Here is a 138,289-nt window from a genome sequence, read left to right as displayed (position 1 = left end):
AGGAGGTTAGGGATTTTGTGGCATTGGTAAACCAAAGAACAATCAGCAGCAACAGCCATGTGGCATAACACACTTTGTAATCTGTGTGTGCTCTAAGCCAGACCACTAAATACAAAAATACCTATTAAATGTGGTTTCAGCACTGGCTGAAGTGAGTTCCTCACATAGATATATTTGCAGTCAGCAGCAGTGACCCAACAAGAGCAAAATAAGACAGTATTTACAATGCACTCCATACAGTGCTATCTTTTCATTCTCTTTGCATGGGACCTAATATCTGTCACATACCATACTGGTCCACGCCTACAATTAGACACCACCACAGTTCAGAGGGGGAAAATGTGCAGGTACTTCTTGCCTTCTCCACTCTCAAACGCTGGAGCAGGGCCAACCATGCAACAGCTCAAGAAGACGTCCTGCTCACACAGCTATGATCAACCAGCTGAAGTAAACAACAACGCGATGCTTTGTTAACATTTCAAAAAATAGACCAGAGTTGAGAATTAGAAACAGGAGGTGTAACCTTGCCTCCAAATCAGGACACTCTGATTTGAAGGGAGACTTTCTGTGACAAAGCACTTGTTTGCATGCTAGATGGTCCCACTGCCCTTGCACTGCAGCTGTATCAGAGGTGGGAATGAGGCAGAAGGGTCATGAATGGCCCGTTATCTTCTCCATTTGCACCAGCACGGCACAGGGCAAATTAGAAAATTTACAGGTACACTTTTCATTTCTGTTAGGATATAGCACTAATTTGTGTTCCCAAAACCTTTTTCACACATCTCTCATACACATTCCATGTTGAGGATAGGGGTTATTTTCATAAAATAGGGGAAAAAAAAAAAACAATCTGCTTTTAAACAGGGCTAGAAAGTGGTGAGGGATGAGTTCCTGGTGTTGCTCCAAGCATGCTGCCTGGGTTGTATGCTTCCTGTCAGAGAGAGGGGAGTGTGAAGAGTCAGGAGCAAAACTGGAAAGCCTTCATGAAACTAGAGGCCCAAACATCTGCTTAATGGTTCCTAGCAACCTGGAAATGAGCATCAGTTGTTTAACATTCCTGTGGCTGCCAAGTCTTGTGGCTTTACAACTTATTTTTCTGAAAGCCCCTGATGCTGAGGTAGGTCATATTTGGCAATGAAAAACATCTCAATTTTTCTTTAGGCTGTTTCCATTCTAAACCTTAGTGTGGAGCAGTAACTCCTCTGCCTCCCTGAAAATCTTAACAGAACCAGATGTGTTTCTGGAAGGCTTGTTTTACTCAAACACGTGCTGTTAGGCTTCAAGAGTCCCAAGGTGGACGTCTAAGTTCCTTCCATTCAGATTGTCACAACAAATTATTTAACATTTGCTGGCTTTAATATTTATGCATTTAAATAATAAAAACCAGATGGCAGATGAAAATAATTCCATTGGCTTTTGTTGTTGCTTTTTTAAATAATCTTGGGGGCTTATCACTTTCCTGGTTATGGAATGTTTGGCAAAATTGATACTGGCTTCGCTCTTCAGCCTTAAAATATTTTCCCATTTATTTTATGTCTAAGAATTACAATGCAAAGACATCAGATAAAACAGTCAGTGGGATAGATCCAGTGATGAGTATGAGCACAACATCATCAAAGGCAGCAGCCCTAAACTGTTTCTTTTGATAAGAGGCCCAGGCCTCAGAAGTTCATTTAGCCTCACAAAATCTACCGTTAGGTTTAGTGTTACTATTTTGGGTTTACAGATGGGAAAAGAAGGTACTAAGAGGTTATACAACATCATTGTGGTCATTCAGTCTTTCATACAGCTGGGAATTTATGTGGTTTTAAAAATAAAGACATTTGCAGCCATTTCAAGGCTCATATTAGCAATCCCTGCACTAGCAAGCAATTTGGTAGATATTATTTGGTGCCAAACTCTTTTCCTTTATGTTGTATGTGGTGGCGTGGTGTGCAATTTTGATGAGTTTCCATCTGGTGCCCTGGACTACACATGTCTATCAGTTGTGTTGCCCCAAGCTGCCCAAGGAAAGCTCTTCCACAAACCTTTGCCCCTCCACAGGCTGCCCCGAGAAAGGCTGCACTGAGCTCATGTGAGCCATGTCAGTGTTGGGACCAAATTACCTCCCTGCTGTCACCGCCCATGTAGGGCTTTGCACGTGGAAGTAACCCCTGTTATTGCTGGTGCTCCTGCCTTATTTCACTAAGAAGCTACCATTTATACAAAAATATTGCATACAGCCTTTGCGCAAACAGCTGGTTTCATCACTTTGGAGGGGGTTAGATTTCACTGCGGAAACAAGCCAGGCTGTAAGCTGACAAAAAGCTCTTCCTTTGCCAAAAATTTAGTTAAAAAAATAGAGCAAGGGTCTTCCCAGGCCCTGCTGCATCTCCGCTATCTCCCTATTTATGAGTCTTCCTCAAGTGGGACGCAGCAAGACACAGGATCATGGACAGGACTGCACAGCAGCTTCAGCAACTCAGTGTCACCCAAGGGACTGTCTGCAGGAGCACCCCAAAGCTGGCTGAGGCTGGGAACGCAACCCCTCTTGTGAGGAGAGGGTTGTGCATTACCAGCAGAGCTCTGCAACCGTGCTCTGTAGTTCTGGTATTTTCTAGGCAGCAAGAAGAATTCTCCATGGAATGAAAATTTGTCAGAACTGATAAGCAATGGATATGCTGGTCTCTGGGTAAAGAGCTCTCACCTGAACAATTTCCAGTATCCAAGGGTACCGAGGGAGCTGGCGGAAGTGCTCACCAAGCCACTTTCCATCATTTATCAGCAGTCCTGGCTAACTGGGGAGGTCCCAGTTGACTGGAGGTTAGCAAATGTGACGCCCATCTACAAGAAGGGCCAGAAGGAGGATCTGGGGAACTACAGGCCTGTCAGTCTGACCTCAGTGCCGGGGAAGGTTATGGAGCAGATCATCTTGAGTGCCATCATGCACATGTACAGGACAACCAGGTGATCAGGCCCAGTCAGCACAGGTTCATGAAAGGCAGGTCCTGCTTGACCAACCTGATCTTCTGTGACAAGGTGACCTGCTTAGTGGATGAGGGAAAGGCTGTGGATGTTGTCTACCTAGACTTTAGTAAAGCCTTTGACACTGTCTCCCACGGCATTCTCCTGGAGAAACTGGCTGCTCATGGCTTGGATAGGCATACACTTTGCTGGGTAAAAAACTGGCTGGATGGCCAAGCACAAAGAGTTGTGGTGAATGGAGTTAAATCCAGTTGGCAGCCGGTCACAAGTGGTGTTCCCCAGGGCTCAGTTTTGGGGCCGGTCCTGTTCAATATCTTTATCAACGATCTAGACGAGGGTATCAAGTGCTCCCTCAGTAAGTTTGCAGACGACACCAAGTTGGGTGGAAGTGTTGACCTGCTGGAGGGTAGGAAGGCTCTGCAGAGGGACCTGGACAGGCTGGATCGATGGGCTGAGGCCAACTGTATGAGGTTCGACAAGGCCAAGTGCCAAGGGTCCTGCACTTCGGCCACAACAACCCCATGCAACGCTACAGGCTTGGGGAAGAGGGGCTGGAAAGCTGCCCAGAGGAAAAGGACCTGGGGGTGCTGGTCGGCAACTGGCTGAACATGAGCCGGCAGTGTGCTCAGGTGGCCAAGAAGGCCAACGGCATCCTGGCCTGTATCAGAACTAGTGTGGCCAGCAGGAGCAGGGAGGTGATCGTGCCCCTGTACTCAGCACTGGTGAGGCCGCACCTCGAATCCTGTGTTCAGTTTTGGGCCCCTCACTACAAGAAGGACATGGAGGTGCTGGAGCATGTCCAGAGAAGGGCAGTGAAGCTGGTGAAGGGTCTGGAGCACAAGTCTTATGAGGAGCGGCTGAGGGAACTGGGACTGTTTAGTCTGGAGGAAAGAAGGCTGAGGGGAGACCTCATTGCTCTCTACAACTGCCTAAAAGGAGGTTGTAGCGAGGTCGCTGTCAGTCTCTTCTCCCAAGTAACAAGTGGTAGGACAAGAGGAAATGGTCTCAAGTTGTGCCAGGGGAGGTTTAGACTGGATATGAGGAAAAATTTCTTCACTGAAAGGTTCATCAAGCCTTTGAACAGGCTGCCCAGGGAAGTGGTTGAGTCACCATCCCTGGAGGTATTTAAAAGACGTGTAGATGTGGTGCTTAGGGACATGATTTAGTGGTGGACTTGGCAGTGCTAGGGTCATGTTTGGACTCGGTGATCTTAAAGGTCCTTTTCAACCTTAATGATTCTATGATTCTATGATTCTATATTAACTCTTCTAGAGCATCTTTCTGAATACTAACTCCAAAAGTTCAAAAAACAGGAACCAGATGGAGAAACTGTGTCTTTAAAGCTATCAGATCCAGAGGAAAAAAAAATCCTTTTCATTTGCTTTCTGTCTGGTATTTGCGTCATGAAATTTATTTTTCAAGTTTTTCTGCAAGCCACCAGAAGATGGGAGGTAGAAATTGTCAATCTCTTCAGACATCTTTCTGAATAATAACTGAAATCAAACGGAAAAATTTGCAGTACTGTAGATAGAGAGTTCTTCTTTGACTTCTTCTAATGTCTTCAGCCTCTTTCTTTGTTATTATTTGTTTGTTCAGGAATCAAATCAACAGGGTGAGAGTGTTGTTTTGGGCTATTAAATACCATTCATCAGAGATAAAAATAGTATGCGTGGAAACAAAAGGTAAAGGAATTTAAACATGCTAATATTAGGTTCTGTTCTTGCTGCATTTTGCAAATATTACATAAATCATGGCAACACCCAATTGTAGGCTATCAGCAAATTAAGGTTTTATAGCAACCCATAACCCAGCAAGGACAATGATTAGAGTTTTATCATCCCAGGAGGTGATGATGTACATTTCCCAAGAAATGTGAAACAAGTCCTAAATTATCAGATCTTTAAACTTTAGCACTATGTTTTATAACTGCTATGAAATGGCTTATGGAATGATGGTTTTAATGATGTTATTGCTTTATTCAAACAAAATGTATTGGGTTCTGTTCAGAAGTAACTTATGAAATTAATCACCTATGATGGGTACACTAAGTTCCCAGCTATCCTACGCTAGCAAGAGTGAGAGACTTACAGGCATTAAGTTTCCCAAAAGCCTTTACTGAGAGAGATAACCTTCATAGGTAATCCATGTAATGTTTCTAAAAACTACATTTCAGAATCAGACACATAGAAATGTTTCTCAGAGGTCAAAAGCATGCCTGTGCTTCAGATTAAAGGTGTAGGGTTAGAGAAGGTGGTTTCATTGGCAGAGGCGGTAAGCATGGTTTTACATGAATGAATTACATACACCAGGTGCAGATTTTTAATATTAGATGGGACTGCATCCTTTTTGCTGGTTTCTACAGTCACTTTTTTGGCATGGAAATGGTTAATTCCATTTCATATAGTCTTACTATGGATCTTCAGAAAACTTTGTTTGAGTTAGTCAACAACCATTAAGTCTTTCTTTACAGTCTGCTTGGCCAGTTACAGCACTGGTGCAGTAACTGCGGGAGTGGATGCTCAATAACATCTCAGAATCCTTTAACCATGAGAAAATGAGTTTCCTCGGCTCCTTCTCAGAAGTGTTGAATATCCAGCAGAGGATATATTTATTCAGACAATGAATTACAATACCATGCTGGCAGGTTGGAAAAAGGCCCTTTCTCCTACATGAAGCCCAAATGGTAGAAAGACAGGGTCATACTGCATGTTTCCTCCTGTTTGTGCATTTGTAGGGCTGAATGTACTTACACAATTGACAAAAGAATAAAATCGTCAAGAGCCGGAGCAATCCCACTGATCAGACATGAAATGGAGAGACTGAAATTTCTGACTAGTCTTAATATAAAAGCCATTCACATCTTCCTTTCAAAGATACGTGCCAGCTGAGGCCATGCTGCTCCTCTTATTATTTTCTTTTAGCTGTCTGTCTTGCGATGGCTTCAATTATCAAGTTGGTTGATTCTTTAGTCTATCTCTTTTTTATATATCTCAGCAGTCATCATAACTCAGAAAACAACCCACTCTTCTGAATGAATCATTTAGACGAAGCAGTTCCATCAATCATTTAATGAGCCTTTGAAACATATCCTGGTTTTCCGAACCATTCTTCTCATTCGGACTTCTAAGCATGATTACCTGATGAGAAGGTAGGATGGATGAGCAGCTGAGGGGCAGCATGGAGGCCAAACGGGTCAGGTTTGATTCATCCCTCCATCCCTCCAGCAGTAGAATCAATCTGCTTGGCTTAGACACAGGACTTCACAACCCAAAAAGGCATTAAAAGGTGTGTACGTGTCTTTGTGCAGATGGGGAAACAGACACAGAAAGGACAGGATACAATTAGATGTGTTTTTCAATTGAATTCAACTGAAACTATAGATTCTTACTGCTGAAAAAAGTCAGGACCCACTTTTTCAAGGATCTGAGGCATGCAACTTTCACTAACGACTAGAAGGCCCCCAAGAACAGTGAAACTCCTCCAAGGCTGAGCTGTCATTTCTGGGCTTTCACATCCAGCAGTACTACCAAAAGGTGCGGAAAAGGGCATGCGAAAAACCTCGGTGGTGTTCCATCAGTCACTTACCAGGCATAAGCAATGCTCTTGTTACATTACTGTCACGAGCAGTGTGCCCTGACACCCCGCATGGACTGGGGTTGGTTCTTAGCCACTGGTAACTTGGTGCACTGGAAGTACCATTTCCATCTCCAGTTTCTGCCCAGTTGTTTTGGCTAAGGCAATTGTGAATTTAACTGAAGAATTTTCTCAGCATTGTTCAGCTACTGAACTATTTTGCCTTAGTTTCATTATGTGTAATGATATATCTTTGCAACACAGTTATTGTGGTGAAACAGTTCAAATCAAGTTAGCATCTGAGTTAGGATCAAACAAAATCAACCTGCACCACATTTGCCATAGACTCCAAAGTACGAAAAAGGACCTTGTGTCTGCTGAAACAGTAACTTGATTGTGTGGTTAAGTCCTTGTGCTGGTTTTGACTGGGATAGAGTTAATTTTCTTCACAGTAGCTAGTATGGGGCTATGTTTTGGATTTGTGCTGAAAACAGTGTTGATAACACAGGGATGTTTCTGTTACTGCTGAGCAGGGCTTACACAGAGCCAAGGCCTTTTCTACCTCTCACCCCTCCCCACCAGCGAGGAGGTTGGGGGTGCACAAGAGGTTGGGAGGGGACAGAGCTGGGACAGCTGACCCCAACTGACCAAAGGGGTATTCCATACCATATGACGTCATGCTCAGCACATAAAGCTGGGGGAAGAAGAAGGAAGGGGGGACGTTCGGAGTGATGGCGTTTGTCTTCCTAAGTCACCGTTACGCGTGATGGAGCCCTGCTTTCGTGGAGATGGCTGAACACCTGCCTGCCGATGGGAAGGAGTGAATGAATTCCTTGTTTTGCTTTGCTTGAGTGTGCGGCTTTTGCTTTACCTATTTTTATAGGTAGAACTGTCTTTATCTCAACCCACGAGTTTTCTCACTTTCACTCTTCTGATTCTTTCCCCCATCCCACGGGGGGGGAGTGAGCGAGCGGCTGTGTGGGGCTGAGTTGCCGGCTGGGGTTAAACCATGACAGTCCTTCACCTGCCTATGCAAGAGCTACCCACCTGCAAAATGGTGAAGACAGCAGCTCTTTCCCTGGTAGGGACTTGTAAAAACAAATTCATCAGAACCTCGAGAAATACCTGATGCATTGAAGGAGTTATTACAGAATTCAGTCAGGATATGTGCTAAGCTTAGTATCAGTCTGCCTCTGGGAAAAAGCTGGAAAAACTAAATCATCACTGCTGACTCCCAGAAACTGAAGTGAACTGGCATGACCTGCGGATCTGAACATCTCTGTCCCCATGAAATTAATGCTGATGCTCTCCTTCCTTCCTGACTACAATAAGATTTGTGATTACTTTTACAAAAGTACAAAACTGAAATCACCATTTTTGCAAACTAGCTATTCTTCTGAATATTGCATCTCATCAACAATCTTTAATATTCTTTTTTTGACTGATTGATTACTGAGAAGCAGATTGGAGTCTTGCAAATCTGCCTTGTGGTCTGTTTCTCATTTGCTTTTATCTACTTCTCCATTACGTGAAACTAGGTGCTTAAATTATAATTCTGAATCTTAAGAGATTGTTTTGATTTTTTTAAATGTTATCCATACATTGTACCCACCTCCTAACGCTTCTTTAGAGATCAACATAATGTAAAATTATGTGTAGTAATCAACTGAATAATGCTAGCATTCTATTAGCATATGACTTTCATGTTAAGTGATCAGCAAATTAAGAGCAAATTCAATGAGACTCCTGTAAGAACTCATGTTTCTCAGAAAGGCATGATGCCAAAGACATTCCCAGGTGAGGTGGAAGTAAACAGCTGCATTTAAAAAATCTTTATTCAGGCCACAAAATTCAGCCACTGATGTAATCCTTTTAAGACTTTAAATAAATATTTTAACATCTTTTTCTTTGCTTTCTGCTGCTTGAGCCTGTACATTTTGTTCTGGCTGTGTTTTCAATTTGTCATGCAATCATGGAAGAGAGAGACTTTTAAAAACATAAAGGAGGGTGAAATTATTATAAATATACAAGAAATACAATTTCCTAAATAACACCACCTGGAAACCAGGATCAACACCATGAGAATCAACAGATTCTTGACATCTCCAACCATGACATTTACCCTTTCCAGACAAGAGGGTGGTAGCCAAAGAGAAATTAATGTTCATCAACTATCACATGTCACTGCAGCCCTCAGCTGAAAAGGAGAACTCACAAGACAGGAAAAATGTCTAGCTTTTGTCCTACACTGTCACTGTGGCATTTGGAGCCAGTTGGAGGTGGAAAATACTGTTTCCTATGTATATCTTGAATTTTTTCATATGCTCCTAGGACATGAGGGGTAAAACAACTGTGAACAACAGCAGTATATCTTTATATTAAAAAAAGATCAGATTTCAGAATTTCTATGTTGCTGTTTTTTTCTCCTTTTCTGGTGTATCAGAACAAGGCAGCTTTTATGTACTGCATTGCTTTGAAAGACGGGAAATTCAAAGCCTGAATCTAATCCTCAGTCAAGTGTAAACCACTGAATACACTTGGTATACTGGATCAGGAGGAGAGTACACATACCATGAAAATAGGTCCCTGCAGGAATAAAATTTCAAACCTTTGCAGCAGCCATGAAAGCCAAACTAATTTTCCACCCATGAGAGCCAAATCCATTTTCCACCCAAAGGCCTTTTTCTATGAGTGCTTCATGGTATAAACTATACATTTAGGCCATTTCCTATATTTAGGTGCACTAAATGCATTTCATGCCTCTATCCCATCTGCATACTAATGGGAAGAGAGAATCTTTCTCCAGCCCTCCCCTTCCAAAGAAAGTGAATCCACTGAAGTCAAGGTGCTTTGTCCATGACGGTATAAATGGTGAGCCTTCATGTGCATTGCAGTTCACATCAAAAGTGCACTTCAGAAACATATCTCTTGATTGTCTTCACCTATTGTGCTTCAGTCTGTGTCCCCAAGTACTGCTGGACAGGACCTGGGCTTCGTTCAGCTGAAATAAAATCCAGGAGCACCCCAAACGCTCCCACTGCTGATGGGTGTTCAGTTCTCAGAGTCAAAGTGGAGTTAGTCCAAATTAACCACCCTGAAATAATTATAATGTCTTTAAACAGTGCTTTGATGATTTCTTAGACAGAAGCTACTTACTGATAGCCCATTACTGTGTGAATTTATCTATTCCCTTTTGGAGCCTGTTTGTACTTCTGACCTCCTTTAAGGAGCCCAACTGTGAAGTTGCACTTCCTATTAACCAGTATGTCCTTTTCTTTGTTTAAAACCTATTACCTACTAATTTAATTGGGTTCTACCTGTGGCATGTGTTATGGAATGTAATGAATACTCTTTTCTTTCCTCCTTCTCCTTGGTGTTCTTAATTTTACAGACTTCTGTCACATCCCCTCTCTGTTGTTTTCCTTCCAGACTGAGGTTGCTTTTAAAGACTTTCCTCATACTAAAGCAATGAGATCATCCTTGTTGCCTTTCTCAGTTATGTTTCAAGTTGTACTGTATCCTTTTGGAGAGAGGGTGACCTGACCCACATACACTATTCCACATCTTGATGTATTAAATATAAGCATGATTAACCAGCCTGTCCTTTTGGAGAAAACCTCACTCAGTATTCATTTGCTGCATTGATAACTCTGGCAGCACCATGGCACTTTGAAATTGGATTTCAAGAGAATACTGGGGGAAAAGGACTCAAAGTCTGGAATGAGAAAGAGACAGAGGCACAAAAGGGTTGTCTGTATCATCTGGTGTTAGATTAAATGAGCTAGGGAAAGCCGCAAAGAGTTGGAAGGCGAAGTATTGAATTTGCAGTCTGAGGAATCACCTCGATTTGAGTGACTGAATTTGTTTATCTGTTAGAAAAAAAATCTGGTTAACAAGCTTTCTATGTCACATAAATAACTTTTAATTAGGGAAAGTGTCAGCTCTGAAACACAATTCTGTCTCGGAGAAAGAGACAAGCAGTAAACCTGCTGTTCAACCTTACTGAAGTGCTTTACAACAAAATGCTGCAGCAGCGAAAATATTGTGGAACCGATCAGACCAGAGAAATTATCTTTTCCAAATTGCTGTGTTTTCATACAGTCCGTGATTCTGCCCCTTTATAATAAAGAGGATCTTTGTCATTACATTCAAGACATGCAAGTTAAAAATAGTTTCTCAGGAACATTTTCAAATCCTAATTTCTTATGGAATAGAAGTTTATAATTCAGCCACATGAAATGGTCAAAAAATGCATTTCTGTGCTTTCGCCTGCTCTGTCACAAGTAACTCACCCTTCTTGCTTTGCAATGGAGACAATGTCTTTTCAAGCGTTATCAAGAGCACCCTGAAGCTGCTTCATATGAGCTGCTTCATATGCTTACTATATGAAGCTGACTATAAACAAATGTCTATGTGCATCTTTTAATACCACACATTAAGATTAAAATTACAGCCATGATAGCTGTAATTCTGAAGTGTCATTTCACAGCTAAGAATAATAAATGTTCATCAAAACTTTCTGAGGGATTATGTACTGCTTGCTGAATATTTCCCAGATTCTGCAAACTTTCCACACTCCTTCAAATGAACTTCTTTTCAAATTCTCACCTCCATTTGCAGTTCTTGTGTTGTCTATGTATGAAAAGCTGGATATGGATGATAATGGCAGAGAGGGATAAGAATAAAAGTAAGGACAAGAGTTAAAGATGAACCTGTACTTGGAGATCAGTTACTGTGTCCAGTTCTGGTCCCCACAATTCAAAAAAGACATGGACAGACTGGATAGGGTCCAAAGGAGGGCCACAAAGATGATCAAAGGGCTGGAGAACCTTCCCTGTGAGGGAAGATGGAAGGAGTTAGGTCTTTTCACCCTGGAGAAGAGAAGGCTCAGCGGGGGACCTCATCACAGTATTTGAGTACTTAAAAGGAAGCTACAAAGAGGACGGAGGCTCTCTCTTCACAAAGGAGCTGCATGGAGAGGACAAGGGTCAATGGGTGCAAATTGCACCAGGAGAGGTTTCATCTCAATATAAGAAAGACATTTTTTACAGTGGGAACTATCATATACTGGAATAACCTCCCCAGGGACATGGTGGAGTCGCCATCACTGAAGGTTTTCAAGATGTGATTAGACCAGGTGCTAGATGATCTCATCTAGGCTCTCTTTTCCATGAAAGTTTGGACCAGATGGCCTTTCAAGGTCCCTTCCAACCTGGGCTGTTCTATGATTCTGTGATCATCAGCCAGGGCTTGCTGTGTGACTAGAGCAAGACCAGGAGTTGGTGTGTCCCCACTTGTGTTTAATATGGTCATCAGACCACAGGAGAGTTCAGAGCTCCAAAATGGGGCCACTCAAGGCCAACCGGGGTTCCTTGTACCAGGATGTGTGATAGTAACAAATGCCTGTTGCTTTTACTATGGGGTCTCTGGGAGGACAGAGGGGGTAGACGGTAGCACTATTAGGTGCATTTTCTCTTTAAGGCTGGCTGAAATTTTTCTGTTAATAGTTTTTCCAAGTGGAAACTGAGTTTTTGAGATAACTCATTAAACTTGCTTTCTCCAGCTGTGTGCAGGGATATTGGCTTAGCACTAACTCAACATGGAAATGGCCTCTTCTTTTATTTCCATGCTGCAGCCCCAGGAGAAGCCTGCTTTCCATGCCATATCAAGCTGAGACCCACATCAAGATGCTGCGGTTGTGCGTAAGTGACCAAAATCTGTCATGTCACAGCTCAGTCCCTCGGGCTTCTCTCACTTCTCCAGCTGCTTTCTTGTGTAAGTGGCCAGATAACCAACCACCAGCTGAAAATCCAAAACTTTCATAAGCTTCAAACATGGAAATACTACAGCACTGGGGTAGGGTGTCACAAATTAGGAAGGGTCATAGCAGGAAGCAAACCTACAGAGACACAGAAATCTGATCACCTCCAGTACAGAGAAAGGGAACTGGAGCCTCCCTTCTGCAGTTCAGCTCTTGATAATTTTAGACACATTAAAATGCAATTAAAGTGAGTGATTTTTGTATAACTATCTTATGGAGAATAGAGGTAAGTCTAACTTGCAGGCCGGCCAGTAAAAGGAATAGTAATACACCAGTATGTTATTGCAATGGTTGATGTCAGGTGATCCAACAGCACCAAATTTGTTATTATGTCTAGCTGCTTACTTTGGTTTGTCATCTTGTTATACGTATCTTTAAAGTAATTTAATGTAATGTACCGTCACGTTCTCCTTCTGCAAGAGTTTGTTTGAAAACACTGCTATGGTGCAAGAAACACAATCTACGATCATATTCTGCCACTGGGATTTGATGAGGAATGGTGGCAAATGTGCTTTCCTCACTGGTCCATCTAGCTGGTAGGATTATAGGCTTCCACTACAGCTTAAGTGAATAAAGGTAATTTTAGGGTAACAAGAGAAGCAGAAACGTTAATTGAAGAAATGTATTTGCATTTGTCACATTATGAACCTAAAAACACATCAGCTATTTCCCTGTAAGATTTTTCTTATTTTCTGTTATTTTTCTATTTTAGAATTCTAAACACAAGCGTGCACACACACGCACACATTCGTGCACACTACTTGAAACTATGTCCCTGTTAATCTCACCCTTGCATTTTGCAAATTTAGGCACTCAAAAGCACCATGACTGTCAGTAACAGATCTATTCTGATGTGCTACCATTTTTTCTGCTTGTAACACTTTTTTGAAAATGAAGACTGGTGTCTTAGACTGCTTTCGAGGTGACATTTTTCATCACTTCCTTATAAAGAGCAGTTTCAATCTGACTGGGATTACAAGGCAGTAGGAGAGGACAACCCTGTGCCCATGGGAGTGGATGCTGGGTTGTATCAGTGTGCTGCTGATGCTTAAGTGACCCACACCCCAGCACACCCCGGAGCCCTTGTGTGGAGGCACGTTGAGTTGGCGACAGTGGCGGATAAAGCCCTCCCAGGCTGTTGCCAGCCAATACACACCAAAGCACCCCTGTTGGCCACCCCAATTTGCAGCCTTGACAGATGTGGACCTGCAGATGCAGAGACTGAAGAAGCTGTAAGGGGCTCCCGGATGGCCTCCTGTGAGGCCAAGAGAACTTCTTACATCTCCATGGCACTTTATAATGCTTTGAAAATTCTTGTACTACACAGACCAACGTACTCGCACACGCCTGTGTCTTCATAGACACAGCACTTCCAGCAAACTCTTTGCTTCCTAATTTTAGGAGACTGGAATTAACTTTTCCACAAGGATAATTTTCCCATTTCTGTCATGGGCAGTTTGCAGAAAATCGTATCCTAGGCACAGGGAAGGACTGAATGCTCTCTTATCAGCATCTCAGCTGAATATAATCTGTTTTGGGAAGCTAGAGAAAGGAGATGTTTATGGGGGTATATTGCTATTCCTGCAGCTGTAATTGGTATTGGAAGATGCTCAAAGCTCTTGGCAAAGGCAGATAAATCTCCTGATTAGTGGGGAAAGTGTAGGAAATAGATAGCTCTGAGGGTCACCATGCTGCTCAATCCCTTTCTCACGGGGTCCTGCATAACTATCCACTGGTCTCCATGTGCTTGTGGATGGAGGGAGCAGGTAGCCTGGGTTCACTCTATTCTCTCCTCCTTGCCTCCCAGCCTGAATAACCACAAGGTCAGAGACAGCCACAGAGCTGAGTAGCTAAAAGGAATCAGCTGTTGTGCCTCTGCACTAAAAATTATCTCAGTACAGCATCCGAGTGCTTGCTTGTTAGTGTCTGGCTGCCATGAAGCCCCCAGGGACAGCCCCCAGCTGACAGCTTTGTAGCATGGCAATATCTCAAGAGAAACGAGTATCTCAAGAGAAATCCTGTTCTGTTGGTGCCTGCACTGTTTATCATATTATTATCAACATTACTGTTATATATTACTATTACCTGATAGAGTGAAATGAGCTCCCCCCCAGGTTTGTGGCATGGATTAATATGGACAATATTCAGAGGGATAAGAACAACTATACAGTATATTGCCCTAATGCTGAAACATTAGATGATTTAAATGAGGGTGATCAACATCTTACCATCAATAAAGGCTTTAAATGGCAACTTTCGGCATTAATTTAATATCTCTGCTTCTAAAAGAATAGAAAATAAGGGTATTATCAGCTCACTTTTTTCCCCTGCAGCACAGTCTCAAACCAGCAGCTCTCTCAGAAGGCTGCACAGAAGGGGAGGAAAATGGGAGCAAGAACAACTGCAGCCACAGTACAAAGGCAACCTCACCTCCAGCTGAGAAGACCTGGGTTTGATGGTGGTGCTGATGCCTTCAGGGATGTCTGATCATTTCACCTCTGCTTTGTTTCTTCTTTCACCACTTAAATGTAGGAAGTCAGGAGCTGTGTGTATCTTACCTTTATGTTTTTTCTAGTCTAAGTAAGTTAAGACCAGACCCTACCTGGAACAAAAAAAAACTGGGGACAGATTTATTTTAAAAGTATCTCTCCCCCAGTAATTCAGTGATGATGGTTTCCTACATAAAGATTCGAGCAGATTCATTTTTAGAAAATACGGAGTCTGGGGCATTGTGTGAAAAACATAATTTATTCTTATTGTCTTTTAAAATTCAGTGCAATCCCAAGATAATCCCTCGCCTACTATCAGCGATATATTCCCAATATCCTCATTAGAGAGCTTTGGGAGAAAAAAACCTTCAGGAGATATAAGGGGGAAAAGATGGGAGTGTACAGAAAAAGCTCCAGCCAAGCACCTAAGAATAGCAGCAGTTCAGCTCAGGCTAAAAATATCTTCATTTCTAGTGACGGGATCCAGACGTGGAACGAACGCCAGTACGTGTCACTCAGCTCTGACCTGAGCACATGCCGTGAGGCTATAAGCAAAGAAATTATGATTAAACAGAGTTATAAAACAGTGACTCATGGGATCATAAAGCAGCAGCATTCCAGTTCCCACGACAAAGAAACCCAGCTAGCTGGGCTCACTCGTAAAATAATAAAACAGGCCAGTGCTTTTTATATCCAATAGCTTTAATAGCACAGGAATGTCAAATATGCCTTTGCCAGAGATTAATCTCTGCTTTCCAAGCTCCTTTCAGCTCTCCATGTCAGCTCTGAGCTCCTGAACTCACTGTAGGTTTCCTGCTTTGCTTTCAGGGGGAGCAGAGCCTGAGAGCTGGCAGCATTTCTGGCCAGCCGCCCCGGCGCTCCGCCACCCCGGCCAGCTCGACGGAGCGCTGGGAAGGACGGTTTGAGAGGGCAGAAGAGCAAGGGGAAATTTCTTTTCCTGGAAATATCTTTGCTGACTTGCACTTCCCTGCACTGGCGTTATTATTTCCAGCACAGCCGTGGGCCTGATGAATATGAGCCAGAAGCAATTACGGTGGGTCCTAATTGCAGGGTGCACATCACGTTAGATAATGCTGAAAGAGGAGGGCAGGGAAGGAGTACAGCCTTGCTAAACTCACCCTTGGAAAGATGTATAAGTGAAATCAAAATGCTTCAGCTGTATAACACGCCTGGGTACACTCATGGGCAGTATGCCCCAGCAAGACCTAACACCACAATTTTAATAGAGCTTTGCTTCAGCAACTGTGCCGGGTGATACTGGGGCAGAAAAATTGGAAGAGCAGCTGACGTCCTAGTCAGCTGAGGAGAGAGAGAGCCCAGCGGCACAGAAGAGCTCTGCTTGCTCCTTCTTCCCTGTTTGCCTAGGAAAAAGGATGAGCAGCTCCCACTTCTGCGCTCTGCCTCTGAACCCATAAGGCTGAGAATAAACAGGGAGAAAAAGGCTGCCCTACTGATGCAGATCTGGGAAATAGAAAGGACCTTCTTGTGACTCCCCTTAGTTCTTGGAGAAAAACTTCTGGGGCTGGAAGATGGCCAAAGGAGCAAGGGAACGCAGAGCTCCTTTGCTGCAAGGAGCCACGTTGGTACGTGCTGCAACGAGCACCTGGTACCCCCATCCAGGTCGCCGTAACTGGGCTCAGCTGAATTACATGGTGAGAACTGTGGCTGTGGGACCCAAACGCCTTTGCATGGACATATCCTGGAGACCTGGCAGCACTGCAAACATTCAGCCTGCAAACTTTAGGGACCAAAAGATGGACAAAAGAGATACTTAAGTACCACTTTGGAGATACTTAAACACCACTTCATGGTCTTTTTTCTGTCCTTTCTGTTGTTTGTGATCTTTGGGGGGCTTACAGCAACCTGGGGCAAAGGGAGGCCCTTGTGCTTATGGAAGGAAGATCTGGAAAGGTGAGTAGGGAGCAGGCAGAGTGTTCAGTGTAGTCCAGTGTCTCACAGACTAAGTATGATGACCCCAAAGGGAGGTAGAGCTGTCACAGATATGGCCATGAGTCCAGCTCAATCATGTTGCTATTCAAGTCACACTAAATTGTCAGTCTGTGAGCAAAATGATGCCAATAAAAGCTTGGGATAGCCAATAAAAACAACCTGTGTTGCAGGTAACAGGGAATTAATCTGGCACATCTCTTCCTGCTTGTGGAACAAGTTACCTCTTAATTGGGTGCAGTAAAATCTTGATGTATCCTACTTTTACAGGACCTTAAATGCATAAAGAACTGCTTCTCTGAACCTGGCCATGCCCATCCAGAACACAAGATATAAATGTCATTTTTTAGTTTGCTCAAGGTGTAAAGGAAACCAGGACTGCCAGAACAGATGAAGCAGGCAGTACACTCACGCTGTCCAGTGCCCTCACTCTTGTAGGGAAGCTGGTGGGTCAAACCGAGCAGGTAACCAAGGAGCTCGCACTGACATCTTTATTGCAGCGGTGAGACTGGCTGATTTCTGTCTTCTCTACCTTTCTGAAACTTACCGGCACTTTCTAAGTTTCAGGATCCTCATCTTTGTCAAGACTGATCAAAAAGCTGGATTTAAGAAGTACTGGGAGGCAATGACTCACAGACAGACAAACAGAAATGCAGTTGCATAAGCTTCGTCCTATTGGAAAAAAGGCTTAAAAAATCCTCTCTACTAACTTTCTTGTTATCACCAAGATCACTTCAAAACAAGACAAAAATTAAAAATAAAGCGAAAGTGGCTGCTGCTTAGAAGTTATGTTGGGTGTTTCCCCTATATTTCAAGTTGACCAAAAGTCTATCCAGTTTATAAGAAAAATTATTTTTTAGGAGGTTTAGGCTGCACCTCCAAGAGCAGGCAAAGTGTGGTTCTGTCTGGTGAGAAACACTGTAAGTAACATTGCAAAGTGCATCTGTTCTCCTTCCAGATTGTCAAAATTTAGCTGCTCTAAACTGTAGCAGCCAACCGTGCATTTTGGTAATGGTAATTCATTCACAGAAGAACTATATCAAAGCTCTTGATAGGTCTTTCGACCTCATGGTAAATCATCTTCCCATTTACAGACATTTGAGTGGTTATCTGTGGAGTTAATTGTTTGCCAGAAGAGTCCTGACTGGTGTACTTCAACCTACTTTCAACATATCTGAACAACGTCCCTGGTCATAGGTATAAGAGTGCTGGAAATCACTTCCTTCCTCATAAAATTAAACCTGGTTGTCTTTCTGTATCACAAGGACTGCATTTAATTGTTCAGCTCTTTAAATTACAAGACCAGCTAGTGTAAATCCCTTCCAAAGTGAATGACCCAACAAACAAGCAATTTCACCTCCTGCTAAACCTTCTAGTATTTTCCAAATTCCTCCCTTCAGCTTCTTCCCAACCACTATTGAAAACTTATGGTCTCTGTAGGCTCTCCAGAAGGAAAATAAAGGTCAGGAGTAAAGGAAACACGGAAATTTGTCCCATGCCTTCCCCATTTTTTGAAGCTGCAGTATGTGAACTAGCATGAAGATCAGCACTCAGTAACCTTACCTCTCTCTTCTCTGAATCTAAATGGCATATGTATAGTTTGGCCTATTTTTTTCCTACAGAGCATGTGCTGTTACAGCAGCTATGAAAATGGAAATTTAATAGTAGCTGTGTGGCTGTTTTGAAGACCCGGTTGCATCCCAGGAAATCCTTTATTCCATCCCATTTCCTCTCTGGGAAGAAATCCATGTAGCTCTTTGGAATGCTGGTATGGCATATGCCTGCGTCCTGGACCACTCTGACAACAGTTACGGCAAATAAAGCAGATCAGCCCTTCTTTCTCTGCTTGGCAAGAATAGTGCTGGAAAACAGCACTGGAAGGAAAGGACAGAGACGACCTCACTGATCATGCCCTGTGCCCAGCACTGAGTCATTTCCAGCTCCCCAGCTCGCCCCGGGTCAACAGGCTTAAAGCTATGTCAGTCCACAAGACTGCAAATCTGTAGCGTGTTAAAGCTGTCATCCAGATTTTCATGCCCAGATCACTCTGCCTGCCTTTTAAAAGTTTGTGATGGGTGGGGGATGCTTTGTTGCCTATCAGGCTAGAAAGATTTAGAGGAGACGGTCTCTGTGTTCAGCCCAGGCACCTTCGTTCCCTGTTTGAAGTGTGACGGCTCAGCCTGTGATCCAGCTGCCTGCCTGTAAATGAAAAGCATCAGAAAGCATCTTTCATCAGGCTAAAACCAAAGAAGATCGTTTTACAGAATATATATACAAGTAAGCAGGAATGTAGGCCTGAGTATTAATAATCACTGACTAATGGTCTTTGACACAGTATTAGGGGGGAAGAGATAAAGGCTCAGTGTAGTCCATTAATCCACCCAAGCAGAGTACCCATGGTTGCAATATTGAATTAGCCTTTTCTGTGACCCAGATAAACTGGGGAAGAAAAATTTCAGGCCGGAAATGTCGTTAGGATTTTGCACTGCCAGATCATCCAACAACTACTTAATTTTCATCTTAATAAGAAAATTGTGCATTGCTCTTCATTAAGCATTTTTCACCTTTTTGGTTTCAAAGCATTTCACAAAGTCGGCAACTGCTGGGATAATTTTGGCTCAGGAAACACTTCACTCACCACTGAAATCAGTCAGTGTGTGTATAGAGATGTAAAAACAAGATTCCGTAAACGATGCGCTCTCTCTCTTCCTACCCAGAAGCACAGAGGGGTCCTACATAGGTGGGATGGAGCCACTCAAGTTAGATGCCAACCACAACATATTCTCATGATGAACACACCACAATTTTTAATGCTTTTTTCCATCAGGCCTGTTATTTAGGTAAGACACACAGCAAGCAAGGGACTACCAGGTCAGCCCCACCCCATACAGCACTCGAAGCCCAGTTCTCCATCTCTGAGAAGGGCCATCTCTGGAGAATCCAGAAGGTTGAAGAACTGTCCCCCAGGGCATTCATGCAATGATTTGCTCGGAAAGATGGCTTCCTTCAATCCCCTTTCAGGTATATCAATATAGTTTGTGACCCAAAACTATGAACTAGAAATCCACTCCACAAATGCACAAATGTTTTTACCCTGTCTATTCTGATTGCAGGTACTGCTGTCATTGAGACAGTTGCTTTTTCCTACCCCTTTTCAGTTGTCCCTGAAAAACAGGTGTTTAGAACATCAAAGCCCTGTTCCTCCAGGATATCTGGTCCATTCCTCTGCAGGAAGCTTCACTACAGGGACAAGTATAATTTGGATTTCTACATACAAGTCCAACCTATAGAAACTTGATGAAGCACTTCTATTCATAGGATTAAGGATTTCAGCCTTCAGGCTGTGTACTGTATGTCTGTTCCTACATATTCAAGTGTCCCTTGAGCCTGGTTGCTTTGGCATCTGCAATGCGTGTTGACTTAGAGCATTGCAGAATGTGCTGGATTTCCTACAGTTGTGCAGTAATGTACTGTTCATTTCATGTCAACCACCTGCTCAGACCTTACTTTTCTTCCATGTGCAGCCTGGTTGAAATCAGAATGGACAGAATCAATATCTATGGAAAAACCAGAGAAGTCAATAAAAGTGCTAAAAGTGCAGGAATTTTGAAGGCAGCACAGAGTTGCTCTGTTTTCCTGCCAGTTACCTTAAGTTTCCACAGCATTTAAGTTATACTCCTCAAAAATGTATCTACAAAAACATCCAAGCACATTTTGTTCCTGAGTTTTTTGGCTATGCAAGGAAAAGTGACCAACTGGCTTTAAAATAATAGTTCTATATATCTCTTCTGAGGTATATGCCTGGCTTAAGCAGAAAGCAAATCTCCGAGTGTTGACTGAAAGGTGATTAAACTGCATCTGCTCTAGAAATAATGTTAAAAACACAAATCACACAACCGGAGGCTGCCTGAAGCCTCTCTATGCTCCATCTCTCTCAGGACAGATTCCCGCTTTCCTTCAAGCTGGGAGGTGAGTCGCAGGTAAAGACTTGGCTGCTGACCAACAGTGGTGGGGGGCTACTCCCAGGGTGCTCCCCCTGGTTCCTTGTGTCTGCCACGGCAAACGCCTCTCCCGAGGTTCGGGGAGAGCCAAATGTATCAGGACTTCACCAAACAGCTGGTGGATTCCCAAGCCAGCACACAAGCATGTGCTGGGAGGAGCATTTTAAGAAATGAATAAGACTTTGCTATAATTATAATGTCAGAATCTAATTTGTAGGGCAGTGCACTGGGGCTCTCTTGCTCTGGTATCTAATCATCGTGTCTCTTCACCTGTTCCCTGTATCGCTGGCTACAGGGTTTTTTTTTTTTACAGGCAATGGGTTATCATAGAATCGTAGAATCATTAAGGTTGGAAAAGACCTCTAAGATCATTGAGTCCAACCGTCAACCCAACACTACCATGACCACTAAACCATGTCCCTGAGCGCCTCATCTACACGTCTTTTAAATACTTCCAGGAATGGTGACTCCACCACTTCCCTGGGCAGCCTGTTCCAAGGCCTGACCACTCTTTCAGTAAAGAAATTTCTCCTAATGTCCAATCTAAACCTCCCTGGGCGCAACTTGAGGCCATTTCCTCTCGTCCTATCGCTTGTTACTTGGGAGAAGAGACCAACACCCACCTCACTACAACCTCCTTTCAGGTAGTTGTAGAGCGCGATGAGGTCTCCCCTCAGCCTCCTCTTCTCCAGACTAAACAGTCCCAGTTCCCTCAGCCGCTCCTCATAAGACTTGTGCTCCAGGCCCTTCACCAGCTTTGTTGCCCTTCTCTGGACACGCTCCAGCACCTCCATGTCCTTCTTGTAGTGAGGGGCCCAAAAGGCTGGTTCAACCAGCTTTTACAAACAGGAATGCTGTGGCTGGGTTTGTTCGCTTCCATATGAAAAGCACAGACATTTCAGAGCTGAATCAAGAGTTCCTATCACCTCTCTATGAAAGGGAGAAGGTTGTATCTGTCCATATCTCTGTCACCCAGCACCATGACAATATGCCACAGGATTAGCTGGGAAAAGGGAACTGTTGAATGGGTGCCTCTTCTCAGAAATGATATATTTCTGGAGATGCCACCTGCACAGATATTGACGATTCCTAATAATCTCGAATGTTTTACTGCAAGTTTAAACAGTTCATTTAATCAGTTAGCCCTATGGTCAGTGCTGCGTGCCTGGCTGCCATGGGCTAGATGTGCTGTTTGCAATGATCTTGTGCACAAATCTTGTCCCAGCAAGGTTACAGAAGCAAAATACGCAGGAATGACATCAAGTGCAAAGGCAGCACTAATCATTTTAGTGAGTATGGCCTTCATTATCTGCAAGGATGAGTCACATCTTACCAAAAAATGGGCAGTAAAGTATGTGCTCCAAGGTATATGCTTATACACCAATAAAATAGGCAAATGCTGAATACTGGGGGGAGCATATTTGTTTTGTCAAGTAGCAAAGGAAGAAACATGTTCCTAGCTGAACAGAAAGCAGAAAATAAAATAGCAGGTATCAGTCTCCAGGTTTTTCTAAGCTGTCTACTTCTGCTGTTGAATCGGGAGGCAGAAGTGACCTTTCATTGTTTTGGAGCTCATTCCTTGATTTTTCCACTGTGTAAAAGGGAAGGCAAAAGGGTAGCATGATTAGACGAAGCCAGAAGGATATATCAAACTTGGATACAAAAAGTCCTTGGCTAGCAAGAAACCTCAAGGGCTTTTATGGGTGGAAGGGCCACCGTTTGCACACAGCAAATTCCAAATCAAAGTATATCTTCACCTGAGTGGGTGAAAACCCTATCATGTGTATGGGGACGGTACCTAATAATTATATGCCAGACACATTAACAGAAATCGTTAGTAGCTATTTCTAATTTAGACAGAAATTGCATGTTTGATGGGATATCACTAGTTTAATTTGTGATGAATCCAGCAGGTATTGAGCTGTAGTTACTTGGATCTGGGTAAACTCCTGAAGGATGCCATGTGATTACTAAAGGCACTTTAAATATCTTTTCTGACAGAGTTTCATGCTCCTTCCTAGTTTACCAACAAATACTCACAAAAGCATCATTCTGTGACCTTATTCATATTTTTAGTTGTTGAAGTTTAATGCCATTGGGATGGGATATTTATAGCAACTTGAGAAATACTAAAGCCTTGTTTACAGTAAGACTAGAAACACAAACTTTCCTTAAAACTTATTCATGACACCTTTGCTGTTTATAATATAGCTAGTGTCACATCCCATTCAGAAATCTGAAATTATCTCCTGGTTCCATTCTTTTCTATGTAAGAATTTAGTATCATCTTTATTACCCCTCTGCTCAAGTTGTTTTATAGCAATTCATATTTCTTTAGAATCCTTATTAATCCATGAAGAAAATACTGAACATGACTTGCTTTAGGTTCAATAAATACTTTTTTCCTAGTTTTTGCTAGCTCTCATCATTTCATCATAAAACTCTTAATATCTGGTGTTTTACTTAAAACCAGATCTTCTGAAATCACATGATGATGTGAACACTTCTGCTTTAAAAAAAAGCTTCTCCCACGTGGTTGCAGTATCAAACATTGAAAACATTCATATGGCGGGCTTTGGGACTTGATTTACATTTGAAATTTTAAGAAGGGGATCCTTTCCCCAGCTAGGTAAATAAATATTTGTATTAATAGAAATCAAGCAAAAATCTTGTTTTCCTCAGAGATATTTTGAACAGTAACTACTGCTGTTGCCTTTGTAAACCACAACAACTTTTACTTTGACCTTAATATTTGACTGCCCATCCTGTTCATAGTATTTCAGCCCCTATTAATACTGATAGTAGGGAGGTCGACAATAGAAACTTATTAGCATGCTCAAGACTATTTTCAGCTCAGCATGAAGTAGGATGTCTCGGTACTCATTACAGCAACATCCTGCTGGTTTTGAGTCTTAATTGGTAGTTCATAAAGCACTTTTAAATCTTGAGGTGAAAGATGATATACATTTCCTAAATATTATTACTGATTTGCTTACTTTTCCATTCCTGGATGATCATCTTTTACATCATCATTTCCTATTTTAAAAAAGAAAAAGTGTGAAAAGGCTGTTTAATGAGCAAGCTGAGCTCACACTATGCAGGTACTGGTTGGTTCACTCCTCATAGCATTTTATAACAGCAGGTGCACACATCTCTGTAACAGCTATGTTGAAATACTGACTGTTCACCTACTGATTTGAAGAACCAGTTTATAAAATCAACTGTAGAGGCAAAAAAGTAAAAAAAATCAGTAAGATGACTGCATACTTCTCATGTCAAATGATCAATGAATGAGCCAAAGGAACTAAATCTACTAAGGAAATGTTTGACAGGGTCAAAATAAGAACTGCAGCTACAGTGCTAAATAAAGTCTAAGTCAGTTTTGATTCATTTCCCTATACCCTAAATACACTCAGATTGTAAATAGAACAAGGGAGGGAAGAAAGGTCTAAGGTACTTTCTGTATCTATGAACTCATGCCCATACCCTGGCACAAATGAAAGGTCACATTACCAGATGTCCTTACATGTGCTACTGCTTGTGTCCTACCACGGCTAAGAGCCTGAACACATGCTAATAATAACCGTGCAATCTAACCTTCCTTAGTGAGACATGGAGTAAAAGTGCTAAGTACCATACGACAAGGCCCAGCACACTCAGAAAAAAAAATGGGCTTAGCCGGCCAAATTCAGGAGTCGGCACTCCGTTTGATATCAACAGCAGTGGGCACAGTCAAACCAAAGAGCTCATCTGGAGTAAATTGGAAATGCTCCCAACAGATAGCTTTCCACATCCTTTTTCCTACGGAGTGCTTCACATTTGATTCCCCTTTGCGTGGGCAGCCCATCCTCCTGGGATGTGGCTGCAGTGAAAATGCCAGGCTGAGGGGTCTCCTGGGATGCTGGAGAAAATGTGGATACTGTCAGAAACTTCCTCAGATCTCCAGGATAGGGAAGCCGTGTTGCCTCTGCAGTGTGCCCAGCTCACCCCACTAGACTCCAGGTAAAGAAATGACTGGTGTTTCTGCTCCAGAAGTTAGCCACAGCGGTTTGCTGTTGGAGAGCATTTGGCTTGGTGTTGGACAACTCTCCAAAGAGTGCAGCCATCAACAGACACGCAGGGCCATGAGGTGTGTCTGGCTGCACTGCATCAGGATTTTGGGCAATACACAGGAGATGATAACAGATCAGGTCCATGAAGTGGGTTTCTCTTTCCATTGCAGAGTGATAGATGATGCCTCCCTGCTCTCCTCCATCTTGGGTGCTCAGTGCACATCCCCAGCAGCACTAACAGATGAGAATGGGCACAGTGTGTTAGGCTGAAGCCAAATAAAACTTGTTATTCTGTCTTTGATAATGGTGTCCTGGTTTTGGCTGGGATAGAATTAATTTTCTTCCTAGTAGCTGGTATAGTGCTGTGTTTTGGATTTAGTACAAAAATAATATTGATAACACACTGATATTTTAGCTGTTGCTAAGTAGTGCTTACCCTGGTCAAGGACTTTTCAGCTTCCCATGCTCTGCCAGGTGCACAAGAAGCTGGGAGGGAGCATAGCCAGGACAGCTGACCCAACTGGCCAACGGGGTATTCCATACCATATGACATCATGCTCAGTATATAAACTAGGAAGTGTGGTCCGGGAAGCAGTGATCACTGCTCAGGGACAGGCTGGGCATCGGTCAGCGGATGGTGAGCAATTGCATCATGCATCACTTGCTTTGTATATTATTATTATTATTATTATTGTTATTGTTATTGTTATTACCACTATTTTACTTTATTTCCGTTATTAAACTGTTCTTATCTCAACCCACAAGTTTTCTTACTTTTACCCTCCCGATTCTCCCCTCATCCCACCAGAGGTTGGGGGGGGAGTGAGCGAGCAGCTGTGTGGTGTTTAGTTGTTGGCTAGGGTTAAAACCACGACAGGGCCAACAGCAGATGCTTTAGCAAGAAGGACAGGCAACCAGAACGTAACACTGTCCTGGAGAACTCCAGCAAATTGCGGCTCAGGGACTTTAGGAGCTGAGAGTAAGGTTTAGCGGCTTAATAGTCTTTGATTCATTTTTCTCCCATCTTCAAGAAACACTTGTCCAGTCCCATGTAAAACCTTAGTATTCATAATACTCTGGAGCAAGGGTCCCACCATTTAGCTGTATGTTGCAGGAAGAAATCTCTTTCGTGTTTCTTTTGAACCTGCTATGCAGTGCTCCTCATTCATGTTGCGAAGACTCACTCACCTTTTGTTCCTTCTTTACTTCCTCTGTTTGACCCGTGATTTTACAGATTTCTGTTGGACAACCCAGCAGATGTACAGATAATCAGGGATGCACCGCTGACACCAGTGATGGCTATTCCCTAGTGACCACAGGGACACTAAATGTTTTCAAAAGCTTCGGGCGAGGACATTTTCCTCCAAACTAACATACTCATACTGGCAGTGTTGCTGTGCTGATTGTGTTTCCTATGGTCTTACCATACTCTCACTTCCTTGGGAAATGAAGAAATATATCAAACATAATAACTGTCCTACAGCAAGGAAAGAATACGTTATTAAAGGAGCAGATGTTGGACGATCACGGTGTGAGCCTTTGGCAACTTGAATTACCGATAGAAAGGTTGTACGAACAGGCTGGAAGCTACCCAGCAAACATTTCTGTTATCAATGCACACTGTGTTGAGAGGCCAAGAGAGACCTGCAGTTGCCGGGGATGAGGGATGAGCCATCTGCTGATTCCCAGCAGCCAGCTGCGGGGCAGGCACAAGAACCAGCCGAGGAGAGCCTGAACCACACAGTCTGACATAGCTGCTTGTGGCAAATATCACAGTGTGATACTTTGTGCCTGTAGAGTCGGGAGCTGTTTTTTCTTTCTTTGGAGAGCCCTCCATATCAGAAGGAAGGAGTTATGCTGTGCACCTGCACCAGAAAGAGAGGAGAACTTGGCTTTCCACACAACAGGGATCCACACAACGTCAGTACACAAACTGCTCAGAAAACGAAGTGTCTCCTGGGACCCTGTGAAAGTGTGGATGCATTCAGTAGTCCTACTCTCCACTGGAGAAACAGTCTTCCCAAGAGCTTTCTGATGCATCACACCTAGAAGGGAAGGCGTATGGAGGAGGACACGGTTGTACCCAGTACAACACCTCCTGAGATGGCCCTTCAGCTCTTTGCTCTCTGTCTCTTTGAAACACTCCATTTTGATGTGCAGGGATCTGGAGGACAACTTTGCATACCTCTTAGTGCTTTTTTCTCTCTTTCAGACCTACTTTGAGACTCTGAAGCTTCATGTTTTTCTGTTAATGTCTCCTGTTACATATTTTCTCACTTTATTATGGAAGGTCTCAGCGGGTATAGCAAGAACAGCTCTTCAAGATACTATGAGCTCCAGGGTAAGGCAAACAGTCTGTGTGTTGTTGCTAAATTCAAGAGGTTAACATCAAAATATGAACATAATTTCCCAAAATACAAACAAATTCATATGAATATAGATATTCCCATATTCATGGCTGTTGAACAGCAGCAGTGCTCAGAGAGACCACGGGCACATTTCTGGATCTCCTTACAGGACAGGTGTGGATGGGCTGTGTGACTTGAGGGAAAACACAGTGCAAGCTATGAATTTTCTGATGTGCAATGGAGAGCATGATTCAGCAGAGTTTTTCCAAAGGAGCTGAAAATTGTGCAAGCAGAGATAAACCACAGCCTTTATAAATGACAAGAAGCTGTGATCCTGGCCAAGTTACACTCCTTCAGCAAATCAGGCATGTACTGGTTTTGGCTGTTTTCAGAATTTAACTGCAACATCCAAATAGTGTATTACAAAAAACTTGTGTTCAAGAACTTTGAACCCTTTTTTCTACAAACTCTTGTGATCTGGATGCACAATTATTGGTTGTTCACAAATCCTTTTCTAATTCCAATGTATTTCTTTGTTAGGAGGAAGATATTGTTACCATAGCTACCCTGAATGCTTCAGTACCGCTCTGCACATAGCTTACCATCAGGGAAAGCTGATTTATTCATTTGAAATATGTTTTGTTGGATTACATTCCCACAAAAGCCCGAGTTTTTTATGCAACAAAGCTGATTACAGAATATTGACGTAGGAAGACATTTTGGCTTCTCTCTCCTGATTTGACTTTGTTGGTCCTGCATTGTGCTGCCAGGTCATGCTCTTAAAATTAGTGAGTTATTTCAACAGCAGAATTCCTTTTGCCCCTGCCAATGCACTGTCATCTGCCATCCGAGTGGGGAAAAAAGGTGACTTTTTGGAGGCTTTGAGAAACACATGAAAATTAATGGATTCAGTGAACCCTGACCCTGCCTGAGAAGGTAATTTGTCATTCTGTTCATCGGAGTATCAGCAAGGTTTTGGCTCTCTGATGGTTTGTATCACCTCCTTCCAGCCAATTCTGATGGCTCTGCCTGGTCTTCCTGGAAAGCGATAGTGTCACTGAAACACTCTTTTGTTCCTGAGTGCATGCAAAGGTGAGCTAGCCACCATCTGCAAAGAGCAGGAGGCTCTGTGAGGAATGGGCACACTTCCAGGCACCACAGGTTCTGGGCAGGAGGGTTCAAGTATAAGCAAAAATGCAGGGCACAGGGACTGCAGGATTCTTGCTGGAGGAAGGCAAGCATGGGTACTTCAGCAAACAGCAATGCTTGGGGCTAGTAGGAGGCACATTTCACCCAGCAAATGGGTTGAACATCCCTTGGCAGCATTTCAGTGTGCTGTCAGCATGACTCAAGCTGTGTCTGCCAGCCCACGAGGACACTAGTGAGGCTGGTGCAATGTGGTAGGGCAGGGCAAACCCAGGTAGGGGTGTTACCCAGAGTCCTGCAAAGCCCACGCCACTTGGTACCTCTGGTGCATCAATATCAAACACCTTCTAATAGAGCACTGTAGATAGGAGGCATGAGCCCGCAACCTTTATGCAGAAGAGTAAAGCAAACAGGAATATCCATCTGCTTAAGCTATATTCACAGACTGAACCATGGCAGAGATTCAATAAAACATTCAATAAGACATTGGGCCAGCACATTAGCATCACTGAGATCAGTGTTCTTGATCTATTGATCGTGCCAATACCACTGTGAGTATGATGAAGAATCTAATGGGGACAGAGTGGTAAAGACAGACAAATATCTAAATAAAGTCTTTCTAAATAAAAGCCAGGTTTCCAAAGAACCACGAAAATGAAGATGGGTAAAATTACACCCTGCAGTTAGGTTTCCTCAGTCTGCAGATGGGATCCATTTTTCCTAAAAATTTAGGTGTTGGGAGATAATTCAAGCTATCCTAAAAACAGTGCTTAAGTCGTCTGGGATGATGGTCCTTCCAGATGTCCTTGTCTGCCTCCCTTGGCTATCTCTAAAATTTTAGAATGCCGAAGGCAACTGAGATGATTTCTGTGCTCAGTGAAACGGTATGCAGTACCTTACTGGACTTAGGCAGAGGATGGGCATGGAGCTTGTCAATATTTTACCAGTCTGCCATCTCAGGATGGTTAGCTGTCAGTCTCCGGTCAAGCAGGAGCCCCTCCATTACAGAGGGGCTGTTTTGCTTTCCAACAACTGCATTTTATGCAGAAGATGGCTTGTGCTGACAAACAGGGACAGAAGCAGCAAAGAAGCAGTTTCAGTCCCCATCTTTTCATCTTGCAAACAGACTTGTGGACACCAATGACATAAGAAACACCAGGACCGCATCCAAGAGATGTGCCCAGGTTGCACGTCTGTTCCGCAGCCCTGCCAGCATGGACTGTGTGGGACAACAGCTGGCAGCTCTTCCCCCCAGCACAAGGGACCTGTCTGGCTCTTCGATGAACACCCAACACCTGACCCATACGCAGCAAGAGGGAGACGTTTATGCCATCAGGCAGCTGTTATTCTTCTGACTCTTCTGCCTTGCAGGAGAAGGGGGGAAAAACCTTTGTAAAAACAGTTAGTCTTTCTAAACCAACAGGGAGGACATGTCACCATACTGCAAGCCTAGATGTGTGCCTGCCTACGCCAAAGTAGCTGATGTCATATTAGAGAATGACCTCAAGGTCATGATCCACTCAACCTAGTTGCTGGCATGCAACTTCAACAAAATAGGGCAGGATTGACCATAGGCCTCAGTTTACACTGACCTCCCGGGGGATGTCCTATGCAGAGGAGTAACACCAGGAGCGCTTACACATCTTTGGCTACCAGGTGCAGCTAAGTCGAATGCAGAAAGTAGTCACTAGAGATGCTAAGTGCTTTCTTTCAGAGCCTGAGACATGGGTAAGGGCTTTTTTCGGGGGTTGTGGGAGGGAGGTGTATTCTCTCGCCTGCTTATGCACGTCTATAGATATTACAGGGAATCACAGATCAATCTCTCTTTCCATTCTATGGAAGGACACCTGTAAATTAAAAGAAGGGAAAAGCAAGGGTTAAATGTATTAGGAAGTAATTAATTATCACCAGCCAGCCCCATAATGATAAGAACTCCCTCCCTCTAAAGCCTTTGAAGTGGAAAGCTTTCAATTCACCCCCCCACCAGCCTCATCAGTTCCCCGAGCTGTCCCAAGCCCTGGCTGTCCCCTCAATCCCATTGTAAGGAGAACAGACCAGCTCAGGTCTATGTGGGATTGTCCGTAGCTGAGAACATTCAGAAGCTGGGGCTCCCGCTGTTGCTATAAGCTTGCCCTCAGACACCCCTAACCGCACCAAGTGCCAGGCACCACGGCAAGCACGGGCAGCCAGCGACCAGCAGCGCTGCCTCAGTCATGCACGAGGCTCCAACAGCTTTTGGTTGCTTCAGTCACAGAGGAGTCAGGGAGGCTCAGTTTCCATTCTCCCAGCTCTTCTTGGAGGAAATTCCTTCCGGACCAGACCGACACCTTGGCCAGCGGGACATGGATCCCTGGAGGATCTGTCTCACTCGGTCCCTCCTGGTCTGCAGGACAGATCTGTAACAGCACAAAGGTCTGGGTGACATGAAGGTTGTGAAGATTTGTCAGCACAACTCTGAAGTCACCCAAAAAATCTGTAGTTGCTGCAATGCCCTTCCATGAGTCTTTAATATAACCAAAATCTGTGTCTACCTTGCTGTAATCACAGCTCCTCTAATTACAATGGCTAAATCTGCACTTAAATATGGGCAGAAGCAATGGTCAAATCAACCCTATTTGTGCTTATAGGATGTTATCTTCTGAAGGCTCCTGGCTAAGGGAATTAGCCTATGCAAGGATGTGAACAGCATTTGGGGGTCTCTGAACAACTCATAAGCGGAATTGCCTGGCTAAAAATTAATTCATTGACACTCCCCTTGGAGGCAATTACCTTCCACTGCCTATTAAGACAGCACCTGACGAGATTATATACCACCTCATTACACGGCTTTGTGTAATTCAGCTGCTTTGTTTTGCACATTAAGCACTATCAGAAAACATCTACTTTGTGGCATTGGCTGGCTAAATGATATCCACAGGCTTTTAGTAACAGTGTGGAAGGATGATAAAATACTGAACAACCCCAAATTAAACGTAACGCTGCATTTTGGCCAAGCACCACAGCCACTGCTAGACATCTGAGAATATTCATGAGAGACTTAACTGTCCCCAAAAGGGATTAGCCTTGCAAGCTGGCAGGGAGATGAACTCCCCAACCAATGCTTTTGTGATCAATGAAAATCTTATTCAGTTGCTTTCCTGTCTTGGGGACAAAAATGTGATTTTTAAGGCCTTTCTCTGTTTCTAGATCAAGACAAGAAGTCAAAATCTTGGATGCTTGAAACTAAAAGTCAAAAAAGCTTGTCGTCAGTGGAAAATATTTTGGTTTGATGTCATAGTACATTTGCCAAAAATATTAGCTTAAATAATTAAAAGCGATTTTGAGCCATAATTATCTTTTTGTGTTAAAAATATCACCAGGTCTTTTAAAATTGAAATACCTGTCAAGACCAATGTTCTCCTGGGAACAACTTCAGTTTTGACAAGTATGATTTTTTTAATCTGTTTATTTATTCAATAGATACAAATTCTAAATGTGTACATTTTCTGTAAATCAATAATGACCTTCACCAAAGAATCACTCCCAGATCATTCATATATAGGAACAAAGCACCTACAGAACCTATCTGGGGAACGTTTCAGAACAAAATCTGTTTTTCCCTATTTGCAATATGTGCTTGGAGATATTTAATGTGCACAAACAGCACAGGCATTTTTCTTCATAATGTGGTTGTACATTTTGATCAACAACAATTTGTTCAAAGCTTATCAAAAAATGAATTATATGCATTTCCTGAAAAACCCAGCAGCCAATATTTATATTTCTATCCATTTCACATTCATTTTACAGCGACTAATCAGTCTCCACTCAAGGATTTGGGGGAATAGGCTGGTTAGTTTATAAGTGTATATACACCACATAGCAGCATGCTGATCCTGGGTTTGGTCAGGAGCTTTGAGAAAAGCCACTGCCTTAAAAAAATGCCAGTTTGATTATTTTTTCTTAAGAATAAGACAAATGATATTTGTGTGGTCAAGGGTGCTAAGTTTCATTCTGGCTCAGGAGGTATTCTGAAGGAATACATATTTCTTTCCAGACCTTGGTTGAGTTCCATGTATATTTTGGGACTGCAAGGCAAGTACATAATACTGCAGATGATGTATTGTTATTTCATGGCTAGAGCAGAAAAGTTGTTTGGCATCTTAAGTTGTGTAATTGTGTTAAGGCGGAGGTTCATTTGCATTTAAACCACATTTTTTATGCTTTGGGTATTTATTGCAAACCTACAGTAACTGAAATATCAACATTATTCTCCTTCCACCGAACTCCCTGCCAAACTCCTACGGCCAGTCCTGGGAATGGAGTTCGGAGAGTTTGGCACCGAGTGCCACGGGGTTTTACATTTGTTCCAGGAAAATGTTTCTGGCCAGATATTTGCCAAAAAATAACAAAATTGTTCAGAAGGCTGGCAAAATGAATGGACTCCCCTTGTAGCTGAATAGTGGCCTTACGGGTTAAGCACAGGAAATTGAGGCTGTGTTTGGGCTCTGAAACTTATGTATGATATGAGGTAAATTAGCACAGCTCAGTTTTCCCCTTGTCTCAGATTGGCATATAGTCACTCATCTTCTCAGCTGTCCTGTGAAGATTAATTACTCAAGATCTTTTTTTTAGTCCTAAGAAGCCCTAAGTGTTTTAATGATCATTCCCATAGTACTGTCAACCACCATAAATCTCTTCTAAGTCATGGTCTAGCAAAGGCAGATCAAGGCAGGATTCCAGGTTATTTCTGAATTCAGAACCTAGTCATTAGAGTAACTCATCATATATCCTTCACCAAATCAGTTAGATCCAGATTGCAAGGGGTATTTAGGCACTGCAGGATGTAAATGACTGACACCAATATTGAAAATGGGACCGTGAAGTTACTCTGCTCATCGCAAGCCTAAATGAAGAAGACATCAAGGCATCTCAATTCTGTACTTTGCCAAGCAGGGTGAATGCAACCTATCCACTGCAGAAAAAAATGAGAAATAATGCATGGAAAGTGCTTTAAGAGTTTAAAGTTATAAAGTTTTAAAGATATAAAATGTATCACACATTACTGTCATCACAGTGTTAAGGTGTAATACTTAAATAGAATAGGCATTTCTTCGGCTGAGGGCACTTCTCTGGGCTACCTGAGGCAATGCCTGAGAGAGAATTCAGGGCACAGACATACAGAGGAAAACACAAGGGTTTCACATGAGCTTTTTCTATTGGTGAACTTATGAAGGATACTTTTTTGGCATCAGATAGCATGATTATAGCAGCTGGAAACTTCCATAGTGGCCATGAGTGCACACCTTTTGACAATTTCAGATGCCAAATCTGAATCGTGACGGTGAATCTGCAACAGCCTGAGGAGCCCCAGCCTCAAATGCAAAGGCATCAATGGATAGACCAGGGCAGACTGAAACAGCATTCCCAAGTCGCCCTACGTGGAACTAGTTTTACTTCTTTTTGAAAGCTTCTAAAGGGTAATTGCCCAGTCAAAACCCAAGTCATACTGCTTAGTAAAGAAAATAACTTACTTACTTTATTCCAACGCTGATGAGAATTAGAGGCAACTTTTCATGTTCCTTGGCCCATGGAATTGCCATATGTATTACAAAACATATCCTGACTGGATTAAGGAGGAGATCATAAGTTAGTCTGCTTGCCTGGGGCAAGGTTAGATTGTTTAATGAAGTAAGAGACTATTCTGTGTGTTAGAGCCTCTCTGATAGAGCTTGCACTGTGCATAACATAATCTATAGACTTCATGCAAAGGGATGGTAAGCATCATTCCAGATATATGAAATGAGACAAATCAATGGAAACGAGCAAACCAATTGCCCGTATTGGTGTTAGCAAATTGCTTGATTTTCTTGGCTTTGTTTTAATGAGATTATCTCATGAACAAGCTTTTTCTTTAATTGCCTACTAAACAGGCAATGATTATGAACTGATTTTTTTTTTAACTTTAACTGGTTATTTCAAACAAAATGGTCCATTTCCTTGCTTTAAAAATATGGTGCTGTTTTGCATTGATATCTGCACCATCAGTGATGGGACCATTTACCAGCACCTGTTTACCAGCCAGCCCACTGTCTGAATGAGTCTCATGAGAATATGAAACTCAATAGCAGTTGTTGTAAAACTTCAATGTAATTTCAGGGAAAATACTGCCCATGATTGCTCACAGCATCATTCCTGTCTGGTTTAACTCAGTTCAGTTCACAAGTACAAATAATAACCTCTATCACCTTCCTGCTGCCCTTTAAATTGGTTATACATAGGGCCACACGTATATAGCTGCATTATCATGCTTCCCAAATAGCAAAAGGGATGGCAAACAGGTCTTGTCCTCCCTGTACATGGGATCGATCCTCGCCGCAGCGGTGCTGCAGAAGCCCACGAGCTCTGAGCACACGTGGTTACAATGTGCTGCATTATTCCCTGTGGGATGCAGCACAAGTCCTCGAGCTCCTTGAAGACCTGCCAACTGGAAGCGGCCCAGCGCAGAGCATGCAGGCGAGAGGCTGGAGTGTGCTGCACTCGTGCAACCACCCCCTCTGCTAGTGCAGACACTGGTGTTTGCGTGGGGAGGCCAGCGGGGTGCTGGGGCCAGCCCCACTGGCTCTGCAGCAGTGCAGTGCCATCTTCCCCTCCCAGCAACGGGCGCTCCCTGGGGCAAGTCCTGCTGTTTTCTGTCCTTTGCTCTGCAACAGATAAAAAATATTACCCCATTTGCAGTAAAACCTTTGGCCTTCTGAAGTGACTGCAGATGCGCCATGAAAGGCAGCGCTTGGTAGCTGAATCTGTCACCACTTCTGATGGGAGCTTGTGGCCCCTTGAGAACTAATCTGATGACCTGAGATCTGTAGTTGCTGCTCCCTGAAGCTCCAGTAGATAACCCTATGCATAAATCACCATAGCAATCCAAACACCAGAAAAGCACTGCTTTTTTTTCCCCGACCTCTAACAACTCTCCCAACTTCTAAGCATGACATTCAGAGAGGAGGAAGAGGAAGGTCAGGGCAGGCTAGCAGAAAGTGAGTGTTTTTGCAGGGATTTTGACCAGAAAGATTCTCATTACTAAGCTGTACAACACAAAGATTTGCACTTGTATGTTTAAAGTGTTAAATATTACAGCTGGTGTCTCACTGAAAGAAATAAGGACTGCTATGGTTTCCCTACTGTTGTTTAAAATAATGCATTCCTTCACAAAAAGCCACCAAGTTTATTTGACTGATGGAGAGAAGAGAGTTCGGGTCTTCTCTCCTGTAAGACAGAGGCAGGAATCGCGCTGGTGCTGCAGTGGGGGTTGTGCCATCGTGAGAGCAGCTGCAAAGAGAGTAAAAACAGTGGTGGCAGGTCTGGCTGATCACTGCACAGACTTGAGTTTCTTATTAGGAACATCCCTCCTCAGTCACTCCTAAAAGCATCAGAAAGCCCTTTCTCCAGGTCCTCGTGGTGCTCAGTTGTTGCTGCAGCCTCTGGGAAGCGATGGTGTTGACATCTGTTACCACCACGATCTCTTTTACTCACTGTCAGTTCACTGGGTTCAAGAAGTCCAAATGCACATCGATTCACAGCTCCAAAATCCCTCCCATCAGGCACGTAAATGCAGGATGCTCTGAAGTTTCAATCTGCTGTAGATTTTGTTTGACTCAAGCTGCCACGGGCTGATAAGGACCTCAACAGTTGAGCAAATGTTCATGCAAAACAAGCAATTCTGTTTTAAGAGATCATTTTCAGAATAATTTTGTGGTTTCTGGTGGCCAATAACATTAGAGGATTCCAGTGTTTAAAAGCTTGTTTTAGAGGAATTGCCAGTTTCCTAAGTGTAAACCACCTGGATTAATTTTTAACCACATTCATTCCAAGAACGTGGAGTTAATTGGGTTGCTAAATCACTTTTTACAAGTGCAATTCATAAGTAAGTGGTAACAAGTGTCCTAGCTACTTCGACGAGGATGGAGGAGAAAGATAGAGGCAAAACTGCATTTTTTTCATTTTTTGTCCTAAGGGCTTGAGTTTTGCATGGGAAGCACATATTTAGCCTGTTTACAAAGATAGTTTGCTCATTGTCCCAGACTCCATATAGTCCAAGTAATCTCTGTGTTAGCCTGAACAGACACATTCAAACTAATTCAATGCATGGAGAAAATGCAAAGAATACAATCAAAACAGTAACCACAATACAGACAGCCTTTCCACATTAGGACATCACTTTCTGGGCTGCAAGACAGCTTGCATGGCCAAGACGAGTGTGAAGCAGGATCCATATCGACAAACCAGCTGGCCAGCACTGACCTTGGAAAGCCACCCTGACTTCATTCCATGAGCTTATTTCCTCAGTCCTTCTCCTTGAAGGGATTCCAGCAGACTCTGTAATGGATTTAAAAGAAGAAAGTTGGTACATTCATGCGTTTGATTTGTATCAAGTTTTGTTCAGCTTCATATTTCTTCAAGGCTTTACTTTACATCCTTCTACTTGCCCCAGTGACATTTTATGTGATGCATGTACAACTGCCCTCATATTTTCATTCAAGCTTTTCCATTACCTTTCATGCTTAACCTCTTTATGCACTTCCATTTCTTCACTGTAAATAAATCTACCCCTGACCATCAGCTCAGCTTTCCTCTCCTCTCAGTTTCTAGTCTATTAGACTTGCAATACTGAGTGAGTCAGTTGGTCAAACGTTGGGGGTTTTTTGGACACTGGAGTATGAGCAGCAATAAACTCACAAATTAAACACATGATCTAACTGTAGAGGTAGCTACAGTTGTGCTGGTCATCCATAACTCATTTTCTAGTCAATGCAGGTGTCTATTTGTGTAGGAATCACTGTTTCTCTTGGCTAACTCTAAGGGAAGGTAGCTAGCTCCTTGTGCCCATACCAGAGACGTCGGTCAGATGAATCCTGCTCAACATGTCTGCAGGCATTCCCCAGTGCTGTTGGACACAAAATCTATAGCCTGCATCTTGCAGTCTGCTTCTGCAAGAAATTGCCTCTTTCTCCCCCTCTTATTACAGCTCGTTCATTTGCTCTGTAGCTCCCAGACATACGGCATGCATGGTCTGGGCTACTTACCTTTCCCTGTCTGAGTTAAAAAAGAAAAGAGGCAGTCAGGATACTATTTTTCCCAATCAAGTCAGGAAAACATTCTCTCCTTTCAGGCAGTGTTTGACAATATACACACACAAGTCTACAGCTCTACTTTGGATCTCTGAATTTACTGCAGTTCCCAGCTGTGCAGTGGGGTTGCAATTCAGATGACCAAAAGAGGAGATCATAATTCTCCTCTTCCGTCCCAGACTCATAGCCTAGATTGTACCTTTGCTTCATGCAGACTATGTCTTTATTCATTTTTAGTACGGTTAGATATTTAATCTACAGAAGAAATACCAGGTCAGAAAATGCAGAGGCTGTTCTGAATTATGATGATGTTGTTATCACTAACAGCTCTTTGGTAACAGAAAACAACAGTGTGTGCTGGGTACCAGATAGATACAAAAACAAAAAATAGGTCTGAATCCCAAGACCTTAGAGAAATAGTTGTCACACCTTGTAAATGACCACCCCCCACTAATTAACTTTCACTACATAGCACATATGGGCCTGGGCAAACCAAAAGGCAGGATTTTGCCCTCTGCTAAGGAATATCAAGTTGTGCTAATTAGGAAGCCCCAGTTCTGTTTCTGCTTCTTCCACTAAATGACCGAGTCATCTGCAAGTTACTGACCCGTGCTTACCCACCGCATGTAAATACTCTGAGATCTCACGCTGGAAGCCACTGTAAAGGCAGGTATTATTAATTCAATGCAAGACTTCAGAAAATACAAAAAGAGCATGGTATTTGAGCAAGACTAATGGCACCATCAAAGACAACATTTTAAGTCTAACACAACGGGGATCCGGCTCTGCTCATTGCTTTCTGTCCTGAGTTCCCCCAGGCAGCTCTCACCTCAGAGAAGGCTGAATCCCTCCTAGCTGAAAGCCATGTCAGGAAGGACTCGGCATAATGAGACTGCTGCCAAAATGACAAGTAGGGGATGGAGTTTCAGCCTCTGACAGAAGACAGGACGACTGGCTTGGTGACAAGATCTGTGGAGCAAGGGCAGGGAAAAGGAGATTCAGTCCAAGGAGGTGTCTGGGCGGCTTCCTTAGATAAACCAAAAGGCCTAAGTTTGTACGAGGGGAGGTTTTATATGCATAAAAAAAATTTTCTAGCTTTCAGGATAAGGGGGCTAGAGACTTTTGCAGAGGCAGAGGACATTTAGTGGGTGTTTATAAACAAGATTCCTGGCATACCCGGCTCATAGCACTTTGGAAATCACCAGGATAAGCATCCAGCACTGTATGACTGCTCCACTGCTCCTGTTCCTGGAAAAGAAGGGAGTGTGAAATGAGAAAATCTTTCTGGGAAAATAGAAGGATAATCAAATTAATCTCAAATTCCTATGAAAAAGACCTCAAATTTGGGTCAGTGAATCACCATTCCTGGCAAGTAGCTTTCAAATAAGTCACTGTTTGGATGCTTTGGTTCCAGTGACTCGGGAGCTAACCTTTGGTACATAGCTGAGCTGCTGCCATCACCAGAAGGAGGGGGTACATAAAGCACCAGGGATTTTGCACGACAGAGGAATTTTTTCCAAAAATTCCAATCTGGATGGCAGTGATGACCTCATATCATCTCCCTTAAAGAACACATAAACATGGGAAATACCACTCATGTCCCTATATTACTGGGGTTTGAACTCCTGAAAATACTGCACAGCAAAGCTTCTGCTTTTGTAGCAGCTATAGAATGTACATAAATATAACACACATTTTCCTTTGTCCTTGCTGCCTGAGTGTACTCTGGCCAAGTTATTTCTCTATGTCAAATGGCAATTTATTGTCAGCAGTAAGTATAAGAAGGCACAGACGAGAAGTGCACGAGGTCAATCGCTCATGGGCGCCCGGAGAGAAAAACCCAAAGCTTCCAGTGGGAGCTATAGGACTTGGTGCTGTTATATCATGTGGGGCTGCATACCTTTGCCACGCGTAGCTCTGTGTGCCAGTGCTTGCCGGCTTGTTCTGCAATGTGAGCCACACAGTTGCTGGAACAAACACAACATATGTCCCCGATTTTGTTTCCGTGCCCTGCTCTATAAACAGAGAAAATGGTGAGATGTACTCGTCTTTTTATGAAAACAGAAAGAAGCCAAAATATGTTGGATGTGAAATTTTATTAGTTCCCTGGCATCATTACCCTCCCTGTACAACAGGAGTAGATGAGAAAAGGCACCTGACTCCAGCTGGGTGTGATCGTCTAGATATCCCTGCAGGGCGGCTGCAGAGCTGCCCGAGTCTGGCCTTTGGCCACAGGACCTGCCAGGTTAGGGAGGGACATGGGACAACAGGGCTAAGGAGGCCCATACCCTTGAGAGGCAGCTCCACACTGAGCAGGGAGTCCAGGGCAAGCCCAGGTCTCCTCCTTCCCCAGCTCTGAGGTCCATGGGACATCTCTTGAGGCTCTCACTGGTGGGAAGACTTGAGTCTGACAGGCAGTAGGTAGCAATGTCAAGTTTGAGTATCACTTTCCTGATGTCACCGCGTTAGCTCCCCTGTGGTCTGCCCACTTGACTCTTAGCAGGACAGAAGACGCTCCCTGACTTCCTGCTCTGTAATGAGCCCCATGAGCTCCGGAGTCCCCATGGAAGGGAGAAAAAAACCTCAGCACGGCAGATGAGACTGAAACCTCTGCTATGCGAAGGGGTAATTCTGCTTTGTCTGAGTTTGTAGGACTGGAAAAACCTCCCTTGTCTCACCATTCCTTCTGCATGGAAATTTTCTGAGCAGCGCTTACAAATGTTGCATTTCAGCATCTCACCAACAATTCAATTTTTGTTTTGTTTTGTTTTTTTCTCTTCAACCTCTTTTTTAAAATATCTTTGAACATTAAAGATGAATAAGCTGATTTAGGAACTCTGATGATACATCTTGAGTCAGATGTAAAACAATTCTGCTTGTGGTTTATGCCTATCTCTCACTGAAATTTCCTGCCAATTAAGAGAGGCATCAAACAGATGAAAAGTTTTAAACCATGTAATTTGTGCAGTATAATAATAGGCCAGACTGAATATTCACATTAAATCAGAGCACTGCTTTTGGCAGAATTACTCCTATTTACAACAACAAAGACACGCCATGTGCATTTATCATTATTCATAGCCTCTACTGCCTTCACTCTGCTTACCATCCCTCCCACATCTGAAAGAAAGCAACCTAAATTGATATTGATTCTGATTAACTCTAATAAAAAGTTAATCCCTAGGAAGCGTAGTTCTAATGCAGCCTGTATGTCAGTCTTCACTGGGCAGTCACATGCCCTTGTTTAATAAAATCCCAGGAGCACACCGGATTCAAGGCTGAGTTTTTTTCCCATTGTTATTTCTGGTGCATGACAAATGAGCCTGGGACTTTCACTTCAATGGTCTGGCCAATTTACAAACTCTTCCAGGACAGTTTTTATCAACTGGGTTGTTGCTCTTCTATTTTGCCATCAGTTGGTTCCTCTAAGAAACACTTTTTTTTTTCTTTTTAAATCCTAAAAGCTTTCCGGTTAAAATACAGTCAGATTTATTTAGGAAATATGGATGCCTGCAATGCAGACATTTACCTCTGTACTAACCATTACCTCCTTGTTTCAATCAGCGTAGAGCAATAGAGTTTTTCAGGGGTCTGGTCATCTCATCATAATGCAAATGTCTAAAATGAGTCAGATGAACCCTTAAAGTCCCTGTTTCTCCCCAAAGCTTAGAGGGAGTTTTCATCAAAGATGTTTGCAGCCAAATGGGAGTTATCACAAGATCTTGCTCATGTTCAGCAGCACATACCCATTTTATAAACACATAGATATACGTATTCCTAATACAGTTAATGAGATTTAATACATTTATATATTTTTAATTTTATTAGCAAGCAGTAATACGATAGTATTTGATTGTATTCCTAATACAATACAATTCCTAATACAATTCCTAATACAATTCCTAATACAATAATAATTTGATTGTATTCCTAATACGATCAGATACAATGCAATACATCTGGACCTAACCACTTGAAAACCTTTCACTGTGTCCTACAGGAGGTTGGGATGGTCATTAATGGCTCTTCCTAACCTCAAAATCTCTTACTCTTCAATGGAATTTTGTAGCTTTCTCTTTGATGTACTCATTACCGATTCATTGCCCTGTCCAAGCCAGACTGACCTACCACAGTGCTTATCGTGGGCTGGATCAAACCAACTCCTGTTGATACCAGCAAGGACGAAAAGACTCTTGGTCCTGCTTGCAATATGTGCTTTGATGTCTTACCTAGCTAGAAAATGTGCATATCCATCCCAGCTTTCCTCTGTTAACACACTGGAAAGTTAATTAATTTACCTGTACTGAATGGAAACTCACCTGACAGTAGGCTCTGTTTTGCTGCACAATTAACTTAATACACAAATGTGAATTTGTTCCATTTAATTAGTGCAGTGAGTAACTCCCCTTACATCCCCTGTTTGCAGAAAGGAGTTTTCTTACACAGACACACACAAAAGCCATCTGTTCACCTCTGTGTAGAATCTAAAAAGATACTCGATAACTGCATTAGACTATGGGTCTACTCAGCAAAGCCTTCACAAAATAAATGTAATTGGTATTTTTATATTAACAGAATGCAATCCTAGATTAAAATAGGATGGTGATTAAAATGTTGAGGATATTTTAATGTTTGCTCTTGCCCCTTTCTGCAAATTTCTTCATATTTTTTCTTATAAGGTTTTTGAGGCTTTTAATGGTCTCTCTGTTGCCGCTGGGACTCAGCACTCATCAGTGGGGCCTTAGGCTTTTTTAGCCTTTAGGCTTTGTTCTGTGGAAGAGGTCCAAAAAAACCAGTTACATCTGCTGTGGGATGAGAGTTGCAACCTCCGTAAAGACATGGGAAGAAACACCCCCTTTCCCATAGCATTTAGTTGAGGTGCAATTCAACTCATCTAATGCCAACCTAAAATGATGCAGCCAGAGCTCATGAAACTCCTCAGCAAATATTTGCTTACCAGGCCAGCTCAACTTTTTCCCCTGTTACTTAGTCTACAAGCTTGGTTTTAATCTCAATTAATCTGATCACATGGAAGTCAAGCTCTAGTCTGAGAGACCTACCTAAGCACCTTCCATCTGTTGGTAAGCACTTCCAAAGGAAGCACTCATTACACTTTGAAGAGAGTAGCCAAGGCAAGTGGAGTCAGTAAGCGCCTATCTCTTTCTCAAGGTTATACTGGGACCATGGAAAACTAGTTTAGAGGAGATGGCTAACTCTTAGATAGCTGGAGGTGGATGGGCGCGCTCCCATCAGCTAAGCAACAGGGGCAGATAGCACCCTGTAAGGATTTAAGAACAATTGTGTTTTCCTAGTAACAAACATAGGGTTGTCAAGGACCCTTTCTGGGTTTCCTAAGTAGGGTAGAGCTTAATATAGGGAGACACCGCCCACCACTTCGAGTCGATGTGGGAAAGGAAGCCTTTCCCTTGCTGTCAGAAGCGGTGACGAGGCAGGCGAGCCTCAAGCAGAGGATCTGCCACTTGCTTTCTCCCAGCTCTCCGGTCTCACATATTTACGTTGTGAACTCTCTATAGCATGGACCATCTCTCACTATACACAGGTGCACTCCGCTGCAGGGAGATCCCATTCCTAGTACAGACCTCAAAGAAGAACAGTGGTACAAATGATTAATAATGATGATGATGATGATGATGATGATAATAATTATAATTATAATAATAATAATAGATAACACAGTACACTGAGGAAGCTTTGTGAGAAGAATCCTTGGAAGGTGGGCTACTACTGGGACAAGGCTGTGTCCATCTAGCCTTTATCCTGAATTTCTATGCATATGCTCAAAATCCTCATGTCAGATTTTGCCGCTTAAAACAAATAAATGAGCCTGGAACACCAACAATGCTTAGTGCCAACAAATCTGTGCTATAAAAGCCATCAAGATCTCAAAGCTGGACCGACCTGCGGGGAAGATGCTAGTACTGCTCACAGGGCAGGAACAAAGCACTGGCCCAAGGGGATGCTTTTATTTTCCAATAGTGCTCTGGGAACAGAGGTGCCCTTCAGAGCTCAGAGGGAGCTTTATTCTCAACACTGTTATCTTAGAAAATATTACTGACTTGTTTGCTGGGTATACTAAGGAGGTCAGACCAGCTACAGAGTAAGTTCATTTGTAACATCTTATGAAGGATTTGTATTTTTATATGGCTTTTGACCTCAAAGTCTAAAGGAAACGTCAATCGACACACACAATTCACTGTAATGCAAAGTCCAGCGAATGCAGACACATCAGACGTTTCCATATCAGCTGCGAGACCTTTAGAAATACACACACACTAGCAGGGCTCTTTCTAGCGCAGTGTGTGTTAAAGATAAGCAATGGAGAGATTGCTTGTCAGCAACAGTGGAGAGAAAACTTTACCAGCAACATCTTTCTTTCATCTGCCCAGGGGTGGGAGATGAAGCGTGAGTGTGCAGACACTTGAAGGAGGGGGAACCTGGGGAAGGGCACGGACTGCAGTCAGAAGGTGGGATTTTTCAGCTTTGCTGTGTGAGCTCAGAGAAACCAGTATCCCATTTCGGTCCTCCCATTCTCTTTGATGGCCTTGTTTGTGTAGATAACTCCCTCCTCTTGCAGGAAGCTTTTGGGGCAGCGACCTACAGCTTTCCATTGCTGCCAGGCTCTCCTCTCACTATGGCAATGTTAATAAGCTTGCTGGAAGTAGATTTGGTCAGTCCCTGAAAAAAAATCAGATTCTACCAAAAATCTCTGTCTTTCACCCCAATTCTTTTACATCCCTGTAGCCTTCCCCTGGCACAGCAGGTGCTTCTGTGCCCCATGACCTGACCTTGTAGCATTCAGCTCTTCTTCAGATGTAAAACCAAACCCCACACTGCTACATCGCTGCAGAATAAGTAGAGCATTAAGAGCCAGGCTGTATGCTGTGTGGAAAACAAGTTAGCTGGGTTTCTTTGGTACTTTTTAAAAGGATGCTTTGTACTGAACAACATCCTGAAGTCCCAGTTCCCTCTTACTGCAGCATTATCCTCTGATCTACAAGCTGTCGACTGATCTGCTTGCGGCTCTCTGAAAATTAAGAGACCGTGCATCTGGAGCCACAGCAGTTCCCCTGCGGGGAGCTGGGTGACGAGTTTCAAGACAGCCGTGTAAAGAGCAGGCAGCCTACAGTCATCACACTAAAATCAGAGGATGCTTAAGAGGAGACAGTTTTCATCCCAGCTCTTCAATGCACCTGACACTCAGTAACTTTATTTTTTAATGAGGCAACAAAGCTCTGAACATTCACATTTCAGAGAGGCAAACCATCTCAGGCAACCTGAGTTCCTAAAATATTTCAGCAGCTCCTAAAGACAGAGCAGGGCTCTAGCTCCAAATACAGTGCTTGTTTTCCTGGTTAGCGTTACAGCTCGGGGAACTAAACAAGCAGGTAGCAATGTGTGGAAGGAAAGCAGAGGCTCTCCCCGGGGATCCCGCACAAGCCCCGGGCCGCTGGCGGGGGGTTGGTCCCTCTGCAATGGGGCTGCTGCAGACGGAAGGACCAGACGCAGCACGGGAAGGCTGGCCCCTGAGCCTGACCTGTTTCTCATCCCGGCACAGGCAAGTACAAGAAAATGGCCTTGCAGAGGGGTAGCACTAGAAAAAACTAAAATGTGAGTAAGAAAAAGACAAACTCCAAAACACACAAAAAATGCAATGGCAAAATGGCTGCTGGGACTCGTTGAATGGTAAATTAGTGCTGTTGAAAGGAAATTTAAGCCTTGCTTGGGGTTTGTACTAGGATTTGTGAATGATGATAAAAATGAGGCTTCCTTCCAAATACACAGCTGCAGCAGACCCACCATGATTTCTTGTATGCGGGAAAAAGTCCATGTCTCCTCCTCACCCGTTCTGGTTTATGACTTACCTTTCCCATATAGCGGGGCTTTGTAAAGACTGGCTGGCCCTGACTACAAGACAGGATGGCAGGATTAAGCAACTTTTGAAATCTTTGCTGCAAACTGAATCCCTTCTCAGCACACTGGGAATACAAACAGATTTGTTCTGCTGTGACCACCACACACAAACCACCCCTTTCAGAAAGGAAGGCAAAAGGTGGTGTTTGAAACATAACCTAAAGCAGGAGTCACAGCAGCACCGAACTGTTCAGGTTGGAAGAACTTGGGGAGGTCTCCAGCCTCTTGAAAAGAGGACAGAGACTGCACAGCCTCTCTGGGCAACCTGCTCCAAACTTAGTTTTTCTCATAATGAATATTTTTTCCTTACATCTAATTCAAACTTCCCTGTTTCCATTTCTGACGGCTATCTCTTGACCCCCTGCCATGCACCGCATCAACTAGCCTGGTTCCATCTCCTTAATAACCCCCTCGTAAGCATTGGAAAGTGCTGTTAGGTCCCACTGAAGCTGTCCCTTCTTCAGGCTGAACAAGCCCAGCTCCCTCAGCATCTCCGCATATGTCATGTGCTCCAGCCCCAACCATCTTAGTGATCTCTGCTAAACTAATGTAAGGTTTTCAATGTCTTTCTTGTACTGGGGGTCCCAAAACTGAATGCAGTATACTAGGTGGGGCCTAAACACCACACCTTTCCCAGGGAGGGTTGCTCTGCAGACATCTGACACACTAAAGCCAAAAGAGAGAGAACCAGAATGACCTCTTCTACAAGGGCAAAAGTTTACCAAAACCCCAAACACATGTAGGTATGGCAGAAGACACCTTGCAAATGCTTTTCTGGTCTTAAGCTGAGAGACCTCACCGCTAATGTTAAGGTTACCACAGGTGCAGTGCTGTGGTGTGAAACCTGCCTTGTTGGAATTAACAGCTTCTGATGGGCCTGGAGGCTCCTGGTCCTACACACAGGCATGAACAATTGACTGCATGGATCCTCGATGGGAAAAAGCTGGTGAAGATGGCTCAGGAATGCTTTGAGCTGGGAAAATGGTAAACATCCCACTGGGACATGAAAACAACTTGCAGGCATGTGAAGTGATCCTTCCACATGCTACTGCGCTAGTGTAAGGAACCAACCTTTGTACTACGTGATGACCAAGGCTACGTGATGACCAAGAAGAGTAGAAGACCCCTATGTTGCAAAAAGACAATCTGTGACCGTCCTTAATCTGGTGATTATATGGAGGTCATGAACAGAGGCAGCATACATGAACTCGAGGTCTTTTTGCCAAAGCGTGAGTGACACACTAGAGTGTTGCTTCGCAGAAGCTCTTTGGATACCACACGATCTCTGGGACATCACTGGAGACACTTGTGTCTGAAAGCAGTGTTAATACTGCCAGAACTATGTCCCGAGCCAGTCAGAATATCTTTTTTCTTGGTAAACAAACCATCTGATGAATTGAAGCTTAGATCATCTTGCTCCTGCTCAATTTGCTTTGAAATAATAGTACATTTTTCCCGGGTACTGCATCATCAGAGAACTGATCACTGCAGGCTCAGCTGCACCAAGACAAGGGGACCTGACTGACAGGACTGATGGCCAAGACATGAGGTCAAGATCTCAAGATGATTGTTGTTGGCAGAGAAGTGTTTCCATCTGACCTCAGAACCTTCCAGAAAATTTACAAAAATTTATCATATTCTGAGCCTTATTTAACAAAGAGCTGGTTTAATTGGTAAATGCCCCAAAAGACAGTTGCCTACATGTGCACATCTGTTTCTACTTGTGTGTGTGCATAGAGGTCCATATGTAGACTTTTCCTGTATTTTTTAATACTCCTGAATCTCAAATGCTTGCCTTATATAAGGCTTCTTTCATTTGCAGATGTCTGCTGAAATTTATTAGGAACAGCATTTTTTTTTAAATTTAACTGAGATAATAAGACAGTTTATCACTTCCAAATTTAATAGATGTCTGGAAAATGATTACATGGTCATTAAAATAAGATCTTGTGCTAGTAGATTCAGGTAAGGAGAAAAGCTACAAATGAAAAATCAGATTATGGGTCTAGAGAAAAGTAACTCACTTTTCCTCTTGTATAAGATCGGTCTCATCTCTAATTTTTCATCCCTTTCAATTCACTGAAGGGCTACACTTTGACTACTTGATTCATGAGTGGGGTCTCTGGTGCAGAACAAGACTCAGGTAAGGACAGGATTAGGAGTCTAGCTGTACATGGGAACTCAGTTCACTTCTGCAAAGCACTGTTTTATGGCGTTTTCCTTCTAGTATGAGAAAGGACTTTGCTTTGCTTTTCAAAGTGACAGAGAAAGCTCTTTCTGACGGCCCTTCCTCTCTCCTGAGTCTGTAAAAACCATACAGCTTGTACAAGTGTGAATCAGGATTGATGAGCATTTAATTGTTCTCCCCTTCTCCCACTCCTACTCAGCCTTTACACCTCTCTTCTTCTTTTGCCTGCTTTGCCTTCCTCTTCTCCTACTCCTTCTTCACCCAACTCCACCTCCCTCCCTGTCACCTTTATGGCAGAGGTTGTCCATATTGCAGCCCATCTGGTCCCTCAGCTATCAAGACTTCCATTTTAACTCTGTATTTCATGATTAATGGAGATTTGCTCACACAGTGCATTTGCCATTATGCTCTCACTGTTTTTCTTCCCTTTCCGCTCTTCCCCACCCACAGCCATGCCCCCACGGTGGCTGCCTGCTGCACCAAGTCCACCGTGCCACCTTTAATGGAGATTTCATCCCTTACAGCCAGCCTTGGACCGCTCGCCCCATTTTAAACACTTTGCTCTTTTAGCTCATGCCGTCAGTCCATCTCGGTGTTCAACTCACAAATGATGAGAGCTTCAACATGAAGGTTTCTCTGGGTACTTGCCATTTACAGTAGGGACACGTGGGTCACTGGGCAATGTCCCAGTTTGTGACATCTTAATTCCAGTGTGGAATAGCAAGTGCCAATGGACTGGTCTCACGTGGCTTACCTCAATTCACAAGTCTTCCGCAAATAGTTACAAGGCAATAGGTAAGAGCAACAGACTAACACTCACTCACAGACCTGCACAGTCTCACTCGTTTGTTATCCAGCCTCCCCGATTATGTCTTCCCAACCAAAGACAAAGCCCTAGAACAGAAATGATACTTTATGAAGCTGACCTACAGATCAGCAAGCTGGTGAAATCTGCAACAGGGTAAAGAAAATGAATGAACTCGATGTGCAGCTCCATCCAAACCCTAGCATAAAGGGCCTCAAGACATCACATTAAGATGGAAATTTAAATAAGATTTATGGCCTTCTGCTCTTTTCCTGGGCACTGAGAGTTGTGAAGGCTAGTTAGCACACTCAAAATCACTGTAAGTACCTCTGAGCTCTCTCTGTGTGGTCTGGCATAAAAGCAGCATGGTGGGGGAGTGACTGGCAGCAGGGAGCTAGTTTATCAAATGAAGATAATGCCAACCAGGGGAAGGATCAAAGGAAAATTTGATATCATCATATCATCATTTATGCTAGTCCTTAATTCCTGCTAGCAGAGCGGTATCTAGTGGGACCACAAACCTCTGGGACAGGGACTGTGGCCTAGATCCGCAAATACACAGAGATACCAAATTCCCACTGGCATTACTTTGAGCATTAGGGGCTTAAATACCTTTGCTATAAATCCAAGCACCTAAAAAAGTTTCCTATATTTAATCTCTTAAGTATGCCTTTGTATATAACTTATGCATATACATGTGTGTGCATGTTTGCAATTTTACCTCTGGTAACGTAAAGACGTGCTTCTGTCTGGAGATCCCAAAGGAGACATTCCCTGGCAGGGGGACTCAGTTTTCCATACTGTTAGATTGTTACCATAGTCCTGGCACATTTTTGGCCCCCAGGCCAGCAAGCGCTGTCCCAGATAATCCCAAGGTATGGCTCAGGGGTGCAGACACAGGCAGTCTGGATGTGGCCACGCTATGCAACCTGAAAGTTTGCCTGGAAGACATGGGCCACCCCACACCAGCTGGGCTCAGCAGCAGGGAAAGGGTACAGGCACGTGCCTTTAGCCTCATCCAGACACAGTCATTAAGCAAACTGGCCCGGGTCACAGCAGAAGTCTGTGGCAGGAGAGGAAACGTTGGTGTCCAGGGCCCTCCTTCCCATCACGGAGCCAAAGTGACCTGTGGGGTGGCCCAGCATCTCCAGTCCTCAGTTTACCTGCAGCTTCAGTGAGAGACTTGGGCTGCTTCGTTTTCAAGGTCCCTTCCCTCTATAGTAAAGCTTTGCTGCTGTTGCAAAATACATAAGAAGCTGAAGCTGCCCTGATCAAGCACAAATGAAAAGGCTGATACCCCTCTGCCATATTTATATTCTCTTTATTAGGAGGAGTCAAAATGCTTTGTAAATGCACCCTATCCCCTCCAGTCAACAATATAAGGCACACTCAGGCAGCCTCCGCACGTGGAGCGAGACACAGCAATGCGGGGATCTCTTCAGGAGGCTGCAGAGGTTGCTGACCACGTGCTGCCTTGCAGAGGTGCTCCAGCTGTACAGGTGCTCCAGGCTTGTGTTTGACACCAGGCTGTTGTGGTTTAACCCCGGCCGGCAACTCAGCCCCACGCAGCCGCTCGCTCACTCCCCCGGTGGGATGGGGGAGAGAATCAGAAGGGTAAAAGTGAGAAAACTCGTGGGCTGAGATAAAGACAGTTTAATAGGTAAAGCAAAAGCCGCGCATGCAAGCAAAGCAAAACAAGGAATTAATTCACTCCTTCCCATTGGCAGGCAGGTGTTCAGCCATCTCCACGAAAGCAGGGCTCCATCACGCGTAACGGTGACTTGGGAAGACAAACGCCATCACTCCGAATGTCTCCCCCTTCCTTCTTCTTCCCCCAGCTTTATGTGCTGAGCATGACGTCATAGGATATGGAATACCCCTTTGGTCAGTTGGGGTCAGCTGTCCCAGCTAAGTCCCCTCCCAGTTTCTTGTGCACCCCCAGCCTCCTCGCTGGTGGGGTGGGGTGAGAGGCAGAAAAGGCCTTGGCTCTGTGTAAGCCCTGCTCAGCAGTAACAGAAACATCCCTGTGTTATCAACGCTGTTTTCAGCACAAATCCAAAACATAGCCCCATACTAGCTACTGTGAAGAAAATTAACTCTATCCCAGCCAAAACCAGCACACACGCTGGTGCTGGGGCTGGCTGCCTTGGAGCATGGCACAGGCAGGGGCAGGGGCAGGGGCAGGGGTGGGGGCAGGGGTGGGGGGGGTGTTGCAAGTAGAGGTGAAGCACTCAGGTCCTGACTCCAGAACCACTGATGTTTGAACCACTCAGTAGTATTTCTCCTTGTGTTTTACCTAGAGAAACCAGGTTGAGTTTTTCTGTTCATGCAGATTGGGTTCAGGATGTCTTTGGGCAGCTGAAATACAATGTACTGCTTGAATCGACTATTAGTTTAATGACATTAGCTGTCTCTTCACAACCCTGTATGCCCCCATGTAAATGACCTGCCTGACCTTTGTATCACCACTTCTCTTCAACCTTCATCCTCTGTTTTCCTATTTGCCCTTAGTGAGATCTCATTCCCCCATTCTCCTGCCACCATGTGTTGGCCTGGAGGGAACATGTCGTGGTTTAACCTGGCAGGCAGCCAAATACCACGCAGCCGCTCACTCACTCCCCCCGCCCCCCAATGGGACGGGGAGAGAATCGGAAGGGTAAGAGTGAGAAAAACTCGTGGGTTGAGATAAAGACAGTTTAATAGAACAGAAAAGGGAGAATAATGATAATAAATAATGATAGAATATACAAAATGAGTGATGCACAATGCAATTGCTCACCACCCGCGCTGACCGATAACCAAGTAGCGATCGGTACTTCCTGGATCACGCCTACCATTCATATACTGAGCATGACGTCACATGGTATGGAATACTCCATTGGCCAGCTGGGCTGGCCGTCCTGATTATGTTCCCTCCCATCTTGTGTACCTAGCTCAGTCAGTAGGCACGGGAGCTGTCCTTGGACTAGGAGGGCACTTAGCAACAACTGAAAACATCAGTGTGTTATCAACATTCTCCTCATACTAAATCCAAAACACAGCACTAGGAAGAAATTTAACCCTATCCCAGCCGAAACCAGGACAGTATCCACCCCTTATTCCATACCATTTACGTTATGCTTAGGTCTCACATTTTTCGATACCTTTCAATTAATCACCACTATCTATATATATATATACATATATAATACATATACATACATATATACATATAATACATATACATACATATATACACATAAATATATATAAATGTCCATTGAGTTCTTTTAGTCCACAACTTTGAGCTCCATCTGTCATAACAGTCTTTCAGGGCCAGAAGGATGGTGTGTGGTGTTGGGCTGTTGCATCCTGAAGCCAGTTCTCATTTCGGTACTGCTGCACTCGTTCAGTTCTATCATCGTTGCACTTTGCTCGGTTTCATCGGAGTTAGTTCATTCTTCATTAATCTGGGTGACTTTCACTGCTACACCATTGATAGCAACCATAGAAATAATGATATACAATATCATATAACAATTGACATCATAAAATTCAGTTCATTGGCTATTTTCACCCAAAATCAAATCCCCTTGAGGTACACACCGGACTTGCCCATCCTTTCGCATCACCCACCAAGTGCACCCAGGTCCTTGAGCAAAAGCAATCCCATGGATGGGTTTTCCCTTGCCAGAGGCAGGAGTAACCCAGACTGTCTTCCCCAGGATATTTCTCATATGCACGACAGGGACTTTATCTCCATCTACAGTACGTAAAAGTCTTGACTGGGCAGGGCCAGCTCGATTAACAGACCCCCTAGTGTTGACTAACCAGGTGGCTTTTGCTAAATGTGTATCCCAATGCTTGAATGTCCCACCACCCATTGCCCTCAGTGTTGTCTTTAGCAGCCCGTTGTATCGTTCGATTTTCCCGGAGGCTGGTGCATGGTAGGGGATGTGATAGACCCACTCAATGCCGTGCTCTTTGGCCCAGGTGTCTATGAGGGTGTTTCGGAAATGAGTCCCGTTGTCTGACTCAATTCTTTCTGGGGTGCCATGTCGCCATAGGACTTGCTTTTCAAGGCCCAGGATGGTGTTCCGGGCAGTGGCATGAGGCACAGGGTATGTTTCTAGCCAGCCGGTGGTTGCTTCCACCATGGTGAGCACATAGCGTTTGCCATGCCGGGTTTGTGGGAGTGTGATATAATCAATCTGCCAGGCCTCCCCATATTTGTATTTCAACCATCGTCCCCCATACCAAAGAGGCTTTACTCGCTTGGCTTGTTTGATTGCAGCGCACGTTTCACATTCATGGATAACCTGTGCAATAGCGTCCATGGTTAAGTCCACCCCTCGATCACGAGCCCATCTATATGTTGCATCTCTTCCTTGATGGCCTGAGGCATCATGGGCCCACCGAGCTATAAATAATTCACCCTTATGTTGCCAGTCCAGATCCACCTGAGCCACTTCAATCTTAGCAGCCTGGTCCACCTGCTGGTTGTTTTGATGTTCTTCACTGGCCCGACTCTTGGGTACGTGAGCATCTACGTGACGTACTTTTACAGTCAGGTTCTCTACCCGGGCAGCAATATCTTGCCACAATGCGGCAGCCCAGATGGGTTTACCTCTGCGCTGCCAGTTGTTCTGCTTCCACTGCTGCAACCACCCCCACAGGGCATTTGCCACCATCCATGAGTCAGTATAGAGATAAAGTACTGGCCATTTTTCTCGTTCAGCAATGTCCAAGGCCAGCTGGATGGCTTTCACCTCTGCAAACTGGCTCGATTCACCTTCTCCTTCAGCAGTTTCTGCAACTTGGCGTATAGGACTCCATACAGCAGCTTTCCATCTCCGATGTTTTCCCACAAGGCGACAGGACCCATCAGTGAACAGGGCATATTGCTTCTCGTTTTCTGATAGTTTATTATACAGTGGGGCTTCTTCAGCACGTATCACCTCCTCCTCTGTGGATATGCCAAAATCTTTGCCTTCTGGCCAGTTCGTGATCACCTCCAAGATTCCTGGGCGACTGGGGTTTCCTATTCGGGCCCGTTGTGTGATCAGTGCGACCCACTTACTCCACGTAGCATCGGTTGCATGATGTGTGGAGGGGACCCTCCCTTTGAACATCCAGCCCAGCACCGGCAATCGGGGTGCCAGGAGGAGCTGTGCTTCAGTGCCAACCACTTCCGAAGCAGCTCGAACCCCTTCATATGCTGCCAATATCTCCTTCTCAGTTGGAGTGTAGCGGGCCTCGGATCCTCTGTATCCCCGACTCCAGAACCCTAAGGGTCGACCTCGAGTCTCCCCTGGTGCTTTCTGCCAGAGGCTCCAGGTAGGGCCATTCTCCCCGGCTGCGGTGTAGAGCACATTCTTCACATCTTGTCCTGCCCGGACTGGCCCAAGGGCTACTGCATGAACTATCTCCTGTTTAATTTGTTCAAAGGCTTGTCGTTGCTCAGGGCCCCATCTGAAGTCGTTCTTCTTCCTGGTCACTTGATAGAGGGGGCTTACGATCTGACTGTAATTTGGAATATGCATTCTCCAAAAACCCACAACGCCTAAGAAAGCTTGTGTTTCCCTTTTGCTAGTTGGTGGGGACATGGCTGTTATTTTGTTGATCACATCCATTGGGATCTGACGACGTCCATCTTGCCATTTTATTCCTAAAAACTGGATCTCCTGTGCAGGTCCCTTGACCTTACTTTGTTTTATGGCAAAACCGGCTTTCAGAAGGATTTGAATTATTCTCTCCCCTTTCTCAAAAACTTCTTCTGCTGTGTTGCCCCACACGATGATGTCATCAATGTATTGCAGGTGTTCCGGAGCCTCACCCTGTTCCAGTGCGGTGTGGATCAGTCCATGGCAAATGGTAGGGCTGTGTTTCCACCCCTGGGGCAGTCGGTTCCAGGTGTACTGGACGCCCCTCCAAGTGAAAGCAAACTGTGGCCTGCACTCTGCTGCCAAAGGGATGGAGAAGAAGGCATTAGCAATGTCAATTGTGGCGTACCACTTGGCTGCCTTCGACTCCAGTTCGTATTGAAGTTCTAGCATGTCCGGCACGGCAGCACTCAGTGGCGGCGTGACTTCGTTCAGGCCACGGTAGTCTACTGTTAGTCTCCACTCTCCATTAGACTTTCGCACTGGCCATATGGGACTGTTGAAGGGTGAGCGAGTCTTGCTGATCACTCCTTGGCTCTCCAGTCGACGAATCAGCTCATGGATGGGGATCAGGGAGTCTCGGTTGGTGCGGTATTGCCGCCGGTGCACTGTTGTGGTAGCGATTGGTACCTGTTGTTCTTCAACCCTCAACAACCCCACAACAGAAGGGTCCTCTGAGAGACCTGGCAAGGTGGACAGCTGTTTAATTTCCTCTGTCTCCAGGGCAGCTATACCAAAAGCCCACCGATACCCTTTTGGGTCCTTAAAATACCCTCTCCTGAGGTAGTCTATGCCAAGGATGCACGGAGCCTCTGGGCCAGTCACAATGGGGTGCTTCTGCCACTCGTTCCCGGTTAGGCTCACTTCAGCCTCCAACACAGTTAACTCTTGGGATCCCCCTGTCACTCCAGAAATACAAATGGGTTCTGCCCCTTTATAGCTTGATGGCATTAGGGTGCACTGTGCACCAGTGTCTACGAGAGCCTTATACTCCTGTGGCTCTGATGTGCCAGGCCATCGAATCCACACAGTCCAGTAAACCCGGTTGTCCCTTTCCTCCACCTGGCCGGAGGCAGGGCCCCTCTAGTTCTGGTCATAGTATCCGCTTCTCACTTCTTGCAAACGTGAGTCAAGAATTCCTTCATTACAGTCCAAAGTAAGATCAGCCCTTCTACTCTGTCTGGGGAACTGTTCACTGGAAACTGGACCGTCATGAGACAGGGTTTTCCTGAAAACTGGAGCAGCATTTTTCCTGGGAGAACCCCCTTGTGTGATTGTTTTTCCTTGCAACTCACGTACACGTGCCTCTAGGATGAAGGTAGGTTTTCCATCCCACTGCCTCATGTCCTCTCCGTGGTCACGCAGGTAAAACCACAGGGTGCCCCGTGGTGTGTACTTTCGATATCCTCTCTCTTGAGGAGAAAAACGCTGACTCCTAATGGCTGAGATACTGGTCCGTACAGGTGGAGAATAGGACCTATTGTCTTTGAGTTGCTGGACCTCTCGGGACAGTTTCTCTACAGCCGAGACAAGGGAGGAGGAGATAGTTTCTTCAAAATCCCGAAGTCTGCTAACCACCTCATCCACCGTTGGTGCTTCTTCCTCTTTCCAGCACAGTACTGCCAACGAACTGGCGTACGATGCTGGTGCGCTCCGTACCAACTTCCGCCACATGGGTCGCGTGCACTGGACGTCATCTGGATCTTTGGGTGTTCGGACATCGTCCAGGTCACTATAAACCACCTCCAGCACGCCTAGTTCTCTCAGGTACTGGATACCTCTCTCCATAGTGGTCCATTTGCCTAGGCGATATATAACATCTTCCTTGAAGGGATACCTTTCCTTCACGCCTGACAGCAGTCGCCTCCAGAGGCTGAGGACCTGTGTCCCTTTTCCAATTGCTTTGTCAATGCCTCCTTCCCTAGCAAGGGATCCCAGCTGTTTGGCTTCCTTCCCCTCCAATTCCAGGCTACTGGCCCCATTATCCCAGCATCGGAGCAGCCAGGTAACAATATGCTCGCCTGGACGACGGCTAAAATCTTTCCGCATATCTCGCAGCTCACTCAGGGATAGAGATCGGGTGGTTTCCGTCTCGTTTATGAGTTCTTCCTCTTCCTCCTCCCCTCCTTGTGATGGCCCTGCTCTTTCATCATCTCTTTCTAAACGACCTGATCTCCGCTTCCAAGATTTCCTCTTCTGTACAGGGGCAACGGATACCAGCAAGGGTTGGTCCTCTGGTTCAGCTGGAGTGCCTGTTGCTGGGGTTTGGGTAGCTGCAGTGCTTGTCATGGGGGTTGGAGTAACTGTAGTGCCTGTTGCCGGAGCTTGAGTGGCTGCAGTGCCTGTCGCAGGGGTTGGAGAAGCTACGGTGACTGTTGCCGGAGTTTGAGTAGCCACAGGGGTTGTCATGGGGGTTGGAGTAGCCGCAGTGCCTGTCGTGGGGTTTTGAGTAGCCACCGTGTCTGTTGCCACCCCCGAGACTCGCCGCTCCGCCCGCCCCGATGAGGCACCACTGCTTGCCCTCCCTCTTTTCTTGTTCCTGAGGGTTGATCTCTGGACAGTATTCCTGAATAGTTGTTTAACCCTAAACAAGGCCTGAACCACATTCAGGAGACATAGCAATATGAACATGCTTGTTTGAGCATCCCAAGGATATTCAAAATTCTCAGGGAATATTGTGGACATCTTTGTGAAGAGGATAGAAGAAAAAGGAGTTTCTGACGATATGGAAGGGAAGATGAACAAGTGGGAGAGAGTGTCCCATCCCGTCTCCCCCTTAAATTCATTCTCCGAGGAGAAACAAGTGCAATTACCAATAATCTCTAAGAGGTGGTTCCCGAGGTACAGAAATGACGGCAGTGCCGAGTACAGATACCAGATTAGACTTACGACCAATGATTTTATCACCTCATAAAACAGCAGCAAAATGATAATCTTGGCCCAGTTCCGAATAATGATAAACAGCACAAAAGGGAACACATACTGCAAGCAAGGTATTACATGACCCAACATTGAGAGCCAGCCCCACAACTTTGACAGCCAATACATCAACATTGTGACCAATCAATATAATGGATGCTTATAACAATTTTGCCTTAACACACTTTGGTCAGATCTATCGTTATCTCAACCCTTCGTGCCCCACGTTGGGCGCCAAAAAGGACTGTCGTGGTTTAACCTGGCAGGCAGCCAAATACCACGCAGCCGCTCACTCACTCCCCCCGCCCCCCAATGGGACGGGGAGAGAATCGGAAGGGTAAGAGTGAGAAAAACTCGTGGGTTGAGATAAAGACAGTTTAATAGAACAGAAAAGGGAGAATAATGATAATAAATAATGATAGAATATACAAAATGAGTGATGCACAATGCAATTGCTCACCACCCGCGCTGACCGATAACCAAGTAGCGATCGGTACTTCCTGGATCACGCCTACCATTCATATACTGAGCATGACGTCACATGGTATGGAATACTCCATTGGCCAGCTGGGCTGGCCGTCCTGATTATGTTCCCTCCCATCTTGTGTACCTAGCTCAGTCAGTAGGCACGGGAGCTGTCCTTGGACTAGGAGGGCACTTAGCAACAACTGAAAACATCAGTGTGTTATCAACATTCTCCTCATACTAAATCCAAAACACAGCACTAGGAAGAAATTTAACCCTATCCCAGCCGAATTAACACTGAGAAGGTGAAGTAGGGCCAAGTCACAGCTATTACTGCAAGAACTGCTCTAGGCCAGAGCTCAGATAAGTGAGCAAGTGGTTTTGAAATCTTCATCTGTTTCTTTTATGCCTTGCATTACTCAGGACTCAAAACTCAAACGTGCAGAGCAAGCAGACCAGCATCGCTGAAGCCAGAGGAACATCACCCCTGCTCCTGCCCATCTTTTCTCCCTAGTCCATTGCAGAGGTGTTATAATATAAAGACCTCATCTAATGTAGCTCCCTGCCAAGTTGATATTCTAACTATGCTAGATACTTTGTAAATCCATTTAAGAGCTCCTCTGCTCCCAAAAGCTCATAGAAATTAACCGGCTGCTCAATATTTATACACCCACAATCCTACAGAAAATGGCAGAATTGGCAACAATTTGGGTCTCTTGACGTGACTGCAGTGTTCCCACCCAGAGGACAGTGGAGAATGATGACTCCTCTCCCATTCAGCTGACGTCCAGGCACCCTTTGACTTCAGCATTGCAGGCGGAATAGGGGTGCACACTGACCCGATATTCTCAGGCCGCTGAGCTTCCCACCCGTGCTGGTGGACAGGATTGTGTCTGCAGCTCTTACCTAACACATACCAGTAATAGCCTCCTGGGAAATACTTCTTCCTCCCTGCCACCAGACTCTGTCACTATATATAACTCCACCGTTATCTGTGAAGTCTAGAGGAGGCAGGGTGAAAATCAATCAACAGGAGCATTTTAACTGAATGCAAAAATACGTTTCAAAAAATAATTTTTGAGGCTGAGGGGAGAGCAATTTGTTTATATAACATGTTATTTTCGGATTAGCGGATGATTAATAATAATCAAAGCTGACTGCAGAAGCAATCATTTCAAAGGTAGTCTAGCTTTCAAGCTTGGTAAGAAATCCGTTCAAGTTTTGTACTTAAGGTGATCCCACGTGTTTTACCAAAGGGAAACTGGGCAGAATCAACAAGGCTCAGTGTTCAGATGAAAAATGAAGAAACTGGGGCCATAAGGGCAGTAGACAAGCACAAGCTGCTGCAGTCTTGGTCATCTTGCAGGTACACACACACACACCCTCAGCAAGATCCTGGGAACACTGTCTCCACAGCCACCTCAGGAAAGAAGACAGGATGGAGATTCATGGATGCAGCTGCATTTCTCATCAGTACTTCTGCTTGTAACGATGGCAGAAGAGTGGCAAGGTGCTTTGCAAACTCTTCCCATTCATTCTGCAGCACAAGCTGAGCTACCGAGCAAGCATTGCTGCAAAGCTCTCTTTGTATTTGGCTTTCTATTGGAAAGTCAATTTATTCATTGGGGTCAGATGGCTGGTTTGGAGCTTTTCTTTAACCGAGTGATGGATTAAAAACAAGTTATTTGCAATAAACAACACCTGGTGTGGCAATAAAGCCGGCCTGATTTTTATTTCCTGATAAAGCTCTGCTTATTTTCTCTCCTTCCACTGCAAAGAACTTGCAGGATCTGTCTCTCTATGGCTAATATTAACTTCCCGATAATGTGATTGCCTTATAAAAAGTGAAATGGTGCTGAAAAACATGTGCATAGGATTTGACGTGTGTGTCAGATTGGGGGAAAAGTGCACTGCAGCTTTCTATCATTTCTCTGAGATGATGTGTGTTTACCCACCTCTACACACCATTTTCTGTATTTTATGGGCTTACAGCTCCCATCAAATTAGTGAGAGTTATCGGTGTCCTTCACAACTGAAATAAGTCAGCTCATTAAAGGAAACTTATTCCAGCATACAGGGACTTTATGGCAGCACAGGACACCCATCATCTCCTTTTCCAGGGACCTTTTCCAGTAAAGTGACCCAAAGCACAGAGGAAGGTTTAGGTGCAGGGAGCTAGACTCTGTGCCCAGGTACAGGCAGCAGCTCATGGGGCAGCTCAGATCATACAGATAACTTTTCTGAGATGAATCTCTTGTTTAAAAGGAAGTTTTCTAGGTAAGGTATTAAGAAGGCAGCATCTTGAAACCTCCCCTGAAATATTTGTCTTAATTTCTCTGAATTCATGGCCGCTGCCTGAAGTTCCTCTTCTATATAAAGCGAACAAGTAGATCTGCACTAAAGAGCTTGCTGTACTGCTAAGCAAACCCAGATCTGACCCACATCTTCACCGTCTCCCTTGGTTCTGCTGAATCTGCAAGATGCCTTAGTTTTCTGAGATATTTGCCTACTATAAGAGGATCTGAATGAATGGACTAAAACTCACTATAACTTTTTTTGCAAGTGTATAAAAACCTCGACAAAACATTTCCAAAGAGGCATCTTGCAAAATTCATGCTTTCTTACTGCCTTTTCCCATGTGTTCCCCTGATAGAGGCAAAAGACGGAAGCATTAAAGGAAACCCTTGAATGCCATCCTCTGCATCTTGTTGCCTTTGATTTCTGAGCATAACAGAAGTCCAGTCCATAGCGGTCCAGCTGACTGAGCTCTTCAGCACTTTCTCAGTGAAATCTGGATGAAACAGCCTTGAAACGTGAAGGTCCTAGTTCTCAGTCAATGCACTGAACAAATGTCAGAGCCAGGAAGCATCTGCTGCCCTGCCTGTGTGGCACCAGCTTCCGTCACTGCCGGGCAGGATGAGATCGCTCCGCTGACTGCTAACACTTGTCACCGTGCTGCAGAGGAGCCACCGCTTTCCTTGTGCTCATCCGATATTGACACCAGGACTGAGCCTAGAAACACCAGCTGAATCACGGAGAGCTTTTCTGACTAAAGTGCCCCCTTAGACATCCAAGAGATCCAAAACCGGTTTGGGTTGATAGCAAGTTGAATTGAGTCAACAGTGTGCCGTGGCAGCCAAAAGGGCCAACCGTGTCCTGGGATGCATCAAGCACAGCATAGCTAGCCAGTCAAGGGAGGTGATCATCCCACTCTACACTGCACTGGTGTGGCCCCACCTCGAATACTGTGTGCGCTTTTGGGTGCCTTAACATATGAAGGACATCAAACTATTAGAGTGTGTCCAGAGGAGGGCAACCAACATGGTGAAAGGCCTCAAGAGCAAGACTTACAAGGAGCGGCTGAGGTCACTTGGCTTGTTCAGCTTGGAGAAGAGAAGGCTGAGGGTGACCTCATCGCAGTCTACAACTTCCTCAAGGGGGGCAGCAGCGGGGGAGGTGCTGATCTCCTCTCTCTGGTGACCAGCAATAGGACACAAGGAAATGGAATGAAGCTGCGTCAGGGGAAGTCCAGACTGGACATTAGGAAAAGGTTCTTCACTGAGAGGGTGGTCGGTCACTGGAACAAGCTCCCCAGGGAAGTGGTCACAGCACCAAGACTGTCAGAGTTCAAGGAGCGTCTGGACGACGCTCTTAGTCATATGATTTATTTTTAGGTAGTCCCGCGAGAAACAGGGAGTTGGACTCAATGACCCTTATGGGTCCCTTCCAACTTGAGATATTCTATGATTCTATGAAAAACTTCCATCTTCAGCCACTCCTCCACTATGACCAATGGCCGCGAGCCACGCACCAGACAGACACTGCCCAGTACATTTACGTTTACAAGCGCATACAAAAGTACCTTTAGGAAATATATTAAAAGAAAGATTATCTGCATGAAGTCCAGTTGGTGCTAGATGAAAGCCTGAACTGTCAGATGCTGGTGACTAATATCAGCAAATATCTCAAGTGGTGCCTGAGAGGAGGAGGCAGCCGCCCTGCGCATGATTTGTCCTGTGCCCTCTCCAGCTTTATGCCTACAAGAGGTCCCACCACTTGCACAGCTTCCCTCGACACGGAGTCCACCTCCGGCATCACGGTCTGCGGGCTGGGGTTATTTCATTTGCCTGTAAGCAGCAAGTACCTATTAAATATAACACTGAGACTGACTCATCTCCCACCAAAAGTCTGAAAGTATCCTGCTACAGTGCTGGATCGCAGGGAACCAACACCTTCAGTAGCTTGACCTAGAAGATGGTGATGTTTTCCTCCATGGAGAGAGGGAAATGGATGATATAACTACAGATGGAAGAAAATTGCAGGAGGAAAACAGTAAGAAAGGCATAGGAACTTACAGGCAAAGATATTATTTACGAAGACAAGAAAAAACAACCTTTCCTTTAATTTACAAGTGGTTTCAGTGGTGCCATAAGCAGAGACTGAGCCATATTAAGAAAAACCAGTTTTGCAAACAAGCCTATAATAAATGCATTTATTTTTGTCCAGCTTTTCACTGGTAATAAGACACAAGGATCGTTTAATACCTTTATTTGTTTAATGTTTCCTGCTTATTGAAAATTCCCCCTCAACAGCACTTTAGGAGCCTGAAGGAAGCGCCAGGGGCTGCATATGAACCCCGCTGCCTGCCTGGAACATCATTCTGGTGGTTTTTTAAAATGGTTCAGCTGTGGTGTGGATAGATCACTGCTTTTCCTGGAGAAATGCTGAGCTATTTCAATTACAGTTTTCATGGAGCATACACTCGGGGGAGCATGGTGACTGTCTGGAAAGTCAAAGTAATTTTATGGCTTCTTCACCTCACCACAAGCTGCTTTGGGCTGTGCCTATGGTCAGAGTCAACCACTCCTCAGGACACGTAGTCAGAGAGAAAATCCTAGGTACAACCAAACTGCAGCTTTTTGCACTAAAGCATGTCGATTTTGGTGACATTTTGACATGAAAATCTTCAGATCAGCTCTCATCAGGTTTAGATGTGTAGGTTTAGACAGACAGTTGCCAGGCTTGTTGTATAACTGTTTAGCTTTTCAATTCCCAGATGACTGTGAAATATATAGTATATGTTAGTACTATTTTATACCACACAGGTACAGATTGTGCCATACCGGTCCTGCACGCTGTCCCACAGGAGGCTGTGCCAGAGCAAGGCTGCCCGCCTGTTTGGGCTGGAAGCTCTGGTCCATGCACCGTCGATGCTTGAGCAAGTCCCCCTGTGCCCGAAGGGGTGTGGAGCCCACTCCAGGCTTCGGCTTGCCCACGCCAAACTGGGACTGAAGCAAAAGGATATGTTTAACCCATATGATATTGGTGAATGCAGTGATCAACCCACAGGAGGAACAGAGAGGAGGTGAGGTGCCATCTGCTAAAATTTGCAGCCAAGAGCCTTAGAGGGAGGAACCAGAGATGTTTCAATGTCTCTGGGGAAACTAGGGGAATTACTACGGAGCTGAAAAGCTGCTGAAGCCTGAAGTACCCAAAGAATAAGAAGACGATAAAAATCATAGAATCATAGAATCATTTAGGTTGGAAAAGACCTTTAAGATCATCAAGTCCAACTGTTAACCTAGCACTGCCAAGTCCACCACTAAACCATGTCCCTAAGCACCACATCTAAACGTCTTTTAAATACCTCCAGGGATGGGGACTCAACCACTTCCCTGGGCAGCCTGTTCCAAGGCCTGACCACTCTTTCGGTGAAGAAATTTTTCCTCATATCCAATCTAAATCTCCGTTGGCGCAACTTGAGGCCATTTCTTCTCATCCTATTGCTAGTTACTTGGGAGAAGAGACCAACATCCACCTCGCTACAACCTCCTTTCAGGTAGTTGTCAAAAGAGCGATAAGATCTCCCTTCAGCCTTCTTTCCTCCAGACTAAACAGTCCCAGTTCCCTCAGCCGCTCCTCATAAGACTTGTGCTCCAGACTCTTCACCAGCTTCGTTGCCCTCCTCTGGACACGCTCCAGCACCTCAGTGTCCTTCTTGTAATGAGGGACCCAAAACTGAACACAGGATTCGAGGTGCGGCCTCACCAGTACCAAATACAGGGGGGACAATCACTTCTCTAGTCCTGCTGGCCACACTATTTCTGATACAGGCCAGGATGCTATTGGCCTTCTTGGCCACCTGGGCACACTGCCGGCTCATGTTCAGCCGGCTGTCAACCAGCACCCCCAGGTCCTTTTCCTCTGGGCAGCTTTCCAGCCACGCTTCCCCAAGCCTGTAGCGTTGCCTGGGGTTGTTGTGCCGAAATGCAGGACCCAGCACTTGGCCTTGTTGAACCTCATACAGTTGGCCTCAGCCCATCGATCCAGCCTGTCCAGGTCCCTCTGCAGAGCCTTCCTACCCTCCAGCAGATCAACACTCCCGCCCAGCTTGGTGTCGTCTGCAAACTTACTGAGGGTGCACTTGATGCCCTCATCCAGATCGTTGATAAAGATATTAAACAGAACTGGCCCCAAAACTGAGCCCTGGGGAACACCACTTGTGACCGGCCGCCAACTGGATTTAACTCCGTTCACCACAACTCTCTGGGCTCAACCATCCAGCCAGTTTTTTACCCAGCAAAGAGTACACCTATCCAAGCCATGAGCAGCCAGTTTCTCCAGGAGAATGCTGTGGGAAACAGTGTCAAAGACTTTACTAAAGTCCAGGTAGACCACATCCACAGCCTTTCCCTCATCCACTAAGCAGGTCACCTTGTCACAGAAGGAGATCAGATTAGTCAAGCAGGACCTGCCTTTCATGAAGGCATGACTGACTGGGCCGGATCACCTGGTTGTCCTGTACATGTGCATAACGGCACTCAAGATGATCTGCTCCATAACCTTCGCCGGCACCGAGGTCAGACTGACAGGCCTGTAGTTCCCTTGTGAATAGGTTTGGGCATTTTCCCAATAAAATTACAGGTCTATACACTATACATATTCTTGGACCTTCCTGAGACACTTGACTGTTACGTGGTATGTTGCTCAGTCAGCATGCATGAGGGAGCTGTAGGCATTAGAAGAAGCCTTAAACACATTAAAGACTGGCTCTCAGATGGGTCTCCAAGTGCAAAATGGGCTGACATCTGTTGGATGTCAGAGAACAAAAGTTATGTCTATTAGAAATATTCCTCAGCATAAAAGTCATAAACCTTAGTTTGAAGGGTGAGATTTGCAGAGGCGACATGCTCCATCAGAGAGTGCTCCTTGACATTTCGGAGACAGCAGGAAGGAGCAGAGCACAGCTGCCTGTCTTAATACTCATCATTGTAATTGCCCCAACATTGCCGAAGAAATTCTTGGCTTTGAACGTACACCACAGCAAAAGATTTGTGATGAGTTTTTGACTGACACAATTATTAGCGTAGAGAATTAAGAGAATGAGAGATGTCAGAAGAGCAAAAATGTACATGTCAGTCAGAAAAGATATTCTGATTAATAAGGGCAAGCAGTTCAGGGCATGATAGCAATACTTCGATTTGCAAAAGCTCCAAAGGAATGATACTAAACTGACATGGAAGGTCATAAAACAGCAACATTTTTAACTTAACAGTGATTTGATCTATTTACTCTGTCTATTCCTAATGGAAAATAAGAAGTCTCCTAAGATCGACAAGATACACATACATAGCCCAATTCCGCAAATGATCTATTACTCAATGAAATCATCGTGCATATTTATCTTGTAGTTAAATATTTGGGAAAAAAACATACCATTCCAGGCAGTATTTTAAAATACATGTTTCAAGGAAGCCAATGCCCTTTCCGAATAAGTTACTGGCAGCGGACTTCACAACATTCTATCTTTGCTAACTATTGTATCCCCCATCCAGGAACCCAGGGTGAGATCAGAGGACAAGTCTTTAAGATACAACTTTCTTTCAACTCAGTTTATCAAATACATATGGGTCTCCCTGTGGCATCAAGCCCAGGGCCCCATGCCCTGCCTAGAGCCACTAGGCAGAAAGGGGCCACTACTCCAGCTCCCCCCACAGCACCCAGCCCACCAGCCAGGCTGGTGGAGGGCTGGGGCTGCCTCAGTTGCTTGCCAGCCTCCACATCAATGCGTTTCTTAAGTGTTTATTTTCTGATGTCCCTGCATCCCAGGAAACGCCGATGTCTGCGCTGATTGCTGAGGACGCTTCTTCTTGCTCCTGCGGGTCTTCCAACAGAGCTTTGTACTTGCACCCGTCCTTTCTGAGCCAGGTCTCTGGTATCTCTGGTACTTGCTGCCTGTGGACGTCTCACTGCAGTATGGAGATGGCTTCGGACCCGCAGTTATGGCTCAGGCTCGCTGCCAGCCCCTGGTGTCTCCATGGCTGCTGGTTATCAGTAATGGAAGATGGTTTTTTCACGTCCACATGCACAGGGACACGCTGTGCTCAGAGAGTGTCAGCAAGCACAGAAATGACTCAGAAATGCAGAGCTCTTCTCCCAGCTCTGCTCCTCCAGGTTGCCACTGAACCATGACCCTTTGTGATGGCTTATTTTGCACACTTGTTTTTTTACAACATCTTACTCATCCAACAACATAAAACCCACAAAAATTGCACCCGCCTGAGTGACAGCATACCCTAGAGCACCACTTCAGACTCACTTTACTGAGCTTCATGCATAGAATCATGGAATCATTTAGGTTGAAAAAAGCCCTTAAGATCATCAAGTCCAACTGTTAATCTAACACTACCAAGTCCACCACTAAACCACGTCCCTAAGCACCACATCTACACATCTTTTAAATACCTCCAGGGATAGTGACTCAACCACTTCCCTGGGCAGCCTGTTCCACAGTGCTTGATAATCCACACAAGACTCATTTCACTCAGCTTTATATCTCTCATTCTTAGCTGGTTAGTGTAGGCTGTCTTTATGGTCAATGTAGGGAAATAGGCCCCTTTACCCAAATGATTTGTTGTAAATATGTTTCATTCTAAATATTTCTAACTATAGTTTCATCCTAAAAGAATGAAGTGAATGAAATTCTGAAAGTGCTGGTTTTCCTCCATGGACTGTAAAGGGGGTCTAGACAACTTGCTCGGACACAGATGTACAGTTGGTGAGATGGATCCCAGCAACAGGGTCTAAACACAGCGCACACAAAATTACAGGCGGCACGTCAGCACGACATGCACTGGCCAGCTCTGAAGCAAGCCAACATCAGTCACGGCAGCCATGCTGCTCCGCACAGAGAAACACCATTCCCTCCACCTCCAGCGGATGGGAAGAGGGTGCGGGAGGGTCCCACCAGAGCCCAGGCAGTCCAGGCAGTCCTTTGGCAGGACTGCATGGTGTGTCCACTTCAGCAAGTGGTTAATGTTCCTGCACACCATCACAGGGCGTACTCACAAGTGGGCACACAACCTGGACAGTCTTCACACCACGCATTTTTCTAAGCGTCTGCAAACATCTACTGCTCTCTGAACTCCCAAAGCAGGCTTCCTCAGCAAATCTTCCTTTAACGTTTTCTCAATGACATAGAACGTGATGTTTATCCCTAAACAAATCATCCTCAGCATTTCCTTGCTCCCAGTTTCATGCTTTTTTGCCTCAGTTTGGTGTTACACTCACCATCGTACACAGTGAGAAGACCAGAATTGGTGCCAGGTTCTTTGGGGACAGCAGAACTTTCTAGACATTTTCAATAATGCATCCAAAGGGATAATAAAATCGTTCCTGTGATAATATATTATAAATAACCATATCCTCTTCTGACATTGTACACAATAAAAGGTGACTTTTACACTGCCTCTTTTAATATGCTCCCGAGACATTCATAGGCATGCAACAGCTCCTCCCAGCTCTTCAAGGCTCAGGAAAATTACCTCATAAAGAAAGCGATAAAAGCAACTTGCAAGTCTTGGTGTTTCTCCTTGTATTTTTTTTTCTAGTTGAACAGATTTTCTTGCACAGTTCCTGGGGATGAGATTCCTTTAACTACAGTATATGTAGCAGTTAGTTTCCCCAGGCTTTCTTTATAGTCTATGGAGAGAAACAGGCACTTTGGGTGATGCTAAAGCAGAGACCTAATGGAGGGCAGCCGATCGCAGCGTAAGAACTGCCTGACCCTCTCCACAGCCTACGCAGGGAGCCAGGAGCCATGGTCTCACATGCAGCCGTCTGAAGACACATGAGACAGGCTCCACTTTGGGTTTTGGACAATGCCCATGCCATGCTGCCGGCCGTTGTTCCCGGCACTCTGCCCAGCTCGGTGTCTTCTCCCCATTAGCAATCCAGAGTGAGGTTCACGGCTGAAGCCAAACCCCAGGAGCTGCAAGCAGACATCAGCTTAACCACAAACACCGCCATCTGGCAAACCCTGACCCCAGCTCAGCACATGCAGAAACCTGTTCTTGCATGGTAACACTTTATTATTTTGCAAACACCGCACTATATTGCATACTTACATGGCAAATACCCATAGTGCATACCCAACTGCCTACCCAACTGCATTTGGCAGTTTTGGCTTTCACTCGCTCTCCCTAGTGATCCCCAGGTTTGTCCCCATCCATTATTGAGAAGAAAGGCAGTCTGATGTCTAAGTATGTCAGTTTGGGACTCAGAAATCATTTCTTTTGACAGGTTTTTGTGTCATTAAGCAGGCAGGCATTGCTTTTAGCATGCCACACTCCTGGCTGCATCCGCAGTGAGTCGGTGGCCCTGGGCTGGCTGGGACATCCGAGCTCTGCAGGCCACGTTGTCTGCCATGGGTGAAGTGCAGTAAGGCGAGGACCACGCAGGTTGAGCTGAGCCTGTCCTTCGGGGTAACTCTGTGGTCCTTCTTACCCTTGCACTCTGACACTGTTTCCCCTGGAACTTAGCGGTGGCCCTGCACATTCTCTACCAGGTAAACCTGTGGACAGCTAATGAATTTCGGCTTCAGCCTGGCTCCAGCCCATGCCTGAACAGCAGCACCAAAACAGACCACCTACCTCCTACCACGCCATGACCACCACTACTCTGACTGATCTCAGAGACAACAAGCCACTCTCACCGTGGCGTCACTGTTAGTTATAGATTGTTAGCACTCAGAAACATAAAAACCACTGAGTGCCCCTTGTGCTGGGGGCTGTACAAGCTTAGGACAGAAGAGACATTTGTCCTCTTAAAAAAGAATGCCCCACTAAATAAAACCCACAATCCATCTCACTGATTAATTTTTTAACAAAGAACTCAGGCTTTTGACCTTTATTACTCAGCATTTGAAACAAGCATGATCTGAACAAGAAAGTCTCTATCTCTGCTTACCAGAGATATTCCCAAAACACAGAATTAAGTTCCCTTTTAGGAATTTGTGTTCCTTGTTAACACCTTGCCATTAGCAAAGTAATTTCTGCCATCATAATCGGTTTTAGTCAAAATTTTCTATATAGTGCAAGGAAATAGTGTAGTAATGCTTATTGCTTCCTTTAGCATTTATTTTCATGAAATAATCAGAATTATCTATATCCGAAAAGAAAATTTGTTTATGTAATACTGTTCCCTCAATAATTTTGCTGAAATCTCTCGCATTCTAAAAACATCTTCCTTATCTGTATTTTTCAATCCGAATCCTTTTGCCTGCATGCCTATCCCAACTTTATAAACTCGCAGAAAGTCTGTGCTTCCATTCTCTCCCCCTGTCCTGGGGGAATAAAAAAAGAATAGCTTAATTTTATGTCTTGGTTCAAGAAAATGAATGAAGTGGAAATGAATACAAATTTTGCTACTGTGGTGAATTGCTGAAAAAATGAAAGCTGAAGTTGAAATTTAGGGTTCATCTTCATTTAGCATAAGAAATACTTTCTGCTCAGAGTTCAGAATACATTTCTGCAGATATTAATGTTTAAAACAGGCACGCTGGGCAAGAATTTTTAAATTCTGTTTTACAGTTGAATAAACAGAAGTATAGAGAGACAAAAAGAAGATTGCTGGTTTACTGTAAATATTGGACACATTTTTCCCCTCTCAGTAGAAGCAGACAATGTATATATTTCATATTTCAGAGTTCCCTAGCAGACCTGTTGTAAATTAGCATTTATATATAAGTGTCCTTTGAGGAATTTGGCTACTTTACTGTTCAGAGATAAGAAGTAATAGATCAGATATGAAAGATCACTCTTTCCTGAAACTGCTCTGAAAACTGGTGACATTCATTGCTGACTTGAAGCAAATCCCATACAACTGCGCGGTAGCAAAGACACGACAAGAAATTGTTTTTTGTAACAACCTGACTTTGTATCTTTTCTGTCGCTTGCCTACAACCCAAACCAAAACACACTGCAGTCAGTTAGAGTGTTTCCAGTGCTGTGTTGAGTAAATATATAGAAAAAAATTACACCTTTTGGGATCCTATGGAGCTGTTTTTAGGGAGGAGAAAATAGATGGAGCTATACATGTGAGTGAAGTGTAGGCAGCAAAACATGGGGACAGTTTTTATATGAGTATAATATTTAGCAAACCAAGGCGCAAACAAGATCTTTTCATTTAGCTTGCAAGTGGTTTCTGTGCCATAAGAAGAGACTGAGCCATATTAAGCAAAATCAGCTTTGCCAGCAAGCATGTAAGTATGCGTGTGCATTTCTGTGGTGCTGACTAACGGCTGGGTGAATCCCATAGGACATCTAAGAACTCCGAACACTTTTGTTTGCTTAATGTTTTCTGCTGATGGCAACTTTTCCCTTGCCCATCTGCTAGGTTGTGGGCGAGCCATTCCCCACCCCAATGCCTCTGGCACAACAGTCTGCAAAGAAATGGCATCCACCAACTCACACCTCACCTCCCAAAAGGCAATGATGTGAGACACGTTGCCTTGATCCACAGAAACACATTGAGAAAACACAAATTCAGGCCAGAGGTGTCTGACCCCAGCAGTATTCTTAGGATAATTACAAAAATAAAGTCAGTGAGACTCTCAAAACGGCCCAGCACAGGTTTGTGTACTCCTATTGAGTTCAAATAAATCAGAGTTAGCTCAACACAGGTTGAAGTTCTGCTTCAGAGAGGCTCATTTCAACTTGGTAAAAGTCAGTTACTTTTCCAGTCTCTACCTGACAAATTTTGTTCATCCTTTTCCAGATTTAGGAACTGGTATTTGTACAGCATTCAGTAAATCAGAGCCCTGGAGTCAGGGCCCATGCTGCCACCATAAAATACAGCAAGGAGGACGTGTAATCATTATATGACTCATCTGAGACAGAATCAGTGCAAATCAAAAGAAATATCCAATTGTAAAATCACTGTTGCCTCAAAGATTGTGATAAAAAGGCCAGCTGTTAAAGGAGAACAGTCTCTGTCCTTTTTGCACTCAGACCTTTGCTGCTTTTCAAACATTCAAGTCCATTTATTCCCTTAATAGTGTGTTGATCGATTTGATGCTGGAGATAGTGGGTTTGTAAAGAGCATTTTCTTTCCTTTTGTACCCCTTCCTCACCAGCCTGTTATGGTAAAAGATTACACAGTATAATCATCTATTATTTTCTACTCATTTTTTCAGCAATATCTTGGCTGCTGCACAAACAAGAACCACATTTATTACTTCTAGGTAAGCTGATAAGAGAATGTTTCTATCCTGCTATTTGCTGCAAGGGCTTCTCTTTTATTCGTGTTTCCAGTCAATCCTGGAACATCGCTCCGTTTACGGAGGTAACGATTTTCAGAGTAGAACTGAACATTTAATTTGTGGGATTTGCTGTTTAGTTTAAACTCTTCACGGTGCTCTTGCACACGTTTAGGAGCTGAAGTCAATATAGGAAGTCTGAAATCCTGATTTTTATGGGGAAGGCAGAGGGAGATTTCAGTGAAAACATCTACAAACTAAGTTGTTCAGGCAGGCTGTTCCTTAAGGACAACACCTCTGTGCCTACACTTACGTTGTCTCCCACACAAACCCAAAGGAGGAGTTGCATTTTGTTAAAATGCTCTGAAACTGCAACTGCAGATGTATTTCTAATAACAGGTTTTAGGTTTCCCAGCATCGCACACGTGTTGCACAGCCCCCCCTCCAGCAGCAGCCTCCCAGGACCCCCACGGGACTACACAAGCTGAAGAGTTTCACCCACTAACCTCTGCCTGTAACTTCTCAGCTGCAGCACGTCCCATGGAAAAGCTTTCAGTCCTGCCTGGCAGATTTCTAGTGATGGGAGCAGATTTTTTAAAATAAAAAATTCACAAAGTAAAAATACATCAATTTATATAAAGAAAGTGAATCATGGATGTCAGCTGCTATACTCATAATTCACAGCTTCACTCTACTACTGTAGTCGAGACTGGTAAACTGTAATTAGTTTTCTGCAGTTTTTTAATGATGAGTAACCACAGGAAAAAAAAACCCACAAACCACCACTACTTTTGGATGCGAGAATGTGGGGAAATGCGCATATTAAAAAAGGATAAAAAGAGGACTTCCCCTGCTGCCGGAGTGAGCCAGAGGCAGCAAGTCTGGAGGCAGGACCCATGTGAGCCGCTGGCCTGGGGTGCGGAGGTGTGGAAACCGAGTGCTTCAATGGTACAGCGTTCTTGCGTAACTTTAAGCAAAACAATTTTATCCCTCTTCACCTCTTATCTGTAGCCTGGTGATACCAGCAGCTTCCCATCCCTCCCCCTCCTCCTATCCCACTTACTCGCACTATGAACCCTTTGGAGCCGCACCTCTATTTTGGCATGTATTTATACAGTGCCGACACCAGCTCGGCCGCGCGCACAGAGCTGCATCAGTACCAAATCCCTGATGCAAACCAGGGAGGAAATGTCATTCCTGAGAGCTGCCAGCTCACCTTCCCGCCCCGCGCCTGCGTCTCCCTCCTCTGCGACGCAGGTAGCGGGTAATAACTCTCGGTCTCGAGTACGCGTCCCTGGGCAAGTGAGATTTCTCCTCTTGCAAAGACTCGGCAGGTTTTCACCTGGAGGTTTTCACAGGCATTTAATTCACTTCAGATTTTAACTGAGCATCTCAAAATAATAGCGAGAAGGAAAAACTACTTATGTTATAATTAGACACGCCAGAAATAACCTCACCTTTTTCCTGACACTGCTTAAATTAGTATTCATTGGGCACAAAACACTGTGAATAAGTTAATGAAATGATTCATTTGTTCATTTGCCTATGCATGTTGATAACTATATGCCAAGAACCCAGTGATTTGTTAACAGCCTCATTTATTTTAAGGAAGCTGCTGTCATTCATAAAGCATTGGCCAGCTGCCATGCATCCCTTCACCTTTCCCTCCTGCCTTCATAAATCTCCAATTAATGAGCATCTTTGGCATTTTTGTGAGGAAAACAGCAGCATCTGTTTGGAGACAGCTGCTGCTCATCTGCTCACCTTGCAAAGGTTTCTTGGCCCCTGCCCCTTCCCCTGTCCCTTGTACCCTGCTGATGCAGCTCATTCCTTCTAGCCCGCACATTCGGTGCTTTGCCATTGCTCTGTATAGGAGGAGAGGAAGCCATAGCTCTCCTCCTCTCTTAACCAAGCAGCAAAGATTAGTCACAAACCAGATCATTTGCTCTCAGTGATTTTGATCAAAGCTGTTAAAAGTTGCCATTATTCTCCATTATGCACGAGGCACACACAAGAGCTGTCCCTCTGTTCCTGAATTTGGCAGGGAGGTCACCAGAAACCAGTGACTGGCAACTTTCCCATCCACAAGTACTGTTGGTGCTTATCCAGCCTCTCTGGATATTTCTGAGCACCCACGTGAGACAAGTGAGTCGATGCCATTATCTCATTTTATAAGTGGACACTTGAGGCACAAAGCTGAAAAAACTGTTCAAGGTCACGCACAACGCCTGATCAAGAAATGGAGCACGTGTTTTCCCCTCCCCTAGAATAGATCAAATCCTTCCATTTTGGGGGAAAGTGAGCATCCCTGAAGTCGCAGGAGGTTTCAGCAGGATAAATAGAGATGGGTCTGTCTTGAGAAAACCTCCCCTGCTTCCAAAACAGGTATCTCCAGTTTTCTTGGTGGAGCACAGTGCTGGGGTCACTAGGACATACTATTTTGGGTTCAAAGGAGGTAACCACACAGCTGCAGTACATACAGAGAAACACTTCTACATCAGTTGCATAGGCAAGTCCTCTTCTTTCCCTGTCGTATAGGTCATCTGACAGCCAACCTGCAACAGGACAGTATTGATGAATATGGTAGGCTCCATTTCTGCCACCACTGAACGACATTGTCACCATCTGCCAAAGAGTGTCACACAGTTACTGGTCTTATTTTGTCTTGCAGTAGTTTTCAAACTATGGCCCATGTACCCTTGAGGTCTGGTTAGCAGTCTGTAGCTGGCAGATTTTAGGTATTAAACACTCACACTTACAAACTCATCAATTAGAAGTTGGATGCTATGGACACCTGGCAGTCCACCAAATGCTGCAAGGGTAACAAATGGGTCAGCTCCAAGGTGGTTTGGGATTCTCTGGATCCTTCTTACTAACAGGAAAAATATCCACATCCTAGTTTGTGTTTCACGTCCATATGGCACGTTTTATCGAAATATCAATAAAGTAGAAGAAAGATACTGGGTTACCAAGAGGAGCTGAATTCAATACAAGGAATGGAAAATATAGAGCAAGGGTAGAAAGGAGCCATAATGGTGGAATGGCTTGCCCAGCCAGCACAGGTTCATGGAAGGCAGGTCCTGCTTGACCAACCTGATCTCCTTCTATGACCAGGTGACCCGCCTGGTGGATGAGGGAAAGGCTGTGGATGTGGTCTACCTGGACTTCAGGAAAGCCTTTGACACTGTCTCCCACAGCATTCTCCTAGAGAAGCTGGCGGCTCACGGCCTAGACAGGAGCACTCTTTGCGGGGTAAAAAACTGGCTGGACGGCCGAGCCCAGAGAGTTGTGGTGAACGGAGTTAAATCCAGTTGGCAGCCGGTCATGAGCGGTGTTCCCCAGGGCTCAGGACTGGGGCCGGTCCTGTTCAATATCTTTATCAACGATCTGGATGAGGGGATCGAGTGCTCCCTCAGTAAGTTCAGACGACACCAAGTTGGGCAGGAGTGTTGATCTGCTGGAGGGTAGGAAGGCTCTGCAGAGGGACCTGGACAGGTTGGATCGATGGGCTGAGGCCAACTGTATGAGGTTCAACAAGGCCAAGTGCCAGGTCCTGCACTTCAGCCACAACAACCCCAGGCAACGCTACAGGCTTGGGGAAGAGTGGCTGGAAAGCTGCCCAGAGGAAAAGGACCTGGGGGTGCTGGTTGACAGCCGGCTGAACATGAGCCGGCAGTGTGCCCAGCTGGCCAAGAAGGCCAACGGCATCCTGGCCTGTATCAGAACTAGTGTGGCCAGCAGGAGCAGGGAGGTGATCGTGCCCCTGTACTCGGCACTGGTGAGGCCGCACCTCGAATCCTGTGTTCAGTTTTGGGCCCCTCACTACAAGAAGGACATTGAGGTGCTGGAGCGTGTCCAGAGGAGGGCAACAAAGCTGGTGAAGGGCCTGGAGAACATGTCCTATGAGGAGTGACTGAGGGAACTGGGGTTGTTTAGCCTGGAGAAGAGGAGGCTGAGGGGAGACCTCATCGTGCTCTACAACTACCTAGAAGGAGGTTGTAGCGAGGTGGGTGTTGGTCTCTTCTGCCAAGTAACAAGCGATAGGACGAGAGGAAATGGCCTCAAGTTGCGCCGAGGGAGGTTTAGATTGGACATTAGGAAAAATTTCTTTACTGAAAGAGTGGTCAGGCCTTGGAACAGGCTGCCCAGGGAAGTGGTTGAGTCACCATTCCTGGAAGTATTTAAAAGACGTGTAGATGAGGTGCTCAGGGACATGGTTTAGTGGGCACGGTGGTGCTGAGTTGATGGTTGGACTCGAAGATCTTAGAGGTCTTTTCCAACCTTAATGATTCCATGATTCTATGATTCTATGAAATCATGAGACATTTGTAGGATGCAACTTCGACATCAGGCAAAGTGTTGGTTAAATGCTGTATTAGTGTTTATAGGAAGGAGGACAATCCTGGGTGTGCTCAGAAACATCCCTTGTCTGGATGACCTGAGGAAATCACTCTACTCTTCAGGTCTCCAAGTGAGCTCCAGGACTTCTCCTGGCCCTTTCCTTGCAGTGCCTTGGTGCTGCAGACAATCCATGCTTACAGTGGCTGCTGTGAGCCCCGGCATAGGAGGGCTTAGCAATGTGAAGCACCCTCTGATCACAACTCTCTGGACCGATTAAAGCCTTTCCTGCTATTTTCCAGTTTCCTATCTAGATTGAAGCGACACGTGTTCAAGGACACTGGTGCACTGAGTGGGACTGGAGTTTTGTGGTGATGACTCTGTATTCTCACTAGCTCGCAAATACAAGACTGATGAATAGCACTGAGGTGATCTTTATCCTGCACATCTCTCCTTCACGCTGTGCTATCCCCCATGTGGGATTCATCACTAGGACGTGTTTGGAATGAGAATCAGCAACCAGCACAGTGCTTTAGCTGATTCTATACCCAGAATGGTGTATACAAGCATTTGTTTCTTCTTCTGCCACCTCCCAAGTAACCGATGTACAAGGCTTCAGAGGGAAAAAATGCTTCTGATTTCATTAATTATGTGTTAACCTGGTATTGTGAAGCAACTGAAGAAAAATTGAATTGTTTGGCCCTTAGTATGCAAAATGACGGAAGCAGATAAGATTTATGCTGCTTGGCCTTCTATCAAATAATACTGAAATTACTCCTGCACAGGAGCAACAGCAATGTATTTAGTCCTTGACTTCCCTTATACTGTCCAAGTGGAGTTGCTCTGGCACATCCTGGTACAGGCAATCGAAGGTTGCAGGCAGAATTTCTCTTGCTGGCGTCTTTCAGCAGCAACTGTGCCCTAAGAAAGTGTAGTGCCAATTCTGCAGAAAACTTTTATCAGCATAATATGTAGAGGGAGCCCAAGAACAAATCTGGGGCTCTCACATACCTACATCCAGGCCCATGTCACCTAAGGCTATTACTTATAAAATCATAGACCAGCTCAGGTTGGAAGGGACCTCAAAAGGTCATCTGGTGCAACCTTTTGTGGAAAGGGGAGCCTAGAGGAGATTATCTAGCACCTTGTCCAATCACATCTTGGGACTTTGCCACATCCCTAAGGAGGTTGTTCCAGTGATTGACTGTTCTCACTGTAAATAATTTCTTTCTTGTATCAAGATGAAAGGTTGCCCCATGACACTTGTTGACTGCCTCATCAGAAACCCATTGCTCTATTCATTTTTCCAGGGTGCTGTTCCTTGCGACTGACCTCCACTCCAGCATGTCAGAGTATTCAACAGGCATTTGGGATGTTGAAAGATGTTGGTATCTGCTACTCCTGCAGCAAACCACTGGCTTCCCTCTCCCACCGCTCCTACAGCAGCCGGTTCCAGGATGTGTGGTGAAAATAACTTTCCAGCACTACACACCAGCGTGAGATTTCTACAGTCACTTTAGCATGTTTTTTGTCATTTCATTTTCAGATATAAATGCTTTTGTTTTTGGAAGGACCTGGACTGTCACTAACTGCAGTCCATCTGCCCAGGCACGAAACCTCACCTGTACTTACACACACCTCACCTCAGCTGCTCCCTAACCTCTTCCTGCTGTGATGCTTCACTGCCCGTGTTACAGTGTCAGTGCTCTGCACAAGGAGAGAGGGGAAGAGCTCTTCTGGCAAGGACAACAGCAGAGGCACCAGATGCTCATTCACGTCTGTCTTGTGCCTTGGGCCACCTCATTGTGTCACGTCCCCTCTGTACAGATGATGACACCTGCCTTCTGCTAATCCTATGTAGCTGTGGCTCTTCAGACATCCCTCCACTGCCCCAGCACTGACTAGAGGCTGACAAGGACCACAGACACATTTAGGTTACAGGCGTGAGTTGTAGCCATCAAGTTAATATGGCTAAATGATGATCTCTCATCAGGTGAGCCATACATTAATTACATTAATTAGTCTCCTCCACCTGCCCCAGTTGCGCTCGTGGTTGGTTCCTGGTGCTGAACTGACAAGGAACTCACTGCGTTCTGGCAGCCCATGTTCACTGAAAGGCAAAGGCTGCATCCTCCACCCAGGGTAAGCGTTTCTGATTTATGCAGAGGGATATAGGTTTTACATCCATGCCTAGTAAATCACGAGATACCAGATCCTAAAGCAGATCATTAGAAAGTTAAGTATTAGTTTTAATATTTTTAGAGCTCCTAGAAGGATTCACTTCTATGTATTTTCCAATCTGAGCATCCAGACTTATGTTACTAAGCAAACTAACTTCACAGCAAAAAGATACGAGAGAAAGTACTGGTAAGGAGTTTCAAAGGCAATCCGTTTTCCTGTGAAAGTTTGATGAAAATAAAATGGAGACGTTCTTTTAGGGGGACCCATATAATTCATGTCAACAAAATATTTATACCAGCTACACATCTGAAAGCGAGAAACTAAACTTCTGCAGTTTCCTTAAATTTAACGGAATTCAAATGATAACTGCATTCATTTGAAGTGGATATCAGTAAAAGGCTTTTATATGTGATTCTAAGTGGAATTTTGTTTCGCTTTGATAGCTAGATTTGCCTACAGGCAGGATTTATCTCACTGAAATTTGGCTGTTCCAAAAGACAAGCACAAGTCCGGCAGTTGTCTGGGCTCCTCTCGTCAGAAGAGGAAACCGGGCTCCTCCAAACGCAGACGCTGCCCGTCCTAACGCAGGGACTCAGGTGGGTGGAACAGCTCACCCCCAGAGAGGTCTACCTTCCTCCACTAAATATGGGGGGGACTGATGTGGCTAGACACCACGAGTCTAATTCTACCCTTAATTTAAAAAAACAGTAATGACAGAAAGCTAGGGAAAAAAAAGGCAAACATTTTTTAGTAACAACAAAATGAGCTTGATAAAGCTTAACAGATCATCTTCCTTGCAAAAGCACAAACCGTTGATCAAAGGTGTATTGGCTCAGACATTTATTGCTTTGTCTGCCTCTCTGTCCTGTAGCTTTCAGGACAAACCTAAAAAGTCAGTGTGGTTTCCAGTGTAAAATAGTGGAAATTGCAATTGAACGGTGTTCTCAGGTTTTAAATTATAGGGAGTATTACTTTGCTGTCATTACTACTGATTTAATAATGATTCATACCCAAAAGAGATTTTGACTCACTATAGTTAGCCTCAACCAATCAGATGACTTTTATTTGAGAGTGTGAGTTTTAAGGAAATCATTTATAACAGCTGTAGAGCAAGCATAAAATCAGTTGATTAGATCACCAACAACGAAGGGTGATTTCTACTTCCAGAAGTTATGCAAACTGAACTACCAAAAGCGCAAGGCTAAACCAAACCAAATGTGACCTTTCAGGACAACCCTTTCCATAAAAATACCTGTCACCCTTGTGGAGTTAACAGTGGAGGAGACTCTTCCTGACACTGTCACCGGGTCTGTTCAGAAGCTGTCAGCTGCAGAAGAAATCATTTCAGATAATAAAAGCCAATGCTACAGATTTTCATGCACATTATGTCAAGAGCTTCATTTCCATAAGACGACACCAAAGTCTACTGAGTTTCTACACAGGACATCCTACTTCAAAACCCAGGTGCAAAAGGCCAGAACAGTCAAACTCTGAAAGACAGAAGAAAATAACAAAGTCCTCAAGGGATGTTAACTCCATAACTGCCTTTAAACAGCAAGGAACGCGCTCACCATCCCTTTATTTCACAGTCTCTCTCCCCTCAGCCCACCGCCATTGAGGAGAGCAGCCAGAGAGTCCTGTAGCCCTTGCAGGGTTCATGGAGGAGGCACTGCAGTGGGGCTGGGAGGTGGGTTAGGATTAGGCTGTGTGGACCGTCCCATAAAAGACAGCCAAATAAAAAGGGAGGTTTCAGCACATGAAAATGAACTGCATAAATAAACACCTCATGTGTTTAAACTGTTTATCCAGACAAAAAAAGATAGATTTAATAACTTTGACAAGTAATTTGCTGGAGATCCAGACTCAGACATACACATTCAAGCTGAAGCTAAGAAGTTCAAGAGGGTTTTTTTTCCTCCAAATTGTTGCTTCCTGCCTAATAAAAATGTGTCATGACAGTATGTTGTGTTAAGGTAGATGAAGAACTTGGTATTTTGAGAAGGTCTCCTGTGAATCCATCAATCAAATTTTGCCTTTGAAACATTGAAGTGATTAAATCTAATGTTTGCTCATAATTTTTAATGGCATAATAATAAGCCATAATAGAAAAAAAATATTATTTAATCTGAAAGGGCTTGGAAAGAGATAAATCAGACTATTTAATAAGAATTCTTATCTTTATGGGTAACCACAGGAAAGCCAGATTGGAATGGATTAGCTATATGCATGTTTGACTTGAAAATGTCATTTGTGAGATGTGTTTAACCTGTGTTTAACCTACACACATAAAAACATTTTTTGCTTTGTTATTTAACAACCAATTTAGGACCCACATGACAGAACTAGCCAGGGAAACTTAAAATTAAATACAGAAAAAGATTTTGGCTATTTGGAATGGTTTCAGGGTGTCATGCACTTACTTAAGCTCAGAGTAGAAGATTTGAATCAATGCATATAAGGGCATTTAAGGTCACCTTCACCAGGGAGTAACTAAAATAACTGGTCTTTTTGAAAAGGTCTTCCCAAAATGGCCGAGGTCCTGCTGGGCAAGAGGCTATTGAAAAGCTGAGCAATGAGATTTTTGCTTTAGGTGGATGTCTAGGAGCTGTCAGGCGGACCTGAGCAATATGCTGAGGAGTCTTGAATGACGGCTGTTGGCAGAGTCATTTGAAATTCAGTTAAAAAGTACAGATTTAGCATTGTTTATTTAGACCATGCCAGAGATAACTGCAGCACCTCATCAACGTGAGAAAGGCCAATTACCAGGGCTGGCCTCAGCCGCGCTGTACGCGCTACAGAAATCTCCAGGGGCTTCTGCAAGCACAGGAGTTTTCCGGTGTGATGCCCATCACCAATTAGAAATACGACAGTGCAGGTCTGGAAAGGTCTTGAATGAAATCCCCAATCAACTGAATTTAACCAGATTTTTGCTGTGGCTTTTTTCAGTGAGCCGATGGTGCCCACTAACATCGGGGAGGGCTTCACCCTGGGAAACACAACTAGTAGATCTAGAGGTCTGTAGTGGTATCACTGTATCACAAGGAAAGGAAAAATGGATAAGCAACAACAGGGCATTTTTTTTCTGCTCAAATGAATTATTAACATGCACTGTTTTGTCTTGTTCTACAAATTACATTTTCTCATCCAGCAGTGATTTTTCTAAAGATACCATTTATCTCTGACCACCTAACAAGGTGGTCTCTTCCCACTTGCTCTGTTTCCAAGTTTGACGGCTTGCACACTAATGCCACTAAATATTTGGGAAGGGGTTACCTTTGACATCAACCACCAGTTCAAAGAGCCACAAGCCTGATCCAAAGTTGTGTATTTATGCAGTTAGACAACATGCCAAGGCTTCTGGGAAAGTAGATAGACATTTTAACCTGTTTTCATTATTTATGTTGTCTTTTAGTCAATGCTGTGTGCATAATCAGCCAATTATCTTCTCCCTTTACAAGAAAATCCTTACAACTACATAGGGAGAAACAAGAAAACCCTTTCACAATGGATTTTAGGAAATTACATATGAAGTCAGATGTTTACCTGGCAAAAAGCCAGTATATGCTTCACATTAATTGCACAATATTTATGCCAAATGAAGATGTGGCCCACTCTCTAAGGAAAGCTTCAAAAATTCAGTAACCCTGAAAATAACGTGTAAAATCTTTCTTTTTTCCCCAAGGCAAGGCGTTTCTCTTTAAAATTCCACAAATCTCATTTGCAGGGTAAGTAATTTTCAGTCTTTAACAAACACCAGATGTATCTTACAATCTCTGGAAATGAGAGCTTCTTACCGCTAGATAAATTAAACCTCCAGCGCGACTTGTGCCACCGTCAGGAATTCCCAGTCTCCTGAGGACGGTTAGCGGTGATGCCCAAACCACACACACTATCCCCTCCTTGCTGCCTGTCTGTTCACGCAGACCTGAACCACGGTTCCTGCAATCAGCCACTGCTCTCCAAGTCACCTGCTGCCGGCGATGCTCTGCAGCAACGCCCGCATCTGCTTGCAGCACCCACCAGGCTCACTCCTTGCCCAGGGTGCAAAGAACGAGGAGGGAGCACCGAGTGTGCGAGCAGGGAGATGGTCTTGGTGTCTTAAGAAGTCTTCTCAGGAGGAGAGGATTGAGACATTTTCCGCTCCATAAACACACAGAACAGACGGAGCAGGGTGGTCCTGCTGCCATCTCAGCTGCCAGCACTTGCCACACGACTTCCAGACACCCTCCCCTGAACTGCTGAGAATGGGGAAACAAGCTGCAATACACTATCATGCAGTCATTTATCAAGAAAAGCCATTTATGTCTCTTTATATACACATTTTTATGCATCAAATACTTGTTTTCCCCTACCAAGCCTGTAGAGAAAAAGCTGCAACAGTTAGAGGGCTCTGGCTTTGCAGGCTGTGGTATAATGAAAAAATAAAAAATTAAGTCAGTGTGGTGATTTGGTGGAATTGGGTTTTCAACACTTGTTCAGCAAGCCCTGAATAATTCAGTGGTAGCTTTGCTTCCTGTGAATAATGTACTCAGTCTTGAACTTGTGCCAGTAAAAACTTACATCGCACCATTGTGAATTTTCTGCTGTACACAACATTAGCAGCGATGCTTACAGATAAACTTATAATGGGTTTTCGGTATGAATTAGCTCTGTGTGTGCTCCAATACAGACATACCCTTATGAATAACACCTGCTTACCATCACTTAAATGCTCACATGACACATTCGACTATATTTTTCCATACCCCAAGTTGGTTCTTAGCTTGATTGCCTGAGATGGCTCAGGAGTCCCAGAATTTGCTGCTCCATCCTCTTCCTACTAATTCCTGGGCACCTCAATTTGTTTTTTTGACTACTGTTGAGCAACTGAGCCAATGTCTCCATAACACAAGCTATCATAGCCCAGGTACATAACTCCTGCGTGGTAATGGTCAGCTCAGAGCCAAACATTTTGTATGTGAAGTTAGGACTGGTTTTCACCATGTATATCCCTGTACATTTACGTGTATTGAATCTCATGTTTTTCTGCCCAGTCACTATGCCTCGAAAGATCCTTCTGGAATTCTTCATATTTGGTCTGATTTTTTTACTGCCCCCAGAAGCCTAATGCCATTATTATTCATTCCCCTTTTCAGCCTGTTATGAATAGATTGATCAAAGCATTCAGCTGCCTTAGCCATGAAATCATTCTCTCCTTCCACAGGTTATTCATTCCTCCCCTCCATGCAAGTTGAAAGAACTGAATTTTGGAGAAGGATGAAAGACAGAAATTGCAAAGTCAAGGTGTAGAAAAAATACAAGCAGAAAGAAGGTTACATGAAAATACATACAGCGGGGAAAGGAGACAGCTTTCCTCCCAGCCTTACATTGCCTACCTGGGACCCAAACAGGGCTGGATCCATCCCACGTGCACCCCTTCCTGCGCCGTGGTGGGCAGCACAGGGCCACCTCTCCACGACCCGGCTCTATGCACATGTTCACGTGTGTCTGCAAAGGGGACGGCAGCATTTCCGTGTCCTCCTGAAGAAGGGGCTCGGTTTGCCTTAGTGCTGAGCAGAGGCACCAACGGTGGGTGCCTGCAGCAGCGCCCGGAAAGGGGATTGCCTTGCTTGCCAGCAAGTGAATTATTTTCAATAAATAAATCCACATCCTAAACCCATCCAGAGCCTGGTGTCTTTACAAAATGACAGCATCTCCTCAAAACTAATTGCCTGATTGCTGAACATTGTCCCTTTGGCACGTCAGGCCCCAAGCACCCGGGCCATGACCGCTTCCCGGCGGACCAGAGAAACGCTGTGTGGCCTCTGAGAGCAGCTGCCTGTGGGAGGACAGCCATCAGCAATGGCACTTCTGCACCACATCTCCATGGCAGGAGGCCTGGGGCCCTCCAGTCATCCCCTCCACGCTACGGAAAGGAAGGTGGAGGTAGATGAAGCTCTGCGACGTGTGCCAGATTCCTCCTCCATGCCTTAGAAAAGCACCAGCCTCCAAACGCATCACCTTTCCCACCTCTTGCAATCATTCATATGCCTCCTCCTCTGCGCCAGGGTTTATCTGTCATTATAATCCACCTTAGTCTATTCAAGCTCCAACACCCAAGCAATGCATCAAGTGTCAGTTTAAGGGAATAAGATTCAGGATTTAGAAAAGAATAATAAAATGAAATTCCAGGAGTCCATGAGATCAGACTGTATAATCTCACAGCTGCTCCAAATCCTTAATAATAAAGCCCTGTTGTGATTTAACCCGGCAGGCAGCTAAACACCACACAGCCGCTCGCTCACTCCCCGCCAGTGGGATGGGGGAGAGAATAAGAAGAGTAAAAATGAGAACACTTATGGGTTGAGATAAGAACAGTTTAATAATTGAAATAAAATAAAATAATAATAAGAAGAATAATAAGAAAGATAACAAAAAGAGAGAGAAATAAAACCCAAGACAGACAAGTGATGCAAATGAAAAAAACCCAAAACCAATTGCTCACCACCCACGGACCGATGCCCAGCGAGTCCCTGACCAGTGGCCCCCCGGCCAGCTTTCCCCTAGTTTATACACTGAGCATGACGTCATATGGTATGGAATATCCCATTGGCCAGTTTGGGTCAGTTGTCCTGGCTGTGCCCCCTCCCAGCTTCTTGTGTATCTATCTCCAGCCTTCTCAGTCGGTAAAGCATGAGAAGCTGAGAAGGCCTTGACTCCGTGTAAGCACTTCTCAGCCATAATGAAAGCATCCCTGTGTTATCAACACTGTTTTCAGCACAAATCCAAAACATAGCCCCATACTAGCTCCTATGAACAAAATTTACCCTATCCCAGTCAAAATCAGCACAAGCCCCTAAATACACCACATCTTGAGATCAAACACCATCACAGCCAAGGTACATTGTATTTATAATAAATTCTCCTAAAAAATGTATTCTTAATCAGCACAAATATTGCTGGTAGTGCATCTGACAAGAAACTTCAACATTTTAACTTTTCTTCTAAATGTGCATTTCTTATGGAACAAACTCTGTCTCTGCTCCTTCTGGCACTTCTCATTTGCATCCTTTCCACTCACTCAAGTTAGAACATTGTATTACACTGAAGGAATTACAATGATCTCTTTGCAGACTTAAGTCTAAATGATATACTTTGGCACTTAAATGGAAGAAAAGAAGTCTTCCAGTTAGAGACCCATAAAAATCAGCAGGTACCAGGTAAACATTTCCATTTTGATGAAACTACACTCTTCACTGGGAAACTCTTTGGATTGGATTTATTCTAGTTAATAGTTAGAGATATCTGTGAATTGCTGCAAAATATAGAACCATTAAAAATGCCCACGTGCAAGTGATGACGACCATTTGGTTCTGGTCATTCACCTGTGTGGGATGGCTGGCTTGCAGCACAAATACAGGAAACACCTGGATCATACCAACGAAACCAGCCCATCATTCTCAAAAACATGGAAGAGACTCTCCCCATCTGATTTGCAGGAGCGCTGCGGTGTCTCTTGGGTCTGTCCAGAGGGCTCGGCTGCTAAGCAGCCCTGGTGCAAACAGCGTTGCGCTCCAGGAGAACCTGCTAGTGAGACCCAGGAGACTTGCTCTCTCTTCCAAAGATATAACTAATGCTTCATGTATTTTCATTTTTCCCCTCCTGTTTGCTATTCATTTATTCAGGTTTATACCAAAACCTCAAAAGCGATGCCCAAGATTCTGCAGCAGCCCTTCCAGAGGTTACAAAAAATACGAATAAAATTTAATTGCTCACCAAGCTGCAAATTCCTCATTTTGCCTCCAAATCGTATTTGTTCTCAAATCCACCTTGTCTAAAAGGCAACAAACGTCACGAGCATCTCTGCCAGGTTCAACTCAGCAACATGTCTGTGTTTGGTCTTACAGTACACCAAAGACATTCTCTCTGCCACAAAAACCTGATGCTCTGAAACGATCTCTGAAAGTCTCCCTTTACCTGGCTCCTTTTCCTTCTCCCGGCTTTCAAGACCAGGCTGTAACCAAGCCACCGGCAGACAGGCGACAGCACGCCTCTATGCCATGGCTGCGTGGCTCGCTGGACGCCTGTCTTCTCTCTCAAATGGCAACTAAGTCTCATCATTCTCTTTTCTAATTATCACAGGCATCTCTTTCTATCAGCATTATTAGAGTGAGAGGGTCCAAATGGGTGACTCCTGCTCATGGTTTCTCTGTACTTAATGCTGCTGGTCTCATGGGCTTTCACTTCTGGTGATGGGTTTAAGCACCGTCATGCTCACCATGATTTCCTTCTGTAAGGATTTCCTTCGGTCACTGACCTCTGCTCATCTCTGGTCTTTGTTTTCTCAGTCTTGACCAGTGCTGGGGACAGGTTCAATGACAACCTGAAAAGCCTGTGTACAAAGGCACAGCAGATGATTACCCAAAATGGGAAAGTCTTCATGAAACAGCCTGAAGAATAGATTGCAACACAATTTTGATTCTCTCTAAGCCTAATACTTACATTTACTTTTAAAAACACAGACGTTACCTTACTCCCTATAATCTCATTTGTTTACAAATTGTCACAATTGCTTGCTTACTTGTCAGCAACAATTTTCCAGCGTTTAACAAGGCCAGCCTCATTTCATGCTGAATTTTAAGTGTTCAGAGTCCAAGGTGTCCTCAGACACTAAGGGAAAAGAGCTCTCTCCAGCAGTTCAGCTCCCATAAGACAGGATTGAACTTGCAAACTGCAAATCTCAGCTCTTGCCATGGCTGCTGAGGGAGTCTCACGCTGAAGCAGTTAGCCCCTGGGAGACTTTAAGGACACACACAAAAGCATTTGTCAGAACAAGGAAAGTCTTTGTACAACTGAGACACTTCCTGGGCGAGTCCTTAATTTCTAGGGTTCAGAACTGCCAAAGGACTTGTAACAGTTTATTGCAAGTTTGCATACGAAGCACCCTTTCTCTGATAGGGTCAAATTTGCAAGAATCGATGCTCAGGAGGCATTTTGCCTGTTAGCTGCAGTTCCTCTGAGTTTCAGAATTTCTGGAAATCTTCAGCTGTCCTCTAAATTTCAGGTTTAGGTCATTCCAGATATCCAGAAGTATTCAGGATCCAACCCTGACCCACCCTAAGCGAGCCTCCCACCAGGCCAACTATTATTCATAGCAATCGCCGACTGTCTTGCCATCCTCCGTTCTTCTCCTGTATTTTGGACCCTGACTCTTCCCTTTTGCTATCTCCAGTCCCAGAGCTCGGTGAAAGCCTCCCGCAGTGTCCAGCCTGAGTCTAGAGACCACAGCTCTCACAGCTCTGTGTCAGCCTGAATGTTATCGGGGTACTGAGATGGTGCCGTAGGGTTGAGCGTCAGGGCAGCCTGAGGAAACACGGGGAAATGAGCCCAGCCGGAACCGTTTTCTGCCCCATTGGAAATGACTTTTCATCAGCCATCCCTGGAGCTGCTGGGCAGGGAACTGCCAAGGGCCTGCCTTTGCCGCGAGTGCTGTGAACGTCAGGGAGGAAAGGGTAAAGAAAAAAGGGTCTACCTCCTTCTTGTCTAAGCATGAGGCAGTAGGATTTCTTTCTTGATGGAGTAATCCAACCCTGCTCACCTGGAAAATCTTGCAGAACAAGTATCATTTTAAATACTCCCAAGGTACAGGTTTACTGCAGGATCTCTGCTTGGACTCAGGCTCCAGTATAGAGAATTCACACTACTTCCAGAGGGGTCCAAAAGTCTTGACTGTAAAAAAACTGAGATCCAGGAGCCTAACGCAGACAGCTGAAAAAAAGAAGTGTTTTCACCGTGTCAGGCTCACGTGTTGCCCAAGGTCACTCTGTGCCTCTGGGTACGACAGTTTAACCAGAACTTGTCAGCGCAGCTGTCTGATGGCCTCCCCCACATTGCACAGACATTGTAAAGCAGCAAAGGAATGAAAAGCAGAATTATTTGTGAAAATCGGGGTTGATTTGCAATTAAATAACAGCCTTTATGTTTTCCAATAGTTTTATTGCAGCAGCTCTAAAATCTCATTGTGCACAAGACATGTCTCTTATTTAATATTTGCATAAAGCTGATGATGTGCAACAGTTTTTATTAAAAAAAACACCTTCCCCCCATTTCTTTGATTTACAGTGATAAATATATTTAGAAGAAAATTCTCTTCTCCAGCTGCAGTCCCACAGCCCACTCACACATTAATTACACTGGGAGTGCTTGGAACCCAATATTACTATTTAGCAGATGGTATTTCAGAAGCTTCTGTTGCTAACATCTTTTTCACCTACATTACAACCAGTCTTTTCCTTATGCCCACCACCAGTCAACTGCTGATTATATCCCCTCCCCAGCCACTGTTTAAACTATAAATTAACACTGAAGATGGTTTAGAATAAAATTCTTCAGTTTTCTTCTCCCCTCCAGACAAAAAGAAATGCCCACTCCCACTGCTATCACCTCCAGTTCAGACAGAGCCCTCAAAATCTGCCAAGTTATTCTCTTTCAGTGATCAATATTCTCTAGCATTGATTAGAAAATAACGGCTTTCAGAAGGAGAACAGCCCAGAGGGTAAGTTAAGTGGTTGCAATGAGATAAACTTGGCCTGTAGGAGAAGAGCTATTTCATGCCAAGCCCTGCAAGCCACAGAAGGATTAGGCTGCATTTCTCACGTGCGTTCCAAGTAACTCATTCCAGAGAGATCAGACCCTGCAGCTGTTGTACCCCCAGCCTGCTCAGAGCCAACTGACCTGGAAAGCCAACACCTTTGGGGATACACACACAAAAAGGAAAGAGTGACAGAAATAAGCAACAAATCAGAGATGCATTTAAAAAGCAGTAGAGATCCTGGTCCTGTTTACTGCTGGCAGGGAGGCACAGAAGCGGACAAGCGCTTCTAGGAACACCCCCAGCTATGGTACCTCGCACACAAAGGTAACACCACGTATGTGGTATGCTATTTGCAGGAACTCTTTACCGCTGGGAGATTCAAAGGCACTTTTTCCAAACCAGGCTTCAACCACCAAAACCCTTCCAGTGTAATTCAAAACACGTATCCTTCCTTCTCTGACAAGAACTGAGAATCCTGTAAGAGGTAAAATGTGGACTTGACCACAGCGATGTTTCCAAGTTCTAACTACCAATAAACTTTCAGCTACATAGTGCTTGTTTTCTCTTATTTTTCACCAAAAAGCCTCTGAACAATTGCAGTTTCATTCCAGTGAAGAATTCTTTTTCACAGGATAACAAAAATATATTCTACCCACGTGCGCGGCTTTTGGTAAAAGGACCGTCATGGTTTAACCCCAGCCGGCAACTCAGCCCCACACAGCCACTCGTTCACTCCCCCTGGTGGGATGGGGGAGAGAATCAGAAGGGTAAAAGTGAGAAAACTCGTGGGGTGAGATAAAGACAGTTTAATAGGGAAAGCAAAAGCCGGGTGCGCAAGCAAAGCAAAACAAGGAATTCATTCACTCCTTCCCATCGGCAGGCAGGTGTTCAGCCACCTCCAGGAAAGCAGGGCTCCATCACGCGTAACGGTTACTTGGGGAGACAAACGCCATCACTCCGAACGTCCCCCCCTTCCTTCTTCTTCCCCCAGCCTTATATACTGAGCATGATGTCATATGGTATGGAATACCCCGTTGGCCAGTTTGGCTCGGCTGTCCTGGCTATGCTCCCTCCCAGCTTCTTGTGCACCTGGCAGAGCATGGGAAGCTGAAAAGTCCTTGACTATAGGCACTACTTAGCAACAACTAAAACATCAGTGTGTTATCAACATTATTCTCATACTAAATCCAAAACACAGCACTATACCAGCTACTAGGAAGAAAATTAACTCTATCCCAGCCGAAACCAGGACAGTATCACAGGATAAATTATGTTAATTTTAAGGTTCAAAAAAAGATGATCTTTGAATCATGACTCAGTTTATATGCTCATCTAAAACAACTCACATTCATGCTTTGCTTAAGAAGAACTAATGTAACACCAGAGTGAGGTTTGTATTATGAACAGTCAGGCGAGTAGCTATTCCTCCCCATACCTCCCCTGGAAAGGTACATTTGCTGGAGCTCCAACAGAGATGTCATCAAGATAAACGTGCTCTTTGGTGAAAGGAATACACCACAGCCATTCATATGCTGACTTAACCTTGTTGCCTCTTGCCTTAAATCCATCATCCATGTTACGATTAATGTTGAAGGTTAAGTATGTGTTCTGAAATACGCATGTTAATGAAGATGGCTTTGTTTGAAGCCAGTTGAAAGGGAAATTTCTTGACTTCTATCTGCTATTGAGCTGTAGATTTTTTTCCCAGTTTATTCAATTTCCATTTCGAAATGAAAAAAGTGCACCTGTCTGCCAAATAAGGCATGCAATATTTGCACCCCCCCCGCCCCGAGATCATAAGGAAAGCCGTGCAAAATCCCAACCTTTCAAGTAGGTTAATTGAACAAAACAGAGTCTCTCAAGCCCCTCAACCAAAGCATCTCTGATTTTTACAGCAACACCCACCATCACAGCTCAAAGATTACTGACTGGCAAGACACATCCCTGCACTCCTGCTGCCTGCTTTAATATCCATAAAGCACCACATGCCCCCATAAGGTTTTAATATAGATGGCTCATTTGATAAGATTTTGAAGCATCTTTTCTTCTTTATTTCATTCTCTCAATTTCTTAGAAGCTTATTCTCAGTCCTCCTTCATTCCCCTACCCTTTATCCTGCTGACTCCTCACTTTTTTCCATCAGCCCAGTTTTTAACACCCACATACTGTTTTCTTTCCCACTTCCCTGTTTGACCCATCCACCCTTTGCACTCCAAATAAAACTGCAGAGCAGGAGGCATCCCCCAACATATAGGCAACATCCCTGTTTAAAAAACTTTACATCCCATTTCAACCACAGTGACTTTTCAATGCTACTTTCCACCCTGCCTCACCTTCCCCACCGGCTCCGTTTCCCTTTCTGTTTTTGCCAGATGAGGGCTTCTGACAATTATTTAGGCCTTTAGGCCTCCCTCCCACGGCACTGAGTGGTCAGTATGAGTAGCTGGACTTAGCACAGCGCTGCGATGACAGTCCTTTTTGTGTTTGGTGCCAAATTGATTTTTAAAAGCATCACAGCTCCCTGTTGCTGCTGTGAACCCAAATTTCTCCTGGTGCCAGACCTGGCTGGTATCAACCCTTTGCCATCACTGATGCTGTCTGCTAGCAGCTCCCTCAGTGAACGAGTTTCTGCAGCAGACTTCTTCTCCCACATGACTACAGGCTAAACATCAGGTCTGCAAGGGGGTCCGCAGCCGTGGGAGGACGAGTGAGCGTATCAGACAGGCAGAGGACACGCTGAGACAACAGGGGTGAAAACTTTCCATGGTCTCAATGTCATGCCAGAATCTGTCACGTTTGTGACAGAAAAGCCAGCTTTTCCACGTCAAAAGGAGAAACCTTTATTATCATTTGCTCAAAATGATCCTGTGCCCACAAAAAGTCCTCACCTTCTAGGTTAAAGGAACATTCACACCTTACGCAGTGTTGGTGCTGTACCTCACATACCGTGAACCCTCTATCCAGAACATTTCTGCAAGGAGACATTGAACAGTATCTTCCCACACCTGAGTGATTCCAGCTTCAACAGACTGGACTCTGAGTACTTAAATATGTACTTTGATGTTAAAAGCCCAAGTGAATTGACAAAAGATAAGCCTACAGCATTGTAGAGGGCAGGAATGCACCACATCTATGGTTATATGCTCTTTATCTATGCACAGATCTTATAGGCCCTATCAACCTTTAGCTGAAGGGCTAGTCTCAAGAAATAAATTGGTGTGACCTCAGCACAGCACAAGTTTGCCCCAGGTAGACATGTCTTGTGCACGCAATGGGTGCTCATCCTGTGGCAGTGCATCTTAGTCTTAAGCTTAACCAGGGCTTATGCTCCAGGAAAAGGGGCCTCCCCACTTCCCCAGACACCCATCATGCACCCTATACGAATACTGTCCATTGCTAATAAAACCTATGCATCTCATATGGTGAAGAACCAGACCAGCAGCCACTGGACTGAGGCCCCGTTGTCTGTTCAATGAATTTCATGGAAGTCTTAGCACATTTTCCATTTGCTAGCGTGTTCTGGATACAGCCCTGCCAAATCTGCTTCAAACTGCCTAGAAGACCTGATACACCATTTCCAGTATCTGTTCTGGGCCCAGTTTCCCTAGCTGTACAGAGCACTAAAGACTGTAAAAGCAGCTTAGCAAAGAACCTGAGCTGCTTTTCCAAAAGTCACTTGATTTAAGACATCAAGGCAAATCTCCAGTACGGATAAGACACTATATTTCTTTCAGGCCAAGAACGTAACAGCCTCCCTCTTTTTCCAGTGAAAGACAGCAGCTTTTTTGTTGCTTGCCAACAGAAATGTGAGTCTGCCAATCCCGCACCATAACCAGAAATAATGCCTTTATTTTCAATTTAGTAGCGTCTAGTCCTGAAGGTGAAAGACTTTATTATAGCTTTGAGTTTGCTCCAAGTTTGGAGCATGGTCGTGTTAAAATAAATTGTCTCATCCACCACTATTATTCTTCTTTTCGCTTACATCAATTGCAGAAGCTGCCCATCTTCCAGACCCTACAAGCCGTGTATCAAAATCACCATACAGCCAAGAGTCACAGGAGTCAGGGAAATGAACGTGGGACAGCCCTAGGAGTTATTTAACGGATCTGCAAACGCAGACTTCACTGCAGTGACTCAGATGTACGACAGTCTTTGCTGGCTCGTCTTCTCCCAGGATTCAGATGGCTGGGCAGCAAACCTTCAAACCCAGCCCCACAGCCCACCGCACGATGTACCATGAGCACAGGATCCAGTCCTGAGGAGCCACAAAGCTGCATGCAGTTCAAAAGCCATAAGGTGCCAACATTGGCTTTACCTCACCTCCATCCACAAGTCTAAAGTTTGGGGCGTAATTTAGTCAGCTACGCTTCCTCTTTGGAAGCGGAGAGACACCAGCATCCTCTGGAGATGTCTGTCTGACTCTCTTGAGCGGCTCAGAGGTATGTATAACTTCTAGACAGCCACAGTTAAGTGAGACAAATCCTACCGTCCAAACAGAATGACAAGCTGATGTGCCGTAGGTTCCTCCAGCAACGTTATTAAGTGACAAAACTGTCAGTTTCTATAAATTGATTCACTGTTTCTAAGATCAGCAAAAGCAGAGAGTTTCCTCTTGTGGGCTGAACATTTAATAGTTCTTGAAAATGATGGGGAAAAAAAAAAAAACGCTAGAAAAGAAAAAGAGAGAGACAAAGATTGTGGAGAAAAACAGCAAAAAATATTGATGGTGTTCTTTGGTGGTCAGTAATGCCAAGAATAATGACAGTTTGACATAATTGGCATTTACAAGACAGAAAGTAAAATATTAATGTTAATAAATAAATAAATACACCTTTCCCTCAACTACTGCTCACACTTCTGCTAGTAATGGGATACTGTAAGAAGGATTCAGAGAAGTTAGGAGGAAATTCAAACATTTTTAATAAAAAATAAAACCTAATTGCACATATAGAAAGAATTGGGAACAACGATTTAATGTTAAGAGTCAGTAGGGTTGGAAGTTCAGAGGTGAGAGAAAATGAAGAACATTTGCTTTGTGCAGTAATTAAGGGTGATACAGTTTTGATTGCACAGACAGTAATATCAGGAGGAAGGAAGAGTAACGGCAGTAAAATTTTCCTATTTGTTATAGCTATCTTGTGGCAATCCCTGAAATATGCCATCCTGTGTTTAAAAGCACAGGAAAATGGAGCTTATTTACTGGCAGAGAGGATAGCATTATATGGGATTAATGGCTGGCAGAACCAATACAAAGAAAAGAGCAGTATGTTTCAACAGTGACTAAGAGTGGTTAAAAGAAGGAATGTATTTTCAATATATGAACATTTCTCAGTGTGCATATACACCAAACATGGGAAGGAATTACTTGGTATGACACACTGCAGAGTACTAATTCAAAGCAGCAAAGTGAAGAACAGTTAAAAATGAAGGTTAGGGAAAAAAAAACCCACTACTCAAAGCAAAATATATCAAAGCTGTAGACCACAGTTTGCGGAAGAACTACGGCATCACTGTGGCTGCAACGTCTCAGACACGATACTGCCAAGTGTAGCCAGAACAGTCATTCATGGACAGCAGCATCAACAGCTAAGGGTGTTTTTTAATTTTTTCTAACATTTACGCATCTCTACAGCATTCGTGCAAAGAGAAAAAGCATGTTGAGAAAATGCAGAAACTCTCTCGCCTTTCATTCTAATCCTCTGTGCCACCACTGTTCCCTCTGCATTTTCTTACAACCTGGAGGAGATATGAGCAATCACCCCATCACCAACATATCAAAAGGAAGTTACTAGCAAATTTTACCCAGAATAAGATTAGATGAGGATGTGAGATAAAACATGCAAAAACCACAATGCATACCGAGTCAAAGATGGTTCCAGACATAAGCAAGACTGTTTCTTTCTTAAACAGGTGCTTCCCGGCAGCAGGAGCCTTCCAGGCTCCGAGTCTCTGCACTTGCCCTCTGGTCTCTGCTTTCTCAGGCGCAAAGCGTGGGTGCTGCCCCGCGAGGGACTGCTCACCACGGAATTGCTGTCGACTTCACCTGAGCTCATCGGAGCTGTCAATGTGGCAAAACTCAGGGCATGCGGTGGCACTGGTGCAACGTGGACACCACGTCTCCTGCGCTGCCGTGCCCAGGCTTACGGACTGCACGTGGGCGTCAGAGTCCGAATCCATCCGCTCACTGAGCTGGATCAGATGATTTCCTAAATCCTTCCTAAAAAAACTACAGGAACCGAAACAGAGATTCATGACTCGACTAGACCAGATCACAAGTGTGTGTGAGTCATGGCGTATCTTGGAGACTTATTTAAAGGGCTTTCATCAGGACATTTTTAACCTGATTTGCATGAATTGATGACACAAGCCAGATTATTTTGGTGGTGGATTATATGAAAAAGTCTCTTCCACAACATTCAGGGCCACCTCACCAGGACATATACAAGATCAATGCTATAACAGAAAGCAACAGAAGGCTCCATGCTTAGCTCAAAGAGCAAGAAGCAAACAAAACCGATGAAATCAGTATGGTAACCATTGAGTGAACAAGTAGCTAATGTTGCATCTTCCATTGTGTCTGGAAAGGTCTTTTAAAGGAAATAGCCAAATCATAAATACATAAAGTGCACTAATAATTGCCATCACCTAATGAAAGTGAAACACAGACTACCAATAATTACCCATTATTGCTGTTCCATGTAGGTGGTGATGAAGCTGCAACACATAGTCCAAAGGTGATCAAAAGAGACTTCAGGGCCTTGGGACGGTTGGTAAGGGAATCTGGAGCACAGGTTATTTTTTCCCCTCTCCTTCAAGTTGTGGGCAGCGACATTGGAAGAAACAGATGGACCCAGTCTATTAATACTTGGCTCCATGATTGCTGTCACCACCACAATTTAGGGTTTTTCGAAAATGGGATGGCCTACACGGCACCAGGCTTGCTAGTGTCAGATGGGATTCACCTTTCTTCAAGGGGGAAGAGGATCCGGAGAACTACAGGCCGGTCAGCCTGACCTCGGTGCCGGGGAAGATCATGGAGCGGTTCGTTTTAAGGGCGCTCACGAGCCATGTCCGGAACAACCAGGGGATCAGGCCCAGCCAGCACGGGTTCATGGAAGGCAGGTCCTGCTTGACCAACCTGATCTCCTTCTATGACCAGGTGACCCGCCTCATGGATGAGGGAAAGGCTGTGGATGTGGTCTACTTGGACTTCAGTAAAGCCTTTGACACTGTCTCCCACAGCATTCTCCTAGAGAAGCTGGTGGCTCACGGCCTAGACAGGTGCACTCTTCACTGGGTAAAAAACTGGCTGGACAGCCGAGCCCAGAGAGTTGTGGTGAACGGAGTTAAATCCAGTTGGCGGCCGGTCACGAGCGGTGTTCCCCAGGGCTCAGTACTGGGGCCGGTCCTGTTCAATATCTTTATCAATGATCTGGATGAGGGGATCGAGTGCTCCCTCAGTAAGTTTGCAGATGACACCAAGTTGGGTGGGAGTGTTGACCTGCTGGAGGGTAGGAAGGCTCTGCAGAGGGACCTGGACAGGCTGGATCGATGGGCTGAGGCCAACTGTATGAGGTTCAACAAGGCCAAGTGCCGGGTCCTGCACTTGGGTCACAACAACCCCAGGCAACGCTACAGGCTTGGGGAAGAGTGGCTGGAAAGCTGCCCAGAGGAAAAGGACCTGGGGGTGCTGGTTGACAGCCAGCTGAACATGAGCCGGCAGTGTGCCCAGGTGGCCAAGAAGGCCAATGGCATCCTGGCCTGTATCAGAACTAGTGCGGCCAACAGGAGCAGGGAGGTGATCGTGCCCCTGTACTCGGCACTGGTGAGGCCGCACCTCGAATCCTGTGTTCAGTTTTGGGCCCCTCACTACAAGAAGGACATGGAGGTGCTGGAGCGTGTCCAGAGAAGGGCAACGAAGCTGGTGAAGGGCCTGGAGCACAAGTCTTATGAGGAGTGGCTGAGGGAACTGGGACTGTTTAGCCTGGAGAAGAGGAGGCTGAGGGGAGACCTCATCGCGCTCTACAACTACCTGAAAGGAGGTTGTAGTGAGGTGGGGGTTGGTCTCTTCTCCCAAGTAACAAGCAATAGGACGAGAGGAAATGGCCTCAAGTTGTGCCAAGGGAGGTTTAGATTGGACATTAGGAGAAATTTCTTTACTGAAAGAGTGGTCAGGCCTTGGAACAGGCTGCCCAGGGAAGTGGTTGAGTCACCATCCCTGGAAGTATTTAAAAGACGTGTAGATGAGGCCCTTAGGGACATGGTTTAGTGGGCATGGTGTGTTGGGTTGACGGTTGGACACGATGATCTTAGAGGTCTTTTCCAACCTTAATGATTCTATGATTCTAAGAGGGTCTCTGCTTATGAGCTAGCGGGGCTCATTGACAGAACTTTAAACAAGCTTGAAGGTGGAGAGAGATAATATTAGGCTTGCCTGTGACAAGCTATGAGATGACACGCCAAGGTTAGAGGGACGGGGTGCTAGCGAGAGCCCTCAGCCTGTTGCTCTGAGACGTGCTGGGTACACTGGAGCACACTTGAAGTCTTACGGAGATGAGCCAGGGACTCCTGAGGTAATAGGAGCCAACAGGGAAACACCAGTGAAATACCTCAAATAAATTAAGGGGTGTTCCTCTAAGAAGGTGACGCAGTTGACAGCCCAGCTGGAATGCATTGAGGATAACTTCTTAAGCCAGGTAATAGGCAGCCCTACCAGAGGGGATGCGATACTGGACCTGATGGTCACCAACGCAAGTGAGCTAATTGGTGACATCAAGACTGGAGGCAGCCTGGGCTGCAGTGATCACGCACTGGTGGAGTTCGCAGTCCTGAGGGATGCGGGTCAGGCACCCTGAATTTTAGGAAAGCAAAATGCCAGCTGTTCAAGGAGTTAGTCAATAGGACGCCCTGGGAAACTGCCCTCAGGGACAAGGGAGCAGAACAGAGCTGGCAGATCTTTAAGGACACTTTCCATAGAGCGCAAGAGCTCTCAATCCCCAGGTGTAAGAAATCAGGCAAGGAAGACGAGACTGGCATGGCTGAGTTGAGACCTGCTGGTCAAACTAAAGGGCAAGAAGGAAATGCACAGGCAGTGGAAGCAGGGACAGGTATCCTGGGAAGAGTATAGGGGTGCTGCCTGGGTGTGTGGGGATGGGGTCAGGAAGGCCAAGGTGCAGATGATGCTGAACTTGGAAAGGGATGAAAAGAAGGGTCTTTACAGGTATGTCAGCCAGAAAAAGAGGGTCAAAGAAAGTGTACCCCTCCCCCAATGAGCAAGACTGGCAAACTGGTAACAACACACGAGGAGAAGGCTGAGGTACTCAACAACCTTTTTGCCTCAGTCTTCACTGGCAACCTCTTTTCCCACAGCTCTTGAGTGGATGGACAGCTCTGTCAGGGACTGGGGGAGCAAAGTCCCTCCCACTGTAAGAGAAGATCAGGTTCGTGACCACCTGAGGAACGTGAATGTACCTAAGTCTATGGGACCTGACAAGATGCATCCCAGAGTCCTGAGGGAATTGGCTGAGGTAGTTGCCAAGCCACTCTCCATGATATTTGAAAAGTCGTGGCAGTCAGGTGAAGTCCCTGGTTACTGGAAAAAGGGAAACATTGCACCCATTTTTAAAAAGGGTAAAAGGAGGACCCTGGGAACTACCGACCTGTCAGCCTCACCTCTCTGCCTGGGAAGATCACAGAACAGATCCTCCTAGAAGCTATGCTAAGGCACATGGAGCACAGGGAGGTGATCCAAGGCAGGCAGCGTGGCTCCACCAAGGGCAAGTCTTGCCTGACCAACCTAGTGGCCTTCTATGATGGAGTGACTACATCAGTGGACATGGGAAGGGCTACAGATGTCATCTATCTGGATTTCTGTAAGGCCTTTGACACAGTCTCCCACAACATCCTTCTCTCTAAATTGGAGAGATATGGATTTGATGGGTGGACTGTCTGGTGGGTGAGGAATTGGTTGGATGGTCACATCCAGAGGGTAGTGGTCAACGGCTCAATGTCCAGGTGGAGGTTGGTGACGAGCGGTGTCCCACAGGGGTCCATATTGGGACTAGTACTGTTTAATATCTTCATCAGTGACACAGACAGTGGCATCGAGTGCACCCTCAGCAAGTTTGCAGATAACACCAAGCTGAGTGGTGTGGTTGACACTCCTGAGGGATGGGATGCCATCCAGAGGGACCTGGACAAGCTCGAGAAGTGGACCTGTGTGAACCTCATGAGGTTCAACAAGGCCAAGTGCAAGGTCCTGCTCCTGGGTCTGGAGCATCCCCCGGCATCAATACAGGCTGGGGGATGAAGGGATTGAGAGCAGCCCTGCCGAGAAGGACTTGGGGGTACTCGTGGATGAAAAGCTGGACATGAGCCAGCAACATGCGCTCGCAGCCCAGAAGGCCAACTGTATCCTGGTTTGCATCAAAAGCAGCATGGCCAGCAGGTTGAGGGAGGTGATTCTGCCCCTCTACTCAGCTCTCGTGAGACCCCACCTGGAGTTCTGCGTCCAGCTCTAGAACATGGACCTGTTGGAGCGGGTCCAGAGGAGGGCCACAAAAATGATCAGAGGGATGGAATGCCTCTCCTACAAAGAAAGGCTGAGAGAGTTGGGGTTGTTCAGCCTGGAGAAGAGAAGGCTCCGGGGAGACCTTATTGCAGCCTTTCAGTACTTAAAGGGGGCTTATAAGAAAGATGGGGAGAATGATTTGAAACTAAAAGAGGGTAGCTTTAGACTAGATATAAGGAAGAAATTTTTCATAATGAGGGTGGTGCAACACTGGACCAGGTTGCTCAGAGAGGTGGTAGATGCCCCAAATCCTGGAAACATTCAAGGTCAGGTTGGACAGGGCTCTAAGCAACCTGATTGAGTTGCAGATGTCCCTGCCCATGGCAGGGGGTTTGGACTAGATAACCTTTACAGGTCCCTTCCGACCCAAACTATTCTATGATTCAGGGGGAAAAGAAAGTGCATCCTAACAATTTTTCCCATTTTATATTCTGAGTGAGAAAAGAGATTATTTGTTTAAATGTAACGCCATCTTAACAGCATTTATCCAGCTAGGAACCATATGACAGTAGTTTTAAAATATGTTGAGTATTATGTTATCATATAGGGAAAAAACCCACGCTATTGTTCTCAATAATCATTTACAATGACAAGCACAAAACAGAAACAGCAACTCTTGCTCTTTCACAGGCTGATTGCACATATGGGGAGCATCCTAATTTACTAAACTGGAAAATAAAAGGATTAAGAAATAAACCATGCAAAATCCATCATTTCTGTTTACTATGACTCAGTTTAAATCAGAGTCAAGTCAATACAGGACCTGTGCCAAAGTGGTTTTCATCAGATGGAACTCGGAACCCTTCTAGCTTTGTAACCATCAGTGGGACTGCCAGAATGAAAGATACTGGTTTAGACCCAAACACTGCTGCTGCTGTTTTTTTCAGATATTTTAATGAAATCAATAATTTGTTTGTATTTCTTTGAAAGGAGGGTTTATTTCCTTTCTGTGTTCTCTTCTTTGGCAATCATATTCTTCCATATTTCATTATATGCCCCCCATGCTGGCATCAGAACCACAAGTGACTCAATGGGACACAAGCAAACCCAGCATCGAGAGGGGGCAGCTGCAGAATATTCACAAAAAATAATCATTCTTTTGACGGCCACAATTCTCTTAATCATTCGTCAGTAACACTGTTTGCTACATCACACCATTGGCCTCTACTTGGCCTACCTTGTATTATACCAACTTTCAGCAACATCAAGCTGACAGCATTTAGCAGCACATTAGTTGTAAGTATGCTATTAAGTTCCTTTTTGTTGGCCAATCTGTTTATTTTAACAGATTGCATTTTTCAAGAAAAGTGATTTACAATGGAAAACCCCACTGCTGTGACATTTGTATCGTTTGTCATGGCAGCTGAAATGAAAACAAAGAAGTCGTAATTTGCTACCCACACGGAGTGTCACAGAGAAAAGCCACGCAGAATGGAGGAGCTCTCCCCTGCTGGAAAGTTTCTAAAGTAGTCATTTGTTTCCCCGTCACCCCTCTTCATTACCAAGCCGCTCCACTTGCAATTAAAGTAGGTTTGCTTTACAACAGTTAACAGTTTCTATTCAATGAGCTAGTTATTTCATGTTGAAATAAACTCTTCCATTTCATGTACAAGTTAACTTGTACAATTAACAATTTCACAAAAGCAACAAAGCACAGGCCAGGTCAATCAAATACGGGGCAAACTCTGGGCAAAAGATAGGGCTGAAACTCCAATACATTCCAAATACCATGGCTTGGAGAATAATAGAAGACAGTAATGATTAACATAAACACTGCATTTTCGGTGCAGAGGCTGTATGGTGGTAACCTCCTGCCTACAGAGCATGACCAATCCCATCCTGAACTGGACACCTACGATACATCAGATTCTCCAGTGCTGGTTTCTACCATACACAAAGGGGTCACAGGGTATGTAACCCAGATGAAGTTGCCCAGCTGCAACATGGAAAGTCTGCATTTAGGCAGAGAAATCCCATTTCAGGAATCCCCCTAACATATCTGAAAACTGAGCCTAGAAGCCTGCAGCATACCTGCAAGTGACTAAGTTCACAAGTACCCAAACCATTCACGTCATCTGAGTGACCCATAGAAACACCACATGCAACTGCATTTTGGCTTTCCCAGGACTTTGTAATCTGCTAAAACATACAGCCAGGCCATTAATCTATCCTAAGAGATGTTAAGGTTTCCAGTGTAGGTAGCCTCCTCTTTTTTTAATATCTGGTTGAGAGACTGCCCTGTTCCTCAGCTTGCCAGTGTAATAACCCTTGGCATAAACTAAGACAATCCAACAAAATAACTTCTTTTCCCAGAGGTACCCTCCCACTGTCTGCCTACCTTTACAGGACAACTAAGCAGGACTATAAATGAAGATCAGACTGCCCTCTCACAGCGTGACCACTTGCAGATCTGCATCAAAGCCTATCAAACTCCACAAAAAGGGGCTGTTTTCTTTTAAGATCTAACTGACTTTTGATGTGGCCTTTGGTAACTAGGCAGTTGTATTGCAAAGGTAAATCACCTGTAATCATTCTCCTCTTCCTATTCAAGGACTCCTGTGTTCAAAAGGGGGTATTTTACTATCATTTTTCCTTTGACGGTTACTTCTATGCAGCGATTATTGGCAGCTCGATAGTCGAGATGTGCAGAAAAGCCACTCTGGGGGAGGGAAGCCTCATCAGCTCTTTCTTCCAATCTCCCAGCATGTTAAAAGCACTCTGAGGCACAGAGAACAGCAGGGAAGTGGCGTGAATGCAAATCATAGTTTTTTCTCTTTTAATAGCTCCTCTATACATCCCTGTGTAGGGAAAATGACCTGGCAGAAGCCCATTCTCCTCCCTTTCCACCTCATTCCTCCCTGGAAGTAACAGATAAGCCATTTTCAGCAAAACCAGACATGGTGCAAACGGATCACCCTGCCAAATCCAAGCAGCAGTGCTGTGCCAAGACAAGGCGACACTCCATGTTACTGCACTACCATCCTGCTCAGTGGCAACTTCTTCCCAACAGGAAGGGCAGCTGTAGGTCCAATGCGGCAAATCTTACTCTTTGGATACCTGTCTTCTAAGCAGTGAATGGTCCCCTTCAGTACACTTCATAATCCATTGCAAAATAATCTATTTATTCAGATAATGTTGATACTTACAGGTTTGGAAGGGCTTAAACCCTCTAGGCAAAAGCATAAGGCCCTTCCCATAATCAAAGATGTACAAATAAGACACTGATAAGCACAGTATCAGGAACAGAAGACAAAATGGATGCAAAAGGCATCAGGTTTAAAGTCTCAAATAATGTTGGTATTTCACAGCAACTTAGTCTTTGCACACATACACAGAAGGAGCAACTCATGAGACTGTGGGGTAGCATTCATAGCGGCATCATTATTTAAGGCAGTTGCTTAGATACCTATGGACTACTAAGGTGAAGACTGTTAAACCAAAACTGTTTCCTGCCAGTTCTCTTCATGCTGCTGCAAGAGGCCTTATCTTGGCACCATCTACTTACAGGAGAGATACTACATCAGCACTCCACACTCCCTGCTGCTACCCAAGGTCACTATTCTGAATTGCATACCTGAGGCTCAAGGACTGCCCTGCTCAAACTCTAGTGACTACAATCTCTTGGGGGAGGGAGGGGGGAAGCTCACAGGTCTCTCTAGAAGGTGGGGTTTGTTTCGACTGGGGGAGGTAGTCTTCCAAAACAAAACAAAAAATCCTTCTGCATTTATCTTGGCTGGCTTTTAAATTCCAAGTTTGCCCAAAACCCTCTGTGCCCCCAGCCCCAATACTATTTTGAAGCAACACGCTGGATGCCAAGGGTCCTGAACACTGAGACACGGGTAAAAGCCTTAAAAACATTAAATAAAGACTTTAAAACAGGAGCTTGAACTTGTGTTGCAAGAGCATTAACTACAACGTGGAGTAGCTCTAGCTATCCTCTTAATATTTTAGGTTGAAACATTCCAGAGGCATAAGACTCTCGGAGCAGGATGATAATTCCTCAATACTTTATTAAGGTCTTTAGTTTATATACCGCCGCTCTGCCAGCTTGTCACTAGACCATGTAAAACATCAGACAGAGAAGAGGGAAACATGTTGGCTAGAAGTGCAATAGACTCTCTGAACATTAATGAAGAGTTCTACTACACAATGCAATCAGAATAAAGTAACAATCAACGTACACAGGTGTCAAAATGAGATGAGACCACCCTTCCAGTACAGATGTTTTACTCACAGCACTTCTTCATGCAGACATCCACAAAAGGGACAGACCAAGGAGTAAAAAAAGGGGAAGAGCTCCAAAGTCCAGAAAAGTTCAAAAAGGCTTAGTCTGCATACAAAAACTCAGTTAATTCCAGAAGTTCAAGTGGACTTCTGACTAATATTAATCACAAATGCCACCAATTTACCATGCAAACATTTTAATTGTTTAAATTGCTCTCTTCCAAGCATGAAGAGACAGAACTACCACTCCACAGTGCTATCTCCTATGACAGTGACAAAGGACCACCTGCTTATAACTTAAATAATAAATTCCTGTTTTGTATAACTGAGGCTGAATACCCACGGGATATTATTAACATTTCCCCTCCAGCATCTGGTCTAATAAAGAAACACAGAACAGCTTTGCTGTAGTACAAAAGTTTACAGAAAGTTTGACAATTTAATTAAAGACAATACAAAATATGTTGTCTGAATTCAAATAATTTATGTAAAAGTACATGAATGAGAAAATATTGGCGAGAAGATTTGGGTAACCATATTACCAGATGCATATTCTTTGTCCCTAGAGATAACATACAGTCAAAAATACATTTAAGTTACAGTAAAAGACAGCATTTTAAAATAAACACAATTTCAGGTCTACCAGCCCTTTAATGCAAAAAATTCCTGTTAACACAGGACAAACTGATAGAATAAAAAAATGGAGCAATACCGAAGTCTCTGAATAAGCCTGTAGTGTTTGTTTTTCCTTTTATCGAGGAGGGAGAAGACAACAGAGAACAAAGAGGAGTGTTTTGTTAGTGCTCTGTTTTCTCACTTTTAAAAAGTGTTATCAGGGATTACTTTCATCCATATACCTCAGAAAAACCCACCTTCCTTGTGAGGAGACAGGGTACAGATCAGGCACGGATCTTCCCTTCCACACGAAGCAGTACCACATCCACACAAGAGTGGATCCCGCAGGCAAAGCAAGCTACCCCTACTGTACTCAGGGTGGCAGCTTGGCCCCAACAAGCACTTTCTCTCAGCGTCCAGCAGAGCCACTATTTCTCTCAAATCACAAGTTATTTCTTCATGTTTGTCAAATATTGAAACCTCAGAAGTCACCTTCTTGATTACAGTATCAAACAACAGCCTGAAACACCCAAGATTTCTTACCATGTGTCACTTGCCCTCCACATGTCTGTGGTCAGCTGAATAGTTTAACAAGACGACACATGATTAACTTCTTTGAAGATATTATAGTTCATTAATTCTCGATAAAAGCATTGGTTGCAGTACAATAGTTTGACATACAGCAACAAAACGTACTCAATTTACATGCACAAGCTATTTAACAATAGTACACTGTCTTTCCTATTGCCATTATAAAATGAACACGACCATGACAGCTGACACAGCCTTCCGATTGTTCTCATGAGCTCTAAAAAAGTGATGAAAACAGTGTTCCAGTTGGTACAACAGCAAAAAACAGAGGTTTGGCTGCTGCTGGAAGATTCTAATGAAGATGCCAGTATCATAATGGGAAACAGTGTTGGAGTTACTGTAAAAACAGCTACAAAAAAGCTACACAAAATTGTTTTGATGTGTACTTCAGTTTAAAAAAAGAACACGTGGGAAATACTTACAGCTTTGTACAGAAACATACCAGAAACAAAAGTACATGCAGAGGAAGAAAAGTTGGAGTTTAAGGCAAGACAAATGTGTGGATGACTAAAAAAAAAAAAACTGATCACTGAAGTACTGTAACCAGCAGCAATCTGTTGGGAAAAGAGTGCATAATTTTCTAGCAGGATTGGTTTTTGTGGGGTTTTTTGTGGTTGGAATTTTTTTGTGGTTTATTTGTTATTTTTTTTTTTTTAATAAAACTTACAACTTTGAAAATGCAAGCCAAAACTCCTCTGCATTTGTGTTCTATGCCTGTTTGAGATTTCTTTCAGTTTTACAGTTTGGTCCAGATCCTCATGGTTTAATGCACAAAGTACAGTACGTGCTACTAGGACTACTCACTGCAAGTTTTCAAAGTCTGCTTTTCAAAAAACAGATGCAACACTGTCACCTTCATTAAAGGTTGATGTCAAAGTTTCAGTACTGCTGTTTTAGGGCTTCTAGAAATGAGAACAGAGAAGTCAGATTTATGACCAAGAGATAAGCAATGAGCTCTGTAAAACGTACACATGTTACAATAAGACTTTTCTATAGCAAATAAAAGTCATCAGGGGACTTAATTTTTTTTATTTTTTAAACATTTCTTTCTAGGTTTCAGAAGTGCTAACAATTCCAGCAACAAAACTTTCAAAGTGCCCTGGCTGTGCCTCTCTTTTTAGTGTCTTTTCCAAATGGTATTCAAACAGGTAAGAAATCCTCTCCTCTAATCAACAGTTATCAGTTTAGCATTATGCTATTGGCAAGTCAGATCCTGAAATATTACGAATATTTGATAGTTGTAATCAATTTATTCATGACCATATAAAAAAGCACAGTCATATGCGACTGCACTGTCAGATCTATAATACACCAAGTAAGACTGCAAAAATAAAAGGCAAAAAAGGAAAAAGGCCTCAAGTCTCCTTTTTTTGTTGTTTGTGTTTTTTTACTAATTGTCTCACAGCAAAAAAGAAAAGTAGCAAAGGCTTAATCTTAAATACAAAGTTATAATCTGCAAATCAGGTCCTCTAATCCAGACTGATGGTACACTTTATTGTTTCAACTGAACCACCCATTACAAACTTGCAATGCCAGCACTCATTCATACCCTGAAGTGTTCCCCAGCCTTGTCCACCTAATCAACTATTCACACCTTATTTTAAGCAGAACAATAAAAAAAAAGCTGTTTGTGGTTTTGGAACAGTTGGCCTGAATTCTTTAATATCACACTCAAAACTCAGGAAGACAAATTTAAGGGTATCTCAACTCAGTTCCCAAAATATTCTTTACAAAGGAAAAAAAAACCATGTGAATATGGAAGTACAGAAGGTGTTAAAACACCACTAAAAAATGGTCTTGGTAAAGAGCCTACACTGGAAACACTTACCTTGTAAAAGCACTAAAATTATCATCTCAGAAGACAATTTAGAGACCCTTAATCAGAATTGCGAAAAAATGCAAACTAGACTGTCGTAGATCACTGAAATACCTAATCGAAAGGCAGTGCAAAACGATGGCTGGTGAGGGTGCAACCAGTCATCTTGCAAAGTGAGGGACTTCAAATTACTCATCACTGACCTCCCTAATAATCTGCATTGAAGGACCTGATGAACAGCAGTGAAATTTTTGTCATGCAATTACCACTGTTAAGCAACCAATATGCAACTCAAGAGTGATACTGTCATCCATGGTGGATTATTAAAGTAATAATCCTTTAAAGAATAAGGTCAAATGGGAAAGTGGTAAACATCAATTGCCATAAGTGAAAACACTTCAAAAATTTACAATTAAATAAAAAGTTCAATGATACCTTATAAAAAGAAGTACTGAACACAAAGCCACAATAAATTAGTGTTTCCATAAAACGACATGCTGAAGGTTTTGTTCCCAAGTCTATACATTTTTTACTGTCTGTTAATTCCTAAATATTGACAGCGTAATTGAATAATTGAGGTACAGTAGTTTACATTTGTATATGTCTTGTAAAAAGGTTAATTTTTTTCTTCCAGTTTTTCTTCCTCATCGCCAAAGAACAACAAAGGAAACATTCCTAAAATGCAGCCAATGGTCACTCCAATAGCTTTACCCTAGAGAAAGGGGGAAAAAATTAAGTTTCTCATTGATCAGTTGTTACTTATTTGCTGCGTAGTACCAACACAACCAGGAAAACTCTTTGTTCTAGCTTTTGGTTGGGAGCCACATCTTTCTTAGCATGCAGACTAGAAACACAATCTATGAGAGAGACACAGATATGACAAGGTTAGAAACAGCGTGTGCTGTGATAAAAGATAATTCTGAATAAAGAGGAGGGGAATGACCCATAAGGAGCTGCAGATGTGGTAAGGGAGGAGACAAGAGATTCAAAAGATTCATAGGATAGCTAGGAAGACAGGGAAGAGGGGAAAAAAAAAACAAAACCACATTTTAGGTGCAATTATAAATATATCTGCTTGCATCTGGTAATGCAAATTATCATCAAGGTCAGGAACGAGGAATTCCTTGGAAAAATGACAATTTGCGAAGGCACAACGTGAAGACAAAAAAAGAAGATTGGAAAACATTTCACAATTGACCTAGATGTAAAAAAGTCAACAGGAGAGGAGAAGAAAGAAAGGCAACATCCAAACCACATCACCAGCAGTATTTTGAGAAACTCGAGACAGCGGGTAAAAAAGAAAAAATGCTAGCACACAGGCTAAGATGCTCAGAAGTCTTTTATCAGAAAAGTGCTGTGAATGAATTGCAGTGCAATGACAGATTTTTGCCACAGACTCAGCTTCCACTGAGAAAACTCTTATGTTGGACAGACTAGAGGCCAGCCCACTGACCACATGCCAATTCTTCCCCGCTCAATGCTTTGATCTATCACTGCTAAAAGCAGACTTTTTCCCCCCAGCAAGTGTTCATTTCTCTTCCCTTAAATCTGGAAAGATATTTTTCCCACATGAAGGTTCATTCTGGCAAAGTGAAAGAAATATCTGTTTCATTACTCCGTTTCTTATAATCTGTTTCTTTAATCAAAATAAACTAAGGCTCTCATCGCTGAAGTGGGACTGCTTCAAATGTTTAAATGTTAATTAAGTAATCATCCTAAAAATGAATCTGCGGGATGAGTGTCCCGTAACTGTAAACCCAGGCAGTGAATATTACTCAAATGCTAAAAGTTTACCCAGGGGAAAGTTAATTTCATATCCAAGCTAATTATAGAACATTAGAAGTGAATACATACTAGCACAGGTATATGAATAGGAAGGACTTGACAAAGAATGTATAGGAGTAAACTACTAAGGGGTCATAACTTTCAAATAAACTATCTTATCACAATAGCCAGAGCTCAATCCAAGTATCTGCATAGCATACATGAAGTCATTGCAGATACTATCCATGTTACTAGTCTCTCGTGGCTTGTTGCATACAACAAAATCACCCAAGCACGAAACAATCCAGTCTCATGATGCTCCCTGACATAGGCTCACAACTAAATCTTCCAGGAAATGTGCAAAATGTTGATGGTTGTTAAGTATTTAATGGCAAAAGTGACAAAAAGGATTTATCACATATTAGTTTAAACAAAAAAAAGCTCTACGCAAACAGCGCCTACCTACAGGATACTCACCAAGTGTGCACTGAGACGCGTTTGCCACATATCAGCTTGTTTGGGTGTCAGATCAGGGATTGACAGACCCAGTCGTGAAGCTAAAGCTTCTACATAACCTGCAAGACTGGAAGAACAAGAAAACAAGAACAAACAATTTTGGATCTAGCAGTATCTTTAGTGAGGATTTCGAAATATTTGAAGCACTGAACTTAAAATGAATAGCTTTTCCTTCAGCACACTCATAAAGCCATCGAGAGGTAAATACGAGAAAGTGTTCAGACTTCTGATGGTCACATTTTGCAATGTTAGTTAACTAATTTTCTCACTGATTTAATATGCAATATTTCCAGAAAAACTTTGTGCATTAAGACACAACTGGTGTGAATGTTACTGTACTTTTGCAGAGCTTGTAAGTAACCTTTACTGGAGAAAAGGTTACACACACACAGATGCGCATAAGTTAGTAATAAGCCTTGTAATTTGCAGAAGAAAAGTTAGAGCGAAAGTGGGAAAAATAGGCACGACAGCTTTACTTTCAGCAGTTACTGAGAAATTTCCTTTAAAAAATAAAAAAGTCAGCTGCATCTGTTTAGATCAGAAATAGGTATGCCTAGATCTGAAGACATTCCAGATATATATAATTGTTTTATCTGAGGAGAAGGCAATGTCTTCAGATCTAGGCATAACAATCTGAGGAGGTATATTCTATCACAGCAATATATTATATCATTAAAAAAAAGTATTTTTCCATTTTGTATTTTAATGAACGCACTTTTTGGAGAAAAAATTCTAATACTTCCTTAAAAGTAAGCATTACCTACAGACTACACTGAATCAGGTTAAACACCAATCCCACTTTTATCACTTAAAATATATAATACCGTAATAGCAGGAGAGTTTCAGAACTATGGCACTGCAGTTTTAACCTCGACAAGAACCACCTAATATTCCAACTTTTTCTTAGCAAGGACAGAATACATTTCTACAGTCATGCAGTTTACTGAAGCAAAATTCAAGAGCTAGGAAAAAAAATAAAGCAATTTCAGCAGTTTATATGCTTTACTTCAGTAGCACCAATAGTGTTTGCGAGAGGAAATAAAAAAACATTCTTAATACAAGTTCAAACATACCCCAGTCCAGCTAAATCTGAAACAAGGTTTCCCAAAGCTGCAGCTGGAGGGAGAAACAGGAAAGAGAAGGGGAGAAGAAGGTGAAGTATTATTTTAATTACAAACAAAACCAACCAGCTCCCCTCCCCGTCCCCCCAGTGACCCTTCTCAGTATATATAGCATAAAAGACTAGAAGTAAGTTTCTTTTATTTTAGAGTTTTTCTTCTGGCCCTATTACAGTTTGTAGTAACAGCAGCAGACTAACAATAATAGGAAGTGTAACTATTTTTCTCAACTTACATGAAGAAAACTTCACAAATACAAAAACACTGACACCTGGAAATCAATGTAACAACTTTTCAGATCAGAGTTAAACACGGCCATGCGTGGTTGCCAGTTTCATACAGCTAACGCTGGACACCAAGCAAGGCCTTCCAGTGCCTGACGGGGCATAGGAGCACTGGAAATAGGAGCTGTTACTCACATATGTAGCTTTGATAAACATTTCAACATATCCATAAACTGTGTCAGTTTAGGAGTAAATACTGTATGTATGATTGAATAAAGTTATATGCTTAAAATACATGATTTCACAGCAGATCTTATTGAGATAAGCTTGCTTGTGACTGTCTTGCATTGCAACAGAGGGCTGCAAATTTCCAAATGATTAACTTGTTCTGCTATATACATTTTCATTTGAGCTATTTGCGTGCTTTCGAGCAATGCTGCACCTGCAGTTGGTGGATCCACGAGCAGTTTGTTTTTTTCCTCTGACATTGCAGAGTCACCAGAGCTGTGGAGCAGAGCTTATCAGTTTTGGCCCAGTGCAGGAGCAGGGTGGCTGCTCAGCCTTCCCGTGGTATCGCACGGAGGCAGAGAAGCCACCAAGAACACTGGCCAACACAGTAAAAAGACACCAACACTGATCTTTGCTTAGCACTGCAAGCAAACAGCAACTTACAAATACATATATACACATACATAAATATCACAGAGCAGTTCCATTACAGAAATGCAAATACACTTCCCTAAGCGACCCAGGATTTGAACTTTTAGATTAAAACTGATAACAAGCATTTCAAAAGCTATTTGAACTGAAATTCCATTTCTGCAAATGGAGTATGTCCTTGCTTCAACCATAGGTTGTTTCTTTATTAGGAAAGGCAGCTGCAAGACCAAGGAAGAGCCATTTCCAACTCTGTGGCCCACTTTCAGCCTAAAATATAGGAACATGCCATATTAGTCTACACATACTGCATTTTTATTACTTGCCTGCCATAGTTGAAATTCCTAGGACAACTCCAATTGACAACTCTATTTGGGTTCCCTGAAAAATAAGAGTTTTCCCATTATTTGAGGGATTTGGAGTTAAAATAGATTATATTGATTCAACTGGCAAAAGTATTGCTTACTGCTTGTTTATGTTAAGATTGAAAGGATAAATGGACATTACTTCTACCAGATCTACACAGCTCCTACCCTCGTAGCATATGTATTTCCCCCTAGGACAAGAGCCTACTTCTGATATTCTTTTAATATTTTGTATTGTTTCATAATGGCCACCTAATGGACAAAACTGTAATCCCTATCTCTGCATACCATTTTCCCCGCTGTAATTCTTAGCTGAATGCACAGCTCTGAACACAAACTTCTACAAATACTGAGCAAACAAGTAAAACACAGTATTGTAGCTCCTTACTTTTTCAGTTGAAGAAACAAAATCACAGTGAACTGCACGATGAAACAGCAGTACATGGTCCAAAGATGAGAGACAATGTGCATGAATTAAAACAAGACATGTTGCAGTTAGAGATAGGAAAATGTTTTCCACTGTGAGGACAGTCGACCATTGGAACAGGTTGCCCAGACAGACTGTGCAGTCTCTGCCCTTGGATCTCCTCAAGGCCCACAGGATAAAACCATGAATAACTTCATCTGACCTTAGAGCTGACCCTGCATTGAGTAGGAGGTTAGACTAGAGACCCTGAGAAGGTCCCAAGCAGGAGCAAGACTAGAGACTTAGGGGGGTCCTGAGGTCCCTTCCCACCTGAATTCCCACCTTAATCCCATGGTTAAGATCACACTCTCAATGATAATTCTACACAAGGAACAGTATCTTTGGCCTTTATCCATCTTCCTGTTCCACTAGCCCATTTCATCTTCCAAATGAACAGGAAAATATCTCAACAATGTTACTCAGAAATGTCAGGCTACATCAGTACAAATCAGCATCAGCACTAACATTGCCTGCATCACAAAGGAACCTATCAGTAAAAACCCTTAAGACCTATTCATCAACACATTATAATCACATTATCATCAGTTGGTACAAAAAAAATGTATCGACTACATGATCGTAAATGTGTCTTACAGCACAAATTAGGAGAGGAAAAAAAAACCAAGCCTCTTCTCAATTCAGTAAAATTAGTTACAATACTGCCCTTCAGAAAGAACAGCACTCCTCTGCGTTCTGCAAAGGCTGAGTAGAACATGGACATTTTCTTTAAAAAAGAAAAAATTAAAACAGAAATTAGTGAGTTGATACTGAGGGAACAGTCTTCCTGAAGCTCTCATTTACTCATTTAGTACTCGAACAATATGAATCTTACTGACTTGATCAAGGAATTAAATAATGAACTTACCGCAGCAATCATAATTGCGTTATCCAAAAATCCAAACCCTACAAAAGGTAATGCATTGTGGAAGAACACTACAAGAAATAAGTAACAAAGAGAAAATAAATATTTATAAGAGAGTTCACTAGTTCACACGAACTACTGAAATGTCAGTCTAATACTGCCTTTAAGAGAAACAAAGACAACATATGCAAAATCCCCTTCCTACTACTTCTGTTAGTGACCTTTTTATTTCTGGCAGGTTTGGTAAAACCCTTTCCTACACATAAGTGTTACTAATGGCTTGCAAAGAACCAGTTAAACCAACTTACTCTTTGCAAATACCTGTACAATTTCGGATGGAAGCCATTTATGCCTACTGCTCCATAAGAGAAATATTTAAAACTACACAAACTTTGATACTATTTACAGTCCTTCCAACCGATGTTGCAGCATCACTGAAGATCGCCAAACTGTCTCACCAGACTCCCTTTATTCTTCTCTTGCTTGAAATAAAGCCCCTTCCTCTGCAAGTCCCTCTCTATTCCTGTGCAAGAGCTCCATCTTCTTCACGCATTCCTAAAAATTTATATTTTAAGAGTACTGCCTGGAGCTAGGCAATACTTATCAAAACTCCTTCAGCTAAATCTGCAAATGCTAAGGTGGTTTTCACTAGTGTGTCAATACAGCATTACTTATCTCACTATTAAACCCAAACTTCTGTATCTTGATTTTGTTTGGGCATTATGATGAGGACAAGTTAGACTTGAAGCTGCTCCTCAATACATTAAGAAATCAAGTTCCACCTTTTGTTTCATGCATTTTTTCTTTTCACTCCTGAAACTCCAAGTAAACCCTATTTGAAAATATTTTCTATTGCATGAACTTGGAACACGCTGGTCTGAATAATTTCTAACAAGCACAGTGCTACTGTATCATTCCTTTTTCTCCTGCTCCATGTTCTCTCTCAAGTTTTAGCTTGTAAGCTTCTGATGGAGATGGGATTGAATTTGCACAGCATTGCCTCCAGTTGAGTTTCAAGGTGCTAGCATCGTAAGACTAAATACAGAACTGAGGACAGGCTACATGCATAGAATACAACTTAGAAAGTTAGAACTTTTCTTTTTTTTTAACATTTAAAATGCATCAGCTATTTAGGGTTTTTTCCCCACTTCAGATGTGACCAATAATTTCTATATTTTATAAACTTAGAGATGCAAACATATGAAGAGGGAAGAAAGAAGAGCGCATGAACCTCCCAGTCATGTGAAAAGAAACTGGTATGAGTCCCTTTTGGGTTTAACTCTCACAGACAGCATGAATTCATGACCATATAAAAAACAAAGCCCACACTCAAGAGACCTTTCATGCTCAGGTACTAGAACATGTTTGGACTTGTAAGGTAAGAACACACATACCTTCTTGAATGCACAGCTAAAAGACTAAAGCACAGAATGTATGAAATTTTCCAATTTTTTTTTTTTTAAATCATCGCAAGACAAAAACCCCCAAAACATAAATAACAAAAAAGCACACAGATATGCCTAGTAATTTCAAAATGTGTGCACCAAATTCTGGAGCTACAAAGGGAGCTCAAATTCTTACCAAAGGTGACAGAATTTTGGAATCCATGGAGTAAACAGAACCCCAGGGACCAAGGAAAAAAAAAAACAGAGAAAAATAAGTGTAGATACCTACAATAGGAAGATATTCAACAAAATACGTTTGCTCACTGACAGATTTAAAAAAAAAAAAAAACAACACAAAAATACACTGATTTGGAAGCAAAATCAGAATTTGAATGACCATGGTATTATAAAGAATACCAAATCTATTTCCAATTTCTCTGCAATTTTATCCCACTTCTCAGTCCACTTAAAATATATGCGACCAGAAGCAAGTCAATAGTTTTAAGCTTAAACCCAAAAACTCCCACAAGGTACTGCAGCATCAACATTGCTTGGCTTACAAAGACAATGTTTGCTGCTGGCTTTGAACAGCATAGTCTCATTTGGGCTTTCTGTCCTACTTTCACTAAATAGTGCATGTTCTCCAGCTGAGGTGTTACGAAATAAAGAAGGCAGGGTGACTGCTGGTGCTTGCTTTGGTTTTCTGTTACTCCATACGACAGGGATGAGGACAGACCAGCACTTGTAGGAGAAAGATGAAGCAATTCAAAGACAGACTGCACAAGTACTGAACCACATTCAACAAACATTCTTCTTTTACCATGTTTCAGTTGTCCTGGAGATGGTGGTGCAACCTCCAACTTCTCTAGAGAAGTCAAAACGAAAGGAGAAAATTAGCTAGTTCATCACAAATCCAGTTTATTATATTACAAAGTGTTTACCAAATTACTAGCAGGCAAAAAAGCAGTTATGTTATTTAGCAGCTTTAAAAAAAGAAAAATGCTTCATATCTACATTTTTATTATTTTTACAAAACATAACATGATATTAAAAGCCACAAAGCCTTAGAATGATATTACAAGATTAAACTAGTATAGTGATTATGCAAAGTAACAGCATACATTAGAAGCAGCTCAATAGCCATATTTATTACTGAAAATTAGAAAAACACACCAAAATTAGAAAAAACAGGACATCTAAAGATAATTGTGTTTTATTATTTGTTTTTAGAGGTCCTCTGTGCGTGCATCAGACAAGCTGCTTTCCTCCAGAGACAGTCTGCAAAAAAACCCCTACCACTTCTGTTCTGACAGAAGGCATCTTTCAATAACTAGTGTGAGAATAAAAGAAAAATACTATGACATTAAAGACCACTGATTTCAGTAGCAGCAGATCAAGTTTGGTCATTTGGTGCATGTTTCAGCTATCCTGGCATCAAACCATTAAGAGCTTGGAAGGGCAAGGACGTCACTCCTGAACCTGATAGAGTACTCTATAGGAAGCTAATGCAATCTATCAGAGGTGATGCACAGAATGCAGCAGCAACAGCTACCCATTTCACAGGGGCAAGGGAAAGAAAACAAGGTACTTTTTTAGGCTTTTATTGGTTTGGGTTTGGGGGGGGGGAGGGGGGCGGTCGTTTTGGTCGTTGTGGTTTTTTTTTTTTTTTAAATGTTGATATTGAGCATAAGACCCCTTTTAAAAAAAAGTTGCCCCAATATCTTCCAGTATTATGAACCCTGAGCTTTTGAGAAATTGCTTCCATACTTGTGATTAGGTAACTTCCATGGGCAAAAGTAAAAAATGGTAAAACATGAGAAGAGCCTACAAGAAGTATCCAAATTTTACTTGGGGCAGCCAAGTACATGAAAAGACAACGCTACAAACACAGGCTGTGAATCATTTGAGCATATGTCTGAACTGTGCAGACTAGAGTATCCCCGCATCCAAGTCACTCCTATATTCAAAGCTATTGTAAAGGAGAAACCAAAATATTAACTTAAATTAACCTGGGGGCGGGGAGGGGAGAAGGTTAGACCATAGCACTAATATTCAGCCAACCAGGACACTGACTTCCAAAATAATTTCATTAACTTAAGGTCTATAACAACTTTCAAGCTTTAGCAGTTATTGAAGAGCTGCTTCTTCCCTCTGCCCAACAGATAAACTACCTAAGCTCTACAATCACCAGTTGTACTCATCATCCAAGTGGGAGAAGTACAGCCCAAATACTACAGAAATAAAGATTCCCCCCCCCCCCCCCGAAAATGCCAAGGAATTCAGAGATTCAAACCTCAGGCTGGTGCAGGAACAAAACAACATCCCATGGTAAACAGAGGGGAGCCCTGCAAGAGCCAATCTTCCAAAGCAGCAGGTGTCACTGGTGCCCAACAGCCAGAAAATGTCAGACCAAAATTTTCAGCATGTGTTCAGGAAAGATGGGACTGAGGGCGGGACCCATTTTCCCAACACAAACCTCTCCTGTGCTTGTCTGCATGTGGTCTCCCTCCACCCCCAAAGATTAAGCAAAGCTTTTACAGAGCATGGAAAAAAGAGAGAGCTGTCTGTATACACCAGTACTGCCCTTTCAGCAGCTTTTCTCAGAGACAGCAAATTCGTACAACACTGGGGAAAATCAGAGCCGCTTTGAGCCAAAGAGATTAACTGAGGCCCCAGTTTCCAAAAGCTTTAGATGCCCTGGGGGCGGCCAGGCAACTTAAGCCAGCACTATCACATTCCTGATGAAGCTTTCCTAACCTCCTCTTGCTCCCTCCTGCTGGCTGCCAGGGAGGGAATGAAAACCCAAAATCACAAATTCAAGCACAGGAGGTCACTGAGAGAGTGCTGCCCTCACGGCGTTCTGCTCTGTTGGGAAGCTATCACACCAACCAGCATGGTTCCTTGGCTTCATGGGACACTGCCACTGAAACCATCCCCACTGAAGTACCATCTATTCTTCAAGTCTAGTCCTCCATATACAAGGATTTAATGATAAAATGCTGTAACGGCATACATAAACTTCCAGGAAACACTCTATTTACGTCTGAGGAAGACATCTTTTCATAGTTTGCCCCGATTATGATATCCAGTTAGTTAATTTAGATAATTCCCAAGTGAAGTATTTTGGATACCACCACATTAGATAGAAGACTAATCGGTTTGTCACACAATACTACAAAGCTCTAGAACACCAGCCTTGTGGATTTAACTACAACTGATGTTTAAATTTGATAGCACATGGCAGTCTACATAAATACACTCTATTCAGTGTAGCCAGAAAGCTAAAAACCAGTGCATAATCAATTTTAGAAGCTTATTACCAAAAGAAGGAATTGAGGACAAGCATTTGGTAGGAGAAAAAAATAAATCTTTTACATCTATGAATAACGGGAGTTTCAAGACACATTAACTAAAAAGGACATAAACCTCCTCCTTTAGAGCATAAATCAAGGACTATTTTGGATTGGTTTTAAAAGGAGGGAGGCTGGGGGACACTACTTTGGGGGTACAGGAGAGATGAGTTAGTGCAAGATAGAGGGACACAGCAAGGGATCAAATATAAGCAAAACTTACTTCATCATTGACATAACATGTCTTGGTGGTGTGGGATTGTGCTGGTTTGGGCTGGGGTAGAGTTAATTTTCTTCACAGCAGCTGGTATGGGGCTATGTTTTGGATTTGTGCTGGAAACAGGGTTGATAACACAGGGATGGTTTCGTTATTGCTGAGCAGTGCTTACACAGAGCCAAGGCCTTTTCTGCTTCTCATCCCACCCCACCAGCGAGGAGGCTGGGGGTGCACAAGAAGCTGGGAGGGGACACAGCTGGGACACCTGACCCCAGCTGACCAAAGGGATATCCCATACCATATGACGTCATGCTCAGCACATAAAGCTGGGGGAAGAAGAAGGAAGGGGGGGGACGTTCGGAGCGATGGCGTTTGTCTTCCCAAGTAACCATTATGCATGATGGAGCCCTGCTTTCCTGGAGATGGCTGAACACCTGCCTGCCGATGGGAAGGAGTGAATGAATTCCTTGTTTTGCTTTCCTTGTGTGCACAGTTTTTGCTTTACCTATTAAACTGTCTTCATCTCAGCCCATCAGTTTTCTCACTTTTACCCTTCCGATTCTCTCCCCCATCCCACCAGGGGGGAGTGAGCGAGTGGCTGTGTGGGGCTGAGTTGCCGGAACCATGACAGGGATTCCTGCTAAATACCCGTTTTGTGAAGCAGGGCACCTAAGATGCTTCAACAACACTAGGGCAGTCAAACATTAAAAGAGAGGTTCCTAAGGACAGCATGGTGGCACCATGCTCTGGAGACCAGACTGTTCTAGTCCAGCCATAGGGAACTCTTGTGTAGGTAACAGTGTCTTCCTGCCACATCCATAAGAACCTTCTTTTTTACAAGAGAGTCTTGCTCATCAAGGAAGCGTGCCTGACATACAGCTTCCCTCATCATTTAGCTAAAAATTGATCTGGGAAAAAAAATCTGGGATCACATGTATTAATGAGACAGGATAAGAGAAATCTGACAGAAGATGATCAGATAACTAAGTGCAGATCAACCCTGCTCACGCTCCGGAGAGGGAAGCTCCAATCCTCTCTGCCTGAGCCAGGACCCATCTCTAGCCTGGAGAGGACATCTAGTCCCACCCTGCTCAAAGCAGGGCCAAATCAGACCAGGTTCTTCAGGATCTTGTTACACGGTACTTGCAGGACCAGGCTCAAGGAAAAAGCTGTCCTTTGTGGAGCACCAAAACAAGCCTTTAAGCACAAAGACGACTTAACTGACAGCTGAAGTACGCTCCGCCACTGTGAGGTACAGAGCACTGCCTGCTACGGGGAAGGGGGCTGGACCAGCTCAGCTCTACTTGCAGAGGCCAAGGCTTAGTTTAAAGCTGGGACATTGGGAGGAAAAAAAAGAATTAAATCAGAGAGAATTAAATAACCACTGTTGCATGAAAGCAAGTAACCTTTTTACAGAATCACTTCCAATACCACTTCTTTAAAGCATAACATAACTTTAAAATTCTGCAAGACATGAAGGCACCAGAGGAACACATCTCTTGGAGAGCCAAAAAAAATTCTTTAAAGCAATTTTTTAAAACTCTAGATAGCAAAATGTATTTATTCACAGGAAGTTGTTCTATGTGAATTTTCAAGGCTTAGCAAAAAAACAAGAAAAAATCTTCAGAGAGCACAGCAAAGGGAACATGCCCTTTGCTTGTTTTACGGGAGGGAAAACAAAAATCCAAATTGCAAAACGCCCTTTCAAGAACTGAATTCAGTCAGAATCCAACAGTTCAGAGTTTAAATGTCTGGGAAAAAACCCTAAAGTACTCCAGTATTGCATTTCACAACAGCCATTTACCAGCTCGTCCTGTGCCATAGTGCTAAGTAAGAATTCATCTAATCACAGAAGGAATAAAATGAAATGGCAGAGTAAGGAATACTGCTGTTTTCTAACTGACATTCATTACCATAAATGAAGTTATAAACCAAGGTTCAAGTGCAATACAGGTCAGGAGCCCTGAATTAGCAAAGCTTGGGGAGCAGGGGAAAAAAAAAAAATCTAACTGCCCCTTAAATTTTTTCTTGATCTTTTTTGAATTTACAGTATCACTTTTTTGCTAACTAAACATTTACTTTTTTTTTTCCTTTTGTTTTAAACTTAGATAGAACCCAGAGGGGGAATATAAAACTGTCCACATAAATAATACCATTAGCCACAACTTGGCCTAAATCCAGCAAGCTAAATTAACCCTGCCAATTGTAGCCAATTTACACCAAGACAGTACTTGCAATTTAGTTTTAAGATTATTCTTCTTAGCTGACAAAAACCCCAACTGACTAACAGGTAATGGATGCATTTATTCAGACAGTTGGTGTAAAAAAAAAAAAACCAAACAACCAAAAACCAGAAAGTTGTCATCACCGGTTTTTGAATTATCAATTTTTTAAGAACTGGCATACAAGGGAACTTGCAAGCCTAAAGGCACATATTATTATGTTTTATTCAAATTGCAGCTAACACTGCCATAAAATTTTATAGCTATATCTGTTACTGTCACTCAGGGGCAGGAAACACATAACAGTGATAACAGGTACTATGGCCAGGGCTACCCTAGAAAGATAAATGCTACAGCTGAGTATTGTTAAATCTAAGACAAGAATATGAGCAGTGTTTTATAGATTTTTAAATAGTGACCAAATTGTTAAGATTAATGATTTAACAATGACTATCAACTAGGTAAGGAGGAAGAATATGAAAGATATTAATAATCTAGATCCATTATAACCTTACTGTAGGCTCTGAAGGTTAAGTGTCTCATCTGAAAGTTAAGTGTCTCATCTGGGTTTTGTCCCAAATGCATCAGTGTTTCCTCCAAAAAGCCTGTCCAGGTCACTTCAGCAAATCATTCAGATACACACCATGGAGACAGCAAGGGCTTCACTTGCACAGAACAAGAAATCAAAGCAATTGTTGTGTCTATCAAAAAGAGGTACTCCTGTACATGTGAGCTCATAAGAGAATCTTTATCTGCAAAATTCGCGATTGGAGCCTAGAAACGAGATGTGTGTTACTGCTTTGTTCAGTATCTAGAGGTGGAACCTTAAGAGTAAATTCTGACTATGATGTATGAGTTCATTCACAGAATAAGCTCATAAGGCACATCCCCATCCCGCTTTGTTCCTCCTCTGTTTTTCTCGAGGTTTTAACAAAAACTGCAAAAACCTCAGTACATACAGTGAAACACAAAATTGAAAAATCACGTCCACTGATCTTCAATTGGGTTCCCTTAATACTCCAGATGGGAAAAAACAACCCACGAATTGACAGCAAAGAAAAAATTCTGCATCATTTGTTATAACTCACAAATGGTTTCCTGTTACTACAGTAATTAAGGCATGAAAGAATGCTGACTCGTGCAGTGCTAAATATAAACTTGGCTGTTAGCCCACTCAGTCACATGCACACAGGAAGGGAAAGCTGAGCAAAGCATTATTAAGAGATGAATAGACAGCAGACATGATAGAATAATTTCTCTGCTACCCCTGAAAAGATAACTATGTCCAAACAAATATTCTGCATAAATAGGACACTATGGGCATTAAAGACCTTTTTTATACTCTCCCTAACAATGTAGAAAATTACACAGTGATTACATGCTGTCTCCCTCCCTGAAAAACCTTGAAGTAGCAGAAGATATTATCATCTTTATTTGAAACTACTGTTATACCTAGGGGACCAAGCGCTGAACAAGCTTTGCAGGAATGCTGGTTGCTCCCCAGTTCTCTCCTGGCATCAGCCAACTAATTCCCTTCAGAACAAAACCCAGGAGTGATTTCAGGAATAGTTCACTCCCGGGATCCTGTCCTAACAGGTGGGCAGCCTGGACATCTGGGCCCCAGGATAAACCCAGGGCTAAGTGCCACATAGAGTGGATGCAGGAAGCCTGCTCCAAAGCAAAAAAACAGCCCCTATGATTGGGAATATAACTACTCTGTGCCACCTCACCCAGTGGTCAGTAGTTACTCCCTAGAACAGATGCATTCAGCAACAGAAATGTACATTATTTCTCACCAGATGCGGGACAGTGTAGGTTTAAATATCATAGAACTTCCTTTCAACTTTATCCGCAGTGCTTACTGGAGGTTCATCATCAATTATTATGAGTATACAATACACTTATCCTATTACCCCTTCCGAAAATGTGATACACCATTCATATCCTTTTAAAGATGTTTAAGAAAACACAGAGAACTAAGGTCGAAAACCTGACCAGAAATCTAGGAGAAAGCATAAAATGCAAACAGGTATCCAGAAATCCAAATCACTGTCTTCATCATTAAGAATTTTTTTCCTGATCTAATCCAATTCTCTATCAGTGCCTTATAAACTTAAAGGTCAGTCTTTCATGTCCACTCAAGCAAAATAGGATTTGCAGTGATTGGCTTAACAAGGTCTCAAGCCACAGCTGAAAAAAAATACAAATAAGATGCTTGCCTCAAGATTCAAGAGGGTTAATCAGCTAAAATGACAACAATGCAGAAAGGACTTGCAGTTTTCAATAAAGATGCAGGGTAAGGATAAAAATACAGAGTTTGAGCTGTCTCCTTCAGAGAGAAATGGAAAATGTCAGAAAAATAGCTGAAGTATTTGTATAAAAATGCCAGAAACATGGTAACATTGATAGGAGATTGAACAGGAACAATAACGTGGTATTCTGATCTGTGCATTCCACAAGTGAATGGTTATATATTATTTGACAAAAAAATAAAAAATACGAAGGTACATGAGTGCTGCCAAGAAATAAGCTGGCTGTAGCAATTCCCTGACTGGAGTGAGCCATCCACAGAATCAAAAACTCTCTGCCTCAAAAAACCAAATACTCGTCATCCCAAATGGAGGCTGGGTCTCCTTTCCCTCCTCACCCTCTTCATTTCAATGCTCAGGGACTGCAATGAGTTCCCAGGAGCTAGAGGAGGGACACCTCTTAAAGGCATAGCAAACTCTTCTATCTTTGAACGCATCTTCCCCTAGGATTATTAACACCCTCCCCATTAGCTATGGAAAAAAACAGGTAAGTACTTCAGACTAACATTAGAGTGGAATTAATCTCATCCGAATATACTCATCTAACTGTGTTTCAGTAAGATGAGGTGTTGCTACTTCTCTGTCAGCACTGATCTTTCTTGGGCCTCTCTGGTTCAAGACAAGTATCTATCAATCACTTCACCGGTTTGCAACTGAGCAGAGCAGCAGCTCAGCAACAGTGTTGAACTGGAAACAAATAAGATCACAGTATCTATGTATTATCAGGGTGTGAGATTAGGTTTTCGTCTGTCCTCTGTAGCAGGTTCAAGTAAGAGGATAAGCAAAGCAATTCTGTGGGATACCACAAAAGATTTTTGTTAACAAGAGTTATCGGAGCTCTGCGCCCAACCAAAGAGATCGGATCTAGTAGAGGCTTTCACCACCTTTAAATAGGAAAGCGTTAAGCATCACTGATGCCTACATATTAGTGCTCATGAAATATCTAGGGAGGTGTATAAATAATAATAATATCATTTATTTAACGATATTCCCCCCAGCCCCTGTTCTAAAAAAGAAATCTGAGTAGTTGAGAGATTATTTTGTTTATTCCCACCCCTCCTCTCCCTTATGCCCTTCTCCCACCTGCCCCAAACCACACTTGTCTCCCCTGGAAAGAAGGGAGGTAAAAACAAAAAGGTAATTTATGAAGACGAGGGAGCAGCGTTGGCTTTCAAGCCCAGGGGCATGACCCTGTGCTCGCAGCCAGCAGCACAAGCACACCCCCCTGGAGGACGAAGCTCACTGATGACAGCCTTTGCAGCACCCGGGGGAACAGGGACGCTCTCTCCCACACTGCCCTAGCACAAACCAGAGCATATTAATAACATGGGGTGCTTGTGTCTTGTAGCAGCAGCAGCAGACCACATCCACACTACACTCACTGGCTTTTTCCTACGCACTTACTGTTTATACTGTCATTCTCAGGCACAGAGTGTGAGCTTTTGCCTTTTGCAATACCCAAGGGTCTTGAAATGAGAAAAAGTGACTTTGTTAGTATGAAGAGACATGCATAGCAATGCTTACTGTAAGAACAAATCCAAGGCTGGCAAGAGCAGCGCTTCCCGCAGCCACTGGTACCAGCAGCACCTGTACTCAGGCAGCAACAACCCTGCCAACAGCCACCACCACATGCAGGCAGTTACAGCAGTGCAGAGCACCTGGAGGGGCAACTGGTAAATTTGATGGGTTTGGTGGGATTTCCCCCCCTCCCTTTAAGAGAACTCTGCTATGATCTTTATAGTAAGCTGAAGACAAACTGCTATTAAATCACATACCATTAAGTATCAGCCTTAAGCAGAAAGTTTCATTCCCTGTGCAAGGATAACCTTGGAAGGAAGTAAGCCTGCAGAAATAAGCTTCTCTGAAATAATTTTAAATGCATACAGAGTTTATTGCTTTTCATCTCAGAATTAAGACAGCTATCAGAGAGACAGAATCAGAGAGACAGAGCGGACAGATAAACTGAACGATGTTCAAACATTTTGTTACAGACTCACATTAAGTGTAATTACACTCCCAATTTTTCACTGCATTGGGGCACTAAAGACAAAAGGATGAGCTCCCCTGAAGTCCTTAAGAAACTATTCGTACCTGTCACCAAAAAAGAACACCGTAAGAAACCACTGACAATTTAAGTTCCAGCCATAAATTACACTAAATGCCTAATGAATACAGAACGCAGTAGCAATGAAGTTATTAACTCTTAACCTACTGCTAGAGGTAGCGCAGTAGATTCATCACTTGGGCACCTTTCTTCTTCCCTTCCTCGCGTAACTTAGCAAAGCCTCTGGCTGCATTTGTGAAACTAGTCAGACTTCAACATCTGACTCTCTGCACAGTCAAAGCCAAGCTGCAATGTCAGCTATCTTTGGCGAACAGCTGAAGGAATGAATATTATATGATATAATGTAAAAATAGATAAAATACACTTTACATGGAACTTTACCTCAAAGTGTTTTCTTTTGGCTTTTATGTTATAAGAATATGGAATATCTGCTAGGTTGTTATGCAGCTGCATTATTTAGTAATTTATTCTGCATGTGAATTTTAAGTTCTGCTCAAAAGAACTTCACTCTGTTCATGAAGATGATCTGAAATTACTAAGATTGTTGATTTTGTAAATTAAGTCATAAAAATAAGAAGAAGCAGAGAACAAAGACTACTGGGCTCTAATCTTCCTGTAAGTGAACAGTTCTGACTAAGTTCACTTTTAACTTTTTCAAGCAATTGTCTTTATTCTGCAAGACAAAAAAGGAAAATTCTGGTCAGAGTTTCGGCAGCCTTTGGTAAGCACGAGCCTTCCCTCGGGAGGATTAACTAGCTCAGTTGCAAGTGCATCTCTGCAGCTTCCAACTGCAGAGCTAACACAAGCTTCAGCCCACGTCACACCACTGCAAGTCACAGCTGTGCACACACTCCCTCTAAAGCTGCTTCGGGACCTCCACTCTATGAAGTACCACACATCTGATCCATTTATTTAATTCCAGTGTTGCTCAATCTTCCCATGAAAATACCCAATGCCAGTCTATGAAAGACTGGGTTCCGCCACTTAGCACAGTCTTCGTTTTTCAACTTTGCACGTTTTCTCGTTTCCACTGCTAGTTTTTTTTTTACCTGTTCCTTTGTCACAGTTTCCACTGTGAACATGCAGCAGACTCCTACAAGCACTAAAATCACATGCTCCACCTCCAGTTCTGCTAATCAGCTTGAAAATTATTAAATTACAAACACAAACCCACAGCTAAATCCAAGGTTTTCTGCACACATAAGCCTGTTTTGTTTTCTGCATGAGAGGAAATATGGAATCTCATCTAACACTTTTCCCCTTGGCAGTGGAAAGTATGCTGTGGCACTAGTGTATTGCCTGCACCAGTGATACACCTGTAACACCAGTATTTACTGGAGACCTTAATGAAATTTGCGCTCCTACAGTTTTTTTCATGCTGTGCAATGGGGGCTGATCTCAGTGTGCCTCCAGCATCCTTCCCTCCCTCCTTCTCAGCTGCTTCTCCAAAATCTGGGCAATATTTACACAGCCTCTTCTCCAACAGCAAGAAAGGGGATGGATTCAGGCTGAGGATGCCTTTTGCAGTGCTGAAGCAAAGCGCTATGTGATACAGGGCGGCAGCCACTGATCCCAGAAGGAGTAATCCCGGAGAGAGCGCCTGAGGAAAGGAAAAGAGAGACAGCTCCCTACTTAGTCACAAGAGGAATTTTTAGGTCAAAAATGCTCCCAAATATAATTGCAAGTACTTGACAATACTAAAAAAGTAACCTGGGAGATCAAAACAGTATTGCTTACTAGTGCAAGTCACCAAATACGCTGTTTGTGACACAGAGGGATCCCAGAACAAACTCCCACCTGAGGCACAAAAACCCTCATGGCACTTCCCATAAGAAAACAGGAAAGGCAGAACCTTAGATCAAATACAAAACTGTACCTTGAAGTGATCTAAAGTCATGTTGCTGCTGCAGGGTGATTCGATACTTTTCTTTCTGTTCCTAAATTCCCTCCTTTATTCTAGCACTTGTGTTAAGCCAGGCGTAGAGCCAAGCCCAGAGAAGAACAGCAGTGCTAGCATGAAAAGCAGAAACAGGACTTGCACACTCAGGTTTTTGGGGCAGGGCGGACAAGAACAGGACACTCCCTTTGCACAACCTGCGTGAAGCCAACAGTAAATCCGCACCATATAGACAAGTCACATCTACTACACATCAGCTCATCCACAGCTCATCTGTGCATGCTCTTATCCCACAGTGGGGAAGCCATTTGAATGTTTTCCTCCGTGGCTGGGAAAGAATTATTAGGGAGCTTTTTTTTTTTTAAAACTGAGCTTTTACACAAGGTCAGACATAAGTCGCAGTAAAACTCAGCCATATTAGTCTCCAACTGCAAAGCTGAATAAGCAGCATCTGGAAACAAGGCTGATATGACAGGTTCCTAGCATCCAACCCAGAGCAGTAAACCAACAGTGAAAACATTACAAATCCAAAGACTTTTTTTCTTTCTGATAAACCAGATCCAATGAGTAAACAAGTAGTCACATATATTTCCCACCGGAACCGGTCATCTTTGACACAGGCCATTTGTGCTGTATCACAACCACAAATGTTCCTTTGTTACGTTCCTTCTGTTCAGGGAGAAGGACACAGAATCACAAGAAGTTTGTCTGACATTTTCAAGAGGAAAAGGTCACCAGGCTGATTATACCACCACCGCCACTTTTGCAGCTACCTATTTATTTTATTTACTTTACTACATGAAATACTGTAAAATAGGCAATATGAAAATTGATGTTGGGGGGAATTTCAAGCTGCTCTCCCATCTCTTCTCTCTGGCAAAAATCTTTATTTATTAGGCAAGACGGCTGTGGATCCAGCTGGCAATTCTTACATCTCTTCATCTTGAACAAAACAGTTAATTTTACATTTGTAACATCACGTATTTACTTGTGCTTTGTAAAAATCAGCCCATTGCCAGGACTTAATGAAGCAAAGAAACAGCTGGATTGAAAGGCTATTTGCAATCTGAAAATACAAGCTGATGGTATTTAAAAGAGCAGCTGGCTAAAGAAATTGGTTTGTTCCATGCACATTTCTCTCCACTCTTCCATGAAACCCAATAAAGCCAATAAAACACAATTTCTACCCATCCAGATTGCCATGAAAGATGGGATAATACCCTAATGGAGACTGACGATTCACACTCTTAGTGTAAGATGAGTTACAGTGAACTGGCCAGCAGTAAGAGATGGATCACTGCATAGAACCAAAAGCTATCAAGAGCAAGTAACTGAAAGCCATGAACAAAAAAGTTATTTCAACAGTACAGTAACCAGAAAATGATGTCTAAAAGAAAAATGCAGCAGGTCAAAATGCAACAATTACCTGTTGGTTGACAGCAAGCATTTGGAAAATACCAGAGCTTTGTGGCAACACAACTTTCATCAACACGCCCTGAAGCAGACAGACCTCTGTCCGTGGCATGGACAAGAATCACATACTGTGTCCCGTGCCTCTTCCTAACCTTGCCTGAAGGCTTCCCAGAAGTTTTGAAAGAACTGCTGGTGTCCCAACAGGTCCCAGACTATCTCCGAGAAGTGAGCTTTGGGAACCAAAGCCTGGGCCACCGCTAAGAACCATGTCCCTGGCTCCTCTCAGTTCAAGTTGGCCTCACTGTAGAAGCCTTTTTCTCTCAAACTTTCCCACTCTTTTTGAAATGAAAAAGATTTTTCAAGGCTTCGTCATGCAGGAGCCTTCCACCAGGATCACTGCCAAACAGTAAGGCAAGTTTTAATTCTGGAAATGCTTATGCTCCTATCTGACACCCTAAAAGCTACAAAGTATTTAGCAAGCTTGTTGAGGAAGGGTCTTATCCCTGGATACAAGCGGTAGGAGAGAATAAAACAAGCCACTTGCTCCTTATGTCTGCTTCAATGCAACACGAGACTTGCCATAGAATATGTCCCACCTCCAAACGCATAACATTGTAGTCTTCAAATATGTTCCTATTTGCTCTTTTTATTATCTAGAGAGAAACATGTAAGTTTAAAAAAAATGACCTGTTGGAATTTGCCAAAAGCTAAAGCATGTCAGTTTGTCAAAATTAAATTAAAAAACCCTCAAAGAATACCCAAAAAGCAGTGAACATGATGAGCCCATCACAAATGGAAACCAGCAAATGATGCAGCAAAAAAAAATATAGCAAGTAGCAAGTATCAGTATGTATTATGGCTGCTAGGGTGGATATTTTACTAATAATTAACATACAAATATCTAAGAATCCAAAGCAAATGAAAACTGGAAAAAACAGCTGATTTCCTATCCCACGGTTTTGCATGAAATATGCACTCTGCTGGGTTAAAAAACAGTATTTTGTGGGCTTTGCCTTAAAAAGCTCCCCATGTTTCAGAGGAAGCAAGGGTTTTGTTTCAGGCATGAGTTAGTCACATCCCAAAAATTCCAAGGGGCAGTTTTGATGTTAAAGGAAGTTCTCACACACAGCAACAAAATGGAAACAAGAACATGTGCTTTCAGGTTTTTGCTAATTTAAGGAGAAAGAAAAAGGGGAAGCGGCATAAGATAGCTCACACGCACAAGTCCATCTTTCCCCAGTCTGAGACATTTCTTTACCAGCGGGGGCGGGGGGGGGGACGGACCACCAACCAAAAACAAACCAAAACAAAAAAAAAACCCCAAACCAAAATCAGCACCAGAGAGATCCAAGACAGCTTCCTTAAGTACTCTGTTTGCATAATATACTTATCTCGGTTCTTCCATTTACTTTTTCTTTTTAGAAAAGATTTTCTGCTGGAGACACCAGCTGCCTCTGTAGCTCTGTATTTGGATAGATTAAATAATAAATAAGGCTGACTAAAGCTAAGAGTTTTCAGTTGAATGAGTAAGCTTTAAATAATTTCCTTCTTAGAGCAACTCGTAGACTTCCATTTTCTTTTAATTTCGATTACACACTGAAACAATAACTCTGTGTTTACAGAATAAACATGATCCATTTCATTCATGCCTATTACATGGAGATCTAAGTGTTGCTAATCTATCACTCTGAAAGGTTTAAGTTGCATTATAAGTAAAAGTTGCATTTCAAGTGATCTTTCCTAAAAAGACCTAAATCAAAAGCACCCCTCGTACCAGGCAAGATACCTAAAAGGAAAACCTGTCTCCTGATAACTATAAAATGTATTATTTTACACAAGACATACACAGTTGAAGAACAATGGCTCAAGGTATTTTTTTTTTTTTAAACTCATGATTTAAAAAATGCTCATGCATGACAACTATTTTGCACACATCACATGCTTAAACACATGCAAAAGAAGGAAAACTAAATTTTAATTGGAGCAATCTTCTATTTTACCTTTTCTAACACACTAGTTGCAGGGAAAAGCAAAGGCAGCTAACTAAATAATGGTTAGGGTTATTATGTAATATTATTTCTGCATTATGTTTGGACCATGTAATTTAATGCACAGCACTTTACTAGGAAAAGGCATAAGGTAGATGACACTGAGCTTCAAACAAATGAAGCTGTTTCACTGTCTAAAATCTCTGGTCGCGTATTATCTAGAAACTATCATATAGCTCAGGAGAGTTTCTGCAAGATCAGGACTTGAAACACTTCTTTGGTCACCTGAAGAGTAAGTCCACAAAGTATTACAGGTATCACTGAAATTCTTGAGACTGAAGGCTTTATATTAATATAAACAAACAAAACCTCTGTACTTTTATTTATTGTAGCAATACATGCCAACTGCATCAAAACAAGCAAGCAGGAAGTCTGTCAAACCAGCAGCCTGCTGGCCTTATGCAATGCCGTGTCGTAGCAAACACACTTTTTTGTTTGTTGTTTTTTTGTTGTTGTTTTTTTTTTTTTACTGTACCAAAAGTACTGGTCGTCTCTGGTGATACTACCTCCTTCGCTGGCTTCTCAAGTGGTACCAGTGGTTTAGGATATCTGGATGCTACAACGAGTTTTAAAAAGCAAGACAGCAATAAGTCATTATTTAAAATCTTCCAATCAACACTAGAGTATCCACCAGCAAGGAAAGAGCCTTTATAAACACTAAGACAATTGGATTACTCTAGGTCTTGCACCAATTCCACTTGAATGTTTGCAGGCTCTCCTCTGCAAAAACATATGGCAAAGTTTCTGCATTTAAGCAGAGAACTCGGACTAGAACCCACTTTAAGTTATATGAGCAAGTAAAATTTCAGAATACGGAAGAAAACCAAATCACAAGAGCAAAACCTTCTAATACTTAAGTAATACATGCAAGGCCCTGTCCCAAAGTACCATCTGTATTAGCACGAATAGAATAAGCCTCACAAATGGAGTTTAAAGCAGAAAAAGTATTACCAAATCTATTCAAAGTTAAAGTTTTATGAAAATTCTTCTATATAGTTAACATTTCCATAAGATACTAGACATGTATTGAGATGACAACATGATGAAAAATTCAACTTCCCCAAGCTACTCAAATTTGCAGTTTTAGTGTCACTTAAAAAAGGAAGTCCAAATAAATCATACACAGTTGAAATAAAGCTTAAACATGACGGAGCACTGCAATAAAGACATGCAATGTCTGATTGACTAATGCAACACAGTAAGTGCTAGAATGAACAATGAAAATAGAGATTTTTCTACTGCCCAAGAGTACATTTTGGAGGTGAGGTTTTGTTCATGCATTTTTTGCTTTGGAGTTTTGGGATTTGGTTGTGGGTTTTGTTGGGTTTGGTTTGTTTTTTTTAACTATACTTTCACTTCTGAAAGGTTTCTTGGGGAATGGGGCATACCTCTCAGTAGGACTTCAGAAGTATCAAATCTCTTAACTAAGGCACCCCTATGCAGCACCAAGACCTTCCCATGCACTTTGTCAGCATAACGGGCAACCATATTCTTAAGACAGGATGTAAGAAAAGAGAATCTAAAAAAAATTTAACTAAATTTCATAAGTGAGAATCCAACCTAGGGATAAAAAGGGGGTGGAACTGCCACCTCTACCTGTACTCGAGAGTAGCTGCAGGGTTCACTTGATCAACCAGCCTTATCCCTGGTCTCATCATCTACGTAACCACTGCGAGCTGTCAGCAGAGTAAGAATCCAGCTTCCCCCAGCCAGGCTCTGTCCCAGCTCCCTGAAGAGGGCAAAAGGCAGAGCCCTGCTCTTTAACAGCAAGGCCTGGGAACGCCACAGCAGGTTTATGCATCGAGTATTCTAGATATAGAAGCACACGACTGCTAAGGGGCTGAATGTAGCTTATTTCTCCCTATCTTCACCAAGACTTAAGAAAAATAGTGTCAGAGCAACTATAAAAATATATAACTCCTATTCCTTGCTCCTTCCCCACTCCCCCCAGCAAAATGATAGCAATTTCAAGTGAATGGCCAGGATTTAATATTAGCGTTAACTAACACTTAGGGTTCGAAGCCTTTTATAATAGTCTACTTTATCACAGGTAATAAAATACTCAGCATTACATAGATGATCACCATTTGAAAATAGAACAGTTCCACCTGTAGATTTTAAAGAAAATGATCAGTAGAGTCTGTGTAGCCTTCTTCCTTCTGCACACTGCCTTCATGAGAGGGCTCAATGATTTGGGAAAGAAAAAAAAAATTTTAGAAGCAAAGAGAGAAGAAGTATGTGTTTCCATCTGAAACGTAATATTCCTTTTATCACTGAGTATTTTTGGCTCAGCAGTAAGATTAGCAATAGTCCTGGTGTATGCTGTGATGGTCTAAGAACACAAAGGGACTGCACGCAGGCAGGCTGGTAAGAGTTTGTCATTTTACCAGCTTGATGGGGCACTTCAAACTCGCGAATTAGACACTTGCCAGCAGCCTGCCAGAAGACGTTTTCCTAGAATAGCAATCAAACACTAGTGTTAAAAAACACTTTCTTGACTTAGGTCACAGCAAGGGAGAGGTAGATGATCTTTCTCCACACACAGCTTAGAGTTCACCTGTGTACGTTGGGCCTGTAGAGAGAGAGGGAGAAAGAACCGTCCCCACCAGATGCCGTCGTACCTGCCAAAGCACACCAGTTCCTTCTTCTCCCCGCTCAGCGGGCTGGGTGTCATCCCAAGAAACCTCACACTTCCACTGTGAAATCACTCTTTAAACAAGAGCAGTAATTCCAGAAGGATCGAATCACACTTTGTTGAGGTAACACAGATTAAGTTCTACCAAAAAGAGGTATTAAAACCTGAGTGGTATCTAAACCACCACAGCAGATGAACTGGTTGGTTTGTATTAGCAAGAAGCATCTGACTCATGCAACAAAAGGAATCTTTTTCACAGGAGATCACTTTTGGAGTGTCTAAAAACCTCAATGAAATCTGTTTGGTTTTGATGACATTCGCAGTCCTATGAATTAACTTTTTTTTTTTAAAAAGTTGTGGAAGTAGGGGCATCGAGGGTCTAACACTCCCTAAGCTATTCCAGTAAACTGAAGAGTTCATAAATTTAACACAAGATCATAAAACAGAGACGTTTCTTCTGACACCAAAGTAAGATTTCACCCAACAATGGCTAAAAGCTCGCAAATTCCCACAAAAAGATCTTGCCCCAGCTGACAGCCCTATTGAACACATGGATGTGGTACCCTTTACCCACAGCACTAACTTTTTTTTTTCAACAAAGACAAGATGCAGTAACTTGAAGTTATGAACATCTTTCTATCAGAATGCACCAGTTTGGTCAGATTATTTATTAAACCATGTATGGTATGACATACCAGTGCCTTCAAAGAGAATCTAGCTAGGGTCCGCATTCTCTAAGACCTGCAAATTAAATCAACAAAACTAGCTGTCAAGACTGCATGGGTCTGGGTTTTTGCATGTTTTCCAGTTAATACACAACCTCAGCAGGCAGCAAAACAAGCTATTACACTTCAGAAGGCCTTTTATTTAGTGATCACATCACAAAAGCTTTCCATTTAAAATATGAAATGCAACTTGGTGCTTTCAAGGAACTGTGTTCAACATACATACATTATACATTAAAAATATATATACTTTATATATTATAAATATATATACTTTATATATTATATATACACAAAGATATATATTGTATAGCTATTTTATGTAGATGTACACAAAGATGGGAAAACAGGAATTATTTTCCCATCTTTGCAACAAAGTATGGGAAAATAAGGGTTCTCTCCCTACCAAGACCTGAGATTTCTTAGAAGCCCTAGATAGCCATCGTGTTAGTATTATTAATGGAAAACAGTTACATCTGGGCTCAAGAACATTTTAACCCAGCACAGGTAAGAACAACAGTACCCTTAGAAGAAATAAAGATGCAGCAGACATGCTAAGTTTAATATTTCTTATCTAAGCAAGTCAAACACTTTAGTCTTTTTCCTCCTTGTTACTGGGCTTGCTGCACTGCTTAGAAGTGCTTTCATGAATCATTTCATATCATACGCTGGAAACTAAAGGTAGAAAACCTGAATATAAGCCCCTTAAGAAATAAGTTACATCTCTTTTCTAATATCACTCTTCTATAATGGAAAATTGCTATAGAAGGTCAGAGGCATTAAATCATTCTCCATATTGCCAGTAAGATTTTTACACTTTCATCTCCCCCATGCAAATAAGGAGCAACATGAAGGAGGATTTGACTGTCTGTTGCCAACAAAACTAAGCCTTGATTATGGGGCACCACTTCCACAAACAGGAAAGCAGAACTATTACACTTGAAATGAATTGGCCTACTTGCCACTTCAGTGCTTCTGTAACTATGAGAAAGAAAAATACAATGTTTGTATTCAAGTCCACATGCATCAACTCCATCTGGTGTGGCTGACATGCTTACAAGAAACACAAGCTGAAAGTTAAAAACTCTGTTTCAAACCTCTTCTTGGGAAAATGTGAGACCTTATTCACCTTTCCAAGACTGGAAAGGAAAAAAAAGGAAGAAAAGAAAAAGACTTAATGAAGAAGGAAAACTAAACCCAGGTGGGAAGGTCTTGCAGCTTTCTTCAAAAAGAGCAACTTAGTGAGGTTTTGACTAAATTTTAAGATAGTTGGCAAGATACAGATTATAGACTAAAACAGGACAATTCTCAAAATATCTTCTGAGAACAATTCCATCAAGATTCAGTTTCATAGCCTTCCCCACAGCTTCTCCTATGCAAAACTCATCTATTATTTCAACTCAGGCTTCCAGGTAAGCAAGCACAGCTTCATAGCCATCCTTTATCACAAGCTCACAGAGAGCTCTGTCTTCTGACTGAAGCACTAAAACAAACAGAAGAATCTCAGTGTTTATTAATAAAGTCAAATTTCAACAGCTTTCCAGAAGCTAAGCTGTTTAAACTGACTGCTAGTGCTCGGCATCTGGAAGCTCCAAGTGTCCAGACATAAACATCCAGGTAAGACAAGGTGATGGAAGGAATACATTCCAAGCTATCCCGTCACAAACCTCTCCCCACCTACAGCTTTTGTGACTACAGGGCAAACGGATGCGTTAAGTTTCAAAAACGCTTCAGAGACTCACCTAACTTACAGGTCAATGGCTACGACTCACCTACCTGAGGACCGTCCTTCAGCGTAGCAGCCGCAGCAAAGGATGGTTTTCCCTGTAGCCTCTGCCATTAGCGGAGGCCACAGATAGTGTGTCCTGTCATATTTCGCGCTAGGGCAATTAGTTGATGGAACTGCATCCTTCTGGTGGTAGGCCTGGGAATGGGCTGAGGAACAGGCCCCCTTTGGTTCTTGATGTGCCCAGGTCTCCCCATATTGCTGACAGCTTCCCCTAGCTGATATGGGGTCTGTTAGGGCACAGAAGAGGTAGTGAAGGAAGAAGGTCAAAACTTAACCCAACAAGGACTGTGTTAAGAAGGGTACGGACTAAGACCTCCCTTTCCATATAGAAGTATGAAAAGATCACAGGCATGAAACAAGCTTAAGCATAGTAGCAAAACTGCCTAGGCATTTCATGATTGAGGAGAGACCGATTTTCCGGAGTCAAAACAGGACACAGGAATTTACTCAGCAGGTAGACAAGTGAATTTGAAGGCAGCATTTGGATCACTTTCATTGGAAATCAACACAAGATTAAAACTAGTCATCTCATCTAAAGAATCAGCTACTGGGAGCTACAGCATGCTGCCACTGAGTGAGAAGATCGAGAAGAAACCGAACATCTCCAAAACCATTTTATCTTGATTGAACTCATCAGCTGTAAAAATCAAAAGTGACACTAGTAGATTGAAGAAAGTATTTGGAAAGCAGGGCACAAATACCTCTCACCCCCCATCTACTACTGACAATCACAACCCATGTACCTAGTTAGACCATTCCTATACAGTCACCATTTCAATAGCAGGAAAAAGCAAACATACAAACTATTACCTAACCATAATAAAGCATGTGAAGTACAGAATGTCAGCATCTAGCCCAGAAATCAGATCACTTTCTCGCCAGTGCAGCCCTTCTATTCACTTTGTCTCCTTCTGGCACTCCTTGGTGTTGAGAGCGATGATACACATCCGACCCTGGCTCTATGTTCACGGCCTTTCTTCACATAAAACCTGAATTCTGTCGATATCAACCCTCTACAGAAAACAGCTCCGGGCAATCCATCCCCCCCAGGGGCATCTGGCATTACCAATCCCTTCCTCGGCCCAGAGCAGCTCGCACATGTGTGCACCAAAGAGGATCCAGTGCTACGATGGGTGCATCTAAATGAAAGCAGAGCACCTATTTTACCAGCGTTGAATGATTTCTGTGCCACGTTTCCTCTCTTGTTCACGTGATTTTAGTTCTCTAGAGTATCAGGGAACATACACAAGGTATGCACTATAGTTTTAAGGTTTTTTTTTTCCTCTAAGTTTTATTCAACAGACTTACTAGAAGCCCTTCTTGGTTATGATTTTTCTTTTTCCACAACACATGAAGAAATATCATTTCTTAGAGTTAAAAGCTGACAGCTGTTATCATGCTGCAGTCTGGTAAAAAAAACATGAATGGAGCTGGCTAAAGGAAAAGGTTATTTTCAAAAAAGTCTTATCAAGCTACTAGATGGGCACCTACGAGACTACAAAGCCCACAACTGAGGTTTTGTTGGAACGATCTCTCCGGTGAGATTAATGCTCACAGTTTCAGGCACAAGTGAATTGTAATTTCCACTAGAGGAATAAATTTGCAGTTTACTAATAAGGTCCCCTGCAGTACAGTCTCTAAACTCAAACTAATGCTTTTGTTACTCTGTCTTCTAAATTCTGAATCACCACAAAGGCACAGTATTTTTTAGAAACAGACTTTCATACTATAGCTAACAGCAACTGAGCAACAAGATATTAAATAGGACTATCTGTTGAATTCTCTCTGTATAAACCTTGAGACATTATACTGAAATGCATTTTAAAGTCTCATTTTGATATCCACCACATGATCTTCCAGGTACACAGAAGGACTGCAAGAAACCCTGAGCAGTAACTGCCGAGATAGAAACTCACACAAAAACCTCATGGCAAGAACCCTTCAGAGGCTGAGAAGGATTTATTTAAGAAGAGTATTAGTTGTTAGTATTCAAAAGTTAGTGTCAACTTACAGCTCAAAGCATACTTCCCACTATATTGGAAAACAAATACAACCGATTCACACTCTGCAAAACAGCAGCGCTGCTCCTAAAATGAACTGTTTAAGTGAACTACTCTGGCTCTGACTAGAAACACTAGTGTTTGTATGCAAGTGTGCTACAAACAAAACCAGAGGTACCTGAAAAGGTTCTGTCTCTTCGCAAAAGCAGCATTTCTATGGCTGACCCCTGGACCTGTTCTCTGCCCACCACAAGATTTCTTCCAGACGTGTACAGAAGAGCCACAAGGCACAGAAATGCCCTTTCCAAGGGCACGCTACTATCAAAGTCACAAAGAGGCCTAGATCAAACGCACACTGATCTCTTCAGTACCTGCTATCATCTCTGTTGCAATAGGGATTGTAAATTACAGCTAAGCATCAGAACCTGAAGTACCAAGGTTGTAATTAAGAGGATTTGGTTTTGTCAGGTTTTTGATTTGTTGAAGCAAAAGTGTCAAGTTGGCAAGAACAGTTGGATCAGACAAAAAAAATCACCGTGAATTATTTTAATTGGTGTTGCATAGCACCATAGCACACAGCATATTCAGAGATAAATCTATGAACCTCCCCAGCACATACACATCTTCCTGCATAAGAACCAACACTTCCAAGAAGCGACACCGGCAAGCAGGCAGCTCTCTGTGCAGGGAAGTGTAATTCATGAATGAGCTCCCGCAGCACCCGCAACCCAGCGTCTCTCAAGAGGCGTGAAATCAGTTCACTGCTGCACTCGTGTCAAGAGGATTTTAAGAGACACTTTCCTACTCCCATGCCAAAAAATGGCCACCCGCGCCTCTCCGAAACTCCTTGTGAGATGACAAACACAGCGAGGATTTGGCGCGCTGGGTCGTTTTGAGTTCTGAAGGTGCTGCAGATGCTTCTGGAAACTAAATTTCAGGTTGTGTGCCTCATTTAGACCCGATTACGCTAAAACACACCGGCACACGCCTCTCAATGCCTTGTCCTGCGGGAGTTTCCTACTCGCTCGGCCGCCCGAAGGAGTCGCTCGGGCGAAGGCGGCAGGACCCGCCGCAGCCACCGCCAAACTTCGGGGGCTCAGTCCCCCGCACCGGCCCGGCCCTCCCCACCCCCGCCTGCCGCCGCGGGGCCGCCCCCCGCCCGCTCGCCCTCAGCACGGCCCCGGGCGGGGAGTGGGGCGGCGGGTGCCGGCCCTCAGGCCGCCGGGCCGGGGACTGAGTGAGTCGCCGCTCACCTTGGGCGATGGCAATGGACTCGAAGCGGTGCAGCTCCCGCAGCAGGCAGCTCCGCTCGGTGGAGTGCAGGCTGTAGATGAAGTCACGGGCCCCCTGCGCCGTGTTCAACGCCTCCATCGGCTCCTTCTTGGGGTGGGTGCCCAGCGCCCGCCCGGGCGGCGGCGACCCCCACGGGAGGAGCAGCCCTTCGGCGCCGCCTCGCAGGCTGCCCAGGCGGCGGCGGCAGCAGCAGCGCGGCGGGCCACGCAGCGAGCCCAGGCAGGAGGAGGGTGCGGCGGCGGCAGCAGCGGCGGGGCCCCCCGGCCGCCCCAGCAGCAGCGCCGCCCGGCCGAGCCACGCCGACATGGGGCAGGGGAAGAGCGCGGCGCTCGGGCCGCCAGAAACGCCCGCCGCGGAGTCCCCGGGCCGCGCTCCCGCGGCTGTTTCACCGGGCCGGGGAATCCGCACCCAGTCACCGCCCCGCGGCCGCTCCCGCCAGCGGCGGCGGCGCCGCGCCGCGCCCCGCCCCGCACTCCGCTCCGCGCCGCCCGGGCCGCCTCAGCCGCTGCCGCCCATGGTCCCACGCCGGCGGCAGGGCGGGGCGGAGGGCGGCCGACAGGGGGCGGCTCCGCGCAGGCGCGGTGCAGGGCGGTGGCGGGCGCCGGCGCGGCCTCACTCGCCCCGTCAAGGCGGGCGCCCTGAGGGGGAGAGGGAGGCCGCGCCGGCGCCCGCTACCGCCTCAGGGCTGGGACCAACGGTCCTCGCCCCTGAGGGGGAACTCAGGGAGGAGGAGGGGAGAGCCGGGGCGCGGCCGGTCTGAGGGGCGTAGATTAGGGAGGCAGTGGGGGTTAAGCACCTGCTGTCCTCCAAACCCCGGCGCTTGGCGAAGCTCCCTCGCAAACTCTTAGTATATCTGTTCTTAAGGTACCTGTAAGCCCACAGGACTTCTTCGCGGCAACAAGATGTTTCCCTGCCCGCGCCAGCCTCCAGCATCGTACCAGAGTAACGGAAACAAGGTTTTGCTTGTCTTTCCCACTTTCCAGGCCCTTGCCTTAGAGTATGGCAGTGTTGCGACATCCAGTTTTTGGTTTAGTATGCTTTAGCTGCATATAGCATTGTATTTTTTTTAATTCATTGGCAGGCATTGTGTTGAACCATCCAAAA

At 43.7% G+C, this 138,289-nt stretch overlaps 1 protein-coding gene and 1 long non-coding RNA gene across 15 annotated transcripts; both read right to left on the bottom strand.

The window, feature by feature from the left end:
• Positions 1-33,931: 33,931 nt before the first annotated feature.
• Positions 33,932-36,716, bottom strand: LOC142079812 (uncharacterized). Its single transcript, XR_012672792.1, has 3 exons — positions 36,643-36,716; positions 35,524-35,670; positions 33,932-33,967 (listed from the first exon to the last, which is right to left on the bottom strand). It is a non-coding gene; the product is annotated as an uncharacterized LOC142079812 (long non-coding RNA).
• A 27,602-nt stretch (positions 36,717-64,318) lies between these two features.
• Positions 64,319-137,659, bottom strand: TMEM65 (transmembrane protein 65). 14 transcript variants are annotated; one of them, XR_012672263.1, is made up of 9 exons: positions 137,146-137,657; positions 133,880-134,119; positions 114,043-114,087; positions 111,841-111,908; positions 110,898-110,929; positions 110,471-110,525; positions 109,219-109,261; positions 108,107-108,212; positions 105,415-106,577 (listed from the first exon to the last, which is right to left on the bottom strand). XR_012672263.1 is itself a non-coding variant. In XM_075141188.1 (8 exons), the coding sequence occupies exons 1-8, from the start codon at positions 137,489-137,491 to the stop codon at positions 73,450-73,452; spliced, it is 966 nt and encodes a 321-aa protein (XP_074997289.1). In that variant the 5' UTR covers positions 137,492-137,651; the 3' UTR covers positions 64,319-73,449. The 14 variants fall into 14 exon arrangements, 8 of the variants coding, with proteins under 8 accessions (XP_074997289.1, XP_074997295.1, XP_074997296.1 ...); XM_075141188.1 differs by lacking the exons at positions 105,415-106,577; positions 110,898-110,929 and adding an exon at positions 64,319-73,512 and having other exon boundaries at positions 137,146-137,651; XM_075141189.1 differs by lacking the exons at positions 105,415-106,577; positions 110,898-110,929 and adding an exon at positions 104,685-104,951 and having other exon boundaries at positions 137,146-137,650.
• Between the last annotated feature and the right edge of the window lie 630 nt (positions 137,660-138,289).

Source organism: Calonectris borealis, chromosome 2 (assembly GCF_964195595.1).
Source record: "Calonectris borealis chromosome 2, bCalBor7.hap1.2, whole genome shotgun sequence".
NCBI lineage: Eukaryota > Metazoa > Chordata > Aves > Procellariiformes > Procellariidae > Calonectris > Calonectris borealis.
The sequence above is the reverse complement of the archived record's forward strand: the minus strand, read 5'-3'. Positions and strand labels throughout refer to the sequence as shown.

What these genes read in the sequence shown, in the direction of transcription:
- TMEM65 (XM_075141187.1), bottom strand. Translation starts at nt 137,491, where the DNA reads ATGTCGGCGTGGCTCGGCCGGGCGGCGCTGCTGCTGGGGCGGCCGGGG. An exon ending in CGCTGAAGGACGGTCCTCAG is followed by an intron (nt 114,088 to 133,879) that starts GTAGGTGAGTCG and finishes TGACTTCTCTAG; the next exon opens with AGAAGTTGGAGGTTGCACCA. An exon ending in CGCGTCTCAGTGCACACTTG is followed by an intron (nt 106,578 to 108,106) that starts GTGAGTATCCTG and finishes CCCTTTCTCTAG; the next exon opens with GGTAAAGCTATTGGAGTGAC.